At 38.8% G+C, this 137,377-nt stretch overlaps 1 pseudogene; it reads right to left on the reverse strand.

Moving 5' to 3' along the window:
* Positions 1 to 8,994: 8,994 nt before the first annotated feature.
* Positions 8,995 to 114,599, reverse strand: LOC112616349 (annotated as a pseudogene).
* Positions 114,600 to 137,377: the final 22,778 nt, after the last annotated feature.

Consider the following 137,377-nt stretch of genomic DNA (forward strand, 5'->3'; position numbering starts at 1 on the left):
GGATGTTCTTTAGGAAAAAAAAATTAAAATACTGGAGGAAAGAGTAGGTTAAAAAATAAGAAAACATAAAGTATAATTCATTATTTTTTGAAAAAATATTTTTCTTACAAATGGTAAAACTAAATCTCTAGCCATCAATAATAAGATGGGTGTTATTTTACGGATAGTAAAAGCATGATAAAGTCTTTAGTATGTTAGGGAAAAGGCCAAAATTAGGAAATGATTCTGTACAGTATTAAAAAAAGACATAAATATATTATATGTCAAAGTGTTAAGGATAACTAGTGAAAAAAATTAAAGGCATCTACTGTCAAAATAAACAAAGAATAGAAATATAGAGAAAAATGTATCAATCCACATACTAACCTCCTTTTTATGAAAAAAGATAGTGAATACTGAAAAACACTTCATCTATATACTTCATATAAAAAAGACTTCTCAAAGAAAACCATAGAGAAGGTTTTAAAATAAAAAGATGGGAAAACTATACCAGGAAGACATTAAACAAAAGAAAACTGGTATAGTCACATTAACATTAAACAAAACAGATTTAAATGAAAAGCATTATTAAGGATAAGTAGGAATGTTACATTAAAACAGTCAGTGTAAAAAATTACAACCATCAGTATTATAAATCATAAATTTAAGTGCACCAAATAATACAGCCTCAAAACACATAAAACAAGATGTGTTACAAGGAAAAATTGTTAAACCAAGTATTAGATGAATATTAAACACAATTCTAGGAGGTTCCAAGATGGCCAAATAGGAACAGCTCCAGTCTACCGCTCCCAGCGCGAGTGACACAGAAGACAGGTGGTTTCTGTATTTCCAACTGAGGTACCAGGTTCATCTCACTGGGGCTTGTCAGACAGTGGGTGCAGGACAGTGGGTGCAGCCCACTGAGTGGGAGCCAAAGCAGGGCAAGGCATCACCTCACCCAGGAAGTGCAAGGGGTCAGGGAATTTCCTCTCCTAGCTAAGGGAAGCTGTGACAGATGGCACCCGGAAAATCGGGTCACTCCCACCCTAATACTGTGCTTTTCCAATGGTCTTAGCAAATAGCACACCAGGAGATTATATCCTGCACTTGGCTCGGAGGGTCCCACGTCCACAGAGCCTCACTCATTGCTAGCACAGCAGTCTGAGATCAAACTGCAAGGCAGCAGTGAGGCTGGGGGAGGGGCACCCACCATTGCTGAGGCTTGAGTAGGTAAAAAAAGTGGCTGGGAAGCTCAAACTGGGTGGTGCCCACCACAGCTCAAGGAGGCCTGCCTGCCTCTGTAGATTCCAACCCGGGGGGCAGGGCATAGCCAAACAAAAGGCAGCAGAAACCTCTGCAGACTTAAACGTCCCTGTCTGATAGCTTTGAAGAGGTAGTGGTTCTCCCAGCACGGAGTTTGAGATCTGAGAACAGACAGACTGCCTCCTCAAGTGGGTCCCTGACCTCCGAGTAGCCTAACTGGGAGGCACCCCTCAGTACGGGCAGACTGACACCTCACACGGCTGGGTACCCCTCTGAGACGAAGCTTCCAGAGGAACGATCAGGCAGCAACATTTGCTGTTCAGCAATATTCGCTGTTCTGCCGCCTCTGCAAACAGCATCTGGAGTGGACCTCCAGCAAACTCCAATAGACCTGCAGCTGAGGGTCCTGACTGTTAGAAGGAAAACTAACAAACAGAAAGGACATTCACACCAAAACCCCATCTGTACATCACCATCATCAAAGACCAAAGGTAGATAAAACCACAAGGATGGGGGAAAAAACAGAGCAGAAAAGCTGAAAATTCTAAACAACAGAGTGCCTCTCCCCCTCCAAAGGAACGCAGCTTCTCTCCAGCAATGGAACAAAGCTGGACAGAGAATGACTTTGAGGAGTTGACAGAGGAACGCTTCAGATTATCAAACTTCTCTGAGCTAAAGGAGGAAGTTCAAACCCATCGCAAAGAAGCTAAAAACCTTGAAAAAATATTAGATGAATAGCTAACTAGAATAACCAATGCAGAGAAGTCCTTAAATGACCTGACAGAGCTGAAAACCATGGCACAAGAACTATGTGATGAATGCACAAGCTTCAGTACCCGATTCGAACAACTAGAAGAAAGGGTATCAGTGATTGAAGATCAAATGAATGAAATGAAGTGAGAAGTTTAGAGAAAAAAGAGTAAAAACAAATGAACAAAGCCTTCAAGAAATATGGGACTATGTGAAAAGATCAAATCTACGTCTGATTGGTGTACCTGAAAGTGATGGGGAGAATGGAACCAAGTTGAAACACACTCTGCAGGATATTATCCAGGAGAACTTCCCCAACCTAGCAAGGCAGACCAACATTCAAATTCAGGAAATACAGAGAATGCCACAAAGATACTCCTCGAGAAGAGCAACTCCAAGACACATAATTGTCAGATTCACCAAAGTTGAAATGAAGCAAAAAATGTTAAGGGCAGCCAGAGAGAAAGGTTGGGTTACCCACAAAGGGAAGCCCATCAGACTAACAGCGGATCTCTCTGCAGAAACCCTAAAAGCCAGAAGAGAATGGGGGCCAATATTCAACATTCTTAAAGAGAAGAATTTTCAACCCAGAATTTCATATCCAGCCAAACTAAGTTTCATAAGTGAAGGAGAAATAAAATCCTTTACAGACAAGCAAATGCTGAGAGATTTTGTCACCACCAGGCCTACCCTACAGAGATCCTGAAGGAAGCACTAAACATGGAAAGGAACAACAGCTACCAGCCACTGCAAAACATGCCAAATTGTAAAGACCATCAAAACTAGGAAGAAACTGCATCAACTAACAAGCAAAATAACCAGCTAACATCATAATGACAGGATCAAATTCACACATAACAATATTAACCTTAAATGTAAATGGGCTAAATGCTCCAATTAAAAGACACAGACTAGCAAATTGGATAAAGAGTTAAGACCCATCAGTGTGTTGTATTCAGGAGACCCATCTCACATGCAGAGACACACATAGGCTCAAAATAAAGGGATGGAGGAAGATCTACCAAGCAAATGGAAAACAAAAAAAAGGCAGGGGTTGCAACCCTAGTCTCTGATAAAACAGACTTTAAACCAACAAAGATCAAAAGAGACAAAGAAGGCCATTACATAATGGTAAAGGGATCAATTCAACAAGTAGAGCTAACAATCCTAAATATATATGCACCCAATACAGGAACACCCAGATTCATAAAGGAAGTTCTTAGAGACCTAAAAAGAGACTTAGACTCCCACACAATAATAATGGGAGACTTTAACACCCACTGTCAATATCAGACAGATCGAGACAGAAAGTTAACAAGGATATCCAGGATTTGAACTCAGTTCTGCACTAAGCAGACCTAATAGACATCTACAGAACTCTCCATCCCAAATCAACAGATAATACATTCTTCTCAGCACCACATCACACTTATTCCAAAATTGACCACATAGTTGGAAGTAAAGCACTCCTCAGCAAATGTAAAAGAACAGAAGTTATAACAAACTGTATCTCAGACCACAGTGCCATTAAACTAGAACTCAGAACTAAGAAACTCAATCAAAACTACTCAACTACATGGAAACTGAACAACCTGCTCCTGAATGACTACTGGGTACATAATGAAATAAAGGCAGAAATAAAGATGTTCTTTGAAACCAATGAGAACAAAGATACAACATACCAGAATCTCTGGGACACATTTAAAGCAGTGTGTAGAGGGAAATTTATAGCACTAAATGCCCACAAGTGAAAGCAGGAAAGATCTAAAATTGACACCCTAACATCACAATTAAAAGAACTAGAGAAGCAAGAGCAAACACATTCAAAAGCTAGCAGAAGGCAAGAAATAACTAACATCAGAGCAGAACTGAAGGAGATAGAGACACAAAAAACCCTTCAAAAACTCAATGAATCCAGGAGCTGGTTTTTTGAAAAGATCAACAAAATTGATAGACTGCTAGCAAGACTAATAAAGAAGAAAAGAGAGAAGAATCAAATAGATGCAATAAAAAATGACAAAGGGGATATCACCACAGATCCCACAGAAATACAAGCTAACATCAGAGAATACTATAAACACCTCTACACAAATAAACTAGAAAATCCAGAAGAAATGAATAAATTCCTGGACACATACACCCTCCCAAGACTAAACCAGGAAGAAGTTGAATCCCTGAATAGACCAATAACAGGCTCTGAAATTGAGGCAATAATTAATAGTCTACCAACCAAAAAAAGTCCAGGACCAGATGGATTCACAGCCGAATTCTACCAGAGGTACAAGGAGGAGCTGGTACCATTCCTTCTGAAACTATTCCAATCAATAGAAAAAGAGGGAATCCTCCCTAACTCATTTTATGAGGTCTGCATCATCTGATACCAAAGCCTGGAAGAGACACAACAAAAAAAGAGAATTTTAGACCAATATCTCTGATGAACATCAATGCAAAAATCCTCAATAAAATACTGGCAAACCAAATCCAGCAGCACATCTAAAAGCTTATCCACCATGATCAAGTGGGCTTCATCCATGGGATGCAAGGTTGGTTCAACATATACAAATCAATAAACGTAATCCAGCATATAAATAGAACCAAAGACAAAAACCACATGATTATCTCAATAGATGCAGAAAAGGCCTTTGACAAAATTCAACAGCCTTCATGCTAAAAACTCTCAATAAATTAGGTATTGATGGGATGTATCTCAAAATAATAAGAGCTATTTATGAAAAACCCACAGCCAATATCATACTGAATGGGCAAAAACTGGAAGCATTCCCTTTGAAAACTGGCAAAAGACAGGGATGCCCTCTCTCACCACTCCTATTCAACATAGTATTGGAAGTTCTGGCCAGGGCAATCAGGCAGGAGAAAGAAATAAAGGGTATTCAATTAGGAAATGAGGAAGTCAAATTGTCCCTGTTTGCAGATGACATGATTGTATATTTAGAAAACCCCATCATCTCAGCCCAAAATCTCCTTAAGCTGATAAGCAACTTCAGCAAAGTCTCAGGATACAAAATCAATGTGCAAAAATGACAAGCATTCTTATACACCAATAACAGACAAACAGAGAGCCAAATCATGAGTGAACTCCCATTCACAATTGCTTCAAAGAGAATAAAATACCTAGGAATCCAATTTACAAGGGATGTGAAGGACCTCTTCAAGGAGAACTACAAACCATCACTCAATGAAATAAAAAAGGACACAAACAAATGGAAGAACATTCCATGCTCAGGGATAGGAAGAATCAATATCATGAAAATGGTCATACTGCCCAAGGTAATTTATAGATTCAATGCCATCCCCATCAAGCTACCAATGACTTTCTTCACAGAATTGGAAAAAAATACTTTCAAGTTCATATGGAACCAAAAAAGAGCCCACACTGCCAAGACAATCCTAAGCCAAAAGAACAAAGCTGGAGGCATCACGTTCCCTGACTTCAAACTATACTACAAGGCTACAGTAACCAAAACAGCATGGTACTGGTACCAAAACAGAGATACAGACCAATGGAACAGAACAGAGTCCTCAGAAATAATGCCATACATCTACAATCATCTGATTTTCAACAAACCTGACAAAAACAAGAAATGGAGAAAGGAGTCCCTATTTAATAAATGGTGCTGGAAAAACTGGTTATCCATATGTAGAAAGCTGAAACTGGATCCCTTCCTTACACCTTATACAAAAATTAATTCAAGACATATTAAAGGCTTAAATGTTAGATCTAAAACCATAAAAACCCTAGAAGAAAACCTAGGCAATACCATTCAGGACATAGGCATGGGCAAGGGCTTCAAGTCTAAAACACTAAAAGCAATGGTAACAAAAGTCAACATTGACAAATGGGATCTAATTAAACTAAACAGCTTCTGCACAGCAAAAGAAACTACCATCAGAGTAAACAGGCAACCTACAGAATGGGAGAAAATTTTTGCAATCGACTCATCTGACAAAGGGCTTATATCCAGAATCTACAAATAACTCAAACAAATTTACAAGAAAAAAACAACCCAAAAGTGGGCGAAGGATATGAACAGACACTTCTCAAAAGAAGACATTTATGCAGCCAACAGACACATGAAACAATGATCATCATCACTTGCCATCAGAGAAATGCAAATCAAAACCACAATGACTTACCATCTCACATCAGTTAGAATGGCGATCATTAAAAAGTCAGGAAACAACAGGTGCTGGAGAGGATGTGGAGAAATAGGAACAGTTTTACACTGTTGGTGGGACTGTAAACTAGTTCAACCATTGTGGAAGACAGTGTGGCAATTCCTCAAGGATCTAGAACTAGAAATACCATTTGACCCAGCCATCCCATTACTGGGTATATACCCAAAGGATTATAAATCATGCTGCTATAAAGACACATGCACACGTATGTTTATTGTGGCACTATTCACAATAGCAAAGACCTGAAACCAACCCAAATGTCCATCAATGTAGACTGGATTAAGAAAATGTGGCACATATACACCATGGAATACTATGCAGCCATAAAAAAGGAGGAGTTCGTTTCCTTTGTAGGGCCATGGATGAAGCTGGAAACCATCATTCTCAGCAAACTATCACAAGGACAAAAAACCAAACACCGCATGTTCTCACTCATAGGTGGGAATTGAACAATGAGAACACTTGGTAACAGGAAGGGGAACATTACACACTGGGGCCTGTCGTGGGGTGGGGGGAGGGGGGAGGGATAGCATTAGGAGATATGCCTAATGTAAATGACGAGTTAATGGGTGTAGCACACCAACATGGCACATGTATACATATGTAACAAACCTGCATGTTGTGCACATGTACTCTAGAACTTAAAGTATTATGAAAAAAACATAATTCTATCATAAATTGATAGATCAAGCAAGTAAAGTAAGAGCATAGATTTGAGTCTTGGAAAACAGTTTGTAAGTATATATATATGTGTGTGTGTGTATACATATACACACATATATATATTTATATACAGAAAGACAGAGAATGGCATGAACCCAACAGAGACCATAGTTTAAGTACACTTGGAACAATTACAAAAACTGACCAAACACTATGTCACAAAAATAATCTCAAAAAGTATGAGGAATTGATATCTCATATATCATATTTTATGACCACAATGCAATTAAATTCAAAAAACCTTAAAAATCAAAAGTAGTTCTATTTCTTTGCATAGCTTCACAGTTCCTCCTAAAATACTTTTAGGTTGGCTCTACCTCGAGTCTTTTAGGGATTATTCTCCTCAAGGTTAGACGCAAGTCCCATCAAAGCTTAAAACATTTTAGGATGCTAACACAGATATTTACCTTGTAAAGTTATGGGCAGTATATTATTGCTTTTGCACACTGACAGTCAGTCTGATTGCCAGAAAGATTTGATTGTTTGAGGTTATTGCTAGAAAAAAAAAAGTTATATTTTATTATTGTCTCAGTTAAACCAGCTGGAAGACTGAAGCAAATAGAAGTATTCCGCCTGCAGCCACTAAGAATTCTAATAAACGAAACCTAATACACTTAATTTCCAATTATATTCTATTAGCTGGACCTGTGGATCATATGTAATAAAATGACGGGAATTTCTTCAGGGTTAAAAATAAAATACAATTGAAGAATCTTTCACATGTGTATACTTTTGAAATTCAAGGGCTAAGAATTTCAGGTTAAAGAGAAGTCATAAGATAAATTTTTAAATGTTTAGAAAGTAAACTTTAACAAAAGAATGACATCAAAATTTGGGAGCTACAGCTAAAATGGCAGTTAGAGAAAATCAGTAGCTTAAATTCATTGTTTAAAATATTAAATGAATTCTAACTAAAGGTAAGCATTCAATGGAAAAGTTAGAAAAAATATAATTAAACCTAAAGTATGAAGAGGAAAAGATAATAAATATGAGATAAATGTAGTGAAATAGAAAACAAAAACATACAGAAGATCAATACACTGAAAAGAAGGTTGTTTCAAGAAATTAATAAAGCTCCTATCTCCAAATAAAGCCATATTCTGAGATAATTACAAGGGGAAAATGTACATAAATGCAATATTAAGTATGCAAAATCCTATATCACAGTACAGATTTTTAAAAATAAAATAATTCGGTGTTCAATTCTATTCAGGTCAGAACAGGAATAGGATCCCTGAATGGGCAGACTAGGAAGTAGGAATAGGAATTCTTAGGAAAGGAAGAATTAATAAGAAACCCAAATGACCAACAAATGAAGAGATGTTCATCTTCATTAATAAGCAAGAAAATGCAAGTTAAAATACAGAGTAATACTATTTCATAATTTAGCATATCTATTCTCATTTCTATCTATTACTGTTTACACAGAAAATAAAAGAGAATTTTGAATAAAATAATTGGATTTAAGATTTGGCAAACTTGTTCAGTATATCCTTAACATACAAACATCAACAGCATTCCTATATATTATTAACTAATTTTTAAATGCTATTGAAAAAATACTCTATTCACAAGGAACAATAGTCATTAGGTATCTAGAAATAAGCTTAGCAAATATGTACAAGACATCTCTAGAGAACAATTTCACCACAATTTTGATTAAAATCCAAACAGGATTTTACAGAAACCTTGACAAACTAATCCCAAGAGTCATATGACAATAGTAAAAAAATTACAAATAACTGGATACAGAGGCAGCATTGTTTGCCATATCAAATATCATAATCATGGTAAAATTACAGTTAATACTGCATGGTACTAGCATATGGCTAGATAAATATGGTCTTTCCATATATGCATAGTTTATTTCTGGACAATTTGTTCCACTTGCTTATGACAGATGTGATCTTACAAACCAGTGGGGGAAAATGTGGATTATACAACAAATGGTATAATAAAACAACCTTGGATTTCTAACCCTCATAATATGTGAATGCATTCTAGGTTGAAGAAAGACTTTTTTTGTATAAAACATTTATTTCTTGGTCTTTTGGGGGAATTGGATGCATCACTACTGTATTACAGGTGAGCCATTAATTCTGTAGCTTTATCAATATTAGCTGATTTTCTTTCATGACCTGCTGAGGAATCAGTTCATTCTGCAGAGGTTCAAAAGAAAGGCCCTTTGAGAAACATGCAAGTTCCTTTTGTATACTTACAAAAGCTTTACTCACTTTAACTTTTTCATCATTCATATTTATCCTCTTAATATTAGTAGTAACTGGTTTTGCTTTGTTTTTAGTCTTAAAGGTTTTTTTTTTGGCTGGCTATGTAAAATACATTTCTGGACTTCTGTCCTTTTTTTTTTTTTTAATTTTTATTTTCCTGAGATAAAGCCTCCTTCTGTCACAAAGCCTGGAGTGCAGTGGCAACATCAAGGCTCATTGCAGCCTCAACCTCCCACCTCCTGGCTCAAGTGATCCTCCCACCTCAGCCTCTCAAGTAGCTGGAACCACAGGCCCATGCCACCACACTTGGCTAATTAAAAAAAAATTTTTTTTACAGAGACGAGGGTCTCACTATGTTGCCCAGGCTAGTCTCAAACTCCTGGGCTCAAGTGATCCTCCTGCCTTGGCTTCCCAAAGTGCTGGGATTACAGTTGTGAGCCACTGCACTCAGCCAGCCCTATTCTCTTGATTTGTTCTTGGCCATTGCCTATGATACCTGGGTGCAGCTCATTAAGCTCCAGGTGACTCCATCTACACCTGAAAAAAGATTTTAATGCAAAATGTAAAACTTCAGAACTTTTAGAAAAAGTTACAAGGATTTTCTTTATAACAGTATAGGCATTTCAGTTTTCCATTTCTAACAATGTACACTGAGTCTGAAAACAACAATTTGTTATTTCTCATGATTCTGTGGGTCAAGAATTCGGGCAGGGATCAGCTGGAACGTTTTCTGTTTTATGTGGTGGCTAGGATAATACACTCAGCTGCATTTAATTGGTGGCTGAGCTGTCTGGAATGTCCAAGAAATATTAACTCAATTATGTGGTGCCTTGATGCTCCTTTATGTGAACTCTCTGTCTCCACATGGATAACCTGGGCTTGCTCGCAGTACGGTGATCTCATATTTCTTATATCACTTCCATGGCATTCTGTTGATCAAAAAAAAGTCACAGAGGCCACTCAGACTCAAGAGGAGTCTGATAGGTGGAACAACAAAGTAAATTGTAGGCTGACTAATTTTCCAGAGAGAAATAGGGAAAGAGAAAGTTGAAGGGCCCTTCTGAAGTAATAATTAATTTCAAATAGTATCTCTGGGAACTATCCCTTCAAAGGAGCCCAAATTTCATTGGATTTATGGGGAAGCAATTTTTATCCTAAGTCATTGTTTGAAACATACAGCAATGAGACAGCAATTAGTGAAGCTCAACTGCTGGATGGGGTCAGGGAAAGAGACAGTAATAGAGAGCCCTGCCAAAACCACTGTCATCCCAGCATGACTGTGGGTACATCTAAGGCTGCACTGCAATGAAAAGCAACATCAGGGGATTCACACTGTATAGGTAAATAGACTTCACTGAAATAATTTTGCTGGTAATTAAACAAGTAAACAAGCAAATAATAAGCCCTGAAAAGGAGTAACTACTTCCCAGAGTTGCTACAATATATTATCTAATTTTTTTGTTTTCAACACAAAAATTACAAGACATGCAAAAAGACAAGAAGGTAAAACCCATATACTACAAACCAACCGACCAAACAAACAAAAATCAAGCAGCAGAAATTCTGAGTGACCAAATGTCAGATTTGACAGATTAAACACTACAAAGTAGTCATTATAATTATGTTCAGAAACCTAGATGAAACCAGGTCTTCCCTGCTTGCCTGTTGCAGCATGGAACTCATGTGCCTTGAGCTGGGTTAAAGGTGATTGGGGCCCTAGTATTCTCAGTGGCAACATACCCAAGGTAGAGAGACTCCATTCCACAAGTGAGGGCTGGGCAGAAGAAGGGAGCCCCTCCCTCTCACCTGCACTTGCCCAGAGCTTAGATTCAGCAACAGACAGTTGATGGCAGGATGAGAAATGGTGATTTTGTGCCTCTTCCAGTAAGACAGCCCTCAACTGGGAGCTGGGAGAAAAAGGAACCCTGTATTCTTGGCTATACCAGTATTGAGTGGAGTTCCTGACTTACAGAACTGAGAGAAGGGAGGGAGGGTACAAATACTACAGACTTTTAAAGTTCTTCTTGAGTTTCAGTATATCATCTTGAATAAATGTTTCTTCATTTTCATTATGCCCGTAGGGCTATTCCCAGAGACTTTAAACGCTTATTTGTTTTATATAATTTCAAGCAGTTTCACTAGGGAGCGGGTCCACAGAGCTCCTCACATATCATGAACAAACAGGGTTTATTCCAAGAATGTAAGAAAGTTGCAACATTTGAAAAAATCTATTAATGAAATGCTTTATATTAATATATCTTTAAAATTATGTATCCATACATGTTAAAAAAAAAAAAAGCATCTGGTAATAGTCAAAGCCCATTCTTTTAAAACACTTGATAAAATAGGCATTGGTCCTTCTTTATCGTGATAAAATAAGATTGAATAAAGCCAGCATCTTACTTAATAGGGAATCAGTGCAGGCAGTCACACTATAGTTAGAAACACTGCAAGGATCTCACTATGTCCACTACTCTTAACATTGTATTGGAGGTATTCACCAACACACTGAGACAAAAGGAAACTTGGAGGCAAAAGGCTTTAGAAGGAAAAGTGCAACAGTATAAATTATATGAGTATAATAGGAATAAACAAGTGCATTAATCACAACAAACTACTGATGAGGCTATGAATGTCAGATAATCTACTCTAAAGTCGCACCTTTATAAATTCATACACACACACACACACACACACACACACACAAAAGATTATCCATTGCAACTTGAGAAAGCAAAAAGTTGGAATCAACCCAATGTCATTCAACAGCAGTGGTATGAACTGTGTTACTGCCACAAAATGGAGTGCTATGCAACTTTAGAAGATGATGAGGAAGATCTCTATGAATTGAAGTAAACTCAGCTCCAGGATATACTGTTAAAAGGAAAAGGCAAAGTACATAAGAGTATGTATACTAGCCTACCATCTTGGTAAGAAAGTATGGGAAATATAAATACGTATGCAAAAACAAGCACAGGAAAGGCAAACCAGAAAACTAAAAAAGGCAGATTTTCTGAGTATTTTCTTATATGTGTTTTGATATATGCACTGTGTAAACGTTTTACTATATTCAAAAATAAAAGAAACCTCTAAAATGACAAGAAATGATCATAACTATATCAAAATGCTTCAAAAGAAAGCACAAAAGAAAGAGAGAGAAAATTATTTCAGGTAATTGTAGAGCACAATACTCTGTATATAGTTATTAGGACATAGTAAGAACAAAAAGAATTGCAAGGAAATTATAATAATATTTACTCAGTAGTAATATTGGTATACTAATTTTTAAATAATAGTGTTACTAGAAACCATATATTCAGTGTAAGAGAAAACAAAAGTTAAAAATAAATAAAGAATTCTGGATAAATTTGAATTGAAAATTTCAATGTGAACTTGTGAAACTAGCCCACACAAAGGGCCAAGAAGCAATCCCACACTCAGTAACAGGGAGTATTTTTAGCTCTCAGATCCTAGCTTTCTTCGTAATATGAATCAGAACTTCTTGGAGAAATGGTTAATTCCAGGTCTGGGACAGAGGAAGTATGAAGTGAGTCTGGTTCATCATGTGTCAGAAAGTTACAAAGTGCCCAAAGCAAATGAAAGTGTACCAAAAGAATCCAGGGCAAGTAGGCTTGAAAAGGTTCCCACTGGCCAAATTTGGGAGATTTTAATAAGTGATGGTAACACACTTAATAAAGAAAAACTCATGAATCAGTGTAGCTGACCTTAACTGTTGGTGCCTTACTCATACCCCTTCATCAGTAGACTTCTGAGTGCCAGTACCTGCCAGCACCTGGGTTTCTTTGCTGGAGGGCTTTCTCTGGATAATGGAGCCCTTTTGTCTGCCCACATGGCCAGCTGATAATACCAACTAATTAATGCTCCTAGGAGCAGTCTTCAAAGAATGACTGACAGAAATTGGTGAATAAATACCTCTCAAATGAGATGCTCTGTGGCACATGTGTTACGTGGCTCTTTTCTGCATCAGGATTAGGTTCTAGTTAATTGCAGTGGTGAGCCCCTAAGTAACACTCCCTGATTATCTTCCATCTCTTCCCTGTCTCATTTCCCTACTCCTCTACCAGTGTCTTTGGAATCACTTTCTAAATAACTACCTTCACTTGAGTTCTGTCTCAGGGTCTGCTTCTGGGGAAACCCAAACTAAGATAGCCCGTAATAATATTCAAAAGGAAGAAAAGAAGGGAAAACCCACTCATCTGCCATCAACGGAGATGACTTACTTTAAAAATTGCTAATTAAAGGAAAAGAATGAAGTAATCACCCTGGAGGAAAAACGGGAGTTCACTCCCAGTTATTCAGTGATAAATGCTCTTCTTTTTAGCAGACTGTCAACTAATAAATGTGGAATAATTGAAAGAATTAGAAAATTACCATCTTAGAATCACTAATTATATCATTGATTCAGGCATCAAGGTATGCTAAAACTATTAGATAAAAGAGTCATGGGAAAGAGGAAAACGTTCAGTTATCAGGAGACATATGTTCTAAAGTAAACGTTAAATGAAAGCACGAGGAAAGATTCTGAAAAGTCCAGATTATGCATTATGCCACTTAGTCAATTGTACTGATGACTTCAAAAAGTCAGTATCATAAGAAAAAATTGTAGGGATGACCATTCTAGAATGAAATAGTTTAAAGAAACAAAACCAAATGTATCGAGTGAAATTTGAATGGATGTTGTACAGAAAGAAAAGTTATAAAAAGATATTTCGGGGAAAAATTGCCTTTTTGTATTGACAGAGTATTACATGAGGTAAGGGAACTCTTGTCAATTTTCGTGGGTGCAGCAATGATGTGGAGGTTATATAGGAGAACACCTTACTCTTAGGAGAGGTATGTGGAAATATTTTGGGGTGAAGTGTCGTGATGATGCCTGCAATGACTTAACTTAGGTTTAAATGTTCCACGTATATGTGGTGTTGGGGGAGGTAGTAATAAATAAAATAAATGAAATGAGAGAAGGAGAATGAATAAGCAAAATATTAACAACTGTCAAAACTCAGTACCAGGTATATGAGTTCTCCTTGTACCACTCTTTCAACTTTCTGTATGTTAGAAAATGTTTACTATAGAAATTGGAAAAATATACATCTGAGGTAAATATGGCAAGATACCAATATTTTTAAAACAGATGGTAGGGATATGCTTGTTTATTATGCTACTCTCTATATTTTTTATGTTTGAAATGTTTCATAATATAAGTTAATAATTACATAAACAAAACAAAGCACTAAAGAAATGAGTTGGAGTTTACAAGTTGAAGAAGGAGAAGAAGGTATTTCAGGTAGAAGAAACAGAATGTGCGAAGACCTATGGCATATAAGAGCATGTTTTCCTCCTTCACTCTGATAGGAAGAGCCTGAAGGAAGTGGCCAGTAGGAGAACAGTCAAAGGGACTCCAAATTTAAGGTGAAGGGAATGAAGCACTACAAAAAGTATGTAAGCTGAGGAGAAACACAAATCAGAGAGGCATAGACTAGAATTAGAGAAGTCTGGAGTCTTTGGCAACAGTCCAGGTAAGTGGTGACTCAGGCCTAAAACCTACTTGGGTCAATGAGAATGGACAAGATTTTGAAGAAGAAGAAAATTATTTTCAAGTATTTCTCATTCAACACCCTACAGCTCCTCATACTTTCTAGTTAGAGGAACCCAGAGAAACTAGATCAACACTAATGAGCAACCCCTACTTTCTAAATTCACTAAGATGAACACACAGCTTTATAACAAATGCATATTTATAGAACCTGTTTAGGAGATAATTTGTCTGATAAAAAAGAATAATTTGAGCCAATAGGAGATATTTCAAGTTGTGGTGGTTTATTCATTAAGATTTCTGTTTTGTAAAACCAGGCACATTCTAATAAATGTTATCAAAATGGAAAGAACGCCTGTAAAACCACACCATGATTACATCCTCTCCAATTTTATCACTTTCCATCAGCTAATAATTACATGTCTGTCCCTTGATTTATCATTTTAGCACACTTTTGTCAGAAAAAAAATAGAGCGTTGGGGTGGACAAAAAACTGCTACTAACTGATGTGATACTTTCATGTGAATTAGGAAAAGGTTCTCATTCTTTAATAATTTATTTTCAGTTTTACTGAAGTATAATTGACAAATAAAAATTGTATATATTTGAGGTGTACAATTTGATGTTTTGATATACATACACATTGTGAAATAATCACAATCAAGCTAATTAACATGTTCCTCATCTTACATAGTTACCATTTTCTTTCGTGTGTGTGTGTGTGTTGAGAACACTCAAGATCTACCCTCTTAGCAACTTCTACGTATACAATACAGTATTGTTAATTATAGTCACCAGACTGTGTATTAGCTCTCCAAAACTTATTTATCCTGCAAAAATCTTTGTACCCTTTGACCAGCATCTTTCCATATAATTTCTTAAATGAATGTATTGTAGTAGACAGGCTTTAAGGTGGCCTTATGATCCCCACCCCCTGGAGTTCATACCTTTGTATGGTTCCCTCTCTTTGAGTGCAGTGGGGCCTGTGATTTGCTTGTAACCAACAGAATATGGCAAAGATGGTGGGGTGTCACTCTTGTAATCACATTACATTATATAACTCCATCTTACTAGCTAACTTGCTATCTTTCTTCCTTGCTGGCTTTGGAGAGGTAAGCCGCAATGTTGAGTGGACCTATGGAAAGGGCTATGTGGCAAGGAACTGTGGAAGCCTCTAGGAGCTGAGGGAGGCCTCAAGCCAATAACCAGGAAGAAACCAGAGTCCTCAGTCTTACAAACATAAGGAAATGAACTCTGCCAATGACCACAAGAGCTTGGTAGCAGATCCATTGTCAGTTGAGCCTCTAGATGAGAACTCAGCTCTGGCTGACACCTGGATTGCAGCCTGGCAGAGGACCCAACTAAGCCATGCCCAGAGTCCTGACACACAAAAACTGGGAGACAATAAATATTTGTTGTTGTAAGTTACTAAGTTTGTGGCAATTTGTTATGCAGCAATAGAAAGCTAAGATATATATATTAATGTGTAATCCCAACAGTCATACACAGTAACAGCTGTTGACCCCTCTGGCCACATTAGGTGACTGTATTTGTCTCTAAACTCCCTCTGCCTCTCTCTTACAAGGATACATGTGATTGCATTTAGGCCCCACTGAGAAAATTCCAGATAAACACTGTGCGTCAATATCTTTAACTTAATCACATATTTTGCCATATAAGGTAATACTTACTCTTTACACGTAAGGAAATATTTACAGATTCTGGGGCTTAGGAAGTGACTATATCTTGGGGGAGATGTCATTTTTTTCAGCCCAGCACAGTGACCATAGAGGTAGCCAGTGTGTGAAAAAAATAGAGAAGGGCAGGAGAGAGAGAAAAGGAATCAGGGGAACACTAGCTCTAGGGACTGGACAAAGCCTATTCGAATGTACTCCACTTGAGTACTAAGATCATCCCAGAGCCTGAGGGTGGCAGCTGCTTATGTACACACACACACACACACACACACACACACACACATACACACACACATACAAAACCATATATTCCTGTGCACTTACCTCCTGCCCAGCACATAAAACCTAAGAAGCGCACATACTCCAACCCCAGATGAGGTGACCATGACAAATTCAGAGTAAGAGGAAATGTTGGAATCCCGGTACTCAGAGTACAGCCAGAAGAAAGCATAGCCATGTGCACATGTTCATCTCCAAGTAAATGTGAGCGTGCAGGCCCTGCTGAGGTACGCACGACCAGTTGAGAGAGTGAACGTTTATGGAGTAGAAGGCGCTTTCTTGCTGCTTCAGGACTCAGCCAAGAGTCCTGGAATGTCTACACTCACCTGCAGCGTTCCCAGGTAAGTTAGTTCTGTACATGTCCCCAATGTGAATGGTGCCTCCTCAAATGTGTTGACCCTGTACAGTGCATACTGTGAACAACCTAGCATGGAGACCGAGGGAAGGAAAGTGTAGGAGAAACAGCACCCAATCTAGAATCCTGAAATCACATCGGAAAACCAAATTTTGGCTAGGTACGGTGCCTCACACCTGTAATCCCAGCACTTTGGGAGGCCGAGGTAGGAGGATTGCTTGAGACTAGGAGTTCAAGACAAGCCTGGCCAACACGGCGAAACCCCGTCTCTACCAAAAAAAAATAAAAAAATAAAAAAAAAAAAAAATAGCCAGGTGTAGTGGCACTTGCCTGTGGTTCCAGCTACTCAGGAGGCTAATGTGGGAGGATTGCTTGAGCCTGGGAGATCAAGGCTGTAGTGAGCTGAGATTGTGCCTCTGCACTCCAGCCTGGTGACAGAGCTAAACCCTGTCTCAAAAAAAAAAAAAATAAAAAAGAAAAGAAAAGAAAAGAAAAAAGAAAAACCAAATCTCAAGATTTGGTTCAGATGGCTGCATCAAAGGAGATAAATAACTGAAACTTACAGCTTCAATATGTGAATACCTATCTATTTTAAAGCATTCCATAATTGTTAGTGATGCTCAACATATGGCTACACTCACATCTTTTCAGTGGTGTGCTGCTGATCTTTCATTTCATTGCCTACCCAGGAGCAACAAGCTTTATCACACGTTATGTGTTTGTGAGAAGTAAGATGAATTTAAACATCAGCTCTTCAGTATAAGGAAGACCCTTAAACATTTATTTGTAACTGGTTGTGTGAGTCAATCACCCACGTTGGCAAAGTTTCAAAAGTGTTCTGCTGTTTTGACATTGCATATATGCAGCCCAATAGCAGCCAAATCAGTGGAAAAAACTCACCATGTTTAGTTGTAACCACTTGAGTCAGACTAAAAAGGAAGAGTTGATGGGTGCGGCACACCAACATGGCACATGTATACATATGTAACAAACCTGCACGTTGTGCATATGTACCCTAGAACTTAAAGTATAATTAAAAAAAAAAAAAAAGGAAACAAGGTTAACGCCATCTATGGAGACATCCTAAATTCACTTACGAACCTATGACCCCACTCCCAAGTATATTCATGCTGACTATACTTTTCACCTGCCCAGTGACTCCCTCAATTACCTTTTCCTTCCTATCACCCTCCCAGTAGATATTTAAGAATAATAGAGAAATGTTCATCTCTTTTGGAGGAGAATATCATTTTAATATAATCAAAGCTCCACTGATGTCTATGTAGGTTACATCTATGGCTTCCTTCATATCTGCATGGCCTGTCAGTCTACCATGCAAAGATCTTTATTAATTCTATCATGATCATCCTTGTCATTTGAACTTGTCTAGTAATAGCAAGTCTTAAATTGTTTTATTTTCATTCCGATTGTTGAAGCTAAGCTTACTCATCCATTAGCATCAAGCTTAGACATTTTCGTGCATGTGCAATAGCCAGATGTATGTCCTTTTCTTTAAGAGTAGGTGAGTCATAATACTGATCAGTCAGTGCTTCAGTATCCAATCATATATCAGTACCCTGTTGATTTTGTTATAAAAAAATAGCCCCAGAGAAAACATCTTCCAAAATAATACTCTTTCTGTACTCTGCCTGTTGTCAGCCATAGTAAAATCAAAATAAGATATTCCAGCAACATTGGCCTGAATAGGGCGCAAGTACGGATTTTCACTAAGCCTCCAAAAGCCTCATTGACTAGAGCAAGGCTGATTCAAAATGTCTCCTCCCTTCAGAAGTCAATTCAAATGGCCACTAACATCATTTTATATTTTTTCCCAGATATGCCATTTCACTTGCATAGAACCAAATATAAGAAATGTTAAAAATATATATATATACACAAAACTTAGAACAAATTAGTCCTAGCCACACCTTTCCCAAAATAAAGCAGGGCCAAGCAAATTTGTAGAGTTCAGTTATTTTTATTCTCCTCTGTATCAGTTCCAAGTTTCCATCTTACCTTATTTCTCTGTTAAGGTCCTCCAGTACAACAATGAATAGAAGAGGTGGTAACAGGCAAACTTGTCTTGTTCTCAGTCATAAAGGAAAAGCTTCTAGCAATTCATCATTTAGTATGATTTTTGTTGTAGCTTTTTTTCTGTAGATAATTTTATCAGTTTAAGAAAGTTCCCTTTTATTAATAGTTTGTTTAGAGGAGCTTTTTACCCCTATAAATGGATATGGAATTTTATCAATTTTTTCAGCATCTATAGAGATGAACACATCATTTTTGCCCTTAATTATGCTGTGACGAATTACACTGCTCAACTTCGTATTGTTAAACCAACCTTGCCTTTCTGGAGTAAACTCCACTTGGTTCAGATATATCGTATTTTTAATATATTGCTAGATTCGAATAGCTATTATATTATTTGGGATATTTCATGTATGTTCTTGAGTCATATTGACTTGAAATGTCTCTTGTTATATCCTACTTAGATTTTTAGTATCCGTGATTATGCTGGCCTATAAAATGAGTTGGGGAATGTTCTCCTTTTCTTCATATGTCACATCGTTTTTTACAGATTGTCATTCTATTTTCATTAAGTGTTTGGTAAAATGTACTAGTGAAGTCATTTGGAAATTTTATGTGTATAAAGAAAACCAAAATAATGCTGTCAAAAATACTGGGAAGTACTGAACTGAAGAATATTAAAAAGCAGGAGGACACTCTACTCCTCCCTCTGCTTGCCTTATGGCAGGACAACAATTTCCATAGACAAGGTTTTTCTTCCCTCCTCTCTGTTTTTACAACGCTTGCTTATCAGCTCAGAGACAGTGGTGCCTGAAGATCTAGAAACAGATTTTACTCTTCCCATAAACTTAACTTCTCACATTTTCCCACCTTTTGAAAGCCTGAAGATGCTCTCCTTTTTGTCTTTTCACTGTAGAATTTATGGCTCTTGGTTAAAATACTATTTAAGTAAAACCCCTAGGCCACTGTCTTGAGAGAAAAGTACTTTTGAACTGACGCCTCTCCTGTGTGATGTGTATAGCATTTGTCAATAAACTGCTGTTGGTTTTTCTCTTGTTAGTCTTTTATTTTCAAGGGAGTGTCTCAACTAAGAACCTATGAGGTAAAAATATAGATTTCCTCCTCTACATGTAGAAAAGCTTGTAAATTTCATCTGCAAATGTTTTTCTATTCTTCAGGTTTTCTATTTCTTCTTGTGTTAGGCTTATAAACTTGTATTTTTCTATAAATGTCTCTAGTTCATCTAATGTTTCAAGTTTATTGGCATAAAGTTGTATATGATAGCTTCTTCATATATTTTTATGTCTAGGATGCACGGTGATATTTTATGATTTTTATAAATTTTATCCATTGATTTAAAGTAATAAAAAGTGTCAATAAGTATCCTTATTGATGCTTTTTTATTTTCTTCTTTCTACTTCCTCTGATTTTAATTTAGCTTCCTTTTCCTAATTTATTTACATGAGTGCTTAGCTTATTGATTTTTAGCCTTCCTCTTATAATACATGGGTTTAAAACCTCCAGCCTCCAGCTGAAAGCCAGCAAGAAACTGAGGGCCTCAGTCTGACAGCCTGAAAAGAAATGAATGCTGCAAACAACCACATGAGTTTGGAAACAAAGTCTTCCCTGGTACAGCCTCAAAGGAAAAGCAAGTTCTGCACAACACCTTGATTGCAGCCTTGCAGACGGCTCAGTTAACCTATGCCCAGTCTCTCAACTCACATAAACTATGAAATAATAAATATGCATTATTTTAAGCTGCTATGTTTGTGTAATATTGTTATGCAACAATAAATAACTAAAACAACATGTTTGTGTCACCTTTACTACTGAAGAAAATTATCACTTAGTATAGAATTCTAGGGTGGTGCACGTTTTCTTTCAACGTTTTAAAGATGTCATTCCAAGGTATTGGGCTTGTGATATTTCTGTTGAGAAGTCAGTGGTCATTCCTTTTGTTGCTTCTTTGAAAGTAATTGATATTTTTATTCTAGCTGCTTTTAACATTTTTCTAGATTGTTATTTTGACTGTTCAGTAGTTTTACTGTGATGTGCCTAGGTAATAATTCCATTTTATATATCTTGCTTGGAATCAATAGGGCTTCTTGATATCTTTTATCTATTTTTGAAATATTCTCAGCCATTTTATTCAGATGCTGTTCTGTTCCAAACTCTCTTTTGTTCTATTTCTGAGATTCCAATTATATATGTGCTAGATCATCTTACCATATATTTTACTGTATCTTCTGTATGTTTGATCCTTCTAACTTACCCAGCTTAATTCTAGATATTTTCTTCTGAACTATCTTCCCATTCATGAATTATCTTAACTCTGTCTAATTTGCTGTAAACTGTAAGTTCTTAATTTTTTTATTTTAATGTTTTATTTATTTTTATTTTTTACTCTTTTATTATACTTTAAGTTCTGGGATACATGTGCAGAACGTGCAGGTTTGTTACATAGGTATACACGTGCCATGGTGGTTTGCTGCACCCATCAACCCATCATCTACATTAGGTATTTCTCCTAATGCTATCCCTCCCCTACCCCGACCCCCGCCCCACCTCCTGACAGGCCCCATTGTGTGATGTTCCCCTCCCTGTGTCCATGTGTTCTCATTGTTCAGCTCCCATTTATGAGTGAGAACACGCAGTGTTTGGTTTTCTGTTCCTGCATTAGTTTACTGAGAATGATGGTTTCCAGCTTCATCCACATCCCTGCAAAGAACATGAACTCATCCATTTTTATGGCTGCATAGTATTCCATGGTGTATATGAGCCACATTTTCTCTATCCAGTCTATCATTGATGGGCATTTGGGTTGGTTCCAAGTCTTTGCCATCGTGAACAGTGTTGCAATAAACATGTGCGTGCATGTGTCTTTATAGTAGAATGATTTATAAAACTTTGGGTATATACACAGTAATGGGATTGCTGGGTCAAATGGTATTTCTGATTCTACATCCTTGAGAAATTACCACACTGCCTTCCACAATGGTTGAACTAGTTTACACTCCCACCAACAGTGTAAAAGCATTGCTATTTCTCCACATCCTCTCCAGCATCTGTTGTTTCCTGACTTTTTAATGATTGCCATTCTAACTGGCGTGAGATGGTATCGCCTTGTGGTTTTGATTTGCATTTCTCTAATGACCAGTGATGATGAGCTTTTTTTCATATGTTTGTTGGCCATATAAATGCCTTCTTTTGAGGAATGTCTGTTCATATACTTTGCAGACTTTTTGATGGGGTTGTTTGTTTTTTTCTTGTAAATTTAAGTTCTTTGTAGATTCTGGATATTAGCTCTTTGTCAGATGGATAGATTGCAAAAATTTTCTCCCATTTTGTAGGTTGTCTGTTCACTCTGATGATAGTTTCTTTCGCTGTGCAGAAACTCTTTACTTTAATTAGATCCCATTTGCCAATTTTGGCTTTTATTGCCATTGCTTTTGGTGTTTTAGCCATGAAGGTTTTGTCCATGCCTATGTCCTGAACAGTATTGCCTAGGTTATCTTCTAGAGTTTTTATGGCTTTAGGTCTTAATTTTAAGTCTTTAATTCATCTTGAGTTAATTATTCTATAAGGTGTAAGGAAGGAGTCTAGTTTCAGTTTTCTGTATATGGCTAGTCAGTTTTCCCAACACCATTTATTAAACAGGGAATCCTTTCCCCATTGCTTGTTTTTGTCAGGTTTGTCACAGATCAGATGGTTGTAGATGTGTGGCATTATTTTTGAGGCCTCTGTTCTGTTCCGTTGGTCTATATATCTGTTTTGCTACCAGTACCATGCTGTTTTGGTTACTGTAGCCTTGTAGTATAGTTTGAAGTCAGGTACTATGATACCTCCAGCTTTGTTCTTTTTGCTTAGGACTGCCTTGGCTATACAGGCTCTTTTTTGGTTCCATAGGAAATTTAAAGTAGTTCATTATAATTCTGTGAAGAAAGTCAATGGTAGCTTGATGGGGATAGCATTGAATCTATAAATTACATTGAGCATTATGACCATTTTCACTATATTGATTCTTCCTATCCATGAGCAGGGAGTGCTTTTTTCCATTTGTTTGTGTCCTCTCTTATTTTCTTGAGCTATGGTTTGTAGTTCTCCTGGAAAAGGTGCTTAACATCCCTTGGAAGTTGCATTCCTAGGTATTTTATTCTCTTTGTAGCAATTATGAATGGGAGTTCACTCATGATTTGGCTCTCTATTATTGATGTATAGGAATGCTTATGATTTTTGCACGTTGATTTTGTATCCTGAGACTGCTGAAGTTGCTTATCAGCTTAAGGAGACTTTGGGCTGAGATAATGGGGTTTCCTAAATATACAATCACATCATCTGCAGAGACAATTTGACATCCTCTCTTCCTGTTTGAATACCTTTTATTTCTTTCTCTTGGCTGATTGACCTGGCCAGAACCTCCAATACTACATTGAATAGGAGTGGTGAGAGAGGGCATCTGTGTCTTGTGCCAGGTTTCTATGGGAACACTTCCAGCTTTTGCCCATTCAGTATGATATTGGTTGTGGGTTTGTCATAAATGGTTCTTATTATTTTGAGATACATTCCATCAATACCTAGTTTATTGAGAGTTTTTAGCATGAAGGGGTATTGAATTTGTCAAAGGCCTTTTCTGCATCTATTGTGATAATCATGGGGTTTTCATCATTGGCTCTGTTTATGTGATGGATTACATTTATTTATTTGCATATGTTGGACCAGCCTTGCATCCAAGGGATGACCACCCCTGGACAAGCTCTTTGATGTGCTGCTGGATTAGGTTTGCCAGTATTTTATTGAGGACTTTTACATCGATGTTCATCATGGATAATGGCCTAAAATTTTCAATTTTTTTTTTGTGTCTCCACCAGGTTTTGGTATCAGGATGATACTGGCCTTATAAAGTGAGTTAAGGAGGAGTTCCTCTTTTTCTGTTGCTTGGAATAGTTTTAGAAAAAATGGTACCAGCTCCTCTTTGTACCTCTGGTAGAATTTGGCTGTGAATCTGTCTGGTCCTAAGCTTTTTTTGGTTGGTAGGCTATTAATTACTGCCTCAATTTCAGAACTTGTTATTGTTCCAGTCAGGGATTCCACTTCTTCCTGGTTTAGTCTTGGGAGGGTGTATATGTCCAGGAATTTATCTATTTCTTCTAGATTTTCTAGTTTATTTGTGTAGAGGTGTTTATAGTATTCTCTGATGGTAGTATGCATTACTTTGGGATCAGTAGTTATCTCCCCTTTATCATTTTTTATTGTGTCTGTTTCCTTCTCTCTTTTCTTCTTTGTTAGTCTAGCTAGTGGTCTATCTATTTTGTTGATCTTTTCAAAAAAACCAACTCCTGGATTCACTGACTTTTTGAAGGGTTTTTCACGTCTCTATCTCTCTCAGTTTTGCTCTGATCTTAGTTATTTCTTATCTTCTGCTAAACACTGCTTCAGCGGTGTCCCAGAGATTCTGGTACATTGTGTCTTTGTTTTCATTGGTTTTCAATAAATTGTTTATTTCTGCGTTAATTTCGTTATTTACCCAGTAGTCACTTAGGAGCAAGCTGTTCAGTTTCCATGTAGTTCTGTGGTTTTGAGTGAGTTTCTTAATCCTGAGTACTAATTTGATTGCACTGTGGTCTGAGAGACTGTTTGTTATGATTTCTGTTCTTTTCCATTTGCTGAGGAGTGTTTTACTTCCAATTTTGTGATTGATTTTAGAATAAGTGCAATGTGGTGCTGAGAAGAAAGTATATTCTGTTGATTTGGGGTGGAGAGTTCTGTGGATGTCTATTAGGTCCACTTTGTCCAGAGCTGAGTTCAAGTCCTGAATATCCTTTTTAATTTTCTGTCTTGTTGATCTGTCTAATATTAACAGTGGGTGTTAAAGTCTCCCACTCTTACTGTGTGGGAGTCTAAGTCTCTCTATAGGTCTCTAAGAACTTGCTTTATGAAGCTTGGTGCTCCTGTATTGGGTGCATATATATTTAGGATAGCTAGCTCTTCTTGTTGCATTGATCCATTTACCATTATGTAACTCCCTTCTTTGTCTTTTTTTATCTTTGTTGGTGTAAAGTCTGTTTTATCAGAGACTAGGATTGCAACCCCTGTTTTCTTTTCTTTCTTTTTTTTTTCTTTCCATTTTCTTGGTAAATATTCTTCCATCCCTTTATTTTGAGCCTATGTGTGTCCTTGCATGTGAGATGGGTCTCCTGAATACAGCACACTGATGGTTCTTGACTCTTTATCTAATTTTATCTAAAAGTCTGTGTCTTTTAATTGGGACTTCTGTCCCATTTATATTTAAGGTTAATATTGTTGTATGTGAATTTGATTCTATCATTATGATGCTAGTTGGTTAGTTTGTCCATTAGTTGATGCAATTTCTTCATAGTGTCAATGGTCTTTACATTTCGGTTTGGTTTTGCAATGGCTGGTACTGATTTTTCATTTGCATATTTAGTGCTTCCTTCAGGAGCTCTTGTAAGGCAGGCCTGGTGGTGAGAAAATCTCTCAGCATTTGCTTTTATGTAAAGGATTTTTTTTTCTCTTTGCTTACGGAGCTTAGTTTGGCTGGATATGAAATTCTGGGTTGAAAATTCTTTTCTTTAAGAATGTTGAATGTTGGCCCCCACTCTCCTCTGGCTTGTAGGGTTTCTGCCGAGAGATCTGCTGTTAGTCTGATGGGTTTCCCTTTGTGGGTAACCTGACCTTTCTCTCTGGCTGCCCTTAACATTTTTTCCTTCATTTCAACTTTGGTGAATATGACAATTATATGTCTTGAGGTTGCTCTTCTCAAGGAGTATCTTTGTGGTATTCTCTGTATTTCCTGAATTTGAATGTTGGCCTGTCTTGCTGGGTTGGGGAAGTTCTCCTGGATAATATCCTGAAGAGTGCTTTCCAGCTTGGTTCCATTCTCCCTGTTACTTTCAGGTACACTAATCAAATGTAGGTTTGGTCTTTTCGTATAGACCCATATTTCTTGGAGGCTTTGCTCATTCCTTTTCATTCTTTTTTCTCTATTTTTGTCTTCATGCTTTATTTCATTCAGTTGATCTTCAATCTCTGATATCCTTTATTCTGCTTGATTGATTTGGCTATTGTTACTTGTGTATGTTTCCCAAAGTTCTTGTGCTGTGTTTTTCAGCTCCATTAGGTCATTTATGTTCTTCTCTAAACTGGTTATTCTAGTTAGCAATTTCTCTAACCATTTTTCAAGGTTCTTAGCTTCCTTGCATTGAGCTAGAACATGCTCCTTTAGCTTGGAGGAGTTTGTTATTACCCACCTTCTGAAGCCTACTTCTGTCAAGCTGTCAAACATTCTCTGTCCAGTTTTGCTGTCTTGCTGGTGAGGAGCTGTGATCCTTTGGAGGAGAAGAGGCGTTCTGGTTTTTGGAATTTTCAGCCTTTTTGTGCTGGTTTTTCCTCATCTTCATGGATTTATCTACCTTTGGTCTTTGATGTTGGTGACCTTGGGTTGGGGTTTCTTTGTGGACATCCTTTTTGTTGATGTTGATGCTATTTTTTTCTCTTTGTTAGTTTTCCTTCTAACAGTCAGGCCCCTCTGCTGCAGGTCTGCTGAAGTTTGCTGGGGGTCCACTCCAGACCCTGTTTTCCTGGGTATCACCAGCAGAGGCTGCAGAACAGCAAAGATTGCTGACTGTTCCTTCCTCTGGAAGCTTCGTTCCAGTGGGGCACCCACCAGGTGCCAGCCAGAGCTCCCCTGTATGAGGTGTCTGTTGATCCCTGTTGGGAGGTGTCTCCCACTCATGAGGCATGGGGGTCAGGGACCCACTTGAGGAGGCAGTCTGTCCCTTAGTAGAGCTTGAGCACTGTGCTGGGAGATCCACTGCTCTCTTCAGAGCCAGCAGGCAGGAACGTTTAAGTCTGCGGAAGCTGCACCCACAGCCGCCCCTTCCCCCAGGTGCTCTGTCCCCGGGAGATGGGAGTTTTATCTATAAGCCTCTGACTGTAGCTGCTTCCTTTCTTTCAGAGATGTCCTGCCCAGAGAGGTAGAATCTAGAGGGGCAGCCTGGCTACAGTGGCTTTGCTGACCTGCAGTGGACTCTGCCCAGTTCAAACATCCTGGTGGCTTTGTTTACACTGTGAGGGGAAAACTGCCTACTCAAGCCTTAGTAATGACAGACGCCCCTCCCCCACCAAGCTTGAGTGTCCCAAGTAAACTTCAGACATAATCCCATAGTCCCATATTTTATATGGGACTGTGCTGGCAGTGAGAATTTCAAGCCAGTGGATCTTAGCTTGCTGGGCTCCGTGGGGGTGGGATCCTCTGAACTAGACCACTTGGCTCCCTGACTTCAGCCCTCTTTCCAGGGGAGTGAATGGTTCTGTCTTGCTGGCATTCCAGGCATCACTGGTGCATGGGAAAAAAAAAAAAAAAACTCCTACAGCTAGCCCGGTGTCTGCCCAAATGGCTGCCCAGTTTTGTGCTTGAAACCCAGGGACCTGGTGGCATAGGCACCCAAGGGAATCTCCTGATTTGCGAGTTGCAAAGACTGTGGGAAAAGGGTAGTATCTGGGCCAGACTGCACTGTTCCTCACAGGACAGTCCTTCACAGCTTCCCTTGACTAGGGGAAGGAGTCTTCCGACCCCTGTGCTTCCAGAGTGAGGCGACACCCTAACCTGCTTTGGCTCGCCCGCTGTGGGCTGCACCCACTGTCTAAGCAGTACCAATGAGATGAGCTGGGTACCTCAGTTGGAAATGCAGAAATCACCTGACCTGCATTGATCTCACTGCGAACTGCAGACCAGAGCTGCTCCTATTCGACCATCTTTCCAGACACCAGTTCTTAATTTTTTGTTGTCTTTTTCATTTCTGAAATTTATTTTTCATTCCTTTATATATTTCCAATTATATGCCAATTTTCTCAATTTTAATTTCTGCCTCTGAACACAGTAAAAAGTATTTTAAACTATGTATTTGATTATTCCTTATCTGTTGTTTCTGCTGGTTTTCTTTTTAGGTGATCTTGTCTCTTATGCATCTGGCTAATTTTTTGTTTGCCAGACATTGTATTTATTTATTTATTTATTTTAACTTTAATTTTTTTTTATTATTATACTTTAAGTTCTAGGGTACATGTGCACAACGTGCAAGTTTGTTACATATGTATACTTGTGCCATGTTGGTGTGCTGCACCCATCAACTCGTCAGCACCCATCAACTCGTCATTTACATCAGGTATAACTCCCAATGTATTTATAAAATATTCATAGAAATTATGCGAGGCCTAGGAAACTATTAGCCTCCTCCAAAGTAGATTTTCATTTGCTTCTGCCTTTATCTGAGGATTAAGGTAATTCAGTATCACTGCAATCCACTCAGGGATTGAAAATGAATTGAGCTACAGTCTTTGTGAAAGCTTGCTGTATCAGGTATACCCTTACTCCTAGGATATAGCCCTTCTACGGTCCCAAGGCCTCAGAGAGCCCTGAATGTCAAACCCTGTTTCTCTACACTTATAATGCTATCAAAAGCAGTATTCAACCTTTTAGGTTCTTAGTCACCTGCTGCGGAAATGGCAGCTATCCCAAGGGAAAACTGGCCCCAAACCCTGCCTCACTCCCTGAGAATCTATCTTCCTGTGGTTTCTGGCCCAGTAATTCTCTACTCTATTTGTTTTTATTATTACTTTTAGCTATCTTATCTGGTACTTTCGAGAATATCATTTTAATATGAAGTGTGTGTGTGTTTGTGTGTGTTCATGTGTGTGTGTCAGCTTTTCTTAGTTGTCTTCAGCAGGAGGGCTAGTCTTAATCAACTAGTCCAACCTTACCAGAAATGGGAGCTCTGTACCCAGACTCATCATAATCATCACTTTAATTCATCTGTGACCTCCATACCCCAAGTCCTCTGCTCTTTCCTCTTAACTTGCATCACAACCCAGATGGTATCCCTTCTACTCCATCCTCATTCTGCTTCCGAATCTTTCAGAGTCTCTGTAAAATACAGGAGAGCTGTAAGTTCATCCACAGCACAGCTCATGTATTTATTTACACTGAAGAATATCTCAATTCTAAACTCCAATGAAGAAAACCTTAATTTTCTCTTGACTGACTCCACATACAGATTTTATCAGTTGTCCAATTTAGCCAGCACTCAGAGACGTTCTGCTTTTACTTTTTTCTGTGAAATGGCAGGTATATATCCAGCTCTCTGACAAGTAGGGAACTAGATGTGAAAATGTCTTTAAAACTGCAATGCTCTACACAGATATTGTTGTAGGAGTTATTAACTAATTATTTTAGGCAGATAGAGAGGAAAAGTGGTCCTTGGAAACTTTTCCTTTTTAAAGCAGCTCTTAGAGCCAGGTCAGCAACTTTTGATATGCAAATGCAAGCCATTAGAAATGGTCCACCCAATCATGGCGATCCCCGCAGGCCTTGCCCCACATGTTCCTGGCAACATGGCTGCCCCCACATATCCCCACGTGTGTAGAACATCATGGTGCTTTGTATTTGCATGTTGAAAGGCTAGGGTGGGAGGGCCAGCTTTTTTGGGGGCTACGTGAATGACATGCCTGGTCAAACCAATCCCCAGAGCCCTATGCAAATCAGACACTGCCTCCTCCAGCCTACTCACAATACTGGCTGGTATCGTGGCACTTGGGGTCTCCTCTCTCAGCTTTGAAGTCCCCTTCCCTCTGTCTCTGTACAGGGGGAGGGGAACTCTTCTTTCTTCTTCTTTCTTGCTATTAAACTCTCTGCTCCTTAAAACCACTCCATGTGTGTCCATGTCATTTTATCCAAACTAGCACGAGGACCAAGAATCCTGGTGTTCCTCCATTCATGGGAGCTGTATCAATATGAAGTCATACAGGCAATTCTACACCTTTTACATTGACCACTTTTGCTTCTCTATCTCTTCTCCTACTACTCAAAAAGTAGAATACAACATCTTTGCTTTTCATCTCTAATTTAAACATTTTTTAAAGTACCCAACTTTAAACAATTTAACACATTTATTACTCCACCTTTTACCACCCCAAATCTACGAGTAAGTAGATTTACCCAGTTAAAGGAGTAACTTTAACTTTTAAAAAGTAGTAATTTTGGCCAGGCGCCGTGGCTCACGCCTGTAATCCCAGCACTTGGGAGGCCGAGGCAGGCGGATCACGAGGTCAGGAGATCGAGGCCATCCTGACTAACACTGCGAAACCCCGTCTCTACTAAAAAATACAAAACAAGATTAGCCGGGTGTGGTGGCGGGTGCCTGTAGTCCCAGATACTTGGGAGGCTGAGGCAGGAGAATGCCGTGAACCTGGGAGGCGGAGCTTGCAGTGAGCGGAGATAGCACCACAGCACTCCAGCCTGGGCGACAGAGCGAGACTTCGTCTCAAAAAAAAAAAAAAAAGTAGTCATTTTACTATTTTACTATTATAATAATATTTTCTCAAGATTATATTTCAGCTATGTTGAGGCAGAGTAAAGTGTGCCAAGCACAAGATAAGTGCTATTTACTAGCTAAATTCCAATAACTATAATTTAATAATTTGCTTTTTATTATCAACCAGATGGATTCATATATGGTTCATATCATAAACAAAAGAAGTTTTAAAGTCTCTCAGATGTAATTTCAGAATTTTTTTAACATCGTGGTTTTTTTTTTTTTTTCATAGATATCTCTCAAGGTCAGTAAGTATTGAACTAACTCACTCTTAATAGCTGCATAGTATAGATATAATGCAATTTATTCAATCATTGCTCTATTGATATATGCGCAGATTGTTTACAGATTTTTTGTCACTAAAAACAGTGGTGCAACAAATAATATTGAATATACCCATTTGTTCAAAGAGGATCAATTCCCAGATAGTACAGGAGTGTTGTTTAGTCAATGGTACCAACTAATTACCCACCTCTAGCAGAACCTCAAACACACTCTTAACAAAAGTTTGAGTCTACTATTTAGTCCTGCATTACTGTCACCAAAGGTAAAGTTATGTCAGCAAACTTATCTAGTGTGTACTCCTGTTGCCCTTGCCTTTCAGAGATCCTCATCTTTTAAAAAAATAAAAAAATAAAAACGACAGAACCTACACTGCTTTTCATCAAAAACTCTACAAAGATTCCACAGGATACCAGCAGCGTAAACATCAACCTTTATTTTCACTCACATCTCATTTTCAACTCAGGTAGAAAATTCAGAACGGGTCATAGCAACTGTGATCACGGTCTCTGCCTGGACTGCCAAGATTTAATTTCTTCAGGCCTGCTGCTGATTTTACTAGCCCTGTCAATTCCCTAGTGATGTGACACTTTCATTGGTTCACACCTGTTGGCTTTGCTTAAGCAGTCAGTTTATCCAGCCACAAACCTGTTATTTCTTGGCTCTGAAATTTCCTGTCTGATACTGTTCATACTTTCTCTTCCCTTTCCCCATTCCCTCAATTCCAATTCCTCTTCCTTATTATGGTAATATTCTGATTAGAAAAGTTGTAATTTTTTCTTTCCAATAAGTTGTTTCCATGACCTATGCCATCAGCAAATGCCATTTATGGGCTCCTCTGGATTGTTTTCCACCACTATTAAATTATTTCCAGTAAGGAAACACTGAACTGGCAAGGTAATACCAGTAGTATTAGTGAGCCTTACATACTACCTTTGTTCTGGGCCCTCAAATTGTGTGGCAAACCACTATTTCAGTATCTATGTCACTGAAGAGGTTCAGAGTATGTCTCTGTAGCATAAAACATTATTTTGAGAAGACATTTGAATTTCTAAAATCCCTTATCTGCCTAAGAGTAGAGCTTCCCAAAGAACTCAGAAGAACTCAACTGTCATAAATCCTCTTCTTGGGAGAAACCAGGGAAGACTGACTCTTATCACCAGAGATTGAGAAGTCTCCACACCACAGCTAAACAGACATTGTCACAGAAATGCTCTTATCTCCCATTTATTCCTCTAAGGGCTTATTTATCTTTCCAATAAAAAGTCATTTGTTTTTCCATAAATACTCTTTCTCTCTCTTCCCTTCCCCTATTAAGATGGTATATAAGCTCCAAATTCAAACTACCTCTTTGAGGCATGTTTCTTTGTGAACTCCCATATGCACATGCATGTTGGTGATTAAAAGCTGTCTTTTCTCTTCCTTATCTGTCTCTTGTCAGTTGAGTTCATAGGCCCCAGTCACTAAACCTAACAGGGTAAAGGAAAAGAGTTTCCTTCTTGACATCACAAAATAAGAGGAAAATACAAAGGAAACATGGAAAACGCAAAGGTTTTGTAGAAGTAGAAATAAGAGGTAAATGTAGACTGGCTATATTCCTCCAATCTACCTCTACTATTATATTCCTGAAATCCCCCTAAAACACAAAGTTTAAATAAATCTGATTAGTGCAATTAGGAATAGACACCAGAATGAATTATTGAAACTTCATAACTAAAGATGTTACTTAAAATCTACAGTTTTTTTTTTTTTTCAATTACATATAGAAAAGAAATTTAGGGTCTATCTTCCTTCCAGGAATCAAACTGGGCAAGTTGGCACCTGTGTTGCTCTTCTCTAAATGAAAACTGTTAATTTTTCATAATATCATAGTTTTTCAATTAAGTGCCTCAATTGTTCTCCAGAAATACTCCATGCAGTATTTCTTATTTTTAAAAAAATTCTATTCAATTTCACATTTAGAGAGGGTCTGTTATGAGGGCTTGGCCCAAACTAGCAACTAACTAATATGAACAAAGATAATTCTGACTGGGATACTGCTTAACTTGGCCCCTTTCGGTGGCCATAGAGGTACAGCATTCAGATCTCCCTTTAAGAGCCCTGCTTAGAGGAGGAGCATAATTTGCTGACAGCCTACAGCTGCAATACCTTCAGATCCACTGTGGCATCCATGCCAAGGCTGTGTTTATCCCAGGCCAATGGCAAAGCACAGTGAGAGAACTAGAGCTGGGCTATTCCTGCCTGACAGGGAACCTCTCCTATGTGCAGTCTGTGCTCTGGGGCTCCCAGTCAGCCTGGCTGAGACTTTCTCAGAGCTGCATTGCCATCAGAGTCTCTCCCTACCCACACTTCCTTCCTTCCTCTCTCTTTCCACAGGAGTCAGACCTGCCTCCCCGTCTGAAGGTTCTCTCTGCCTACTCTTGCTTACTGCCCATTTATCCATCAAAATGAGCCTCTCCAAATAAGTCATTTTACATCTAATCCCATATTCTAGAAGGATCTGAGCTGACTCAGCCCACAATTACCACAAATCCTGAGGCACAGTGGCTTGTTTTTGCATACCATCAGGTATGGCACAGACCAAACATCTCTCTCTAGATACTACAAAAATTCCAAAGAGTAATAAAAGCTATCATTCATTTATTAATTTCCATGTGCCAGACACTGTGTTCAATTATTTTTGTAAGTAATTTCAGTTAAGCCTCATAGCAACTATGAAAGACAGGTAATATTATCACGATTTTATGGTGATATAACCAAGGAGGTATTGCTACTCATGTTTTTAAAAAAGCAACTGGCATTTAAATTCAATTCTATCAAATTTAAAAACAGATGTTCTTACCTACATTATAGTGCCTACTAGCAGTAACACTCATCATGACTCTGAATGTCAGCTAGTATTAAGTATACCAGTCACTGGGTTACACATTTTTATGTGTTACTTCATGCAATACTCAAAACAACCTCACGAAGAGGGTATTATTACTCTAACTATTATTATTACAATTTTCCATTTCACAGATCAGAAAACTGAAGACATTAAGAAATAACCAATCTACCACAGACAGAGTATTGTTTCCTGGGGCAGTTAAACTAAAGGAGTTGTTCTGCCATAGTAAATGGTAGGACAAACTTAGATTAACATTTTACTAAACTGTGATTTGTTTAACGGCAGTGTCATTTACATGTTTTCTTCAAGATTCTGGCCTTGGGACTTACATGCTAAACATTCCAAGGCCCTCTCTTAGTTCTCTTGGGCTTTCTTTTTTGAGCCTTCGACATTGTAGGTCAAGAGAACTTCTGATCCATTGTATAGCCAATGTTACTTCGTAGCTCCAGGGTACTTTATAAACAAAAAGTTAATTCAGAAAAATTGTCCACCAGCAAATGAATCTGGTTTCCTAGATAACACAGCTCAGAGTTTGTTAATACAGGGTATGGTTTAGACAGAGCTGATTTTGCTTTCTGCATGGTTTGGAAGCTATTCTCTTATGTTCTTTCCTGAACTGTATATTAACTGTAAATAATGTACCATCATATAATGGTTAATACATGCTTTTTCCACAGAAATATGCTTGGATTTCTTTTTCTTCCCTCTGAAGTGATCACCACCCACACCAACCCACTAGTAAGATTAAATATTCTTTAACAAGGAAATAATAAAAGCTGAATAAATGCCTTCCAGCATCAAAAAAATTTCAGCAGAAGCAGTAGGAAAAAAATTCCCTGAGTTCAGCTTTTGTGATTACCTTTAAGACACAGGAGGGTCATTCTTGTTCCTTCAAGAGGTTTCTGGATGTTTTCTGTAAATCCAGGTTCCTGACCAAAGAGTGTCAGTGGGTGGGTAAGTATGGAAGGGCTGGGGAATAAAAACAAAGGATATTTCAAGGCTGAGTGAGGGCGGCGGTGTAGTCAAGGATTTCTGAGTCTCTGTTCATGAACTACAATACTCCTGGTGGCTATGGAGCACCTCGCCTGCTGACGGCTCAACACGTCTCCAAACGATATACAGTATAGCAAAGTCTCAGACTAGAGTTTCAAAGACACCATAGGACTCAATCAATCCTCAGAATCACGAGCTATGTAAATAGGGCAGGCACCTAACTGGGTAGGAGGACAATAAAGGCAATATACGATACATGAAAATATGAATACCCGTGGCTTTTTCCCCCACTCAAAAATCACTGCTTACATAATATAGTTGTCATTTCATACTTGTGGAGGGATTGGTTCCAGGACCCTGAGGATACCAAAAACCAGTGATACTCAAGTTCCTGACACAAACTAGTATAGTATTTTCATATAACCTATGCACATCCTCCTGTATACTAAATCATCTCTAGATTACTTATAATACCTAATACAAGGTAAATGCTATGTAAATAGTTGTTATACTGTATTGTTTAGGGAATAATGACAAGAAAAAATGTCTGCTTGTCAGTACAGATGCAACCATCCATTTTATTGTTTTCAAATATTTTCATTTTATGGTTGGTTGAATCCACAGATGTGGAACCCACAGATATGGGAGGGTAGGCTGTATTTTATTTTGGGTAAGGTGCAGTTGTTACTTAGCAACAGGTAACTGTACAGGCAGATGAGGTAAGATGGGGGTGCTTCCAGGTTGAAGAAAGTTGAAAGCCATGGAATTGCAAAATAGTCTCATGTATAATGAGAATGCTAAGTGATATCTCTCCAGTACACACTTCTACATGAATCTTTTGGCAAATTATATTACATAGCTCCAAACCGACTAACCCAGGTATAATTTTTTAAAAAATCATACTATTTAAGGAGATGATGCCATTCTAAGGAAACCTTGTTTGGACATAATTTCTTTGTGAATTCTTTAAAACTCAAATGATGAATATCTGAAGTTACTGTTGCATTTATCTTCAATTTGTATTTATTATATTGTATATTAATAGTTCTTAGAAACCACAGTGAACATGAAGAGAGGGCAGGCAGCTAACTGGGTAGGAGGACAATAAAGGCAATATATGATATGTGAAAATACGAATACCCATGACTTTTTCCCCCACTCAAAAATCACTGCTTACATCAATCCCAAATTGTCATGCTACAATGAAGCTGATTTCTTGTTATGCTTTCCTCACTGGAACTCAAGAAGGTTTAGTCTCCTTTGTTGTGTTTTTAAAGATATTTTTAAAATGTCCTCTTGATCTTTCCTTTGGTTGACGAGGAAGCTCAGCCTCCCCAGCATGTTACCATGTTTTATATATAACCTTTTAATCACCTTTGGGCTCCCTGGGAGCTTTATCCAAGTTCTTCTCGCCTCTCATTATAGGTTGTCTGTAGCTGCCTAAGAAACCACCCCAAACACAGTGGCATTAAAACAGCAACAACCATTTGTTAATATTATATTTCACAGGCCTGGGGGTTGACTGGGCTTGGCTAGCTGGTTTCCTCTTGAGGGTCTCTTAAGTGGTTGCAGTCAGACGGAGGCTGAAACTGGAGTTCTCATGAAGGTGTCCTTACTCGTGTATCTGGTGGTAAATGCTGGCTGTGAACTAGGACCTCAGCTGGAGTTGTAGGCCAGAACACCCACATGTGGCCTATCCCTGGTGCCTGGGTTGGGTTTCAAGAGGGAGCCTCTCGAGAAAGACAGAGAGCCAGGCCAATGCTGTCTCATCCTTTAAGATGAAATAATTTAATATGTAGTTTAGGTATAATCACGAAGAATAATTTTCTTTGCATTTTATTTGTTAGAAGCAAACCACTATGGCCAGGCCATGTTCAAGGGGAAGGGGATTAGACTTCACCTCTTGATGGGAAGAGTGACAAAAATGTGCAGTCATGTGTTAAGCATGACACATCTCTTGAGTTGGGGAACGCATTGTCCTTTCAGGGTATAGGAAACAAGTGGGGGCAGTCATAAGGAGCTAGAGTCAGAATGCAGAGACTCTATCAGGAATCTCAGGGATACTTGTGGTCATGGCCAGAGAAAAGGTAAGAAGGAGCCCATAAATAACAAGTCCACCGCAGGGGAGGTCATTACAAGTTGCTGTATCAAAAAGGTGACCCCAGATGGATCCTGGACCTGAGGATAGAGGTTGCTTAATGTGAGGGTGAGCCTTGCATGGCAAGGAGAAAGAGCCCAGAGGAGCGGTAGTCAAAATCGAAGAGCACTCAGAGATCCACCGTGATGAGTATGAGGTAAGTGCCATTTTTAGGACTACAACTGTGGAATCACCCAGGCCTGGCTCGAGGAGCACAGGAAGCTTCCTTTGAACACCACCTCTGAACACCAGCATCTTAGTAAAGAACATCATTGCCTGAGAGAAAGTGCAAGCCCACCCAGAAGGGATAAGGCTCCTCTTGGCTGGCTGAGTTTCTGAGAAGTTGTCATAGGCAGTTGTGGTTGTTGAGTACCCCAGACTCTTGCTTCTCGAGAGAAACAAATGAGTTCTACTGAGATTCTTCGATTCATATTTATTCAGATAAAGAGAGAAAGAGGTCAGGCAGGAGGTAGAGGCAGTGAGTTCTAACTCCTGATGCAAGGAGGCTGACTGCACTCAGGGATGCTCACTGTTGGGACCATGGTATCTGCAGGCAGATCTTTAAATTTCATGCTCACCCTAATAACAGAAATGAGACTTCATTGTGAATTCGTATTTAGATTATAATCTCATGTCCAAACCTACACACACGCACAGCCATTCTTCCCATTCCTTTCTCTTTAACAGCAGCTTCTTCTGTGAAATATGTGCAGCTCCTGTAAGAACTGGTGCCATGGTTACCTTTATGTGTGAGTGAGTTGTCATGCTGATTGAATATAGTGACACCATTCCTCTATTGTTCATTCAGACAGTGTTTATGAACATTGGGCCAGACAGGGAACTTGGTACAGCTGCACTGGCAAAGATGCATAAGGTAGAGTCCTGTCCCCCAGGAGTGACAATTGAGAAATAGGACTTGAAAAATCATTCACACCACAACCTACAAGTGTAGAGGACATTTAGCTTCTTTGATTGTGTCTATAACTAATCGGATACCCTCCTGTGAGTGAGCAGGAAAGCCAATTAGTTAAAGCTGCAGTATGGTTCAAATATAACCTCTAACACTTACTCCTGCCACCCTCCCTAAGATGCTACAGCGGTCAGGGTCCCAGGAGTAGGATAGTGTCCAAACCAGGAACTTTTGAGAGTAAAACAGAATGCTGAAATAATTGCACTGGAATAACTGGAATAGACTGGGACTGTCTGGGGGCAAACCAGTACAGAAAGTCATTCTATCCAGATGGAAACCACATTCAAAAGGGGTTCATTTAACTAAGGGTCTATTTCTCAAAGGTGTGGATAGGGTTAAGAGAAGCCAACAAGAGATGGGAAAGCACCTAAAGCCCACAACAGTGGGAGGATGCTGCCACCCCTAAGCCTAAAAGAGTGAAAGGAGGTAAGAGTTCCAGAGCCTGGTGAGGCTTATGGCTATGGGAGAGAGCTGCTCATCAGACGCTGTGACCTTCATTAGGGGAATGCAGTCCCCTTTAACCCACTGTCAGGTACGGAGGGAGCAGGAAGAAAATAAGCCCAATCTTTCTACCCACACTCTTGCCTTCCTGCTCGTGACTTCCATTAGCCAAAGGCAGCCAGAAGCCAGAAGTCAAGGGAGCCAGTAGGTGCAGAAAAGGGTGAAAATGGATCCTGCATGGGAGTAGAGAAAAGAATATCTAACACTATTATTCAATGGGACAGGACTGAGGGGACTAATGCATCCTCATGATGGCAGGAAGAGTTTGAGTTCCTCGGGCATGGTGACCTCTGCCTCCAAAGCAATAAGGAGAACACCTTAGTCTCCTTTTGAATGGACTATTTACTGTGTTCCCACTATCCAGTGAGGGCTGTGGGTGGTATATCCCTTGTTTGCTAACCCTCTCAGCTTGTTTCCAACTCAGTGGTGACTTGGCTTCACTTCAACTCCCACTGGTTACTGACCAATCCCTGGGTCTCTGCCAAGTGCTCCATCATGCCTGCTGGCCCAGATATCTACCCCAAGACTCAGGAAAATTGTTCTTCATTCTGTCCCAGGGGATCCCTAGGAAAAGTCCATGGATTCTCAACTCCAAGTCTATGGTAACTCCAAGTCTAGGAGGTGAACACTAGCAGTATCACCAAGTTTAACCCAGGGGCTTCCTCTGTCCAGCCATGCTGTGCCTCATTCACTCTTGGTATTACCCTAATTTCTCTAAATCCCCTCACCATCTCCTTACTGACACCTTGAGTGAAAACAATCAGGGACACGTAACAACTTGGTTTGATATCCATTTTCCTTTTACCTCTTTCTCCTTCCCACACTCTTCTGGGAGGGAAAGGGGTTCAGCTGTATCTTAGTTCCCTGGGTCATATTCTCCTTCTAGTAGTGAGCAGCAAGACTCACGGCTTTGCTGTGGACTCAGTGTGTTTTAGTTCTACTCTGGGTCCTTGAGGCTGGATATGCTATCTTGTAAAAAGGGAATGAGCTTTAAAAACTGAGCAAATCACTTTTTAAGACTATAGCCTGACTTACAAGGCTGCTGCCCTGCTGCACAATCATATTTTGCAAATATGGTCATGCTCTTTCTATATTCCTTAACATTTCTTAACCCTAACACATACCCAGACACACATACACACACATAGCTTCAAAAATATTTCTAGGTACTTGGGTATCATGAGCCAACTAGAGTACAATCACATGCTCAGGAAGGCAGAATAGAAAATTACATCAATATTTGTAAAATATTAATCCCCCTTAAATTTTTAATTTTTTGTTTCCAGCTATATTCTGGAAGCTTGGGCTTTAAAGTGAAGAGCATCGTACCTGGGCCAGGGCAGCAGTACATGAAGCAATGCATGAACCTGGATTTGAGCCTTGTCTCTGCCTCTCATTAGCCATATAACCTTAAGCAAGTCGTTTCACCTGTCTGAGCTTCACTTGCCTCCTGTGTAAAATGAGGACCTAACACCTGCCCTCAATGTTGTGCTGAAGGTGACATGAGCTGGCAGAGAGCCTGGTTCATTGTAGGTGTTTAAGTGGCATTCACTTCCTGCCCTCAGAGCTAACCCTAGGTGAGAACAGACATACGGGACCCAGAGCCATTTGAAAATAGCGGGGCTAGAATTTCTGGACCTAAGATTTTTGGTGTCATGCAATTGAGCAAGATGGGATGGGAGCTAGACTTGACTGAGTATTCCCCATGGGAAAGATGCAGTCGCAGAGCTCTGTTAGCCTTTAGAAATGATCTCATCACCAATGTATAGGAGAAAAGGAGGGTCAGAGAGATTCAATAATTTGCCTGAGTCCTATACCCCTTGTGAGTAAACTTCAAAGCTCTTTTCACTAGAAATATATCTTTCTTGAAACAAATTGTCTGCATTAGTGGACACTGTGGTGCTCTGTCCAGATCCTCTTCGCAGGGTCAATGCCCCCACCCCCAGCTGCTGGAATGATCAGCTGCAGATGATTCACACAGCTGCACCCCTTCACACCAAGTGCCCTTGGCTATGAGAAACAGCCTGCCCAAGTTTATGCCTCCTCCAGGTAGTTCAGCTTCAGTGTCTGATTTGGAGATTCAAAAGCCTGGCCCCATAAACCTCAATGTGGCATAACTTGAAGGGCGTTCCCTGCTGTAGCACTCCCCATAGGATCAACTGAGCCTTCTGTAGCAACCCCATCATGAGTCTTCTGCCTCAGTCCTGCCTTCCTCACTCCCTTCTGGGTGTATTTCCCTGGAGCACAACCCAGTAAACCTTCCACACACAACTCTGTCTCAGAATCCATTTCCAGGGAATGCAATCTGAGGTATAGACTTAAACCTGAGTGTTTGGGGGGAAAAAACTCCCCAAAAAATACGAGGCCTCAATCCCCAAATCTTTTCTCAAATATGTTGTTCAAAAGATGGTATAAAAAATGACTAGTAGAAGTGGAACGGGAGTGGGCAGTTCCTAGGAGGAGGAATAACTAAGAGGAGAGTGCCATGAGGGACAAAGTCCCGGGAATAAGGGAGGAAAAGAGGATGCCCAAAGTGTTCCCTGTTCCAATGGTATGCTTTGCACTTTTGCAATTAATAAAAGGTCTTCTGAATGTGGCAGCTCTGCTTGGTGTCCATACATAAAGGATCTGATTACAGGCAAGGTAATCAGCTGTAAGATAAGAAGAAAATGAAAATAAAATTAACTAATTACAATATTAACAATAATAGTAATAGCTAACACTTATATAGTGCTTTCTACATTGCAGGCTATGTTAATCCATTTACACTGCTATAAATAAATAACTGAGGCTAGGAAATTTATGAAGAAAAGAGGGTTATTTGGCTCATGGTTCTGCAGGCTGTACAGGAAGCATGGTGTCAGCATCTGCAACTAGTGAAGGCCTCAGAAAGCTTCCAATCATGGCAGGAGGTGAAGGGGTAGCAGGCACATCACATAGCAAGAGAGCAAGAGAGAGAGGGAGGAGGTGCCAGGCTCTTTCAAACAACTAGATCTTGTGTGAACTCATAGAGTCAGAACTCACTCATTACCAAGAGGACAGCACCAAGCTGTTCATGAAGGATCTGCCTCCATGACCCAAACACCTCCCACTGGGCCCACCTCCAACATTGGAGGTCACATTGCAACATGAATTAGGAGGGGATGAACATCCAAGCAATATCATAGGCATTGTTCTAAATGCTTTATACATATTAATTTGTTTAACCTTAGAAAAAGAACCATATTAAATGGTCACTAGTATTATCACCATGATGAGAAAATGGAGGCATAGAAAGGCTAGTAACTTGTACAAGGTCATGCAGCTAGTGAGCTGGGCTTTTACCCAGATTGTCTGGCTCCAGGGTTGTTACTCACAACCATTGTGCTCTGAGGGGGAAAAGCCACTCCCTCCTGTAGAAGAGTAATCATCACAGAAATTCAGTCCTGGTACCTAGTCCAGAAGCCACCAGTCCCAGAAACCACAATGGTAGCCCAAAGATGCCACCATCAATCCTTATTTCCCAAGCCTGTTGAAGATTGATGTCTTAGCTAGTGAGAAAGAAGAGCTTCTCTTCATTATGTGCCCTAGACTGTTTTAGCTAGAGATTTATTTATTGGGGGATGTAAATATCTTATTTTATATGTAGCATAATGCCATTTGAAAGAAATGGTCTCGGCTCCAAGCCCCGGGCCATTGGAGAGGGGCAGTGGTAAAGGGATACCTCAGTGATATTGTTGAGAACATTACTTTGCACAAAATAAATGAAGGGAAAGCCTCCCATGTGGTTTGGGGATCCACCCGTAATTGACAGTCATCTCCAGAAAGTCCTTCAAAGAGTCATCATCAGTCATAGAACTTACCTTCCAATGGAGAGTGGTTGGCCCATTTGTCACCTACATCAGTTAATTTAACCAAAGTTTTCTCCATTCGCCTCTGCTGAGAAGCCCAGGAGAGGCACTACTCAACCAGCATTTGATCATTTAATGGCATCCTATCCTTACTGCTGTTGTTCCTGTAATAAATTTGGAGTAAGCATTGATTTGTCAAAGGTCTGGAGTTAATTTTATACATACCAGAATATTGTTGTGGATGAAAGGTCTGAGACACTGTGAAGTAGCAAAAGGTGTATATCAATTATCTATTTCTGTGTAACAAGCCACTCCAAAACCTAGTGGTTTAAAGCAACAACAATCATTTACTTTACTCTTATATCTGCAATTTGAGAAGGGCTGGGCAGGAACAGCTCCCCTGTGCTTTATACAGCATCAGCTAGGGCAGTTCAACAGAAGGCTGCAGGATTCACTTTCAAAATGGCTCACTCACATAGCTGGCAACTTAGAGCTGGCTGTTAGCTGAGAGCTCAGTTAGGACGGGGCACCAGGGAACTCAGTTTCTTTACATGGCAGGCCTCTCCTTGGAATGCTTGGGCTTCCTTCTGGCATGGTGGCTAGGTTTCAAATGTGAGCACCCCAAGCTGCAGAAAGTAGAAGCAGGAAGTAGAAGCTGTCAGTTTCCTAGTCTGGGCCTAGAAACTGGCACAGCGTCATTTCTACCATATTCTATTGGACAATCAGTCACAGCGCCCAGATTCAAGAGGAGGGAACATAGACCCCACCACTCAATGGGAGGAGAGTTAAAAAATGTTTGGGTCATGTTTCAAAATCACCACACAGTTGCCATCACAGAATGTCAAACATATGGCATCTCTTATTTCACATTCTTTTTTGACAAATGAAGGAAAAAGTTTGAAGACGTAAAGTTATTTCCCGAGACCACACCACAAGATAGTCACAGAGACAAACCTGGCTTTGCTTAGCTCACTGAAACACAAAGCATGCTACTCATAGAAGATAGCTCTTCAAAAATTACAGCTAATTGCAAATGGCTAAATCCCTGAAAAGTACACAGACACTTAACACTATTATAGGGCATTGACGTGATAATACATTGTAATAATATGATCATATCATAGCCATAAAAAGATAATGACACATTAATCAACTTTTATCAGGCATCACAATGGTGCAGGAGATACAGGAGTGAGCAAGAAACAGGTCTTATCTTCTAAGAGTGCATAGGCCAGTGGAAACCACAGACAATTTAAACAAGAAAATACAATTGTGCTTTTTTGTGTGTGGGGAAGTTTATGTTGTTTTAAAAGCACATTGAAAGGGAAACTAAACTTTTGTCTGGGGTCTAGAAATTCTTCCTAATTGATGTGATGTCTAAAGCAAAACCAGAAGGGTATGCAGGGGACAGAGATCAGAATATTTCAGGTAGAGGGAAAAACATTTACAAAGACATTGAGAATAAGACTCCATGTTGTTTAGAAGACTGGGTAGACTCAAGCTATCACTGGCACATAGTAGATTCTCAATACCTAATAACTGAATTAAAAATATACAGGTGATTTATTGGTATCTCCAGTAACTGGGGATGAATTGATTTTTCTTGGTTCTTTCTCAGACCTGATTAAGCACTAGAGATTATTGGTAAAGAAAACGAACATAGAGACATGGTTCATCCACCCACATGGTAACCATGTTATTGCCTAGTGTTCATGGATCAGTGACAGCCTAAGAAAGCCTGTTTTCTTGCTGTTCCCATCAATGCTAAGGCTATTTGTTTCTGTTTGTAAATGCTTAACACATCTCGGAAAGGGTGTGGGCAAACACTCTTGGTGTAATTATGCAATCTTTGTTGTCAGAATGGGATAAATGTTTCTCCTTCCTGCAGTAATTGCTAATTATAAACTAGCTGATATAGTTGTCTGATGACTTTAATTTTCTGTAACTGCCTCTGTCCTTTCTGAACCCTGCACAAGTAGTTCTCAGGAGTCTCAGCTGACATCCAGTTCCCCCAGGGAGTTTCCCATGATTACTACCAAGGTCTTTCCAGAAAACATATTTGCCTTTAAGAGGAGACACTTCTCTGTTGTGTAACACCCACCTTCCTCCACCTTGCCCACCAATATTATCACTTCTCACCTCAGATCTTCAATCTGTCTCTATAAATATTTGAATCAATTATGTGCAAGACACTGAACTAGGTATTTTCCTAAAGATGAATAAGAAACAGATTGTAAACTCCATGAAGATAATTACTCTCAAGAAAAAAAAATCTATACAAATAATGCATTATAATACATGAAAGTGTGTGGTGCATGCTCTAGGAAGAAAAGTGTCACACCACAGTGGAAAGAGTTTATTTTTCAGCAAGGAGAATCCCAAAAGACTATGGTGGAAGCAGCATCTGAGCTGAAACTTACAGGATAAATAGGGGGATTATACAAAAAGCTCTCATATGAGTGGATAATCATATGATCAGATACTCACTCCACATGTTTGTCTGGAGAGTTCAGAGAAATAAAGCTGGAAAATAAACATACAGCTGAACCAACCGTGTGGTAAACTACTATTCTTCACCAATGTTTGCTGCTTGTCCATGTGGAAGGAGTATATTTCTCCATTCTGTTGAACCTATGTATGGCCAAGTCACTTGCCTTGACCAAAGAATGTGGGCAGAAGTGATGGGTGTCAGTTCTGGATGGAGGTTTTAAGGGCCAATCTCTTCCTCACCATGTTCTCTTTTTCTTTGCCACAACTACTGGCAATGTTCCAGGACGAGGCCACTCTGCTACCCAGAGTCAGAAAGAGGGAAGCTAGCCTTTGTTGTTATAAGACACTGATATTTTAGGATTATTTTTATGACAGTATAACATAGCCTATCCTTACTAAGACAAACACCAAACTTGTCTCAGTCAGCTCAGTTCCTAAAAAGTAATACAGGGCTCAAAAATGGAGTAGCAAGGTACTATTTGACTGTTCCCAAATGTTCCAGGCACTGCATGGGGTGCTTGACATACATAATCTCATTTAATTCTCACAACTTCATCACGTATAAATCCTTACTCTCTTTATACAGATGTAGAAACTCAGAGAGGTTAAGAAACTTTCCCAAAGTCACACAGCAGGCAAGAATCATTGCTGGGATTCTAATTTCATATTGTACAACAGGGAATCTGCTCCCTTTGTGGTGATACAATCCTACCAAGTCACAAAGATATCGTACCCTTAAATTCCCTAGCAAACTATGTCCATGATTCTGAATTTAATGACCCTGTTACCTAAGCCTGGACTTTGGAAACAGGTGGATAGGAACCTTGATTCCAACTCTATTATTGTGTGGGAAACATGGGCCCCTGATCAATAATAAAGAATTTCAAAGTCAAGGAAAAAAGATTAACCTCAGAAACAATTTAAATCCATTGTGTCCCATCAAACCTAAATGCCAGTTACTCATCTTGGATTCTAGGTGCTTTTCTTTCTCTCTGGTCCGCGATAAAGTCACAAGATTAGATTTCCTTTGGATACCATAGGACCACAAAAGAAGATTACATAGTTCAAAAGAAACAGTGTTCCCCAGGAATTGTTCTGATCTCTGTGGATCACTTGGAAACAGGATTGCAATTTTCTCAATCACACTGCTGTTACAGGCTACAGATTTTGTTACGAAAAGTGAGAAGTACACAATCAATGGAACCTAGTGCAGCCAAGTTACACATTACATAAGTGTTCAGTAGACCCAGAAGACTTGGTCACCAGAGAATGAGGTGAGTGCCCTGAGGGAGGCATGGGCTGAGACAGCGGTGGAAGGAGAGAGAAGTTTCAACAGAGACTCTCCTAGAAATCAACTTGGTAACCTGATGGCTTGTTTTTCTTATTAACCATATTCTTTCCCTCTGGTTTACCTCTTCCTCTTGACTCTCTCCTGCCATGGATGTTACTACCTATAGTTGGTGGTCATTGGGAGAGACATGTATATTTTTCTTTTTCAAGCATCCAGTACATGTTTAGTGTTGAATTGAAATTTTTCCTTTACATTTTACATAGTATCATTTCCTACACATAGTTATCAGAGCCATGGCATTAGCTTTTTAGGTGGTAGTTGGAAGTATTTATTATTTATGTAGTTTAGCTGGCTGTTTTTAAGTTCTGTATCACACAAAAAGTGCAGAAACAAACAAGGAGAAGAATGAGAAACATAAGAGAAACAGCACACAAATCAGACACAGACCATGGAGACTTGGGCCTGGCAGCTGAGTAGTGGATGAAGGGCCAAATGAAGGAAAGGATGGCTGGCAAAATAACCCATTGATCAAGAATCAAGATAAGTTGAGCAAATGATGATGAAGAAATAAGAGCCTAGGTGGGCCAGTGTGCTGATGAGCATCCTTCCTGGATTTGCTGAAAGTTTCCTTTCAATAGTTTCAATTAAATGACTTCTTAACATCTTCCAGAATTTGATACTGAGATTATTTGCCTTCAATAAGATATTACATGAAGCTGGCCAATTAGAATGAAGGAAGGGAGAGAGAGTGAGAGGAAGGGAGGAAAGGAGGGAAAGAGGGAAGGAAGAAAGGAGGGAGGGAGGGAGGGAGAATGTGGAAGTGGGGAGGGAAGGGGGAGGAAAGAAGGACCTGGATTTTAAAATGTCTGCACTCTGCATCTGATTTTTTGTTTTGATTAAAGTTTTCATCATAATTGAATGCCCTCACTATCTTGCATCTCAAATGTGAGAGAAATCTATGGCCAAGAGCAGAAAAGGATCAGCTGATTGTGAGGCTGAGTGTAAATATTGGTGGAGATGGAACTATGCCAGGGTTTTTATTAGAATTGTTATGGTTTTGTTGGTAGTCTAGCTAGAAATTTCCATATATTTTGAGTGGTCTGCCCCAACTCTATTTCTCCCATAAGCCAGTTATTTATAGTGTGTGATTTTGCAACATGAGAGGTTTTTTCAGAAATGCATACTTGGTGTTATAGCAGGAGCCTGAATATACACATACATATGAAAGTTTACTCCTATATAATGATAAAAACTCAAATTGATTTAAAGTTATATTTTTGCACCCAGCTGGGCCTTCTGCAGAGATGAAGACTGTGTTATAGGAACAGTACATGATCCTTCCCCTTTCTCTCTCTGCCTAAAGCCTCCAATTCCCTGCCCCTACCTCACTCCCCAGCTTTCTGATTCTAAAGGAGCTAAGGAGAGAAGAGGGAGTAAGAGATGACTTTATACTCTCTGGGCCTGGCAGACACGACTGTTGACTTTCTCTCTTTGAACAAACATTCCCCCCGAGGCATTGAGGTGGATGTCCTGTAAGTCAGGCAAATGTCTCTCCCCTTGCTGGCTATTTTCTCTTGGCTCTTGCTTTTTAGGTGCCCACTCCATATAGATCACTCTCTCTTGGAATCTCTTTGCCCCTACTGGTGGTTCTCTAGGACAGGGTTGTGTAAAGCTCCAGGCTGGCTCTCTCTTCTGCACATGGCCCCATCTCATCTACAGGAACCACTCTGACACCCTTAGCACCAGCAAAGTCCAAGAGTGGAAGCCAATCTCAGCACAGGGGCACTTGCTCCACCGCCAACGCAGGTCCCTGCTCCTCACACAGCCTCTAAACTTCCTGGAAGGGGCCCAGCACCAGCCCATTAGGACCTCCACACCAACTTCTCACAGTCCTTTCCTCTCCTTGGACTTGAGGCAGAGGGAGGGCAATCCGAACCGTCCTGCCCTGGCAGGAGTTTGCAGTGAGACAGCAACTACCAAAGAAATTTTCTTCACAAACCCCCCTCCAAGTCTCCACTGTTTTCTACATCCTCTATGAAAGGAAAGGGCTCAAAGGCAAAATAAACAATTGTCATATTTTGACTTTGAAATGTTTGTATGGTGGTGTCTTTGGAGTATAGGATTTATTGTCTTCATGCTTCAATGAGAACTGAGAATAGAATACTTCTATTTTAAAATAGGACACACATTCACACACTTCAATACATAAGCACACTCACAGAAATGCTTACAGTTTCCTATGATAAATGGTCTACGTTTCAATCTCTGTAGCAACACTATACTGTTTAAATTAATGTAATATTGCTATATATATATATATATAAAATCTACATATGTAAATATCCATATACATATGTATATATATCTACACACACACACACACACACACATATATATGTGTGTTAGGTCATGTTCTTGTACCTTGCTTTTATTTCTTTATTTTTCAAATTGTCTTGGTGGTCTTGGCTTTTTACCATCTTGTTTGTATTTTAAGATCAGTTTATCAAATTACACACACACTAACATACACACACACACAACTATTGGGATTTTTGCTGAAATAACATCTACAAACACATAGCACTCTCCACCCAGTTTTGCTATATCAAGTTGTTTATATTTTTGATTACATTTATTCCTAAGTGTTTCTTGCTCTTGTTAAAAGGATTCCTAAAATTACATTTTTAATTGGTTGTTTCTGATGTATTGGAACATCGCTGCTTTTCAAATTTTATTTTTATCCACCAATCTTGAAATTTCTTATTAGTTCTAATAGCTTGTTGAATTTCTTGAATTTTCTCTGTAAACAATTAGATTGTCTAAAAATAATGACAATTTAAGTTCTTCCTTCCAGTTCTTAAAACTGTATTAATCTTCCTTGTCTGATGCACTGCTTACAACCTCTAATACCATGTTAAATCCAAACAGTGCTAACAGGCAACCTTATCTTGTCACTAAATCTTAAATGAATATATGCATCAGCATTTCGTATGATATTCACTTTAGGTTTTTAAAGTTGCATTCCGAGATTGCCTTTCTTCCAGATTGCTCATTATGAATGGCCTTCAAGACAGATAGTCAAAGGCTCTAATCAGCAGCAAAACTGCCCCTAAATCACTGCTCTAGGAAGAGTTTTGGGCAGTTAAATGACTTCCTTGAGGTCCCAGCCAAGTTTCTGGCAGAGCAGTGTTAGGTCATTCTTTTATTACACTTGCTTTAATCACCTACATGTAAAACACATTCTTTATTCCTTTGTCCCATTTTTGCATTGCTGTGTAATTTTAACTTAATACATTTACTTTATCTTTCCAAGTAGACTGTAAGATCCTTGAGGATAAGGACTAAATATTCCCTTTCTTTTATATTATATAAGCTCTCTAGAATATAAGCTCTGTGAGGAAAGGGACTTTGCCTGTTTTGTTACTGCTGTTTCCCCAGTGCCTAGTACAGTGTCAAGCACTGTAGACACTAAAAATTTTTGATTGAATGAATGAATCAGCTTCACGTCTCTCCAACCCTTCACAGACTCCAGCTCACCATCTGGCAATTTGCTATGTGCACTGAATGCATTCAAAAAATGTCGGTAGAATGAATGAGCCATTCCAGCCCCTAGTCTTTCATTTTGATTCCACCATTCTTTCACCTGGACATCTCTATTTCTAAACAACTTAAGTAAAGCTCGATGTTGATGTTTTTGTCAATGCCAGAAAAAAAATGTTTGACAAGTGTGCAATCTAACTTCATGAATTTCAAAACAGATGACACCCATTTTGATAAATGCATATGATTCTGCAGTTGATGAAAAAGAAAAATGAAAATGGGGCCAAATTACAGTTTGGTACCCAAGACAATAATGAATCTTTCATCATGTGAATGGTCTGTCATGAGACTGTAAAACCACATGAAGATGAGAAACAGGAATGTCCTCACACGGGCTTTCCAAGGGAGTCAACGTAATTTGGTTAACAAGACACACTTATCTGTGAATGAATTATAGCTAAGTGTGAACCTGGCAGTTCAATTATAAAATATGTCAGAGCTTTCCAGAAGCGATTACCACCATAACATTGAATAAGGTTACCATGGACAGAACAGACTAATTGGTAGAGTTAGGTCTATTTTTAAATGTCAAACAACATCTTGCTCCTCTTACAGTGCTGCTCTGAACTGGGAATATTAACTACCTACAGGTTTCTCATTCTCACCAGAAATGGTCCGTCCACATTTGCTTTTTAAATAACATAGTTAGGGAGAGATGCATGGAAATTTGTATCAACCGAGTCCTAGCCATGCCTCCTGTGGGGTGGTGGTAAATGTAGGGTGAGGGAAGGGAGAGTCACGAAAGGATGGTGTGTGCTGGGAATGCTGGTATCTCAGTAAACCTCTTACTGCCACTGTGCTGATCAGAATGGACTGTGCACTGCATTGCCACAAGCAACACTGTTATCACCCCTCACCTGTGAACTCTGGTGTCCATAATCTCATATGTCACTCTCAACGTCAAGTTCTCTTCCTGCCCCTGGCCCTCAAGTCCCCTCCCTCCCTCCCTCTCTCTCCTGGTCTTTCTCTCTCTTTCATTCTCTCTCAGCTACATGAACTCAGTTATTTGTTCACCTGCCCTTTTACTTAAAGGCAGAAAGCCTTCTCTCTGATGCCATCATAGCCCTTGCAAATAGTTCTACCATGTGAATCCACCAGTAATGGAGTGAGGAAGTGAGACAGAGAAGGAAAGGTCAATAAAACAGGCATTACCATGAAGTTACCACTGAGGGCAATTGTGAACTCAATCCCACTGCAGAACTCTGAGAAACAGCATAGAACACAACTCAGTGTTATACCGTCCCAGAAGCAAGAAGGCTGAGGAATTTATTCAGCTATTTTCATCAGCCATTAATTGAAGGCTATTCTCAGGTGGCATTAATTTCCTGGTGCTTCTGGCCTGCTATGGGCAAGAGCAGAATTGGCTCAAGCACCCAGAGAAAGCCCTCAGGCAAAAATGCAATTGCTGGCACTTGAAATTGGGCTGGCATGCAATGAAATCCTTAAAGCTGAAGAGATATGGGTGGGGCCCTAGCAGTATCTGCTACCTCAAATAGTCAGGGGTAATGTGATAACTCTGTTATTGGTTTATCTAGGTAGAAACTCTTCCAACAGCCTTTACAAAAGAAAAGAAACTTAGATGCAAATCCTCATTCGGAGTCCTAACAATTGCAACTAAACCCCCGTCATTCCAACCCAAAGCACTAATTTACTACTACTACTCATCCCACTACACCTACTTCCTATCTTCACACTGATAACCTTTGCAGTTTGCAGTAGAGATTAAAGCCGTAGTGAAAGTATTCAGAATTCAAGTATACTTCTTGCTCCAGAGAAAAGTCTATGTGGATAATATTTTATTAGAGCTAGGCAAATAGTTTTGTGTGGACAAATATTCTTATTTTAAGAATAGGAGAACTATAAATCTTAAGGCAATTATCTTTAGAAAAGCAGCAAAGTAATAGAAGAAGGAGTATTATCTTACCTTTAATGACTTTTTGTAATATCAAAATAAATCATTACTGACTGAGCTAAGAGGTAATTTCAACATTATAAACAAATCAGTATAACAATTAAGTTATCAGGAATGAAATCAAATTAAACATAAAAACTATTCTTCAATAACTAAGGATGGCTTTTCCCTTTCAGCAGAGACTACCGAGTTCCAACTACCAAATTTTCAAAAGAGTCTTAAATGGGTCTCTCAGAGCCTCGGGTGCCATTTTGCCCCAAGTACACAGAATGAGAGCCAGAGAGGGACAATATTTAGCTCCTATAAGGGATTAAAAATGAATAGTGTATAGTGGATTCTAAACAATGATGGAAGAGTGGTTCAACCAGAAGTCTTCATCAAAATACTGAGAGAAATGATGCCAGGATCCCAACGGTAACATTCCAGAAGGGAAAACCTTCTTTGCATTGAGTCGAATTCTTCTTACAAGAAGAAAAATTTCCTATATTTGCTTTGCCCTGAATTATTTTCAAAGTGTTTTCGCATTAAAAAAAATATTGAATCTCTGAAAAGTTCTGTTGTATAAAGCCAGACATACTATTACCATCTTATAGATGAGGAAACTGAGGCATGGAAAGTTTCAAGTACCTTCATTGAGACACTTGCAGTCGAGCACCAAAGTCAACTTCACCCAGCCACTGTATGAGGCTCCTCCTGGAAAAAAGACGAAACTTAGATCTGAAAGTCAGGCATCAAAATACTCCATAAATTACCAGGCTGGCATCTTTCAAAATACAAATTCAGGACAGTGACTCTTCAATTATGAACGTAGCTTAAATGAGAATGGCAGAGATAGGAAGCATACAAAAACTGCTGAAAATTATCTTTGGTGAATACTAGATCTAGGGTTAATGCAAATATATTCAGGCTATTTAATATTAGTTCTTGACAATTTCCTTTAGTTTGCATGATTGGTGGAAATAAATATATGCTATCCCTAAAGCTCAACTCTCAAAGGAAATACCTAGCGCTGATAAACAACTTCTATAATTTCATGTGCTCTCTGAAAAGTAATGACTCTTAGAAACTTTAGAACATTCCAAGAGCAAGGAAAGGAAATGACAATTTATTTAGTGACTTTAATAAAACATGAAGATGCCTGAAGCAAGCAACTATAATATGGTGGGAAATTTTCACTAGATAACATCCATTCACAGCTGTCATCTGATCTGTGTAGAACTGAGAACAATACCACATTTGCCGTTGATTTGGTTGGGTAGGCTATTCTTCCATTTTAGAGATCCTAGAATACTGATAAATTTGTTTTCTTCCCAAGTATCTATTACAGATAATGCTAACACTGTCTTATTAGTGGCTATCTGAAAGAATCTCAAAGCCATTATTTAATGATGCACTGTTTTATATGTGACTGTAAATGCACAGGAATTCTTGGTCATCTATTAAACATATTTGTAGAACATCTACTTTGAGCAGGCATTTGTAGAACATCTACTCCTGGCATTTTATTTAAAACAAGGGAGCTGATTTAACTGCTATATATTAACAACGGAATGAATTAGTACAGGGAGTGTTTAGAAAATGCTAACTAAATGACATTGGGTGAACAATTAGCTGGAGGAGAATGTGATAATCCAACTTGAAATATGATAAAAATCAACCATGTTCCAGTAATAAGAGTGATAATTTTAATTTTTTAAACACACACACACACACACACACATACACACACACACACATACACATACACACTGCATTTTTACCAGTAGGTATTTCTAATTTATATCCCAGCAATTGCTTCTGCAATAATAAAGTATCCCTGACCTAACTTGTGTCCCTAACTCTTTGATTCTTTACTCACCCCCCTCTTCTTTGTCAACTCCAACACTGAATTAATCCCACACCTCACTTTTCTTCTGCCCCAGTCTACTGACAAAATTTAGCAAAACAGGAAAACAGGGGCTATTTCAAACAGTGGTCTTCTGCCACCGGGTAGTTCTTCAATACAGGTACCAATGCCCTTCATTATGACAGCTAAGTCAAATTGTTGGTAGGAGATAACCTTGCCTCCTGCTCCATAAGCAAAAGTAATGCTGTGATGTAGCCATTAACTCTCCATCCCCCAATATAAAATTTTCTCTAACATCTCTTCTCCCTCTAGTTTCATTACTTCTGGTCTCAGGGGAGAAAGTATCCCTCCTTAGAGTCTAGGCGTATCTTCTCACCTGGGCCCCAGTACCTCCTCTTCCACCTTGCCAAGCCCATTCATTTCCTAACTCACTCTCTTTTTTTTCAATCTCCTCTATCAGTTTTCCACAAAAATGGAGCTGGACCCCTTTTGATGGAGCTTAATTATCTGATACATGAGATTTCAAAGTATTGAGCCTTCCTCACTAAGAATTTCTCTTTATTTGGTTTCCATAAGGCAGTAAGTCCAGACCTACCACTCTGCCACCCACCTTCAGTCACTGTCATTAACTTTTCCTCAAAGTTTTTCTGATCATAAAAGTAACACATACACATCATAGAAAATTTTGAAAATACATTCAAAAGAGTAAAATAAAATTTGTTAAATATAAATAATCTGAGCTTTATGGCATAGTTCTTTCCAAGCCATATGTTCTTATAATAAAATCCCAATCATGCTATGTTCATTATCTTGATTATGGTGATGGTTTTACAAGTATATACATATGTCAAAACGTACCAAATTGCACCATTTAATACATGCAGTTTATTGCATGTCAATTATCCCTCAATTAAGCTGTTTTTAAAGATGTAAACAATATAGGAAAAACAAATATTTAGAAATATAATTAAGAAAATAGAAATTGAATATTTGAATCTAGTACAATTTTTAAAATGTTGACAGAGGATGCATTGAGAAAGCAGAGTGAAGAGGATGGGGATGACTGCTATAACTGGAATATAGGACTCAATCCCTTCTGTTTCCTTTTTGGGCTGAAATTCTCATGCCTTGGGAAGGTTCTCTCTGTCTGTATGAAAAAAGCACAATCTAACAGGCATGAGCACTAAAATGATCAAAGCCATGTTTCTGAGATTTGAAAAAAAAAATCAGTCATGCTATAAATAGTTTTGTAGTTAGCTTTTTTTCACATAAGCACTTGGCCATGTCAATTAAAATTCTCCAACACATGGAATATTTGGCATATCTCACAGATACCAAAACCATCCAATAGAGACATCGTAATGCATTTTTTTGAATGCCCAATAAAAATATAATAGTTTATTTTCAACTTTTTTTAGTGTTTAATTTTTGTGAGTACATAGTAGGTACATATACTTATGGAGTATATGGGATATGTTGCTACAGGCATACAATATGTAATAACCATATTAGGGTAAATGGAGTATCCATCTCCTCAAGCATTTATCCTTTGTGTTATAAACAATCCAATTATACTCTTGAAGTTATTTGAAATATACAATTGAATTATTATTGACTATCCTCACCTTGTTGTGCTATCAAATACTAGACCTTATTTATTCTATCTAACTATGTTTGTGTACCCATTAATGATCCCCACTCCCCACACCCCACTACCCTTCTCAGCTTGTGGTAATCATCCTCTACTCGCTATCTCCATGAGTTCAATTGTTTTGATTTTTAGCTCCCACAAATAAGTGAGAACATGCAAAGTTTGTCTTTCTGTTCAACTTTTGATAATTATAAATATATGATTAATATTCTTGTGCATAAATTGTGTTGAACATTCAGTTCATCCCTTGGGATAGATTGCTAGGAGTGCAATAATTAAGTGGAAGAGGACTAGGAGCTTTAAGGCTCTGTTTACTTTATGCTCAAGTGTATACCTAAAAGTTAGGGCAATTTACTCTCTCATCTGCCATGGATAAAAATCATCACCTCACTGTTCTGTTATCATCTTGCACATATTTAAAACCTCTTATTTTATAGGTGAAAAGGTATTTGATTGTTGCTTGGGTTTGCATTATTTTATTTATGTATTTGTTTGTAGAGACAGGGTCTCACGCCACCGTCGAGTGTGGTGGCATGATCATAGCTCACTGCAGCCTCCAACTCCTGGGTTCAAGTGATCCTCCCGCCTCAGCCTCCAGAATAGCTGGGACTGCAAGTGCACGCCACCATGCCCAGCTAATTTTTTAATTTTCTGTAGATATTGGGTCTTGTTATGTTGCTCAGACTGGCCTCAAACTCCTGGCCTCAAGCAGTCCTCCTGCCTCAGCCTCCCAAAGTGCTAGGATTAGAAGTATGAGCCACTGCACCCAGCTTGCATTATTTTATTACTAGGGAGGTCAGATATGTTTTTGATATCATTTGGGGTCATAAGTACATCTTTCCTTTCTATTTCTGTGTTGGCCCATTTTTCTATGAAGACATTAGTGCTTTGATTGCTGGCTGGTAGTATATTTTTATGTTAAATATACTAACCTGTTGTCTGTCCTGTTATACTAGAATGGATTTGACATATCTCACTTGCTTCTATTTAGATGGAGTTTTCAATAGACCCATAACATACTTGCATAAGTTTACTTAACAGAAAATGATGATTTTTTTCTTTGTATGTTTTTCCACTGCTTTGGGGCTGAGAAATAGTTTACCCAATTTAAGATCTGTTCTACAACTACCTATTTTATCCTCCAGAATTTTCATGCTTACATTTTAAATTCTAAATGCATCTGAAATTTATGTTGGTGTATGAGAATGTAACATAATATTTTTTCCAAGATAATTTTCTCAGCACTTTTGTTGAATATGTCATCCCTTCTTATTAGTCTGATATTTCCTTTAGCATGTACTAAGGTCTTCCATATGCTAGAATCTGCTTGAGGGCTATGTGTTCTCTTACATTGATCATTCAACATTTCTGGTCATGATTATGCTGGAATTGTATAATGTGTTTGAGATCTGGTCAAGCAAGTCTTTCCAACTGCCCACACTTTTCATAATGTGTGGGCAGTTGGAAATATTTCAAACAATATTCTAATAACTTCAAATTTTCACATTTTATAACATTATTCATCAGTGCATTCTTCACAAAGAACTTCCTATAATACTCAAAGAAAAAAAAATCCCGCTAGGACTTTCATCATTCCATAATCCCTGATTTATAAGGGGATAAGGAGAGGAAAAACCAGGACATTTCTGGAGTCCTAGCTCATTATAGAAGTGAGGAGGGCTGTTGAATTCCCTTCTCTCTCCCCACTACCTTTCAATGGACCAGAGCACTTCCTTTTGTCAAAGCTAACCAAATATGAAGAAAGTCAAGCCAGAGGAGAGGCTCACGAAATCACCAGTAGTAATACTGGCTTTCCCTGGAAGAGGTGGAGACTGGTACCAGGTCCTGTCTTGAAATCGAAGTAGGGAGAGGACTTACTGATCCATCCTTGTGCCCTGCTGAGCAGGGGAGAGCAGTGGAAGAGACAGCAGAGCTACTGTGAAGCAGCTTGCACTCCCCAAGTTTGGTTTGCCATTCATGCCTGAGTTTCGCATGTGTCATGAGAATGGCTGCAAAGGAAGCCAAGTTGAGCAAGTTTTGCAGATGTCCCCACCGCAGAAGGCTAGTGGTTGAGCAGGCCTAGAGAGAAAGTGGGAGTTGGAACAGATAAAAAAAGAGGCAGATGGTAAACATCTCATTGCCCCTTAGGAGAGCAGGGGTTTAGACCTCCTCAAGAGGGGGGCACTTAGGACCTGTCAGAGAAGGAGCAACGACCAAAAGCAGATTGCGAGGGAGCCCAGCTAAGTAACTGGCTCTTTCCCCTAATTCCCCCTCCTTTCCCTTGCCCACACCAGACAAGTGGCAGGAAGAGCAAGAGGCAGAGAAGAAGCATCCCAGAGGAGCACACCACAAACCATAGTCACTTCACGCCCCTCGAGCCACAAACCTCTCAGGCCCTGGGGAAAGAGAAAAGTTCTGAAGGGTAAATGAAATGGACAGATTTTTAATATCCAAAAAGCAAAGTTAAGGAATCATCCGAAGATGTCCTTAAGGAGTCTGTGAGCCAGCAGGGAGGGATTTTTCATATGGCACAGTTGTGGGAGTGAGAGCTGAGAATGGAGAAAAATAAAATCATTTCCTCTTCATACCCCACAGGGATGAGACAGTTCAATAAAACACGTACATATGAATAAGCAAAGAGGAGAAAATAAAAGTCATCTGTTATCCCACAAGGCAGCTATAACTAATATTAACCGATGTTTGCCAAAAATTCTTATGCGAATTTCTTTTCAAAAATGCAATTACGATGTATTCGTTGGGTTTTGACCTAGCTTCTATTCTCAGGAATATATTCTGAACATTTGTGCTTTTTTTTTTTTTTTTTTAAAGTCCAATAACATAATCTTAATAGCTTACTTAAAGAATGCCATATCCTTTTACATCTAAACTTGCTTCCAATGTTTTACCATTATATACAATCCTGCAATGAACATCCTTGGAACTTAATCTTTGTACTGCTCCTTAACTGCTTACTTAGAGTAAATCCTAGTAGTGGAGTTGCTTTATCAAAACGTATAAACGGCCGGCCCCGGTGGCTCACGCCTGTAACCCCCGCACTTTGGGAGGCCAAAGGTGGGCCCATCACAAGGTCAGGAGATTGAGACCATCCTGGCTAACATGGTGAAATCCCGTCTCTACTAAAAATACAAAAAATTAGCCAAGTGTGGTGGTGGGCGCCTGTAGTCCCAGCTACTGGGGAGGCTGAGGCAGGAGAATGGCATGAACCCGGGAGGCGGAGCTTGCAGTGAGCCGAGATCGTGCCACTGCACTCCAGCCTGGGCAAAAGAGCAAGACTCCATCTCAAAAAAAAAAAAAAAAAAAAGTTACATACATGTTAAATGTTCTCCTACATGCTGCCAACTCCTCTTCAGTTTTCACACCCACCAAAAGCTCATGAGACTCTGTTTTTCCACATTTTGGCCCACAGAGAGTATTTTTCTTCTTTTGGTTTCTTAATATCCAGTGGTCCCCAACCTTTTTGGTGCCAGAGACCAGTTTCATGGAACACAATTTTTCCACAAATAGGGGGATGAGGGGTGATGGTTTCAGGATGAAACTGTTCCACCTCAGATCATCAGGTATTAGATTCTCATAAGCAGCATGCAGCCTAGATCCTTCACATATGCAGTTCACAATAGGTTCACGTTCCTGTGAGATTCTAATGCCGCTGCTAATCTGATAGGAGGTGGAGCTCAGGCGGTAATGTTCACCTGCTCCTCACCTCCTGCTGTGCAGACAGTACTAGTCCACAGCCAGGGGGCTGGGGACCCCTGCTAATACCTGTTTGTGGTATTTTTTAATACATTTCTTTAAACACTGGTTTACTGGCTATTTATCATACCTATGCTGTGCATTGCCTGTTTCTGTATTTTGATCATTTTTCTACTAGTGTACAACTTTTCTTAGTTTTTTGTAAAAGCTCTTTATATATCTAACATCTATATTGCAACCATTTTATGCTACATATATTACAAATATTCTTCCCAGTTCCTTGTCGTTTACAATGTTATTTTTTGTGCTAAGGTGGATTTTAGATTTGACCAGATAAAATTCTTGTATGGTTTATGCCAGGCGTCAGCAAACTTTTTCTGTAAAGGGTCAGAAAATACATACTGTAGGCTTTGCCAGCTTAATGGTCTCTATTGCAACTACTCAAAGCTGTTTTTCTAGGGCAAAAACAGCGATAGACAATATGTCAATGAATGGGCATGGCTACATTCTAAATTCAGAAGTGAATCTCTGGTATAAGCCATTGATGTCATGTTTTGAAAGTGATTCTCCACCACAGAATATATTATTTTCTATATTATAATATATTATACATTCTTACTTTTATGTCTTCACTTTTAAACTTTCGGTCTTCAATACATTTATAATTAATTTTGTTGACTGGATTTTTTCTCAATGTTAAACATCTGGCTGAACATCACTTATTGAATAATCCATACTTTCCTCATTGAGTTGAATTGCAATCTTTTCTAAATTAAAAAATATAAACATATGCACATATAGTTGGGTTTTTAAAGTTCTATGGATATTCTGGAGCTAGTATCACACTTTTAATTATTAGAGTGTTTCAGTATGTTTTAGTATCTGGCATAGCAACTTCACACCCCTCATACTCTTCTTTTTAGGTCTTTGTGGTTTAATCTCTCTTAATTTTTCCAAAATGTTCTTCAGACTCATTTTGTCACATTCTAGTAAAAATTGCGTTGTTATGAAGGAAACCAGAATATTCCACCTCACTCTAAAATACAGCTGAACTAAAGAAACAGCCTCAAGATCTCTCTGACCTCCCCTTGCTACAGGACCTAAAGAGACTAAAACTTCAACATACATCTGAAAGCCCAGAAAAACTTCATCCCAAACCACTGTCTACTCTCTATCCCACTCAATTTCCAAAGAAAATTATTTGCTTACCATTGTCTTAGCGTTAGGCCTATTCATTTCTCCCTAAAAATCATTTACTATCCCTCAAATTGCCACATTTCCCCCACTTCCTTTCCCCTATGAAAAAGGGTATAAGCCTCTGTACCCCCATTGAGTTGTTGAGTAATCATTCTCCTGAAATTCTCCCATCCTATACACATTAAAATACATTGTATATGCCTTTGTTTCCTATTAATTTGCCTTTTGTCAGTTCATCTTCAGCAAGCCTTCAGAGGATGAAGGGGGAAGCTTTCCCTTTGCACACCTACGATACGTTGATTGGAATTGCATTCATCTACAGATCAATTTTCAAAAAACTGACAGCTCAACATTGGTGGTATGCACTCAGTGGAGGCTACTTTTCATTAACTTTGGTCTCATTAATTGGCTTTATAATAAACACACGCAACTGAAAAAAGTACAGCTTTGTAGTTTGTGATTAAACATAGTTTTGCACTTGAAAATAAGATTCAAGTGCTTACAATTTTGAAAACCACTAGTTTAACCTACTTACAATATTGTTATCATTAATTTGGCTTCTGTCATCTTATTCTATGCCTTCCTATTTATAGTTCTTCCTTCTGGTTTCCTTTGTTTTCTATTCTTTGACAATAATTGACTTTAATTCTGTTAATAGTCATTTAGAAGTTGTTTTTATAAACGCTTTGCACTCTATTTATCCAATCCTTATGAATGAGCAGTGAAATTATATCATTTGAGTATCCTTTGTTTGAGAGAAGGGATGCAATACAGTCTTATGTTCTTGACCATCACTACCAGGACCCAATAAACCTCAGTTTTCATTAATAACATAATAAAGGATTTTAAGTCTATCATCTTCTTAAAATTATGTATTTTCTCATTTTGGAATAATTTTTGACATTTTAATTTGATTTTATAATCAAATTTTTAAATAATCTTCAGAGCCATCCTTCTAATGTTCCACAGCTATTTCATGAAGATTATGTCTTCCTGTGCTCTGTTGCAAATGTCAAATAGTTTTTTGAGGCTTTCCTCTGGATTCACTTAATTATCAGAAGTTTTTCTCCTGAATCTTCTAGATACCGTCTGTTTCCTTGTTCTGTGGTATATTTCACAGGCCCCATTGCTGCTTTTTTCTTTCTTCATCTTAGCTAGTCCTTTGTCCTGCACACTGTCCTGTGCTAGTGGTAAAACACTCTTTTACTATTTACAACAAAATGACAAGTTGACGAGCAAGTTAAGTGGAACTTAATTTTGTGTGCCTTTGTTCCTTGCAAGCTGATGTCTTCTTCTTACCTCACCGTCTGGTTCTCTGGTATTCTGAAGTGATGTGTTATGTCAAAAACTACAATTCTCAGCCTACACTGCTACCTGGGGTCTTCCTACAAAGGCCCCATGCAAATAATACCCTACCACCCTGTTGCCTGTAGATGTACTGTCTCTTTCCATACCCAGGAGAAAAGAGAGATGCCTCTAAGTTTCTGGCTGGTTCAAATCCTGAATCTCTAGTGACAGAAGCACGAACTATTTTTCTACCTTTTATGAAGTTGATTTTGTGTCCAGAACCAGCTCCTTCTGTCCGGGAATTAGTTCCAGGTTTTTTTTTTTTTTTTTTTTTTTTTTTTTTGAGACAGAGTCTCACTCTGTCACCCAGGCTGGTGTGCAGTGGCACGATCTCGGCTCACTGCAAGCTCCACCTTCTGGGTTCACGCCATTCTCCTGCCTCAGCCTCCCGAGTAGCTGGGACTACAGGCGCCCGCCACCACGCCTGGCTAATTTTTTGTATTTTTAGTAGAGACGGGGTTTCACTGTGTTAGCCAGGATGGTCTCGATCTCCTGACCTCTTGAACCGCCCACCTCGGCCTCCCAAAGTGCTGGGATTACAGACATGATAGTTCGAGTTTTTTCATGGTTCTGATATTAGATTACTCATCAGTCTTATTTTCCATGAAGCTTTATTTTTTTTTCCCCTAGGCCTTCATTAGTGTTTTTGTTAGATATTGAGAGAAGTTTCCCTGGGGACTGCTAGCCAGATGCCACACTGAATAACAACAACAGCAGAAGCTAACATTTATTGAGCACTTACCATGTACCATCTATCCATTTTCTCATTTAATCACCACAACAACCCTCATTTAACCTCTCTAAGACTAATTTGCCCAAGGACACTCTCTGCTAAGGACACGGGCTGCCATGTACAATCATTTAAAAGCATTTGCAAACTCTCAGTAGCCTGGGATTCAAATAAATATGATATACCATCTTTTCTATGCATTTCTAAATTTCTTAATCTTTCTGACCCTGAATTAACCCCTCAAATGCCAGGATGTTCTCCTTCTCTTGCATGCTGATATGATACCTAACCTCATAGATGAGTCTGTAATTAACCTCTCATTTGATATACATCCATGTCATTCATATTTAATGAATAGTAATCAAAGATCCCTTAAAATTCTTTTAGTTCTTAAAACATAGAGAAATATGTTCCAGATGCTTCAGTGAATATTTTACATTTCTGTCATTTTTAAACTTTACAGAAGAAAAGGCATTTGTAAACAATACATAAGTCACATACCCTTTCAGACACAGGACATAAATGCTAATGATTGTAAGGAAGTACTTTACATGAGCACCAAATTCACTAATAGAAGATTACAGGAATGCTAACACCGACACCTCTACCCAATTGTTACAGGTTGGGTTTTCTGGAAAGTAGGCTCTGGGTGGATTTTAACCATGTGTGATGTTTTTCAGAGAATGATCTTAGGATTGACACCTGTGGAAAGAAGGCGATGGCAGCAGATCGGATAGAGGGAAAAGTTGAGCTGTGAAGCAAGCTCAACAACAGCCTCAGCTAACCTCGTTGAGAAGCTCTGGAGCCTTCAGAGTTGTCCCAAATTGGGCCAAAATAGTTGGTGAGGCTCCTCTCTGCAGCATGAGACAATCTCTGAAGCGGCTGACACTGAAGGCTGACTGCTGACTACACTTCCAGTGGCTCGGACAACCCATCTTCTGTTGAAGGGGAATCTGGGTGGAGGAGCATCCCAGTATCCACCACCACAATTCTCTCTGAAAAGTCAGTAATTTCAGAGATGGGCCAAACTGCATCAGTTTACTTTCAATTCCTTTAAGGCTTGCTAAAACATTTTAGTATTTTGTAAGCCCTAATAAAATGAAGATGCTAAGTGAATCACTGCTTTCAATGGGACACGGCTAATAAACACTAAATGCAAGAGCATTTGGGAAGAAAAGACAGTTGACTTACACTGGGCACTCTAAGGCCCAGGCAATATACTAGGACTTGAACATACATAAGTTTATTTCACCCGTCAACTCTTTGAGTTTTCAGGTGAGAAAACAGAGACAGAAAAGCTTACTCACAGCTGGTCAATTGTACACTTAGAACTGGATTGCCACAAAACTATTAATCCACCATGATGTTTCATCCTGACAAACTGGCCCTGATGTCAGAGACATCTCACTCCTAGCTATTGGAGTGTTTTGTCAAATGATGGCAAAGTCTATATGGCCAGGGAGCCGGAGCCAGAGCAGATGGTCTGGATGATGCCCAGAATCATCCCAGGAGAGAACAAAGGGCCACCATGCTGTCCCTGAAAAAAAGCATTAGGCAAAGGCTTCTTGGAAACCTACAATGAAAGAGGATCTATTAAATATGTCCCCTCATAAGGGTCTTCAATGAGCCCAGCATGTTAAGTCTTTCATGCCTTGAAGGCACCTCAGTGACAGAACCCATCAATCAACCAATATATTCTGAAACCATCTGCCTCGTGCTTGGGCAGCAGAGGAGACACAAAAGGAAGGACAGCATGTTATCATCAGGAAAGCACTGACTTCCCATTTCACTTCAAATAAAATCCACATCCTTTGCCATGGTTTATAATTCTTGCCTTTATCTGCCCCCTGTTATTTCTCAGATCTCCTCTTCCTTATTTACTTTGCTCTAGCCACACTTATTTTTTTTCCCCCACTGGCTATTCCATTTGCCTGGAATAATCATCCCCAAATCTCTGCATAATTTGCTTATTCTCTTCTTCCAGATTGCAGTTCACAATTTTCTGCTTCAGACTGGATCACTCCGATTCCTGTAGCTACAGTTGCCCTCTATCACAGTTGTATTTTCCTCATGGCACTTTTCACTTTTCTGAAGTTATCTTCTTTGCTCATTTACTTGTTCATCACATGTCTCCCCAAAATATGCACGCTCCTTGGGGCTAGGAACCTGTTTTGTCCCCAGTATTTACAATAGTGCTTTACACAGAGTGGGGACTCAATAAACATTTATTAAATGAATAAGGCAAGCAAGAGGTCTAGGTTCCATTCGTACTTCTACAAGCTATCTAAAATTGGGAGGATCATTTAATCACTTTGCATGGAAGTTTATTTACCTAGAGCAAGGGTTGGCAATCTATGGCCCACATACCAAATATAGACAGTCATCTATGTTTGTAAATAGAATTTTATTAGAACACAGCTATCCTCAATAATTTACTACTGTATTGTATTGTTGCATTGTATTGTATTGTACTGTACTGTATTGTCTTGTCTTGTCTTGTCTTGTCTTGTCTATGGCTGCTTTCATGCTATAATGGCAGAGCTGAGTAGTGCCATGGACACTACATGGCTCACAAAGCTTAAAATCTTTAGAATCTGGCCCTTTAAGGAAAATGTCTGCTGACCTTTGGACTAAAAGGTGCATGATCATAATATCCACCCTGCATTCCCGTCAGCATTTTTGTAAAAAGCAAATGAGAAGATGCATGTGAAAGATATTTGTGAAGTGAAAAGTGCTACTCTTGTAAGGGGTGAACTTATTAGTTAGGAAGATGATTGTCATGAAACCACTGAAATCAATCAATCCATCAACCGACTAATGATTGTGAAAATAAAGGCACTGAATTATATAATTCAGACTATTTCAAGAGGACTTCAGAGAAGTGTGAAATCAACCCTCTAGTCATAGGCCAGTCTACTCTACCTGAATATCAGCCTAGCACTGGGGTAGCAACTGTCTCACCAAGCAGAGATGAAGAAGCAGACACACCTGGAATCAAATTTCCAATCTACCACTTATCAGCTGGATGCCTTTGGAATCTTACCAACTCTGCATGTCAGTTCCTCATCTGCAAAATGGGGATAGTAGTAGTACCTATTCCATAGGATTGTTGTGAGATTCAAATGAAATAATCCAATGAAAAGAGACAACATCTGGCTCATTGTCAACACAATTCATGGTAATTGCTGCCATCATTATCATTGCAGTCAGTTGCCTCTCCCACATTCTGAACTAATTTTCTGGCTACGGAAACAACTTTTCATGCCTTCCCTTTTTATCCTGGAGAGGTCTGCAGGATGCCAAGGTCCTCCTTTTCCTTGGTTTCTACTGCACTCGCCTACTTTCTCCCGGGCTGCACCACCCTCTTCCTAGATGGCCTTGGAATGTTGGTTTCATCCTAGCTTCTCCTCCCCTTACTCCCTACATCGAATAGACTGATGATTTTTGCCTCCTGGAACCAATTTCTAGTATCTGCGCTCTGCATCCCTTCCTTACAGCCCAAAGTCCTACTTCATAGGCTCCTTAGCTCCTGCGTCAACTCCTGTGACACCCTTCTGGGTGGGCGCCTGACTCCAGGGGACTCCAGCTTTGGCCCATTCTATATACAACATCAGTGTTATTCTCTAAAATAAAATGAGACCACTTCTTTACTTTAAAAGCTCTGGGGTTCCCCATTGTCTGCTTGTTGCATAAGGCCCTTGTAAACCTGCCACCTGCCCACCTCCGGGGTCTCGTCTTCTTCCACCTGTTCCTTGCTGGCCCCACCGCATGTCAGCGTTTCACTCACATGCACCTACTTGCTGCTCTCCCAGTCAATCTGCAGACCAAAGAGTGAGGGGAAAAAATGGTTTTTTGGGTAAATTACTGAGCTTTGGAGCATTGTTTTTTATGCATCATTATCTCAGCAGAAATCTGATTAATATGTGACAGAAATTATAACTGAATAACCAAGTATTGAGCTAAAGCTTTCCCCCCCCAATATTACATTTATAGCATTATTTCACTCCAAAATAAAATTGCCATTTAAAAAAAATACAAAACACAGAAAGAGGGAAATAATACATGCTGTCTTTGGGAAACATTTGCTCAATGTGTGCCTTAATACACCCACAATTTAAACTCCATTAGCAGGGGCAATTTTCTTTTTAAAAAAATACCACAGTAAAGTGCTGAAGGATAGAAAGTATGACTGAAGAAAAACCAAAGAGGCAAAAAAAAAAAAAAAAAAAAAAAATTGCAGAGGAAATGGCGCTCAATAAGAACCTTGAGAAGTGGTAACATAAAATAGTGACAATTAAGGTTGATTACATGATTCTGGGTTGGGGAAGGAAGTCAGAAAGAGTCCACTGGAAATCTAGGAGTGTGTGAATAGGAGGCCCCCCAGATGGCAGGAAGAGTGAGAAGAGGGCAAAGCTAAGCAGTGCTTTGGATATGGATCTGAGCCAGGTGAGTCACCTAAGAGAGGCTAGAGTTGTGCCTGGGTACGAAGGCCCCAGGTCAGGGGAGAACAGTGTTCCTAACTAGAGTTAGCCAGTGAACTAATTCCTTTGGGCATTTATCTGAGAGCTTTAATGGATGTTTGAAGATTATTTTCCCCACATTAGCTATTAAGTAGACTTGACCCTCAATGAGAGGCATCATAGGGTACATTAATTGCTTTGCTAATGGCCTAACCTCTTTGACAATGTCACATATACAGTTCTTTTCCCTGATTGGTTTTGAAGTGCCCCAGCAATAATTGCATATTGTTTCTCTTACATTGTTGCTAGAAAGGAAGGAAAGGAGGGAGGGAGGAAAGAGATAAGAGGTGGAAACAGCAATCTATAATTCATTCTTGGAAACTACTAGAGACCATGTATAAGGCAAGGTTGGTACCCTGGAAATTACCCAGCAAGATAAAGACATCCTGCCTAGTTCCCAGGGCTGTGTGTGTGTGTGTGTGTGCGTGTGTGTACTCTGAATCACCTCTGATCTTTAGTCTGAACTAGGGAATTCAAAATGATCCAGGAGTTGGAACCCATATCTAGTTTGTGGCAAAACCTCCTTGAATCCTTGCTGATAAAATCATGGGGGAGGGGATAAAAATCCACCAGCTATCATTAGTCATTGAAGGAAAAGAATTATTTCATCCAGTCTTTCTAGGTAATTAACATTATGAGATCATCTAAGAGCTCACAGTGTGAAATGGGTACTAAGTAACATGCAGAACTGATCCCAGCTCTTTAAGTGCTTTATTTCAACATAGACTTTGATATACAGAAAAGAAACCAAATAGGGTGTCTTTCATTATCTGGATATTTTTAAACTTTCCATCTGGAAATTATTTCTGAGAGTAATAAAATTCCAGTGTTTGCTGAAAACATCTAACTTTGATAATTTCCAAGTTTTCATGGACTTTAAACTGCTTAGTCCTTGGAAACAGGTTTATATATCTGGTTTGAAAAGCCCTATGTATCCAGAACATGATATACTAAACAAACAAACAAATAAGTAAATAAATCTCCGCACCTCGACATGAAGTGCACTGGGTAATTCTGGATATGGATCTTCTTTGAATCCAATGTCCTAGTCTAGCACACAGAATTCTTATAGGTTCAGTTAGTATGGAATAAGCTATAGCTTGGAGTAGCCTAATTTAGTAAAAGGATTCCTTATTCCTTGCACTAGAAAAAAAAATTAATGGTAAAAATGTAATAAGATGTTTTTAAAAAAATGCTTTAACAGTCCAACAACCTTTAACATAACGGAATAAATAAGAAATGCATTTGGGGCGAATGAATCATTTTCTTCCATGGGCCTTAATTCCCTATATTTAAAATAAGGGGCACGAGCCACAACATTTCTAAGTTCCTTCCTGATGGTAAAGGGCCAAGATCTCCAAGTCTGTGTGTGAATACAAATTGACCTCCTGCCTGCATCTGGGGTTCCTCTGAATCTGGCATCCCACCCCTACCACCATCTCAAACCATTTTGCCTTAACTCACACAACTTACCAGGAATCATTCAACTTTACCTGCGCTAATCTTCTCACTGGGACATCCTTGGAAAGGCCAGGCCCCAACCCATTTTTAAGCCTCAACCAGGCTGTGTCCCTCATTTGAAATGTCATCCCTAGATAACCCAAATTCCACTTTTTCTTTAAGGCACAGCTCACTGTCCACCTCTTCTATAAAGATTTCCCTGACTAGATGAGCCCTTGGCTCTTTCACATCTCTGAGCTATTGTTTATATGATCTACAATGTGATTCTATACAGTCCAATATGTATTGTGGATGTTTCATGTAGTTTAAGAGCTTGAGCTATAGAACTCTGTTGCCTACGTTCCAACGTCATCTATACCACTTATTTATTTACTCTAGGACCTTGGGCAGTTTGTTAACCTCAATTAATCTCTCTATGCCTCAGTTTCACCACTGATAAACTGAGGATAACAATAATATGTACTTCAGAAGTTCTGTGCCATGGAAACATTTCTGGCCAAACCATTTCAAGTAAATTTTTTGAGGATGTTTCAGGAAATATGTTCAGTGTTATGCAACATCAGCATTAAACAATTTTTGGTCTATTTAAAAATTTTTATTATTTTAATATAGTCATGTTCATAAAATGGGAAAACATATAAACAAATAATTTATAATCTCACCTCCCAGACAAAATTGTTGTTTTAAAATGTTGCATTTATTCTTGCAGATATGTTTCCACAAATTGTGGTAGTTTTAAAATACATCCACAAAGTTTTTGATACTCCTCTCTTCAAAGGGTGGAACCTAATTCCCTTCCCACTGAGAGTGGGTCAGACGTAATGACTGGCTTCTAGCTAACAGAATGTGACAGATGTGATGGTGTGTGATTTCTGAAACTAGGTCATAAAAAGTATTTCAGTTTCCGATCTCTTCTTCCCTCCCCCCACCCCTTTCCTCCTGCTCTCTCTCCCACTTTGTCTCATCACTCTCTCTAGGGGAAGCCAATTGCCATATGGGGACATTCAAGCAGCCCAATGGAGTAGCCCATATGTTGGAGAACTGTTGCCTACTGCCAACAGCCATGTGAGTGAGCCATCTTGGAAGCAGATTCTGCAGCCCCAGTCAAGCCTTCAGAGACTTCAGACCTAGCCAAAATTCTGACTCTAACCACACAAGAGACCCTGAGCTGGAACCACTCAGCTAAGCTGATTCCAAATTCCAGACACACGGAAAGTATGAGATAATAAATTGTTGTTTTAAGCCCTACAGTTTTGGGGTAATTTGTTAAGTAGCAATAAATAACAAATAAATATATACATTATATATGTGTGTATATATAGTATATATATGTATATAGGTGTGTGTGTATATATATGCACACACACACACTCTGTACATATTTAAATACATTCTTCAGTTTTGATTGATAATAATATACAATAAACCTCTTCCCATATGTGTTTTCAGTGATATTATTTTAAGAGAGCCAGGAAGTACACACAGCTCCAGCCAGAAAAATAAAACAAAAAACTACATCATACGTCTGCTGGAGTAAAAAATTCCTCTAACGGGATAAAATCTATATCCTACAATTTGAAACGAGGCTTGAAATGAAACCATTGCTACCATTCCCAGGAGATAGCCAATTGTAATTGATATGTTGATGGCCAGTGTCCATTCTCTTCCTAGTGATGAGCTTTGCTACAGGAGGAGGGACAGGATAGGAGTGAGATAGACATACAGACAGACAATGGGACATATCCATAGGTAGTTTGAGGTATGGTGCAAAGGAATTAAGTAAGGGAAGTTTTGGACTAAAGGTATACAAATCTTGAGGGTTGATTAACTGTCCTAGAAGGAGAAGACAATTCCAGGGGCCATGGGCTGAGCCCTGGGTGTGTTTCTATACATAGATGGAGAGAAGAGAAAACGAGATCATCAAGGGAAGCACAAAAGATGTCAACAAGGATGGGGATACTGGAGCAGATGAGGCCATGAGAGCCAGAGTATGAGAAAAGTAAAGGGAAAATGCGCATGGTTGCAAGTCTCAGAGGCCATTGAAAGAAAAAACAAAAACAAAAACAAGGACCATTGGATTTTATCAGAAGGTCATTTAATCACACCAAGTACCAACTGGGGTCATCAAAAAGGATAAGAACCAAACTAATGCTTACGTCTGGTTTGGTTTGGGGTTTTCTTGGCTTTCTTCTAACCAGCCTCAGTGGGAAACCTCAGGAAGTTACCTCTGCCTCTCCAGGCTGGGTTAGGTGCCACCTTCCTAGGAGTTACCACAGCACCCTGTGTTCTCTTGCCTCATAACATTAATCACAGACTATATATAGTAATCCCATGGTTACCCATTTTTCTAGAAAAAGCTTCTTGAGAGAAGGCAGTATTCTACTTTCAGCTGTATCTCTAGGATGTAGCACACTGCCTGCCACATTACACAAGCTCAGACAATCTTGGATGAATGAATGAGTGAGTACTGTGGAATAGAAGGAAAGAGGCAAGACCTTTGTTGAGAGGTACGCCCGTGAAAGAAGGAAAGTAATGGACCTGTAGTTGGCAGGAACATCAAGGTCAAGTGAAGGGATGACCTTTCAAAGGAGGGCTGGTTTGAACACGGTCCTAAAACTATTTAAGATGAAAACTAAAGATGTATCCAACATGACGTTTTAGACGCAGTATTAAGACAAACTCTGTGTTAGTCTTGGTCCTGGGAAGGCAAAAACAAAAAAACAACTAAACACCTATATCATTTCTGGTCATTTGTGAACAATCAATGATCACGTAATGATGCATATTACCCTCATATTCAGTAAACATAACATTTGTGAGATGAACAAGACATGTCACCCTGATTAACTGATATTATCAGAATGTTCACATTCAAATTCTAATGGAAACTTAAAGGTAGATATTCTAATGTAACATGGAATAAAAAAAATTCCTTATGTGCTTTATACATTGAAATTCCTTCAAACCATTGAAGTATGAATGCATATTTATCTTTGCAAAAGTTAAACGCTACTACAATTAATGGTGATGTGATAGCTGTTAATTTTATATTCAAAAACAACTATTAAGAACTTCCAAGAAGTTAAATAAGTAGAGATGTAGATTGACAGTTTATACACACTGAGTATTAGTTGATAAGTTTAAAAAGAACATTAATTCCTTTCTAAGCCAACTAGTATTCTATAAAAACTTAAATTCAGTAACAATACAAGGGCAAACAATAGAGATTAGACTATATCATACATCTATTTTTTGGGAGATTATTTTCATTATAATCATATGAATAATCATGATTACTCATATCATTAATAATATGAAACAAGATAACATGTAAGACTGTTTCTGAAAATTTAAGAAAGCATCTTCCCCAAGCAATGCACAGAGCTTCATTTGGGGAGGATTGCTTCAATTAAAGTGCATCACCATGAACCAGTGTTCAAGTCCAAGAGATGAAGAGGAAATATCCTTAACCTTACTTGGTTACTAGGAGAGAAAGAAAGGCTCAATAATGTAGTGGCAGCCTTAGCCCCAGCAGAATCCTACTTGACGAAACAAGCCTCAAAAAATCTTGTTTATCCACCAACCTCATTTGAAAGTGAGCATCCATTTGGTATCACACTTGTACAGTACAGTGACCACACAAACAATCCAGTAGATGATAGTACCTGAGAAAATATTGTCCGTGGTTTATAATGTAAATCTCATGAAAGGTGACTACTAGATTTTTAATAATAAATATTTTGATACATTTTCAGATGTATCCTTATGATCTAGAAGGTCATTTTATGAGGGTTATTTTCCACTTTGGCCTCGGCTTTGACCAAATATGAATTTTTACACTGGCCTTTTAGTATTTGGCCAAAATGTGTATTTGGCATAGTGTAATAAAGACCATGGGATTTGATGGGTAATAGATAATACTTGCAATATTTAAAAGAGACCTGTGCTTCCAAATTTGAAAGGGGAGGACTCTTGAGAGGGTTTGATTCTCCCAGAGGACAGCTGGGGTTGCTGGGAGGATGGACCTACCTTCTTTATCCTAACTAAGAAAATAGGATAAGTGAGATGAGGCCTCCCTTTCAGATAACTTGGGGTGGGGCATGGGGTGGGTGCATTATGATATGGAGGCACATTTTGTATCCTCAACATGCCAAGCAGGTGCTGAGAAGAGGCACAAAAGAGAACTCTGGCACTGTAGTAAAAAACCCCTGTCTTAGCTGGGGATCCAGACATCTAGGCCTTCATCATCCCAGTTTTCATTTGAGAGCAAATGCCCAACAGCATGAGAATTGGGGATGTCGGGGTATCTGCTGACAGATGCGGGCATTATTAAACATAGTAGTGGAGGTGCTGTGAGGCTGCAGGGATCAGAATCCCGGGGGTCACCAAGTTGCCAGATTGAACTGCCACTGAGCACGCGGGGCCCGCCCTCACTGCCACTTGGCAGACTGTCTGTCTTGCTCAGTGTGGGGCTCAGCTGTTCAGACCCCTAATTACTTACCAGCTGCTTAATCCTTCCTATTGTTCACAGAGAGATTTGAAACAGAATACAATTCACCTTCCAGTTGCATGGCAAGTCTAAATTGTTCCCCACAATTCTTAAATGTATCTGGGCACTTACTGAGTACCTAACAGGAAACAATTGGCATCCAAAAGAGTCCCTGGAATTTCCATAGAACAAGATGGTTAGGAGTATGAAATATAGATCTAGCAGTTTGAAGTACCGATTCTTTCAGCTCCTTGACCTTAGGCAAGTTATTAAATCTTCTTGAGTCCTACTTTTCCTCATCTGTAAAATGAGATTAAAACTCTGACAGGACCAATGAGTTCAAAATATCCACTTTTTTCAGCTTTCAAGTCTCCTCAACCTCCTGGCTATTCATCTGGCCTCACCAATTTTATTAAGGTCTATGAATTGTTATCCTGATAGAAAAGATTTAAAGTTGAGGAGGGAGGTCAATTTGGGCATAAGCTCTGTTCATCCTGGATTCAGTGTTCAAGAAGACTGCTGGTTCCTGTCACCAGGGCAGACTATGGAGCTAACAGGAAAAACTACCTCCAAAAAGAAAGCAAAGGCCAACCAGTTGAACTTAAGTCTAAAGAGCCAGTGGACTTACAGAATCACTAACAATTTAATCACAAATATTTTAGTTGCATTTTACTGTATTCAGTGATGGAAAGTGTACATTATCATAGTATTTACAAATTTGGAGATTTGTGAGGGTTTAGGGAAGTATCTCTTCCAAATATCAAAGGCTTAATGTGTTATCTTATAGATCCTTTTTACTCTTTTAAACAATATTTAAGATGGTTCCCAAACTCTGGGGTATCAGGATACATATATAATCTACTAAAGCCAACTAAAATCCAGAGCAAATAATGAGTTATTTGCTTAGGCTTTCTGGGCAGGGGGGTGCTTCCATTAGGTTGTATTAGAAGAGCATCTACCTGAGCAGGGGAATTTATTTATGTATTCAATAAATATTTAGTTAGGACTTCCTGTCAGTACAAGTACTAAATAAATAGTGTACTCAGGCAGAGGGGGTCACAAAGGCAGCAAGATGTGAGCCCTGCTTTCAGGTTATTTGTACTTTAGTTTGACTGAAAATGAAAATAATAATTTTTATCTCCATGACATTTTACAATTTTCAGAGTTTTAACACCAATTTTCATTTCATACTCAAAGATTCCTGTAAGTATTAACTCCATTTTATTTTTACTTTTTATTTTTACGAGACTGAGTCTCACTCTGTCGCCCAGGCTTGAGTGCAGTGGCACGATCTCAGTTCACTGCAACCTCTGCCTCCTGGGTTCAAGCAACTCTCATGCCTCAGCCTTCTGAGTAGCTGGGATTACAGTCGTTCACCACCACTCCTGGCTAATTTTTGTATTTTTTTAGTAGAGATGGGGTTTCACTATGTTGGCCAGGCTGGTCTCGAACTCCCAACCTCAAGTGATCTGCCTGCCCTGGCCTCCTAAAGTGCTGGGATTACAGGCATGAGTCACCACGCCCAGTCTATTAACTCCATGTTAAAGTTGAGGAAATTGAGTTTCCAAGGAGTGAAGATATTTTTTGAAGGGCATGAAGTTAGTACATAATCACAATTCAAACCCAGATTTCTTGACACTAGATCTAATGTTCTCATTCACCATGGCTGCGTTTTGAAAAAGAGACTCTATGCCTTTGCTAAGTCAAGGTGGGAGGAAAGGAGTAGAACTTTTTTTTTAATTGATTTTCCTATGAGGCCCTATAGTCCATTTGGTCTTGGCAAAAACACCATGGAGAGTGCATGGGAAATAAAGACTTGTTTCCCACCTTCCAAAGGCTTTCAAATTAAGTTGATGTTAAGAAGCACGTGGGGGAAGAAACACAGTGAGATTCTCCTTGTCCTTATGGAGTTTGCACTGTCTGTCTGGTTCAGCAATATGGGTTTCAGTGACAACCACAGGGTCTGGGACATAGTAGGTCTAGATACTCAATAAAAATATGTTGCATAGCCACTATGGAAAACAGTATGGAGATTCCTTAAAGAACTAAAAGAACTACCATTTGATCCAGCAATCCCACTACTGGGTATCTACCCAAAGGAAAAGAAATCATTATATATAAAAGACACATACAAGTGCATGCTTATAGCAGCACAATTTGCAGTTGCAAAAATAGGGAACCAACATAAGTGTCCATCAACCAACAAGTGGATAAAGAAAATGTGGTATATATACACCATGGAATACTATTCAGCCATAAAAAGGAATGAAATAACGTCTTTTGCAGCAACTTGGGTGGAGCTGAAGGACATTATTGTAAGTGAAGTAACTCAGGAATGGAAAACCAAAAATCATATGTTCTCACTTGTAAGTGGGAGCTAAGCTATGAGGATGCAAAGGCATAAGACTAATATAATGGGCTCTGGGGACTTGAGGGGACGGGTGGAAGGGATGTTAGGGATAAAAGACTACATATTGGATACAGTGTACACTGCTCGGGTGATAGGTGCACCAGAATCCCAGAAATCACCACTAAAGAATCATCCATATAACGGAAAGCCACCTGTACCCCAATAAAACTATTGAAATAAAAAATGAAATTAAAAAATATGTTGCATAAATAAAAGACAGATGAATGGGAGCAAATAGATAACCACAAAATGCACTTTAGTATATACTATAACTTCAAATGTGATAAAGAAGGAATCACAAAGCAATAGGAGTTAGATGTTCTATTTAATGCATAGGGTTTGGAAAATTATGTATTTGGAGAAATGAATGTTAGATCTCTATCTCATAATATAATCTCATAATGTCAAGTAAATTCCAGAAAAATCAGAGTCAAATGTTAAAAACAAACCATTTTTTTTCAAAAGGCAGAAACTATAAGTGACAACTTCATTGATTTCTGACTGATAAGGGATTTCTAAGTATAAAAATAATGTAAGAAATTATAACCTAAATAGGTAAAAATGTGACTACATAAAAAGAAGACTTGATTCTCGGCTTAAAGCATTAGAACTTTTGTATATCCAAGGACATCATGAATGTTATATAATGAACTAGGAAAATATTAAAAATAAATAAGAGAAGCAAATATTAGTCCCTTAAGATATTTAAAAATACATAAAAGAGCATGCAAAAAAATCCTTTAAGATATAAAATGCTAATAACCCAACAAGAAAAACATAAACACATTAGGAATAATGATCGAAGGGCATAAAAAACTAATTCATAGAATAAAATTTTTTTAAAAATCCAGAAAAATTCAACTTCCCTGTTAATCAAAGAAAAATAAAAGAACAATGATTTGTTTACCCATTACATTTGTAAAAATTAAAATTATAATGCTCAGGACTGCCAAAGGCATGATGAAATAGGCTTCTCATAAGCTGATGGTAGAAATTAAAATGATATAATCTTTCTAGAAGGCAATTTGGTCATGGTTATCAAAATATTTTTGATGTATATAAACTTTGAATCAGTGATTCTGCTTCTATAAAATTATCCTAAAATAATCAACGATGCAAAAAGACGTATATACCACAAAGCTCACCATGGCCTTCTTGATAATAGTGAATAAGTGTAAATAAATAAATGCTCAACACTAGAGAACTGCTAGGCAAATTATTCATAAGATAGAATGTTATGCATTCATTAAAAATCAAGTTTTACAGCAGCATGATTTATAATAATTTGGGTATATACCCAGTAATGGGATGGCTGGGTCAAATGGTATTTCTAGTTCTAGATCCTTGAGGAATCGCCACACTGTTTTCCACAATGGTTGAACTAGTTTACAGTCCCACCAACAGTGTAAAAGTGTTCCTATTTCTCCACATCCTCTCCAGCACTTGTTGTTTCCTGACTTTTTAATGATTGCCATTCTAACTGGTGTGAGAAGGTATCTCATTGTGGTTTTGATTTGCATTTCTCTGATGGCGAGTGATGATGAGCATTTTTTCATATGTCTGTTGGCTACATGAATGTCTTCTTTTGAGAAGTGTCTGTTCATATCCTTTGCCCACTTTTATAAAGACACATGCACATGTATGTTTATTGCAGCACTATTCACAATAGCAAAGACTTGAAATCAACCCAAATGTCCATCAGTGACAGACTGGATTAAGAAAATGTGGCACATATACACCATGGAATACTATGCAGCCATAAAAAAGGATGAGTTCATGTCCTTTGTAGGCAGATGGATGCAGCTGGAAACCATCATTCTCAGCAAACTATCGCAAGAACAGAAAACCAAACACCGCATGTTCTCACTCATAGGTGGGAATTGAACAATGAGATCACTTGGACACAGGAAGGGGAACATCACACACCGGGGCCTATTGTGGGGAGGGGGCAGGGGGGAGGGATAGCATTAGGAGATATACCTAATGTAAATGACGAGTTAATGGGTGCAGCACACCAACATGGCACATGTATACATATGTAACAAACCTGCACGTTGTGCACATGTACCCTAGAACTTAAAGTATAATAAAAAAATAAAATAAAAAATAAATAAAACTCATGAAGGATAGTAGAGAGAAAATGGAGAATCAAATTCAAGAATCTATTCCGGCGTCTCCCAAAACATTCTCACTAAAGTCACAGTGGAGTCAGATCAACTCCACTCTAACTCCTAATAGCACTATGACCCTGCACAAGCCACTGGGTCACTCCACCTTTTTGAGCCTAAATGTTCTCATGAGCCCAATGAGAACAGTTACTTCTTTTTTCAGTTGAGGTAAAGACAAAATATGAGTTCTATAGAGTCTGGTACGTTGTAGATGTTCAATAAGCAGTAACTATTGTAATTAGCACTGCAAAAAAATTAAAGTTTTAGACGAATATTTATTGAAATATGAAATATTTGACATGCCCATAAAAGGTTTTTAAAAAGCAAACTACAAAAGAATATTATAAAATGATGCTATTATATTGAGAGAGAAGAAAGGAAAGAAAGAGAAAGAAGAGAGGAGAAAAGGAGGGAAGGAGAGAGGAAAAGAGGAGGGAAAAAATGGAATGGCAAGCTCTGTTGAAATTTTGTTTTATATCTTAGGAACATAGGGATTTATTATTTGTTGTTTTGTTTTTGCTTTCCTATATTTTAACAAATTTTCCACATTTTTGTAATTGAAAAATTATTTGCGTCTGAAAAGACTACCCAGAAATCTCTGGGCAATAGGATTACAAATATTTTTCATTTTCTTCTTCTCATACAAGAATATTTACAGCATACAAAGCTACTTCTTGTATTTTTCAATATTTTTATAGAAAGTCCTACCCGTGGAAGAGATCTGATTTACCCAGAGTTATCAATGGCCTGTCCTTAGGGGTCTGTAGCAATTTCAGTCCTTCCCTCCTCAGAAGAAAGAATTCAACTGAGGGGCAGAAAGCAGAAAAAGAGAGACAAGTTCCAGAGCAGGAATAGAAGTTTATTTTAAAAGGCCTTAGAACAGGAAAAAATGTCAGGCGCACTTGGAAGAGACCCAAGTGTGCATGTGAAAGGTTAAAGAGAGGTCAAGCGCCCCATTTAACTGTGATCCTGTGACTTTCATAAGCTCGCCTCTTTACCATGATTCTCCCTTGCAGTGGGCTGCCTGCATGCACAGAGCCCTCCTTACCCTTGAGAAGTGAGCTCATGCTGTATGTTTGGGGAGTTATAGTCACGCCCATCCGAGGCTTTCTTCCTTTTTCCGGTGGAATGTACCTGGAAGATCACACTTCACCATTTTTGTCTCTTAATATGCATGCCCAAGAAGTTGTTTCTCCCTGGCGTCTGAATTCAGTTAGCAGTTTTAATTAATATTAACAGGTGTGGACCATCAGTCTCTCCCTGACTGCCGAATTATCATTTTAAGAGAGGCAGTGCAGTAATTGCCGAATCATCACCTGACATTTCTAGTGGGTCGGGGGAGAGCCCTCTCCTGCCCCACTCACGTCTAACTACCTGTAACAAAAGCATGAATTATTTATATTGAAAGAAAATAGCGCTTTTTTTTTTTTACACAAAAAGATATGGGTATCTTTTTATATGTGACATTTTCAGCATGAACCGCATAGTATTTACATAATACTATGAAATATATTTTTAATAATGAAGATCTTGTCTGAATAATGTAGAATAGATGAAGTGTTCAAAATGGATACAAATTTGACAGTGAATCCCAGGTATCAAATATCCTCTCAGTTCTTCCCACAAGGAAACTGTGACAGAAATGAAGACTTATTCCCCTTATTTTCTTCTCAGCTTCTATGGCAGCCTGTGGGATGGGGAAGGTTTAACTGCAGCATGTCCTTGTGCTAAGAATTTGAGGGAGCAAGGAACAATAGCTGGGGCGTGGCTGGGTGGAGAGGTCTTAAGAACAGTATTCACAAGTCGGAACACATTTTTTCAGGATCTTACAAGTTAAAAACGTTTCTGTAAATAATCTGTTTATTTCACCTTTGCAATTTAAATAACATTGAACAATTTTTCAATAAATAAGACTAAAAAATCACAATGGTTGACATTTGTTGATGCTTGCTCTATGCCAAGCACTGTATTAAATCATGGCCATACATTATTTCTTTTAATCTGAAGAGCAGCCCTATGAGGGAGGAACTTTTTGAATCTTTACTTGACAGACTACAAAAGGCAAGGCCTAGAGAGATTGAGTAACTTGTCCAAGTTCCTAGTAAGTAGTAGAGCCAAATTTAAGACCAGGTTTATCTGAATTTCAGCTCCAAGTATTTAATTATACACTGCCTAACATATCTGCCAAAGCTAAACAATACCCAACAAAAATGCATTCATGTGGTCAGCAAAAAACACATGCTAACTAGAAGGTTAAATAGCAGCACTATTCTTAAAAGTCAAAAACTAGAAACCACCCTAATGCACATCAGCAATTGAACAGATAAATTCTGGTATATTTCCACAATGGAATGCTATACAGTAATGTAAATGAATTATCTACAACTACATGCAACACATGGATGAATATCACAAACAGAATGTTGAGCAAAAGAAGTCAGACCCAATGGATGCTATGATTCAATTTGTTTAAAACATGCAACAAATAGAACGAATCTATGATTTCAAAATCAGGATAGTGGTTACTCTTTGATGTTGAGGATGTGGCAGGTGAAGCCTGGAAGGGTTTCTGGGTGCTGGTAATGTTCTGTTTCTTGATCTGGGTCCTGATTACACTGATTACAAGAGTGTGTTCACCTTTTAAGAATTCATTGAGCTTTATGCCTGCAATAGGTGTACTTTTCTGTATGACTCGTAAGTCCAGAGGAAGAATGTAGTTGGTGACAGACATGTGGTTTAGTTTCTACTATGGGGAAACCTAAAACAAGTACACTCTACATACGGGAAAGTACTACAAAGTGATAAAAGAGGATCATGGAAATACTGATCTGATAATGATCAGCTTTCTAAAATACAAACAATTAGCCCTGGCGAGTGACAAATAATATGCCACAACAAGCTCACTTGGTTACCTTTCCATCATAATTCAGAACCAGAGTGTGTCTGTTTGGACAGCAGGAAAATGTTTGCTTTAATATCACCACCTGCAGAATGAAATTCAACCAATTAAGTTAGGAAATTGCCATTTACAGATAATTATTGTTTAGCTGGTTTATAACTTCACAGATCTGCAGCCATTTGAGGACAAGGTCCCAAAACTGCCATAGGGTGTGGTGTCGGAGTGGGTCTATTTTAACTTAACGATCTGGAAGAGGAAATAACCAGCATGGTAATGGCATTGTGAACGATGCTAAATTGAGAGAGTTGCAAACACTAATAAAGGCAGAGGAACAAGATGGGAAGACTTTGCTGATAAAATCTGGACTTTGTGAATAATACCAGCGCACTGAATTCCCAATGCTCTGCCCTAGCAATAGATTCCAGAGCAACTCCTTTGTGTTAAAAAATAAAGGTCTCATATCTTAAAAAAAATTGAATATTCTATTTTGGCATTGCAATTTTAAATAAACTTTCTTTAATTTTAAAATAGTTTCAGACTTACAGAAAAGTTAAGATAGTACAGAGTTCCAAAACATCCCACACCCAGTTTCCCCTATTATTAACATCATACCTTAGTATAGTGCATTTGTAACAATTAATGAACCGATATTAATACATTGCTTTTTTTAAATTTTTGTTTTTTAAACATAAATTGACAAATTTTAGTTATATCTATTTATAGGGTACAAAATGATGTTCTGATTTGTGAATACAATGTGGAATAATAAAATCAAGCTAATTAACCTATCCATCACCTCAAATACATAACATTTTTGTGTTGAGAACATTTAAAATTTAGTGTTTTAGCAATTTTTAAATGTTCAATATTATTTTTACTACACTCACCACACTGTGCAGTATATCTCAAAGCAAAAAAAAAGAAAAAAAAAACTTATTCCTCCTGCCTAATTGACACTTTGTATCATTTGACTATCATTTCACCATTCCCCCTAACCCCCAGCTTCGGGTGACCACCATTTTACTCTCTGCTGCTTTGAGTTTGATTGTTTTGGTGTCCACGTATAAGTGAGAATTCTTGAGGGGGAGTATCTACATAAATTATCTGGAATTCTTTTACATGGGAGTTTTGTATATTCTTCCCCATTTATTTATTCAATCATTTATTATGTCAGTATGAACTCATGGATATATATTTTATACTTTGGCTTATAATTCAACACTGCTTTATTTATTTCGATCTTCAAATAATTCCACTTTCAGCCATTGGGAGCTCTTTCAGTTGACTCCTGTGTCTTTCTGACATACTTCCACCACTGTGGATTTTCTTTTCTTTCTTTTTTTTCTTTTTTTTTTGTGAGTACTTTCTTATTTTCTAGCAGCACAAAATGTTCCAGGATCATCTGCATATTTCCTGCCCCAGTCCTAGAATCAGCCATTTCTCCCAGGAACCCTGGTTTATTTTATCGAAAAATGGTATTAGAAACCAAGATCTGTGCACTATGTGTGACCACTGTTACTGGAGTGTTTTTGATTCTAGCTTTTCTTTGTAAACTGACAGCACAAGGAAATACATTTGTGTATATAAATGCTGTACATACACATATCTGTAAACATTTCTATATGTATCTATCCGTATCTATATTAAACTAATCATGAGTTCATACTAATGTCTTTAATTCCAATCCATTATCACATGAATTATTCTACACTTTTCTCCTTATCTGTAACCTTTCTGCTCCAACAATGAGAAAACTAGTTCCCACCATCTGCCGTCCATTTCCTTATTGTGTAATCCTAGTATCCAGGTATAACATTTTAAGAATTATTAACCCATATCCCAATGGGAAACAACTTTATTATTTAGAGTAGTGCTTATGTGCAGTTCCTTTTATCTTTAGTCTTACAGACTCTACCCATTACCTTGTACTTTTCCCCTACCCCCCCTTCAGTTATGTTGTTTAATGCATGTGTAACACAGATTTTTAAAAATCACATTCTGCATTCCATTCTGAGATCCACTGATCTCCTAAATGGTTTTTAAATTCGCATACATTAAAGTCCACTCTTGGGGCTCTAGTTCTATGGGTTTTGACAAATATACAATATTGTGTATCCACCATGACAGTCTCATTTAGAATAGCTTCACTGCCTTAAAAAAAAATCCCCTGTGATTCTTGCATTCAACCTTCTCCCACCTGCACTGAACCTCTAGCAATCACTGACCTGTGTCTAGAGTATTGCCTTTTTCAGAATGTCATATAAAGGGAATCACACCAAATGTAGCTTTGAAAACTAGCTTCTTTCGCTAGGCAAAATGCATTTGCAATACATCTTTGTATTTGCATAGCTTGATAACTCATTCCTTTTCATCAGTCAATAGTATTATATTATATGACGTAGAACAGTTTGCTTATTCCTTTGCCTATTGAAGGACATTTTTGTTGCTTCTAGTTTTTGGTGATTATTCATAAATAAACCTGCTATAAATATTTTTTAATTTTAAATTTTTTATTTTCCATTTTTGTGGGTACATGAGTTTGTATGTTTATGGGGTACATGAGATGTTTTGATACAGGCATTCAACGTGTAATAATCACATTATGAAGAATATCCACTCCTTCAAGCATTTATCCTTTGCTTATAAACAATCCAATTACACACTTTTAGTTATCTTAAATATACAAGTAAGTTATTATTGACTATAGTCACTCTGTTGTACAATCAAATACTAAGTATTATTTATTCTTATTATTTTTGTACCCATTAACCATCCCCATCTTACCCCAAGTCCCCCACTACCTTTCCCAGCCTCTGGTAACTATCCCTCTATGCTCTATGTCTATTAGTTCAATTGTTTTGATTTTTAGATCCCACAAATCAATGAGAACATGCTATGTTTCATTGAATTCAATTTACTAGTATTTTGTTGAGGATTTTTTTGCATCAATATTCTTCAGAGAGATATTGGCCTGTAGAGGTTTTTTTGTTTTGTTTTGTTTTGTTTTGTTTTGTTTCTTTTGATATGTCTGTGTTTGGTTTGGTATCAAGGTAACACTAGCCTCATGGAATGAGGTTGGAAGTATTCCCTCCTCCTCTATTTTTCAGAATAGGTGGAGTAGGATTGGTATTAGTTCTTTAAGGGTTTGATAGAATTAACCAGTGAAGCCACTGGGTCCCAGGCTTTTCTTGACTGGGAGAATTATTATTATGGTTTCTATCTCATTACTTGTTATTGGTCTATTCAGGTTTTGCATTTCTCCATGGTTCAATCTTGGTAGGTTGTGTATGTCTAGGGATTTGTTCATTTCTTCTAGATTTTCCAATTTATTGGCATATAGTTGCTCATAGTAGCCACTAATAATCCTTTGAATTTCTGCAGTATCCATTGGAATGTCTGCTTTTTCATTTCTGATTTTATTTATTTGGATCTCTTTTGTTTTCTTAGTCTGGCTAAAGGTTTGTCAATTTTGTTTAACCTTTCAAAAAATAAACTTTTTGTTTCATCGATTTTTTATATTGTTTTCTTCATTTTAATTTCATTTATTTCTGCTCTGATCTTTATGATATATTTTCTTCTACTAATTTTGGGTCTGGTTCTTTTCTAGTTCTTCAAGATGCATCATTAGATTGTTTATTTGAAGTTTTTCCTCTTTTTGATATAGGCACTTATAGCTATCAACTTCCCTCTGAGTATGCTTTTGCTGTATCACATAGGTTTTGGTATGTTGTATTTCCATTATCATTTGTTTAAATAAATTTTTTAATTTTCTTATTAATTTCTTCATTGATCCACTCATCATTCAGAAGCATATTGTCTTAATTTTCATGTATTATATAGTTTCCAAAATTTATCTTGTTATTAATTTCCTGTTTTATTCCATTGTGTTCAGAGAAGATGCTTGATATTAATTCAAGTTTTTGAAAGTTTTAAGACTTTTTTGTGACATAACATTTGGTCTATTCCTGAGAATGATCCATTTGCTGAGGAAAAGAATGTGTATTCTGTATCCATTGGATAACATGTTCTGTATCTATTAGATTCATTTGGTCTATAGTGCAGATTAAATCCAATGTTTCTTTGTTGATTTTCTGTCTGAAAGATCTGTCCAGTGCTGATAGAGGGGTGTTGAAGTCTTCAGCTATTATTGTATTGGGGCCTATCCCTCTCTTTAGCTCTAATAATATTTCCTTTATATATCTGGATATGCCCATGTTGGGTACACATATATTTAAAATTCTTATATCCTCTTGCTGAATTGACACCTTTATCATTATGTAGTGACATTCTTTGTCTCTTCTTATAGTTTTTGTCTTGAAATGTATTTTGTCTGATGTAAGTATAGTGATTTCTGCTCTTTTTTGGTTTATGTTGGCATAGAATATCTTTTCCCATCCATTTATTTTCAGCCTATGTGTGTCTTTATATGTGAAGTATGTTTCTTGTAGGCATCAGATAAGTAGGTCTTCATTTTTCATTCATTCAGTCAGTCTATGTCTTTTGATTGGAGAGTTTAGTCCATTTACATTCAATGTTATTATCGATAAGTAAGGACTTACTCTTGCCATTTTGTTATTTGTTTTCCGGTTGCTTTGTAGTCTTCTCTTCCTTCTTTCTTTCTTTCCTTCTTGTCTTCCTCTAAAGAAGGTGATTTTCTCTGGTGATATGATTTAGTCTCTTTTTAGTTTTTGTATATCAGTTGTATGTTTTTTGGTGTGAGGTTACCATGAGGCTTGTAAATTCAATATTATAACCCCTTATTTTAAGCTGATAACAACCTAACACTGTTTGCATAAACAAAAAAGCCAAAAGAAAACTAATAAAAACTCTATGCCTTAACTTCATCCCCCACTTTTTAAATTTTGTTGTTTCTATTTATGTTTGATTATACTATGTTTTGGAAAGTTGTTGTAGTTATTAATTTTGATTGGTTCATTGTTTAGTCTTTTGACTTAGGGTAAGAGTAGTTTACACACCACAGTTACAGTGTTATAATATTCTGTGTTTTTCTGTGTACTTACTATTACCAGTGAGTTTTGTACTTCAGGTGATTATGTTGCTCATTAATGTCTTTTTCTTTCTGATTGATATACTCCCTTCAGCATTTTTTGTAGGACCAGTCTGGTGTTGATAAAATCCCACAGCTTTTGTTTGTCTGACTTTGGTTCTCATGAAGGTGTTTTATGAGTGTAGATAGTTGTTAAATTGGTGTCCTTGTGTGGGGGATGATTCATAGAGCCTTCTATTCCACCATGTTGCTCCACCTCCAATCATCTGCTATAAACATTTATGTGCAGGCTTTTATGTGGACATAAACTTTCAACTCCTTTCGGTAAATACCTAGAAGTCCAATTGCTAGATTGTAGGGTAAGACTATGTTTACCTTTATCAGAGACAGCCAAAGTGTTTTTCAAAATGGCTGTACCTTTTTGTATCCCCACTAGCAATAAGTGACAGGGATTTTTTTGTTCTTCATCCTTGCCACCAATCAGTATTGTTAGATTGTAGGTGTTAGCCTTTATAGTACTTGCATAGTAGTATCATATTGCTGTTTTAATTTGCATTTTTTTAATTTGCTTGAAAAATGATGGCAAGCATCTTTTCATAGGCTTCTGTGCCATCTGTATACCTTCTTTGGTGGGGAATCTGTTCAGATCTTTTGCCTATTTTTAAATTGAATTGTTTGTTTTCTTATTGTTGAGTTTTTAAAGTTCTTTGTATATTTTACACATAAGTTCTTCATTAAATATGTATTTTGCAGATATTTCCTCTTAGTATATGCCTTGACTTTTTATTCTTTTAGCAATATCTTTTTCAAAACAGAAAAATATTTAGTTTTAATAAAGGTTTCCTGTACATTGCATTTTTTATTTCTTTTCTCTTTTTATTCTTCTCTGGTGTTAATTGAGCATTTTATGCAATTCCATTTTATCTTTTTTCTTAGCATATCAATTACAGTTCTCTAAAAAAATTTTGTAGTGATTACCTAGAGTTTCCAATATATATTTTAAACTGATCTAATTTCACCATCAAATAATACTATGCTGCTTTAAGCACAGTACAGATGCCTTATGACAGAGTATCCCAAAATCATCCCACTCATTCTTTGTAACATTGCTATTGTTAATTTTACTTCAGATTTCATTTCACTTATCCACATGCCCAATACATTCTTACTATTATTACTTTAAACAAACAGTAATCTTTTATACCAATTAAAAATTTAAAAATCAAAGTACTTCATCATATCTTTACTTATTCCTTCTCCAGTGCTCTATCTTTACGTAGATCCAAATTTCTGGCCTATATAGTTTTTCTTCTGTCTAAAGAACTTCTATTAACATTTCTTGTAGGGTGAGTTTGCTGGCAGTGAATTCTCTTAGTTTTTGTTTAAGAAAGTTTCTACTTCTTCACATTTGAAAGATAATTTTTTTAATATAGAATTCTAGATTGGTGAGTTTTTTTCTTTCAACACTGAATATTTCACTCCACTCTCTTCTTGCAACGCAGCTTCTGATGAAAAAGTCACTGTAATTCTTTTTTTATTTTTTATTTGAATAGTTTTGGTTACATGGATTGCTTCTTTAGTGGTAATATCTGAGATTTTAGTGCACTCATCACCCAAGAAGTGTACACTGTACCCAATGTGTGGACTTTTATCCCTCACTCCCCCTCTCACACTTCTCCTTATGTCTCCAAAGGTCATTATATCATTCTTATGTCTTTGTGCCTTCATAGCTTAGCTCCCACTTATAAGTGAGAGCATATGATGTTTGGTTTTCCATTCCTAAGTTACTTCACTTAGAATAGTGGTTTCCAACTCCATCCAGGTTGCTGCGAAAGCCATTATTTTGTTCTGTTTTATGACTCGGTAGTATACCATGGTATATCTATGTACCACATATTCTTTATCCATTCATTGATTGATGGTTATTTAGGCTGGTTCCACATTTTTGCAATTGCAAATTGTGCTGCTATAACCATTCTTATCCTTATTCCTCTATAGGTAAGATGTTTTCTCTTCCCTTCACCTCCCAACCCCTGTGCCCCCCGATACACACACCTATTTGACTTCTTTCAAGATTTTCTCTCTGTCTTTGGTTTTCTTTAGTTTCAGTATGATATGCCAAGGTGTGAGGACTTCATGGTGGGCTGTGGGGGCAGAGATTTTTCCTGCTGGTATTCTCTGAGCTTCGTTGATCTGTGGTTTGGTGTCTGTCATTAATTTTGGAAAGTTCTTAGCCATTATTACTTCAAATTGTTCTTTTGCTTCATTGTCTCTCTCCTCTCCTGGTATGTGTGTATTAAATGTTCCTTTCTCTTTTTTTCACCCATTCTTTATTCTCCTTGCATTTCAGTTTGAGAAGGTTCTATGATCCTGTCATCAAGCTCACTGACTCTTCCCTCTGTCATGTCAAATCTACCAATGAGTCCACTGAAGATATCCTTCATTGCTGTTACTTTTTAAAATTTCTAGCATTTCCTTTTGATTCTTTCTTAAAGTTTCCATCTCTCTGCTTATACTACTCATCTGTCCTTGTATGTTGTCTACTCTTTCCATTAGAGCCCTTGACACATCATCATAATTATTTTAAATTCTTTGTCTGATAATTCCAACATCTGTGTCATATCTGTGTCTTATTCTGATGATTGCTTTGTCTCTTTAAGCTGTATTTCCCTTGTAGTTTGTTGTTGAAAATCAGATACTTTATATTGGAAAATAGGAATTGAGGTAAATAAGCCTTTAATGTCAGGATTTATGTTAATATGACTAGAAGTTGGGCTGTGATTAAAATTTCCCATAGCTATAGGTGCCAGAGATTTCAAAATCTTCTAATGTCTTTGTTTTTGTCTCCTCTCTTGACTTTATGTTTCCCAAAGTTCTCCTGCTCAGAGATAGTTTGTGTCTTGCAGCTATTTCAGCTATAATCCACTATCATACTGGAGCCCTCTTGGGGTGGTGGTAAGTATGTGGCAGGGGAGCATTCCATAATCTGGTGATTAACTCTTAGTGTTTTAGTGGGCCTATGTCTCAGGGATGTAGCCTTCACAAATAATTCTGCAGTGGCACAGCTTTCTTTTCTCCCTTGGCCCCTCCTACCTTTCTTACTGCAACATTTTCTTATGGAAAAGGCCCTGAGATAATTTCACAATGATTATGCTTCCGATTTCTTTGCCACAACGGGATCTTTCTTCAATATTCCCTAAAAGAATTTGGTGGTTCCTGGAGGCAAAACCCACAAAATTGTGGGGCCACTCTACGACTCTACGACTGAAACCCCATGAGTTTCTTACTCTCATGTTAGACTATATTGAGGTGCCAGCAATTCATCAAATTACTATTTAAATATTCCTATCAGTTTCTGTCTCCAGAGACTCCTGTTTCAAATTAGCATATCTCAGCTGTGGCTCTTTGGATACACCTGTCTGTACAGATTTCAGGGTGACAATTTGTCCTACAAGGAAAAAGGAAAGCTGTGACACTGGAGAAATACTTGTGCAGGTTACATCCCTGAGATACAGACCTACTAAACACTGAGAGTTATTCACCAGATTATAGAATTTGGCTCTCTAGGGGGTTCAGGAAAAGTTGTTGATTTTTACTTTGTCTATATTTTTCTTCTTGTAAGGATGAGAGTGACAACTTCCTAACTCTTTACATGTCAGAGCTAAAACCAGGGTATGTCCAGCATTGCATTTTAATCAAATAACGGGATGAAAGGATGCCAAATATTTGTTTCTAAGAGGGTCATTGAGAAGTGGCATTTACTGAGTGCCCAAAGATTTATATAGTTTGTTAATTTGATCAACAAATAATTATTGAGTGCCTGCTATGTTTCAGGTGCTATTCTAAGAGATGAGGCTACCTCTGTGAATGAAATGAAAGTCCTGCTTTCATGAAACTTCCATTTGAGTCAAAGGGAGACAGAAAATGATGATAAATGCTGTAAAGTAAAGTAAAACTGAGTAAGGGAGATAGGGAGCAATGGGATGGAGGTTGGGGAATGCTATTTTAAAGATAATAGAAAAAAAGCATCTCTAATAAGATAAAATTTGAAAAGACTCCCCCTCAACGAAGGAATGACCCTATGGGACATCTGAAGGTAAAGTATTTAGGAAACATAAAGAAAGCAGGTATTGCTAAAGTGGAGTAATTAGAGAGAGAGTCACAATAGAGGAAGCAGCAGGAACCCTCATCATGCGGAACCTCATCAGCCATGGTAAGGGTTTGAACTTTCACTCTGAGTGAGGTGGGAAACCACTGGGGAATTTTCAACAGAAAAATGGCATGAGTTGATATATTTGAAAAGGATCACTCTGTCTGATACATTGAAAACAGACTGTTGGGGTGGGTAAGACAACATGGAAGCTACAGAGGCTAATTAGGATGCTACTGGAATAATCAAGGCAAGAGATGATGGTGGCTTAAAGGTAATAAGATATGGTCAGGTTCTGGAATTATTTTGAAAGTACAGACAACAAGATTACTGATGAATTGGTTTAAAAATATTAGTCAACTCTTAGTAAAATAAAGGTAATAAAACTTAGGTAAGATGAGAAAAATAACCCTCAAGGAGAGTTTATCTAGATCCCTGAGCTAATGAGTGGCAAATTAAAATGTTAAACCAAATCTGTCAGGCTCCAAACCCCTAACTCTGACTCTCACATTCACAGCCTATTAGAGTTATGAAGGATCTTTGAGTTCAGCCCAATACTTCATTTCACAGAAGAAAAGAAACTGAAGCTCCCAGAGGTTAAGAGCTATTCTCTAGGTTCTAAAATTAGCTAAGGGCAGAACTGACACAAAAGACCATCTGGTGACACCTAAATGGGTCTCTTGCTACTCCACCATACTGCCCTTTTATCTGATAACCAGAAATAAACAGCCAAAGGTAGCAGGTAATTGTCAATTAAACCCAAGTTCACAAGAAGATAGTGCTATTATAAAATCTACTGCATGTGGGTCATCTTTGATGAGACATCACAAGACAGAAGTGATATTTATCACACTGCGCTCTGGACACTGCCTGTTTTTTTTCACTTATTAACAAAATGGTGCAATGTCTAAGGGAAGCCTTTGAAAGAAACCCAAAGGAAACAAAATGTGAAACAAACAAGCGAGTAAGCGAACAAAATCTATGAAGTCAGTTGTGGTCCTAATTGCCTAACAAACATGCCAGGGCTGCCAAAATGGTTGAATTCTGTGTGTTTTTATAGGATACTTTGGGGATTTTCGCGACAGTGATATGAACATTTAAACTGTGGAACTACTTAATATAAAGAAGCCACATTATTCTGTTTATCTAAATTTACTATTTTCTCCTAGAAAATATATTCTTGGAAAAACCAAGAATGAATAGTAATCCCTAGACATTTTGTAAAATACTTTTTTCATCTAGTAATGGCTATTAGTCCTTCAAATTCAACTCAGTCTACTATTTATTAAGCCCTTACTATGTGCCAGAAACTGAGCTAAGGGATTTATGTCTTATTTATCTAATTTCCTTTGGCTCACTGAGAACCCTGGATTTACCTCTACACCTTCACTCTTAAGAATAAATCAAGGATTATTGTGCTGTGTGATGTCTCTCTTCCATTATGCTTTGAATGCCTTGAGAACAGAAAGTTTTCTTTCTCTCCTCTTTAATACTTCAAAATATCTTGAGAGAAGTTACATGGATCTTTACCTCCAAGTATTTCACTTAATTCAATTTATTCCTGACAATAGCCCTATGAGATATTGCTTTAATAGCCTTCTATTCACTCTGATGGTGAGGGAGGGGTTCCTAAGCTTGGGTTGTGGGAATGGCTGAACTCACAACACCTGATACTAGTCACATGAGAGTGACAGCAGTTTGTTACATATACTCGTAGCCCAGGGGAGGAGGACACCATGGCATGCAGGGCCACATGAAGATTGTACCCCAGAACACAGTGAACAACCAGGGGCTATAGGAAGCAGGCTTTGTAGTATCAAGAATAGGATGGGGTGCCCCCTGGTTACCATGGGAGGATGTAATTGACTTGTCTGAACAATTCCATTAGCTGTCAGGAAACTGTAACCTACTACTCAAAGATATGTAGAAACTGTGCCTGGTTCCTGTGATAAGGAAGAGTTGTTTGTCTCTGGACTGTATCCATAGGAGCAGAGAAGGGAGGGAAACTTGTAATTAGTGCATACAAAGCCCTTCTGATTTTACCAGCTATCAAGGCTGAACATAATATTGAGCCTTACTTTTAGGCCTTACACTACAACTATACATGAGGAAAAGGAGTTCAGGATGCTTAAATCATGAACAAGTTTACGCAGCTCCTGAGAGGTTGAGGTTAGACCCAGATCTTTAAGACTTCAAAGTCATATTTAGTTTACAAATGGTTAATGGGACAGCTTCAATTTCTAACCATCATTTTGATATGACTTCTAGGAAGTACAAGACTAGAAAAGAAAGAATACACATTTTCTGCCTGAAATCAACTTACAACAGAATATTTCTCCCTTATATGCCCAAGAGTCACCAGCATTTGATTGGAAAGCATCATCACAAATATTTTGTACCAGGGAGTGGAGAGAGCCATCATTGGTTTATGCCAAGTTCCCCTCACCTGCCAATATGCCTATTTAGCCCATTTAGCTGTGACTTGGCCCAGTCTATCCAAGCTTAAGGTAAAGTACAATTATGGGTTAGACAACATGAATATTTTAATATGAAGACTGTGCCTTGAATGTTTGGACTGCCACTAATCCATAAAAATTTTTTCCTATTTGTTATGAACATTTTTAGTAATTGCTGTTCTTTTTTTTTTTTTTACATTTATTTTAGTTTCAGGGATACATGTGCAGGTTTGTTATACAGGTAAATTCCATGTTGTGAGGATTTGGCACGCAGATTATTTCATCACCAAGATAATAAGCATAGTACCTAATAGGCAGTTTTCTTATGTTCACCCTCCTCCCACCTTCTACCCTCAAGTAGTCCCCAGTGTCTATTGTTCCCTCCTTTGTGTTCACGTGGACACAATGCTTAGCTCCCACTTGTGAGAACATGCAGTATTTGGTTTTCTGTTCCTGCGTTAGTTCACTTAGGATAACAGCCTCCAGCTCCAACCATGTTCCTGCAAAGGACATGATCTCATTCTTTTTCATGGCTGCACAATGTTCCATGATGTATATCTGCTACATTTTCTTTAGTCTGCCATTGATGGACATTTAGGTTGATTCCATGTCTTTGCTATTGTGAATAGTGCTGCAATGAACATACACATGCATGTGTCTTTATGATAGAACAATTTACATTCCTTTGGGTATATGTTCAGCAATGGGATTGCTGGGTTGAATGGTAGTTCTAAGTTCTAGAAGTCACCATACTGCTTTCCACAATGGCTGAACTAATTTACATTCCCACAAGTAGTGTTTATACATTCCCTCTTCTCCACAACCTTTCCAGCATCCGTTATTTTTTGACTTTTTAATAATAGCCATTCTGACTGGTATGAGATGGTATCTTTGTGATTTTGATTTGCATTTATCTAATGATTAGTGATATTCAGCATTTTTTCATATGCTTGTTGGCCATGTGTATGTTGTCTTCTGAAAAGTGTTTGTTTATATGCAAGCACTTTATAGACGCTGGATAGTAGACCTTTGCAGATGCATAGTTTGTAAATATTTTCTCCCATTCTGTAGGTTCTCTGTTTACTCTGTTGATAGCTTTACTGTGCAGAAGCTGTTTAGTTTAATTATTTCCCATTTGTCAATTTTTGCGTTTGTTCCTGTTCAGTATGTTGTTGGCTGCGGATTTGCTTTTCACATCTTGGTCCTGAAATCTTTTCTGGGCCTGTGTCCAGAATGGTATTGCCTAGGTTTTCTTCTAGGGTTTTGTAGTTTTAGGTTTTACATTTAAGTCTTTAATCCATCTTGAGTTGGTTTTTTATATGATAAAAAAGGGGTCCAGTTTCAATCTTTTGCATATGGCTAGCCAGTTATTCTATTACCATTTATTGAATAGGGAATCCTTTCATTATTGCTTTTCCTTATCAGCTTTGTCAAAGACCAGATGGTTATAAATGTTTGGCTTTATTTCTGGGCTCTCTCTTCTGTTCCATTGGTCTACATGTCTTTTTTTATCATATTATTTTGGTTATTGTAACCTTGTAGTATAGTTTGAAGAGTCAGATCATGTGATGCTTCCAGCCTTGTTCTTTTTGCTTAGGATTGCTTTGGCTCTTTGGGCTCTCTCTCTCTCTGTTTTTTTTTTTTTGTTTTTTTTTAATTCCATATGAATTTTAGAATAGTTTTTCTAATTCTGTAAATAAAATCATTGGTAATTTGATAGGAATAACATTGAGTTTGTAAATTGCTTTGGGGAGTATGGTCATCTTAATAATATTGATTCTTCCTATCCATGAGCATATAATGCTTTTCCATTTGTTCCTGTCATCTCTGATTTCTTGTGGTAGTGTTTTGTAATTCTTGTAGAGATTTTTCACCTCCCTGGTTAGCTGAATTCCTAGGTATTTTATTTTTTCTGTGGCTATTGTGAATGGGATTGCATTCTTGATTTGGCACTCAGCTTGGATGTTGTCGGGGTATAGAAATGCTAGTGATTTCTGTACATTGATTTTGTATCCTGAAACTTTGCTGAAATTGTTTATCAGATCCAGGAGCTTTTGGGCAGGGACTACCGGACTTTCTAGGTATAAAATCATATAGTATGTGAAGAAAGATAGTTTGACGTCCTATCTTCCTATTTGGATGCCTTTTATTTGTTTCTATTGATCAGTTGTTTTGGCTAGGACCTCCAGTACTATGTTGAACAGGAATGGTGAGAGTGGGCATCCTTGTCTTGTTCCAGTTCTCAGGGGGAATGCTTCCAGCTTTGGCTTGTTCAGTACAGTTTTGGCTGTGGATTTGTCATAGAGGGCTCTTAATATTTTGAGGTATGTTCCTTCAATGCCTAGCTTGTTAAAAGGTTTTTAACATGAAGCAGCATTGAATTTTATCAAAAGCCTTTTCTGCATCTATTGAGATGATCATGTAGTTTTTGTTTTTCCTTCTGCTTATATGATCAATCACATTATTGATTTGCATATGTTGAACCAGCCTTGCATCCCAGGGATAAAGCTTATTTGATTGTGGTGGATTAGCTTTTTGATGTGCTGCTAGACTCAGTTGGCTAGTATTTTATTGAGGATTTTTGTGTCTAGGTTCATCAAAGTTATTGGTCTGAAAGTTTTTGTTGTTGTTGTGTGTCTGCCAGGTTTTGGTATCAGAATGTTGCTGACCTCATAAAATGAGTTAGGGAGGAGTCTCTCCTCTTCAGTTTTTTAGAATAGTTTCAGTAGGAATGGTACCAGCTCTTCTTTGTATGTCTGGTAGAATTTGGCTGTGAATCCGTCTGGTCCTGGGCTTTTTCTGGTTGGTAGGGTTTATTATTATTATTATTATTATTAGTAGTAGTAGTAGTAGTAGTAGTAGTAGTACTGATTCAATTTCAGAACCTATTGGTCTGTCCAGGATATCAATTTCTTCCTGTTTTAATCTTGGGAGGTTGCATGTTTCCAATAATTTGCCCATTTCTTTTAGGTTTTCTAGTTTGTGTGCATGGAGGTGTTCATAATAGCCTCTGACGATTTTCTGTATTTTTGTGGGGTTGGTGATTAATGTCCCCTTTGTCATTTCTGATTGTGTTTATTTGGATCTTTTTCCCTTTTTTTCTTTATTAGTCTAGCTAGCAGTCTATTAATCTTATTTATTCTTTCAAAGAACCATCTTCTAATTTCGTTGATTTTTTGTATGGTTTCCTGCATCTCAATTTTATTCAGTTCAGTTCTGATTTGGTTATTTCTTTTTTTTTATTTTTATTTTTTGCTAGCTTTGGGGTTGGTTTGCTCTTGTTTCTCTAGGTGTGATTTTAGGTTGCTAATCTGAGATCTTCCTAACTTTTTTATGTTGTTGTTCAGCACTATAAACTTTTCTCTTACCATTGTGTCAGCTGTGTCCCACAGATTCGAGTATGTTGTATCCTTGTTTTCATTAGTTTCAAATAATTTCTTGATTTCTGCCTCAATTTCATTGTTTACCTAAAAGTCATTCAGGAGTAGGTTCTTTAATTTCCATGTGATTGTATTTGAGAGATCTTCTTAGAATTGATTTCTATTTTTATTGATCTGAGACTGTGCTTGGTATGATTTCGGTTTCTTTGGATTTGGTGAGAATAGTTTTATGGCTGATTGTGTGGTCGATTTTAGAATATGTGCCATGTGCAGATGACAAGAATGTACATTCTGTTGTTTTGATGTGAGAGTTCTGTAGATGTCTGTTAAGTCTATCTGGTTAAGTGTCATGTTAAAGTCCCAAATACCTTTGTTAGTTTTCTGCCTTAAATGATCTGTCTAATACTGTCAGTAGAGTGTTGAAGTCTCTTACTATTATTGTATGGTTATCCAAATCTCTTTGTAGGTTTCTAAGAACTCATTTTATGAATCTAGATGATCCTGTATTGGGTGCATATATATATTTAGGATAGTTAAATTTTCTCGTTGAATTGAACCCTTTACCACCATGTAATGCCCTTCTTTGACTTTTTTGATTGTTGTTGGTTTAAAGTCTGTTTTTTTCCCCTCACATTAGAATAGCAACCCCTGCTTTTGTTTGTTTGTTTTCCATTTGCTTGGTAGATATTTCTCCATCCCTTTACTTTGAGCCTATGGGTGTCATTGCATGCGAGATGTGGCAAGGCACAACTTGTCACTCTATGTCTTTTAATTAGAGCATTTAGCCCATTTACATTCAAGGTTCACATTGATATATGCAGATTTGATCCTGTCATCATGTTGTTAGCTAGTTATCATGTACACTTCATTGTGTAGTTGCTTTATAGTGTCAATGGTCTATGTACCTTAGTGTGTTTCTTTGGTGGCAGTAACAATCTTTCATTTCCATATTTTAAGTCTCCCTTAAGGACCTCTTGTAAGGCAGTTCTGGTAGTAATGAACTCCTTTATCATGTGCTTGTCTGAAATGGATCTTATTCCTTCTTTGCTTATTAAGCTTAGTTTGGCTAAATACAAAATTCTTGGTCAGAATTTCTTTTCTTTAAGAATGCTGAAGGCAGGCCCCCAATCTCTTCTGGTTTGTAGAGGTCCACTGTTAGTTTGATTGGGTTGGGTTCCCTTTCTAGACTGCCTGCCCTTCTCTCTAGCTTCTTTGAATATTTTTTCTTTCACGTTGACTTTGGAGAATCTGATGACTATGTCTTGGGGATGGTCATCTTATATTTCCTGAATTTAGATGTTGGCCTCTCTAGCAAGGTTGGGGAAATTTTCATGATGATATCTTCAAATATGTTTTCTAAGATGCTTGCTTTCTGTCTCTTTCAGGGATGTCAGTGAGTTGTAGATTTGGTCTGTTTACATAATCCTATATTTCCTGGAAGTTTTGTTAATTTATTTTAATTTTTTTCTTTATTTTTGTCTGACTGAGTTAATACGGAGAACTGGTCTTTGAGCTCTGAGATTCTTTCCTCAGCTTGGACTGTTCTTCTGTTAATGCTTACCATTGTATTATGATTTTCTTGTAGTGAGTTTCTCACCTCTGTCAAATCAGTTTTGTTTTTTCTTAATATGGTCATTTTATATTTCAGCTCCTGTAACATTTTATTGTATTCCTTATATTCTTTGAATTAGGTTTCTACTTTCTCTGTAATCTTGAAGATTTTCATTCCTGTCCATATTCTAAATCCTGTGTCTGTCATTTTGGGCATTTCAGCCTGGTTAAGAACTGTTCCTGGGAAACTAGTATAGTCCTTGGAGGTAAGAAGACACTCTTGCATTTTGAATTGCAAGAGTTCTGGTGTTGATGCTTTCTCATCCATGTGGACTGATGTTCTTTCACTCTTCAGAGTTTCTGTTATTTGGATGAGGTTTGTTTTTGTTGTTGTTGCTGCTGCTTTCATCTTATTTGATGCCCTTGAGAGTTTGTGTATTAGTCCATTTTCAAACTGCTGATAAAGACATACCAAAGACTGGGCAATTTACAAAATAAAGAGGTTTATTGGGCTTACACTTCCACATGGCTGGGGAGGCCTCGCAATCATGGTGGAAGGCAAGGAGGAGCAAGTCACATCTTACATGGATGGCAGCAGGCAAAGAGAGAGCATGTGCAAGGGAACTCCTGTTTTTAAAACCATCAGATCTTGTGAGACTTATTCACTGTCACGAGAATAGCATGGGAAAGATCCGACCCCCATGATTCAATTACTTCCCACCAGGTTCCTCCCACAACATGTGGGAATTCAAGATGAGATCTGGGTTGGGACACAGCCAAACCCTTTCAGTTTGATTGTGGTATAAGGTGGATTCAGTCAACGGGCTTCGTTTCTGGAAGATTTTAGGGGGGCCAAGGCTCAGCTCAGCATTGCTGGGTTGTGTGCTCTAACTCTGTGGGGCTGGTACCTGGGTCCCGGCTTTGTTCTCAGGCCCCTTGAGGTCAGTAACATGCTGTGCTAGAAGGCCCAGGGTGTTCCTAGTCTGCTGGCCACAACATTCCAATGGGGGTGCTTGACAAAGTGGTTTGTCAGTGGTGGCAGCAGGATCTGTACTCGCTTACATGTGCCAGCAGCTACAGCAGTGTGGTGAGGATACATGCACATAAGATGGGGTGAGGTGCCAATGGGAAAAGGGCAGTGGCATCTGTGTGTTTGCACCAGCAGTGGCAGCGTGGCAGGGTGCTTGCATGTTGGCCTATCCTTCTTATATTCTTACATTTCAAGTTCTCCTTGTGTCTGCTTTAAGTTTGAATATGTTTGCTATCAATAATGAATCTGATTTTTAAAATATGTAACAGAGTACTTTCTTTTCTCCTCCAAATTTGCTGAATCATTCTGTTTCAATCAGGAACCTCAAGGCAGTACAACTGTTGTTCTTGTATGTTTCTTAGGAACAGTGATCTTAGTTGTGATACATTAGAGTTAGGGTAGTGGTGGACAGGGGACTCAAAGGGCTGCTGTTTGTGGATTTTAAAATGTAAATGCCAATTTTTTGGCATAAAGTATTCAGGAAATTTGCAACCAAATGGGTAACACATGTAATTTGAACAGTGCCAATAAACTGAATTATAAGTGAGTTAGCTTTTGACTGTGTACAGTCTTCCAAACCTAATAATCATGAAGAACAAAGACCTCAAGACTTTGAAGCTGGTCACCTATCCAGTGAAAGGAAGTCACAGGGGGTGAAAAGAAAGCTAGTGACAAGCAAAGCAGCAGGTTAGTAATTGACATCATTCCCTATAAAACAGCTCTAAAGTTGAGATGAAGGCAAAAAATATTATCGAAGTAACATGATCTCCTAATAATAGAGCAAAATCAAATACACAGTAATTGACCCAGCAATCTTACCTCTAGTAATTTATACCAAAGACACACTGGCAAAAATGCAAAAAGACATCCACCAGGCATGCAATACTGTTTGTAATAGCCAAAGACTGGAAACAACTCAAATATTGATCACCAGGAGTGGGATTAAATAAAATATTGTACATTCACCCAACAAAGTCCAGTGCAGCTGTAAAAAGCAATAGGAATATTTCACTATACTGCTACATAGAGAAAAGTGTGTATACTACATTAAGAAAGGGAAGAGCCATCAAAGATTAGGAGATGTATGAGAAGCATATCAACCAAATACAGTGTATGAAACTTGTTTGGATTCTGATTTAATGTATAATATACAAATTACTTTTTTGAGACAACTAGGGAAAATTAAACAGACTAGACAACAGATAATAAAGAATTATTATTAATTTTGTGGATTGATCATAAAAATGTAGTCATTTTTTTAAAAAAATTCCTTGTCTATAGAGGTAAATACTGACATATTCTTTTGGAAGAAGTCAGCAAACAAAAAAAAAGTGGGGTGGGGGTAAAGAAAAGTAAAACTTAAAGCAGTAGAGTGTTGAAACATTGACTCTGGATGACAACTATGTAGGGAATACTATTTTTTCTACTTTTGTTTATGTTTGAAAAATTCCATAAGAAGTTAAAAATAAATAAGCTATATACATATATACATAAATATACTGTATATAGAGATATATAGAAACACATACACACAGAGAGAGACAGAGAGAGAGAGAGAAGCTTTGGTCCCATCCAAGAGATCTGATTTAATGGGTCTGGCATAAGGCATATGTATCTAAATTTTTTAAAAGGTCCAAAGTTCATTGGTAGTCTTACTAATCAAGCAATAGGATATAGCATTTGAAGGTTAAAAATTCTTAAAGATTTTGATTATCAAAAATCCATACTGAATACTAAAGCCATGGATAAATACACCAAATTTTCTATTAGATAATTCTAAAAGCCCTTTAGGGTTCCTTAAATGACTCAGGGTTAATATGAATAACAGGGATTTTTTTTTTTTAACCTCAGTCTACTTTGATGTTCAGATCTGCTGATTAAGAGAGAGTCCTGGTTGACAGAATGCCAGATAACGGACATAATAAGCTTAAGTAAACTTGAGGGCAGGACCAGCATCATCTATGTCATTTACAAATGTCCATAGTCTCTGCCACTTCAAAGGATTACAGGGAGCATAACAAGTATATCTGTGTAAGTTCCTCAGAGTCCTCAAAGAACAGTCTTCAACACAATCCAAAGTATTAGTGTGATAACAGGGAAAGCTGTTCACCCAGTGGGCTCACCTTGTCATTGGCAGGGGAGGAGGAGCCCAGATTGGTGAGTGGCGTCATCCCTGCCCAGCATCAAAGAGAATGAAAGGTGCAGAATCCTACCAGGAAAGAAGGAGGAAGCTGTTGGGGCTCAACAGCTCAGTCATCTCCTCTGTGTTTGAAAGCAGAGGGAAAGATATCAAGCCCTGTAATATTTCACTCTGCAGCTTATATTCAAACAAATGGGCAGGGCTTTAATTGGGACTTTGATCCTACCAACAAACATAGACATATACTTCAGGCTGATCTCTAACAGAAAAAAAACTATATACATGTATTTTCATTGTTATTTTGCTGTGAGTTTAAAAATCCATATCGAATTTAATTTTTGAGCAATGCCAAGCCGGCAGCAAAGTCTTGCTAAAGCATTTTATCAAACTTTTAATTTTTAAATGTGATTTTAAATTGCTTTCAAAACAAAGCTGTAGAAGTAGAATTTTTGGTTCAGGAAATCTTTTCTTGACAAAAGCTCTCTTTGGTAAAAGTCAGAATGTGAGTATTCCTCAGAAAGCACTTTAGTGATTTCATCACTGTCCAGGATGGTGCTTCAACAAACTCAGCTTTCTCAGAGTCTTTGAGATGATTATATGCTGGATGCTGCCTCCAACTAACAAGGCTTACTAGAGATTCACATGTAAATTCAGAGCGAACATTTACTAATTTTCAATGAGAGATAAAACTTCTAGATAGATTGAAAAGTCCTATTAGCAGAATCAATAATCATTCAACAAATATTTATTGTAGTAGGCTGAAAAATGGAGCCCAAAGATATCAGTTCTTAATCCCTAGAACTTTTAATGTTACTTTGTTTGGTAAAAGGCTCTTTGCAGAAGCGGTCAGTATGGGAAACATATCCTGGTTTTATCCAGGTGAACCCTAAAAGTAGTCACAAGCATCCTGCTAAGAGAGAGCCAGTGGGGGATTTGACTACACATACACAAAGGAAAAGGCCATGTAAACACAGAGCAGAGAGAGATTTGAAGATCATGGCCTTAAAGATTGGAGTGATGAGGCCACACACCAAGGAACTTCGGCAGCACCAGATGCTGGAAAAGGCAAGGAATGGACTCACAACTAGAGCCCCCAGAGAGAGTGCAGCTCTGCCACTGACCCCTTCATTTCAGCCCAGTGGTAACTATTTCAGACCTCTGGCCTCCAGAGCAGTGAGAGAATAAATTTGTGTTTTAAGACACCAAGTTTGTGATAATCTGTTACAGCAGCCCTAAAAAATTAATACAAGCACAAAGGATCTGTGCCAACTGTGCCTGCCAACTGTTTGCACATGAGAAATATTAGTGGCAGCCAGATCTGCATGGTCTTCATCTTCATGAAACCTCAAAGTAGGTGGTAGGAAGATATATGATTTGATTGCATCAGGTTTCCATAGCTTCTGTATTGCTGCCATGGTGGCAGTATATAACCTGCAGGCAAACTGATGTTCCTGTCAGCTGAAAGGACATTTTTTTTCTCCAGACAATTCTCCGTGTTTTTTCTTTAATGCACCATGCTGGCCATTCCTTCTTTTGCACACAGCCTCTTCAATTATACAGTCTCCTTTAATTCCCATCAACTGCCAATAAATCTATTAGATAGATAGACAGACACACATCTTATGTTTGGATTTTGTTTGTTTCACTATCACAGAGCACATTTGTTTGCCTTCTTACCAAGCTCCTGAGGTACCATTTCATGTAGCTACATCTTTTATATAATATTTAATACTGTTTTATTGTGTTTACAATGAATATAATCACAGATGTTGGGGGTTTGAACATAAATGGTTTTGACATTTTATGACACTTTTACCTGAGACCTTCTATCTTGACAAATGTTCTGAACATTCTGCAAATAATTGCATGCAGTGTCCTTTTGACCATGGAACAAATTGTTAAGTATGGCAAAGCTACTTTGAAAATGACCACAAACATCTGTATGCTGATTTTAAAGATGTTTTGTGAGTTACTGTAACTAAGATGAACTATGTATATGACACTTGAAAAGTAGAATACTTTGCCTATTATATACATCAATTAATGAAGTTCTGGTGCCCTGGTCTAAGAAATGCCACCCTCCTTTGCCCCTGATTGGCATCAAGAATGTAAGCTGAATCAAGCCATCTCTCCCAAGGCATGCATAAGGTAGTTTGTTATGCAGCCTCACACATAGAAAAGGATTTGCCAGAGTTTGCCCTCCACTGCAACCATCCAACTTCGGAGCTGTGGGGATGACAGAGAATAGTAGGTAGCTGTTAACAATAGTTCTCTCTCTTAGCCCATGGATAGTAACTGCACTATAAGCCTAGGAAATGGAAAAATAATGGATTCCTCTCAACTGGCCTCCTGCCTCCTACAGTCCCTATCTTCTACCATCAGTCCACATTTGCCTTTCAGAAATGAGGTGAATTCACTTTTAACTTCCTCTAGGATTTGTGAGATTTTTTTGTGTGGGCTTCAGATACTTCTATGGGAGTCAATAGACCTGGAGAGAGAAAACTGGCTTGCGTGCCCAGCCAACTAGAAAAGAGTTTGCCTGTTTGACTTTACTGTTTTCATAAGCTTTGCAAAAGCATGGACTGAGGATGGCAGAATCCTCTTTGGATCATGAGTTCATAAAAATTTTAAATACATTTTATGATTAAAAAGTAATTATGTAATCATTGCATATAATTTTGAATATAAATTAAAGTATAATGAAGAAAATAAAACCACCTGAAAACCTATCACTTCAAAATAACCAGTGTTGGCATTGAGCAAGAATATATTTCACTATGAAATCATGATCATTCTCTGTACACGGCTTAACGTCCTGCCTCTTTTTACTTTACATAAAATCATAATTTTCCTTGTCATTATGTAGTCATCATAAACATGACTTTTCAGAGCTGTAAATATCCTACCATTTTATGTTTGACCGCTTCACTATTGTTTGGTGCTTCTATTATTTCCAATTTCTCACTGTTGAAAGCAGCACTTTGAATGAAAATACTTGCATATAAATTCTTTGTGGATATGTATAATTATTTCACCGGCATAAAGTGCTAGTTGTGAAATTACTGGGTGAAAGAACATGCTGGCTTTAGATAGTTTCTTCTGAAGTATAAAATACATACAGAAAAATACACCAACAATAAGGGCATTGCTGGAATTTTTATCAAGCGACTACAACCACGGAACCAATACCCAAAATCCAGATCAAGAAATATTTCTATCACCCCAGAAGCCACCCTCTCAGTTCCTAAGTACCCCAAAGGTAACCGCTATATTGACCTTTCACACAATAAATTACTTTTACTGCTGTTTAAATGCCATGTAAATAGAATCATTTTCTGTTATATACTCTTTTTTTTAATCTGGCCCTTTCACTCAACACTATGTCATTTGTGCAATTCATCCATGTAGTTGAGTGTAGCAATAATTTGTTCATTCTCACTGCTGGATGGTATTCCATGGTGTGCGTATGCCATGCTTACTTATCCATTCTACTGTTGGTGAGGATTTGAGTACTTTTCAATTTGGAGCTATTATGAATAGTGCTGCTATGAACGTTCTAAAACATGTCTTTTGGTTAACATATTGCAGGGGTTAGAGCAACTCCATCTTGGATGCTAATCCACTACGCTGACCTCTGATTAACTCCAGTACCGGGAAGCCCTCCCAGATTTCCAGTTTATTGTTCCTTGTATACGAGCATGTACTTACTGTAAATCCTGCCCTTAGGTTAAAACAACCTTGATGTTATACTTACCATGTGTCTTGCCCTTGAGCAATTGTCCTACACATTCCTCTGAGTCACATATGCCCTTTCCCTATGGAGCACAGGGTCTGATGGATGATGGTATGGGGATCCGCCATCTTGTCTCACCACTGCCTGAGACAGACATGGCTTCTCTTCGTAAGTCTCTGTTAAATATTTCCTTCTGAGAAACAGAATATATCAGCCTCTTTTTTTAAACTTTTAAGTTCAGAGATACATATACAGGTTTGTTACGTAGGTAAACTCATGTCAGGGAGGTTTGTTTACAGATTATTTTGTCACCCAGGTATTAGGCCAAGTATTTATTAGTTATTTTTCCTGATCCTCTCTCTCCTTCCACCCTACACCCCGAGATGCCACAGTGTCTGTGGTTTCCCTCTATGTGTTCTTGTGTTCCCATCATTCAGTTTCCACTTATAAGTGAGAACATACTATATTTGGTTTTCTATTCTGGCATTAGTTTGCTAAGGATAATGGCCTCCAGCTCCATCCATGTTGCTGCAAAGGACATAATCTGGTTCCTTTTTTATGACTGCATAATATTCCATCATGTATATATACTACATTATCTTTATTCCAGTCTTCCATTGATGGTCATTTAGGTTGTCTCCATGTCTTTGCTATTGTGAATGGTGCTGCAACAAATATACATGTGCATGTGTCTTTATGACAGAACAATTTATATTCCTTTGTGTACACACCCAGTGATAAGATTGTTGGGTTGAATAGTAGTTCTGGTTTTAGCTCTTTGAGGAATAGCCGCACTGCTTTCCACAATGGTTGAACTAATCTACACCCCTACAACAGTGTATGAGTGTTCCCCTTTCTCCAAAACCTCACCAGCATCTCTTTTATTTTACTTTTTTTAACTTTTTAATAATGACCATTCTGACTGGTGTGAGATAGTATCTTATTGTGGTTTTGATTTGAATTTCTCTAATGATCAGTGATGTTGAGCTTTTTCTCATACACTTGTTGGCCGCATGTATGTCTTCTTTTGAAAGTTGCCTGTTCATGTCCTTTGACCACTTTTTAATGGGGTTGTTTGTTTGGCTTATATATCCGTTTAAGTTCCTTATAGATGCTGGATATTAGACTTTGTCAGATGCATAGTTTGCAAATATTTTCTCCCATTCTGTGGGTTGTCTGTTTACTTTGTTTACAGTTTCTTTTGCTGTGCATAAGCTCTTTAGTTTAATTAGATCTCATTTGTTAAATTTTGCTTTTGTTGCAATTGCTTTTGGCAGCTTTGTCATGAAATCTTTGCCCAATGTCCAGAATGGTTTTGTCTAGGTTGTCTTTCAGGGTTTTTATAGTTTTGGGTGGGTTTTACATTTAAGTTTTTAATCCATCTCGAGTTGATTTTTGTGTATGGTGTAAGGAACGGGTGGAATTTCAATCTTCTGCATATGGGTAGCCAGTCATCCCAGCACCATTGATTGAATAGGGAGTCCTTTTCCCATTGCTTGTTTTTTGTCAGCTTTGTCAAATATCAGATGGTTGTAGGTGTGCAGCCTGATTTCTGGGCTCTCTATTCTGTTTCATTGCTCTATGCGTTTGTTTGTGTACTACTCGTTTTGTACCATATATCAGCCTCTTTCTTCAGCCCCTCATCTTCCTCAGACTTTTCAGGGTAGCTGTGCATAGACCTGCTCACCATAGGACACATACACACAAACTTCTGTTGGATATGTATTAATACTTAGGAGTGGAAATACTAGTTTATTGAGATGGTATATTTTTATTCTCAGTATATTCTGTCAAACAGTTTTCTAAAATGGTTGTAGAATATGCACATTTTACATCTCTTGATGCAAACCGCTATTCAGAAAGGTTATCAAACCTTACAATCTCTCAGCAGCGTATCAGATCCCACAAGGAACTTTTCCAAACACTAAGTATTACACTGTTTTAAAAGACCTTTGCCCCTCAGGCCAAAAAGCGGCTTTCTTTCTGTCGTTTCGATTTGTATTTCCTTGATTGCTATTGATACTCAGTACACATTTTACAAAAGAAGAAACACAAATATCTAATCAACATATTTTTTAAATGATCACATTATTTTCCAAATTATCTATTGGAATATTTGTCTTTTCCTTGTTGTTTTGAAAGGCATTGCTTTGTATTAACAGAATCGTGGAAAATGTTTAAATAATGGCCTCATATACACACACACTCAATTAATGCTGGGATACATTTTGTAACTCTCATTCCATTTTTAAACTTTTTATCCACTAAGCAAATTTATGGTGCATACATTTTGTTCAAGGACATATGGTACACAATATAGTGAACAAAAAAATTGTTCAATAAGTTAGGCTCTATATTCAAGTGGTTTATAGACCACTGGCTGCATAAGATGCCTCCCCCGCCCTCGCTAGTGGATATCTACAGTGCAGAGCACCCAGCTTTGCAAGTCACGTGGGCAATAACAGAGTAAGGGACTTAGGGCTGTAGAGAAAGGACAAAGGGCATTTGGCTGGGATAACAGACTGCACTGAAGGCGCAGCCTTGAAACTAAACCTTGAAAGATGAGAGTACCTTCTCCACTAACTGAATCTGAAGGGGAAGCAGAGGTCAAGCTGGCCCTAAGGCCAGTAGGAAGCCCAGCGATACATGGCAGGATACAAGTGTGTATAAAACAAGAGGAGAAATCAAGAAGCTCAGGCTAGTTCTCATGTGGAATTCAGGCAAGAGAATCATGAGCTCAAAATAAGACAGGAAGACAGTTTGAAGGTAGAGAGTTCCTGTTTGAAACAATTTCATTAGCACCAAGCCGTTCCTCCATTTTAAGTATCTTGTTCCCTCTGGAAGAAACCCCCCGACTGAACTCTGAAAGTTACGCTGGGCTGGGTGGACTTAAGTTGGTAACCTACATGTGTACAAAGCTAGGACCCTTGCCGTTGAAACAAGTAAGAAAGTAAGCAACAAAGGCACATTTATAATGCTGGAGGCAGATTAAGTCAGTCACAGATGTTCTCCTATTTGAAAAGTGAAGAAAAATAAAAGAAAAGGTAAACCAAACGACCTGTGGCTCTGCTTATAGAATCTGAGGAAAGTTTGAGTTGGTGAGTTGGTGTTTGTAACTGATAGAAAAACAACTGAGGATGGGGGTGAGAAGCAAAGAGGCAGTGCCCATGTAAACTTGAAGTACATTGGCAAATATCACCCAAGATTTTGATTAGACTTTATCTTAGAAGTATTATGGAGGTCCAGGGATTTCCTTTCACTTGGCATGTATGTGCATCCTATGAACCTTCTGTAGCCAAATTTCTTTCCGTGTGTTTTCCTCATTCCAACCAAAGCCTACCATCCATCTCCTGCCCACCACCACACACACACACACACATACACACTTTCTGGGAGTACAACCTTAGAGCCAAGAAAAGTCCATAGACCTGTTCCCTGGCTTAAAGTCTACCAAAAGAAAACGAGGGACTAGCTGTGAGCAAGAAACATTGTGTTGTGCTTCACAGCTTCATTTCCCTAATTCTATTTGAGGACTCTAAACACATTATCAAAAGAACTAATAAAAGAGCAGGAGGGACTTTTCTTCCTGGAATTTGGGGTACCACAGGTAGGGCAGTGGGAACAGTCAATCCCAGGTACAGACAGTAAGAGACTACATTGTTTATAGATTATTTTAAAACAATCGTAACACCAGCTAGTCCGTCTGCTTGATTTTCACCATGTGCTAGCAATTCTAAACACATCAGCAAGAAAATACTATCCCTGTAAAAAAAAAAAAAAAAAAAAATCTCATTGCCGTGATTGCTTTTAAGCTTTAAAACTATTACATATACATAAACTTCAAAACAGCATTTTGTATTGCTTATTCTTCAATCAACAAGGTAATTTACAAGGAAATGAATTCAGAGAACTCCCAGTTATAGAGACATCCTGAAACATGTAGTCTCAGCTACATGGGCCCATTTCTAGAGAAGATAACAGTTCTAAGTGAATGGAGCTCACTTTGGATGAAGTTCCTTGCTCCATCCCCTGTAGTACAGCACATCCCTGCATTTAAACAGTAGATTCAAAATAAGAAGTGATAGCAAAATGGTTAGAAATACAGAGAAACAGAAACCAAGGTACTTCAATTTTGTTATTTCATGAACAAAATTGTTCTGTGAACCTGGTGGTATTAATGCTTTCAGACATGTTTCTTTATGTGTGCCCTGGCCATGTCACCATTTTCCCCCAACATGACAGTCATGTAATTAAAAAGTATTCATCTATACATTTTGTCTCTTTTTGTACTGTAATCTTTATTCTTATTACTTTTTAACACTGGCATAATATACTTGAAGTTCAAGAAAATGTTCACTGTCTACATTCTTTTCTGACCAGTATTACTTATTTTATATCTTGATTACTTTGAAGATAATTTGATCAATAAATGATCTATTCTGGTTTTCAATACACCAGGCAAGGCATAAAGGGAGACCAGCCATTTCCCACCAGGAGTCCCAGTGAAGATGAGGTCCAGAAATCCATAGGGAACTTGAGCCACAACAGGTCTCAGTAATTCACATGGGAAGATGAATTTCAGAAAAAAAGAAGAGCCTGAAGCTCTGTTAGACACAGTGAGGTCCCATCTCCTCAATACCAAGGAGTGTTATACACTGATCAAAAAGGGCAACTTTAAAACCAGAAATCAGGCCAAAAAGAGACCCATTCAGCAAGCAAGGCAGGATTGTTCAACCCTTTTTAATAGCAACCAACATAAATATATATTTTGCATGCAATCAGAACACACATACAAATATATACATATACATATTATTTTAATAAGGTTAATTAAGGTTAATACTTAAACCTTACTATGGGTGATGAAGTCTGTTCATTCTATTTCACTTCTTCAAAATGTTGGTTGTGACCCAGCAAATTCAGTTCACGTCCCAGTATTAGGTAGTGAGCTGCAGTTTAAAAAATACTGATGCAAGGGAAAGGAGTCTTGACCTTCCAGCACTCAGATAATCATCTAAGATTTGTAGGTCTTTTACTCCAGAGCAAGCTTTGAAGAGCCAGATGCTTGTTCTTATCCTGTGTCCTGAAGCAATCTGAGCTCAAACTTCACTGAGAACTAGAAAAAAAAGATGAGCTGGGTACATAACAAAATTCAAACAGGTCCAAAACCCATATGCTATGGTTTGACTATGTCCCCCAAAAAGGATGTGTTGAAAACTTATTCCCCAAGACAACACTGTTGGGAGGTGGGACCTAATTAGTCTTGAGGGCTCTACCTTCATGAACAGATTGATGCTGATTATAAAAGGACTTCAGGTTGTAAATTCAACCTCTTGCTCTCTCTCTCCCTCTTGCCTTCTACCATGGGATGACATGGCAAGAAGGCCCTCGCCAGATGCCAGCTCCTCGATCTTGGGCATCACAACCTCCAGAACCCTAAGCTAATAAATTTCTATTCATTATCAATTACCCAGTCTGTAGTATTCTGTTAGAGCAGCACCAAATGGATTAAGACACTATGTTAAGGTAAGAAAAGAAGATCTGGGAATTTTCTGAGACTTTTAACTAAAAAAGTAAGTACTTTTTGAGTAAGAATATCTCAAGTTGAGGGCCTATTCTATTACTGCAATAAAAAGACAATAAGAAAATTTAAGAACTATCTTTGGAGAAATGAAATGTCATAGTAACACTACTTTGTCTGGCAGTGAACAATATTTACATAGCTACAATGATGTAAACATTTTTGATTTTCCACTTGTACAATTAACCCACAGAAAAGGAGAGGATTTACTTACTTGAATTATATGTTCATGATTGTTATGAACCTTCAAATAGAAATGCAAGTGTATGGGGGCAAAAGTTAGGAGGTGGATATATGAGAGAAGAGTTAAGAAAAGGTAGCATCCTTAAGATTCTCATTAAAAAGTGAGGAGTTAAGGATTCTGTACTTTGTATCTAGTTGATATAATTAAAATGTATTACTTAAATCTACAGAGGTAACTGACAGCGGAACTGAAATAGGCATATGAATTTGTTAGTAAGATGAGGAGAGAAGAAATACAGAAGAAAAATTCTCATTTATTATAGAGGAAGTCAATATATCATGTGTACAACTGATACATCAAGAAATAGTAGAATAATACATTGTATTTAGGAATGTGGAAGTAGCTACAAACAAAAAGGGGACAGAGTCATTTAAAAATACTTGCAACTGGGAAGGTGTGATATCAGGGACTACTGTTTATTATTACACATGTTTCTGCACAAATGGATTTTTAAAACCATTTTCATGAATTATTCTGATTTAAAATAATAATAAAATTAATAACATGGTGATGGTAATAATTAGTGTAATCTAAAAATTATAGATTTTACTCTCTTGACTTTCTAGAGTTGTGAATCAATCGTTGAAATAAAAATTATCATAACACTTTTGAGTTCTCTTTTTCTGTTACTCCTGGCACAGTTTGCCAACTTCTAAAAATGGTTTTATATACCATCCGTTAACAAATGAGACTTAAGTATAAGTCAAATAAAAACATTCCTCAGAAATTAATCAACTTTGATGAGACAAAGATGGTTTGATGGTACTTTGATCATATTTTATGTTCCATCTTTGGTTGATATGCCTCTTAATGCAAGCAATATTATCCTGCTTAAGAGAAAAGCCATTTTCCACTGTTACATTGTAACTTGCACTTCCAGGGCCTCTGGAGGGAACTCTGCAGGAGCTGTTCATGAGCTGCATCAGCAGTGCCAGATGGGATGTAGCTGGGTCTCCTGTGATCAACTTGGTCAAGTATAAGATGGAATGTAAGAGCTAAAATAGACCTCAGAGATGGTCTGTCTCCTTAATACTCAAAGTGGGGTCCCAGGACCAGCAGAGCATCACCTGAGAGCTTATTAGGCATGCATAACCTAAGGTCTCAGAGCTGCCAAATCAGCATCTGCATTTTAACAAGACCCCCAGTTAATTCAGTTGATTTGTGTTCACATTAAATTTTTAGAAGCATTGGTCATTCTAATTCAATCTTCCTCCCAGTGCTCAAATCCCTCTCTCCAGCATCTGTGACCACTGGTCTCCTAGCCTTGTCTCTGTTGAGAGCACTAGATGATATTTTGTAAGGGGGATACACCTTCAAGGGTTCAAGGGAGGCTAATTTGATGATGTGCTAGAAATTTGCTCGGCAGACTGAGGCAGGAGGGAGAGCAGTATTGGGGCTGGTGGAGATGAGGGTAAGGACCGTGGAACCAGTGTGAGCCATAGGGAAAAAGGTTCAATGCACTTATGACAGACTGAGGGGCAAGGGTTAGGTCTGAGATGGGAGTTCAGCCAAAGGGTGGAACTGCTGTGAGCAGTCAAAGGAAAGTAGTGGATAGAAGCTCAAGTAGCCCATCTAGGTTAGAGAACTAGAAGATAGTCTGGAGAGCCTTTTGTAAAAATTGCCTTAGGCTGGCAAGATAATAGCATGTTTTAAAATTGAGGAGCTTCCAGTTATTCTTCATGAGTGTTTTTTAGACAGCTTTATTGAAATGTAACTGGCATACCATGCCATGCAATTCACCCATTTAAAGTTTACAATCCAGTGGCTTATAGTATTCGTATAGTTGTGCATCAGTCACCACAATCAGCTTTAGAATATTCTCATTACCTGACAACAAATCCTCTGCCCCTTAGTTATCATTCCCCATTCCCCCACCCACCCACCTCCACCCCTGGCAACTACTAATCTGACTTTTGTCTCTAGGAATTTGCCTATTCTGGAGATTTCACATAAATGGAAAGATACAGTATGTGGTCCTTGGTGAGTGGCTTCCCTCGCTTATCATAATGTTTTCAATGTTCATCCATGTTGTTGCATGTATCAGTACTTTATTAGCTTTCAAAACAAAACCAAATTATACTAATAGTAGTATCAGCAAACAGCAGAATCTCTAAAGAAGTAACAAATGAAACTCCTACTTTTAAAAGTGAAGCTTCAATTCCAGTTTTGTTGAGTGTGGAATCAGAATGCCTGAATAAAGTATGAATCTCAGCCAAAACCAGGGAGATTCAAAACCTGAGAGAAGCCATGCCAGGGACCCTCTTCAGCTCTGATGAAGCCAAATAAGTGAAAACCACTCATGCTGCACTAAAGTTCCAAATGTTAGCAAAGCAGCGAGGATTGTAGGAAGCTTGCTTCAGGTCCCATCTGCTGATCATCAAATGTCAACCTAAAATAATCAAAAGAGTCAGGATATAATTTAAAGAGAGTTCAGACGGGCCAAGATAGCCAATTAGAAGCAGCTGAGGTCTGCACCGCTCACAAAGAGGAAAGAAAGGGGCAAGTGAATACAGCACCTTCATCTAAAATATCCAGGTAGTCGCACTGGGACTGATGAGGAAAATAACTCGACCCACAGAGAAAAAAGAAAAGTGGGCGGGGGGCGGGGAATGGCCCACCCAGGGAATGATACAGAGCCAAGGGAACCCCAGTCAAGGGAAGTGGTGAATGATTTTGTGCTCATGGAAAACTGTGCTCCTCCCACAGATCTTTGCAAACCATGGATCAAGAGATCCCCTCATGAGCCCATGCCACCAGGACCTTAGGTGTGACACACAGAGCTATGTGGAGTCTTGGCAGAGCAGCTTTTCAGGCATGCATAGACCCAGAAGCTTTGCATAATCTGGCCCCATGATCCCCAACAAACATGTCTGCAACTCAGGCAAGGCAGAGGGTCCACACATACCCCTAGGAAGGGGGCAGAATCCAGGAACTCAAGCAGCATCATTCTGTGGACTCCACTTCCACAGCATCTCACAAGATAAGACCCACTGGCTTGAAATTCCAGCCAGCCACTGGCAACAGGGTGAAGCCTGCCTGAGACAGGATGGAGCCTCCAAGGGGAGGGGTGGGTGCCATCTCTGCTGTTTGGTTGACTCAGCCATTTGTGTCTGTGGGCTTTGGAGACTCCAAACAATCCAGTCAAGGAAGGATCCCCCCAGCAGTGCCCCACAGTGGCTCTGCACATCATGGAATACTATGCAGCCATAAAAAAGGATGAATTCATGTCCTTTGCAGGGACATGGATGAAGCTAGAAATCATCATTCTTAGCAAACTAACACAGGAACAGAAAACCAAACACTGCATGTTCTCACCCATAAGTGGGAGTTGAACAATGAGAACACATGGACACAGGGAGGGGAATATCACACACTGGGGCCTGTCAGGGGATGGGGGGCTAGGGGAGGGATAGCATTAGAGAAATACCTAATGTAGATGATGGGTTGATGGGTGCAGCAAACCACCATGGCACATGTATACCTATGTAACAAACCTGCACATTCTGCACATGTATCCCAGAACTTAAAGTATAATTTTAAAAAAGAATGAAAAGGAATGAGCAAGACCTCTGAGAAATGTGGGATTATGAGAAGAGAATTCGTCTGTGACTGATTGAGGTACCTGAAAGAGACAGAGAGAATAGAACCAAGTTGGAGAACATACTTCAGTATATCATCCAGGAGAATTTCCCCAACATGGCAAGACAGGCCAACATTCAAATTCAGGAAAAACAGAGAACCCCGGTAAGATATTCCACAAGAATATCATCTCCAAGACAGATAATCATCTGATTCTCCAAGGTCAAAATGAAAAAAAAAAAAAAAAAATGTTAAAGGAAGCCAGAGAGAAAGGCCAGGTTACCTACAAATGGAAGCCCAGCAGACTAATAGCAGACCTCTCAGGGAAACCCTACGGGCCAGAAGAGATTGAGGGGCCAATATTCAACATTCCTAAAGAAAAGAATTCCCAACCCAGAATTTCACATCTGCTCAAACTAAGCTTCATAAGCAAAGGATAAATAAGTTCCTTTTCAGAGAAGCAAATGCTGAGGAAACTTGTTACCACCAGAGCTGCCTTGCAAGTGCTCCTGAAGGAAGCATTAAACTTGGGAAGGTTCAGCCACTGTCCAGGCACTCATCAAGACCACACAGGAACAGAGAATATTTTGTTTACTTATCTCTGTGTCTATTTTGCTTCACCTGGTCCCCAAGCCTTTTGTGTAAGAGCTTCATGATGACTATTGTAGTTTCTCATGCTCCTTTCCTACCTGCTTCTGAGTTCAGGCTGTGTTCTGGAGGGTCGATATCACAGTTTGGGTTTCTGGAAAGCAGAATTTGAGACAGAGATGAGCATGCCTCGACCTTTATTAGGTGCTGTGTTAGATGTTCAGCCCTGCAAAGAGGAGGGGAAGGAAGCAAGAGTGGGCATAAGGCTGTTCTGAAAGCCCAACAAAGGTTCAGCCAACCCCAGAGTAGCTCTGGATCTGGGATGGCCCTTCAGGGTTATATCAGGCTAAAACAAGAGGGTCGGACTTTCACGTCTGTACACTGCTCAGTCATTATATACTAACTTCCCCGGGAAGGAGGTGAGATCTCAGGTGAGGCAGTCTTCTTCAGTGGAGGCAATTTCCAAAAAGGCTGACAGCTGAAGACAGTCTGCAGGCAGCACTCCCAGCAACTGGGGGAGTAAGTGCTTCATTTCTGAAGGGCAATCAGCACATCATGGCATCCACCACAGTTGAGTTTCCTGAAAGCCTGTGCTCTAGAGAATGGTGTATTACTGAAGTCAGTGTGGGTGCACCAAAATCAATTCAAATGCTTCCTGGACTAAAGTGGTATTTTCTCTTTCAGTCACACCCAGGCCTTAGGGGAATGTGATCAGCAAGGAGGCTCTCACCACTCTCCACTCAGCACAAGTTCTAAGAGCTTCTTTGCCACAGAAATAATAAGGGGATCAGGAGAAATGTCATGAGCTTTCAAGTTACCAGTATGTCCTTTCAGATCAATGAAAAAGAAAGAATCAGCATGAGACAAAGGCAGCAAGAAATAAATGAGAATCTCTACACTCACCCCTCTACTTGTAATGCCGTTTGTCCCTTTTTATACCTGTCCTTGTGCTGGTGTTTATTTACACAAGGCCTAAGATAATCCTTTGCACATAATAGGTGCTCAATAAACATTTATTTAAAAAATGAATAATACAACCTCATAAAAACCACTTCCCTACTCAACCAGAGTGAAGTAAAAGCAGTGCTAGAGAATTAGTAGAAAAAGTACATTTCAATTCTTTATGGTTTCTCATGGTTTATTATCTTAAATGCTCTGGGCAGTGACTTTATTTACTTGGCCAGTAAGAAGATATATGTGGTTAAACCCACTAATCAGCAGCAACACCTACTCGTACCTCTTATGGCATCCATTTTACAGTTTGTGTTCCAGAAACGATAAATTAAAATCCTGCGCTGGATCAAGCCCTCGCTCACTGTGCTGTCTGCTTTCCCTGTGGGTTTGCAGGAACCAGTGGTGAAGGTCAAGGCGTATGTCTCTGACATCGATGATATTTTCAAAGCTTGTTATTTCAACAATGAAAACAAATAAGAAAAGGCAGAAGATAAAATAGCCATTGAATGCATAATATCTAATTGCTGTTGGTGCCATTTGCTAGACAGAAGATGACTCTTGTGAACAAGAAACTTCCAAAGTGAAAGGCGCTCCACAGAAAGCTCACAGCAATTTCTCTGTCTCTCTGCCCAAGATGTTTAATCAGATTGCCCCTGATGTCCAGCTTGACTGTTGTAAAGCAACAGAGTTTCATCTTCCCCATATTGTAGGTCTTCCTTTTCAGTCCACTGAAAGAAATTACCCTTCCATGACTAAACTGATGCTTTGGGATTGACACTGAGCAAAATGACAAATGCATGATGTTCTTCAAAAACACAAAGTGAAAACAGGCTAACCTGGAAAGAAGGGAAGATCGTACCTAGAAACCTGTGTCATTTTTCTTGAGACTGTTCCAAGTACCTTCTTAAGGTCCTCACCAACATATAAATCCCCAAATCATGAAGAATTTTGCCCAGTGATGATTACCTGTCTTCACACACATAAAGTGATGGATATCTTGCAATATTCTGTAAGATACTACTGAGTATTCAATGTATCACATAGTCATTCTTTCTTCTCTGCTACTGCCACCACTGTTGTCACTGCTGAGAAATCCTCATCCTATTCTTATAGCCAGACTGTACTCATGGTAACAACTCACAAGAACAAACGATAGTCAGGCCATTAATGGATTACTGTTGCCGGCAGTGAATCGATATGGGTCTGCAGCAACCTCTATTCTTGCCCCCTCAGAAGAAAGAATTCAACTGATGAGAGTAAGACAGAAGGAGAGACCAAAGCAAGTTTTAAAGCAGCAGTGAAAAGTTTGTCAAAAAGCTTTAGAGCAGGAATGAAAGGAAGTAAAGTACACTTGGAAGACGGCCAACAGGTGACTTGAGAGATCAAGTGCATGGTTTGACCTTTTGACTTGGGGTTTTATATGCTGGCATGCTTCCGGGGTCTTGTGTCCCTTCTCCCCTTGGAGTGGGCTGATTCTTCCCTTGGAGTGGGCTGTCCATATGTGCAGTGGCCTGCTAGCACTTGGGAAGTGAGCATGCACGATGTGTTTACTGAAGTTGTATGCATGCTCACTTGAGGCATTCTTCCCTTTCATAGGAACCAGTCAAACATCCCTAGAAGGTCCTATACCAGTTAAACCCTGCTATGTTGACTCTTAATGCGTATGCTTCAGCCACTCACCCAACTCCTAAGATATTGGGAAGCTGCCGATCACCAATTTCAGGTGTTTCTGTTTATTGGGAGACTGCCTTTCCCTGGCACTGGCTGCAACCAATTATTATTTTAGAGAGACACCTTAATAACCACCTGACCATCACCTAAGGTTGCCTGACATTCCTGGTGGGATGGGGGAGGGGTGTGCTTCCCTGCCCTGTTCATGTCTGCCTGACTACCTACTGTAACATTACAACATCCTGAACTAAGGAAATAACTGAAACCCAAACTGGGAGACTGGCCTCTCACTTCAGACCACAGCACGCCAATAACATGACAAACATTCCATCAAGCTAGTCTCTAGAAGAGATAATAAAATCCAAGAAGATACTTTGACTTTTTCACAAAGCACAATGATATTTGCAACACCCACTAAATACCCAAACTAATGAACACAAAACTTGGCTTTAAATTGCCAGGAACCCTTAATGTCTACAGTCTCTAGTTCCAGAAAATTCCAAGATCCTGGTGGTTTGTAATTTAAGATCTAATTTATGAGTCACATTCAGTTATTTTAGTAATATGGAGAAGTTATTAAAAGAGTGAAAAGAGTTTTTTTGTTGTTGTTGTTTTTAATCATATAAGAAAATTGGTTTCTACCGTGAGAGAATAGGAAAAAATAGAGGAAAGGGGAAAATGCAAATGAAAGAGAGACCTTTAATGATCTCTGTCTATCCCAAAATTAACCATTTTTTTCTTCTGAGAACTGCTCCCTTCATCCATAGAGATAGGACTCTGAAAACCATGATTGTATTCTGTGACCTTGAGCCTCAGATCACACCTAATTGGATCCGAGATAGACATTGCCCCCAAACTGATCCAATCACAGTCTCTCTCCTTGGAATATACAATTGAGATTCTGAAGAGCTGGTTAATCTCTTCCTGTGGCTGGAAGGGAAACAAGTAAATGTGTGAACTGCAGGCCAGTTATTACCTACTATGCATGCAGATAAAGAGTGAGAAAGCCACATAGGAAGAGAACAAGCAGTGAGACAGACAGACAAGCTAAACCTGCTGTTACAGCTTTCTACTCATGGTTCCAATTCACAAAGAAGCTTGGCTCTACTTCCTGCCCTTGAGCTCTGTGATTATCCTTGTATTCTCATAATAAATTCCTCCTTTTGGCAGAAACAAGTTTGAGTGGGTTTCTATTACTTACAACTAAAAGAACCTTGACTGAGTCGGATTCTTATTCTGTTAACATCATTGAGTAGTAACTAATTCACACTCCATCATGTCTTGTTTGTAGAGTCTCCAGAATGTTAGCTGCAGATATGAAAACTGTAAAATCCCTAGATTTTCCATCTCAGTCAGGCATGAAACCAATTACACTGAGAAGAGAATGGGCTTGATGAAACAGGCATATGACACCAGAGTATAGAGGCTAGAACTCCTCCTCACCAAACTCATGCACTCAAGTTTAGGCAATGGAAACCCTGTTTCCCTTTACTGGGGTAGAGAGCATAATTTAGAATTTTGCCTGGTTGTAGACGGTTGAAAAGAAGAAAGACCGAAAATTCAAGAATCCTGGCATGGGCACTAGCATGCTGGGTACAACAAATGGAATGAATGTGGGAACTTCTTAGAATTTATGAAAGTGTTCAGTTTCTCTCTGTTCAGCTAAATAATTTTGCACAGGAAACCAAAGCAGCAGCCTGTTGTAAAGAAAATAGTCTTTCTAGATCTAAATGCAGTGCTGAGTCATGCCGCCTATTACATGTTAGATAGGAGAATGAGAAGAAGAGATAATAATAGTGATAACAACTATAATCATAGCAGCTAGCATTTAATATGTCCTTTTTGAGCTGTTGTGAGCATTTTACTTACAGTAACTTAGTTAATCTTCACAATAGCACCAATGAGGTAGATACTATTATGATCTCTATTTTAAAAATGAAAAAACTGGAGCTCAAAATGGTAAGGTAAATTTCCAAGGATTCACAGCTAGTAATTGTGGAATTGGTATTTAGACCCAAGCAATCTGATTCCAGTGTTGAAATTTTAACTTTTAGATTGTGTCTCAACAATAAACAAATGGAAAAAATGGTCATTTCAAGTTAAATAATAGGTATTGAAAACCTCCAAATGCCCTCATCATCTCTTTCACTGGGCTTCTAATTCATGTATCTTTCTCCACTCCTGTATAGGTCTGAATCCTGGCAGGAATTAGAGGGAACTCTCAAAGAGTATGATTTAAAAGAGTTCAATTAAGGGATTCTTACAAGGTATAGGTAGGATTAAGAGAAAGCAACAAGGAATAGTGAAGCACCCCAGGTTCAGCAAGAATACTAAGCTACTACCATCCCCAGCACGGTGTGGGCAAGGGGAGAGAGCAGTTACCAGAACCTGGTGAGACTTGTGGCTGTAGGAGAGAATTGTTGAATAGGAGCTATGGGTAGAGGAATGAAACCCTTACCAAATTTTGGCCTCACCTAACCTCTCTCTCATTTCCTGCCTTCCGGTCTCTTGTCAATGCCTTCTGTTAGCTGAACTCAACCCAAATGGAGGGCAAAAGGGCCTATTGATGCAGCTCATACAGGTCAGCTCCTGAGACACAGGGGAGGGCAGAGTTGGGTGTAATGTGAATCTGGAGAGGCAAACGTAGAATATCCACCACACGTCTCCTCTAAGATACCAAGGAAAGAAAAATATAATTTTTTAATATACAAAAATATTAAATCATAACACAAGAAAAGAAATTTAAAAAGAAAACTGGAGTTGAATGAAAAATTTTGAAACCCAAGAAGAAGGAAAAGCACATGAGATTGAATTTATGGAAAAGGAAGGCAAGAAACAGAAACTTAAAATATGTCAGTCATCTTCAAGGGCTCAAGACTACAGCCTGTTAATGTAAAGAATGCAAAAGCTCTGGGTACTTTATGAAAGAATTGTCTTAGGTACACATGTCAATGGGTCTTCATCCCACCCCCCATAGTTATACACAGTATAAGCATTGAATATAGCTTCTGCCTGCCTATGAACTGACCTCCAAAGATCATCAGATATTTGAGAATAACAGTTATCATAAAAAAGATGAACAAATAGAAATGAACTATAAAAGGAAATAGGAATAATTTAGGAAAAAGAGAACATTCTTTCAACAATCATATTCTTCTCTCCAGCCCAAACAGCTCCTCCCTGAGAATCAGACTAATTTTCAAATGCCAGCTGGACATAATAGTGAAGTTCCTCAAACACCTTAAATTTACCGTGTCCCCAAATATTGGTTTCTTTCCCATACCAAACATGTCATCATTGCTGAGTTCTTAATCTCCATTCATAGCATAACCATCCCTGCACTCTCCAGGACTATAAATCTTACCTTATTTTTTTTCTATTTCTCACCCTTACCTTAAGCCGTACCTCTAACCTCCAGATTCCATCTCAAAAATATCTTTTAAACACAATTCATATCTCTGTTCCTACAGTCCCAGATAGATTTTCATCAATTTGAACTTTGTCAATGGCCCATGTCAGTCTGCATTCCACCAGGGAAATTGAAACAATCAGGGGAGAGGAAGAAAGATTTACTTCAAGACATTGGCTTACATGATTATGGGGACTGACAAGTCCAAAATGTATAGATAGGTAGCAGACTCAGAGCCACCAGGCAGGAGCTGCACCACTGTCCACAAGCAGAATTTCTTCTTCCTCAAGGAAACCTTAGTTCTACTCTTAAGGCCATTCAGTCAACTGGGTAAGGCCTATCCAGATTATGGAGGATACTTTCCTTTACTTGAAGTCAACTGACTGTAAATGTTACTCATGTCTACAAAATACCTTCACAGCAATGCCTAGATTAGTGTCTGATTGAATAACTGGGTACTATAGTCCAGACAAGTTGACACATAAAACTAACCATCATAGCCCCTCACTAATGTCTGCCTTTCAACGGCTTCCCCACCCTTTCATCCTGTGTGTCAATGGGCCTCAAACTAGGAGCTACATCAGAATCACCCAGAGGGATTTAAATGCATACTTGCACACACACAAATTATTATACCTATCATACTTCTCTGAAGTTATCTATCTCCAGTGCCTATCTGATCACACTACTTAAAATCCATACTTCATTATGAAATACATAACACAGCTCACACTCCTTAACAAAATTCCCCAGGCCTCATGATTTGGTCCCAATCTCCTTTCCTAGTCTCAATTTCTGCTATTCCTACCCACAGTCACATCAATTACTCTGGCTCCCCAAAGCTTTATCCATTATCAGCCATGTCTACACTTATATTTATTCCAAGGATCACAAAGTAAACACCTACAAAGGCCAAGCACGTAATTTAAACATGTGAGTTTGGATGGTGTGAGACAATAGCGAATGTTGCCGAATGGAACTGAGCTAATGGAAACGAGATTTGAAAGGCAAGGTAAGAGTGGGCCAGGTGCTGGGGTGGGAGATGGCAGTGAGAAGAGATAAAGGAAGCAGAATATAGGCATTGCAGCTGCTTTGTTGATGCCCCATCTATATTCTCTTGACCCACCCAGCTTCCGTTGACAGTTTCCTTATTGTCATCTGTACACCTACAGTGACTTTCTACTGCAAACACTTGTGACTCTGCCTGAGGGCTTTCTATGGCTACAAAACAATTATCATCCTACCTGCAGGACAGGCTGAAATTGTCAGGGAGTTAACAGCACTGAGAGCAGCCCTCAACCAAAGAGAGATGGGAGTTAACAGATAAATACCCTATTTCTTGCTTCTCAATTCTGAGGAGTGTTCCACACAATTTCTCAGTGGATCCTGAGTAGGAATGCTCCCCAGTTGCCCACAGAGGTAACCCTCTCATTAATACCCCTTTTGTTGTCATCCTTCCTTCTCACTTCCCTCTCCCTCACATATTTCCTGGGCATGTTCCAAATAATCTTCCTCTAAATCCCCATCTCAGGGTCTGCTTTTGGGTGGGGGAAAGATGAACCAAACCAAGATAGTAGGCTAGACACACACAATAGTGGCAGAAAGAAGGGAAGGTCTGGCGTAGGAAGCATCTCATAATACGAAGAGGTTGGCAGGTCAACACAGCCTGGTTTACTAGAGTCTGAGTGACAGGGGAGAGGGCCTACCCACCTTCTTCTGAGTATGTTGGGCACAGTGGACCCAAAGCCTCAACAGAGGCTGCAATATAGATACTTTTACTGAACTATTTACCCTGTCCAACTTTCATTTAATTTATACTTCCATCTTAGAAAATCTAGTTGGAACTGAGGTTTAACTCTGAGAAATTTATGTTAAACAGACTCAAAATCTAGCTTAATAAAGCTGAGACATAAAAACATTGTTCCTGCAAATAAACAGCAACTTTTACTTTTCCATCTAAAGTCAGATGGAGAGGAAATAAATTAGAAGGTGGTGAGTGCTCTGCATCCCAACCATTGTTTATGGCTCTCTTTACTTAGCTATTCTAAATCATGCATTGCCTCCTAGGGTCATAAAGATATCACTTTCTCCCCTCAGCAGGAGAAATGAGAGGTGAAGAAGGAGAATGTTATTTTGCAGGAAAGGAAACAGAGCCCTGGAGATTTATCTGGGGCCTGCATCAGAGTAACTGGTTGATCAGGGAGTTCATATTCAGAGCATCAGAATTTCAGGCATTTGCTTAATCTAGCAGGTCCAGAAATTGATGAGATGCCAGGACTTCTGCAAACACAGTCACAGCCAGACCACTGGTATCTTCTGATTAAGTGATATTATTATCCAGCTCTTCCCTACTGAGAAATTTTTAGATATGTAATTGCTAGCAATCTCCAACCAAGAGTTTTCTGAGAGGCTGGTATTAATGTGAATTTAAAGCCATTGACACATTTAAAGAGCATCTACTCTGTGTAGGTGTTGCAGTAGTGAAAGATGTGGGATATTCATGGGTGTCCAGGTGGTTAATGAAGGCAGCCAGCTTTTTGTGAGAGGAGCTTACCTCCTCTCCTCTCCCAACTCAGTGCACCAAGATCTTGGCAGCAATTTCCATTCTGGAAATTCCTGTCTGAATCAGTTATATTTAATGATACCTAGAGGGATTTGTTAACAGAGGACTTTATGAAGAAAACCGAAATGTTCATTGAAAATAACTGAATTCAACTTTAATAACAATTAAAGCATAATGTGTATAATTCTATATATTTATATGATACATATAATTCAACATTCTAGTAATGCACATGATGTATGTATTTGTGATACGTACATCGAAAGCTTCAATAATCACCATAGCTTGATAATTTTACATGGGCCAGGTACTGTGCTGAGTATTTTCTATTCATTAACCCATTTAATACTAACAAAACCCTATGTAGTATTTATTGTTACTATCGCCCTGAAAATAAAGACAATGAGGCATGGGAAGATAAATCAACTTGTCCAAGGACACACAACCAAGAAGTGGGAGATGAGATTTGAACCCACGACAAGTGATTCAAAAGCCCATGCTCTTAATCGCTACATTAAAAAAAAAAATTCCAAGCTTTCCTCATTTAAGAGCTTCTTATCGGAGGGAGGATTAACAATCATCTCTGTCCTGGGTCTGCCAGAGTACCTGTTCCTTTTATCATTTTGATTCCAGGTACGGCAGATCATATTAATACCTTCCAAAATGGCCACAACAATATCTGCCATGCCACCTGGTTTCTTATGATGAGCTTTCAGTAATCCTGCCATTGAAAGACTGGCATCTACATTCTCTCCCCTTGAATCAGGGCTTGCTTTTGACTAAGGCAGAGGTGATACTATGTGTCTTCTAAGGCCATTATAAAAGATAATGCAGTTTCTCTTTTATAGCAGGATGCTTGTCCTGAGAACCCAGCTGCCAGACCGGAAGAAAACCAAGCCCCCAGCCCTCAGCCCTGGATCAGCTCCTAGCCAACAGCTAGCAGCAACTTGGCAGTCATGGGAGTGAGACATCTTCAAAGTGGATCCTCCAGCCTCCATTTGAGTCGCCCCAGCTGACAACACAAGTGGTAGATATAAGCCTTCCTCACTGAGTCCTGACCAAATTGTAGATTCATAAGCTAAATAAATGGTTATGGATTTCTACTTCTGGCCAAAATGGAGTAGCTCCATTCATCCCAGGTCTTCTCTCTTACAATTAAAATAAAAACCTAAACATAACCAAGTATATAACACAACACAGTAACTGAGTATAGGAAAACTCGGAAAGGTGGAAAGAAGGTGGTGAAATGCCTAGGGACCTTGGGACTTAAAGAATGGCCCAGCAATGAGTTTCTTGGGTTTCCTTATTGATTCTCATGTATACCAGACTGCAGACATCTCCAACCCAGAACTGCCAATAGGCACAGGCATAACAACTATGGAGGAATACATGTATAGTCCTGATACATAGTAAGTAGTCTATAAATGTTGGCAGTAAATAACAGTTATAACCACAAAAACCAACCTAAGTTTCTCCCTTACCATAAGATAAAAAGATGCTCCATGCCCACTCTGAGCAGAGCAGAGGCCTAAGGCAGAAAGATAGAGGGATTTGAGATGACAATAGCTGGAGTGTGCTCTGAGATTCACTTTACTTCAGTGTGTCCTAGGAAGAGTTTCAACATTGCTTAAGATGAAGCATAAACATTCAGAAACAGAAATAACAGAACAATGTAAGTAAGGCACTGGTCAACTCTATGCCAAGTGTAGAAACTGAACAACTGCAGATAGATCAGCCAAATTCTCTATAATTAATATAATAGCTCATTTTCAAAGAAGGAGCCAGTTTGGACTGTCACGGGTTACAGAAAGAATAAGACCACTAGAAGAGAATGTGAGTAACCTGGTGTTTCAGTTACCTACTGCTACATAACAACCCACGTCAAAGCTTGGTGGCTTAAAACATCCATAATAATTTATTCCCAGGAAGAGATTGTGTAAAATGAGGGTTAGTTCTTTACATGTTTGGTAGGATCCACCAGTGAAACCATCTAGGCCTAGAGATTACTTTTTTTTAAAAGCTTTCAATTACAAATTCAATTTTTAATGGTTTTATGTCTATTCAGGTCATCTTGGTGAGTTTTGGTAGTTTGTACATTTTGAGGAATTGCTTTGTTTCACCTAAGTTGTTGAATTTATGAGTATACAGTTGTTCACAATGTGATGGTTAATTTTATGTGTCATAAAACTTGACTGAGCCATGAGATGCTCAGATAGTTGATTAAATATTATTTTGGGTGTGTCTGTGAGGGTGTTATCTAAAGAAGTTAGCATCTGGATTGGAGGCCTAAGTAAAGTAGATGGCCTTCCCCAGTGTGGATGTGCTTCATCTAATCAGGTGAGGACCTGAATAGAACAAAAAAGTGGAGGAAGATTGGATTCATGGTCCCTCTGCCTGACTACTTGCTCTGGGATATTGATCTCCTGCCCTCAGCGCTCCTGATTCTCAGGCCTTCAGACTTAGGCTGCACCAGATCATTGGGCCTCTAGTTCTCAGGCCTTAGAACTACACCACCAAATTTCTGGGGTCTTCAGCTTGTAAATGGCAGATCAGGGGACTTCTCAGCCTCCACAACTGCATGAGCCAATACCTTTTAATAAATCCCTTTCTCTCTCTCCTTCTCTCTCCCTCCCCTACACACACACACACACACACACACACACACACACACACACACAATATTTATGTGTTTAAAATATTGGTTCTTTTTTTCTGGAAGACTCTAATACACACAGTATTTCTTTCTTATCCTTTTAATGTAGTACTATCAATTTTTGAGAGTACAGTGTTGAAGTTTCCAACTATAATTATGCATTTACTTACGCATTTCTCTTCAGCTTCATCAGATTTTGCATCACATATTTTGAAGCTCTGTTGTTTTGCACATGCACATTTAGAATTGTTATGTCTTAGTGGATTGATTTTTTTCATCATTATGTAATGCCCCTATCTGTCCCTGGTAATTTCCTTTGCTCTGAAGTGGACTTTGATCAGTGTTAATATAGCCACTCCTGCTTTTTAAAAAAAATTAATGTTTACGTGGTATATGTTTTTCTATTCTTTTAACTTTCAACCTGCATATGCTATTATATTTAAACTGAGTTTCTTGCAGGAAGTATATAGGTGGATTATATCTTTTGTTCACTCAGTCTCTTGACTGGTACATTTACACCATTTTACAAGTAAGGTTATTATTGATATGTTAGGGCTTAAGCATGCCATTTTATTACTTGTTTTCTGTTTCCTTTATTTCTTATTCCTGTGTTTATCTTTTCTTGCCTTCCTATGGGTTACTTAAACACATTTTCGGATTCCATCTTGATTTACATATAGTGTTTTTGAGCCAAACTGCTCTGCTCACTGTCCCTTGAACATGCTAGGTTCAAGTCAAGGGTCTATGTGCCTTGGCCCACTTGATTGTCCTCATGGATCTGTCCTCCATGCTTTCTCCAGTCTTCTCAAGTCAATTCATTCTTCAAGTCCTTTCAATCCACTCCAGGTCATAGCCATTACCCATTGCCTATGCAAGCAATTTTGTATTTAAAGTGCCTCGTAATTTTTAAGAAATATACTGTGAAATTCATCCATCTAACTCTTGTACTACCTTAACAAACTATGGAACTTACATAATGAGGTTACACATTGGTTTTCTATACATTTTCATTTTTCAACAAGTATCTCCTGAGAATCTAAAGTGTGCAGAGAGTAAATTACACCAAGTGTTGGGCACAGTAAGGCAAACAGGGCACAGTCCCTGTCTAAATGGAGTTCATAGTCTAGCAGGGGTACAGATACCCTCATAGGCAATTGCAATGCAGTGTGACACATGTCATAATAGGGAAAGCACAGAGTGCTGTGAGCAGTAACCTAGGCTAAGATGGTGAAGAAAGACTTCCCAAAGGGAGTGATAACAAAGCTATGACCCAATAAACAGTAGGGGATAGCTAATGAATCAGGCAGCAGGCACAGAAGCATATTCCAGCTGAGGGCACACAGAGGTGAGGCAGAGGAGAATGCAGGAGTAAAACAAGCTGGAGTTGAGAGAGCAGGGGAAGAAGATTGGCAATGACAGGAGGAAGGAAAGCCAAGGCGAGATTAACTAAGTCATGCTAAGGGGAGGTATAGATTAGATGTAGGGTGATCATATATTTTATTGTCCACATCTGGACACTTTTGTGTGCATGGCTGTATATGGTAAGAACACTTAACCTAAATCACTCTCTTAACAAATTTAAGTGTACAATACAGTACTATTAACTATAGGCACAATGTTTCACACCAGATCTCTAGAACTTATTTGCCTTGCAAAACTGAATTTTCATATCCATTGAACAGCAACTTCACATTTGCCCTTCCTCCTGAGTACTGACAACTACCCTTATATTGTTTGCTTCTATGGTTTAACTATTTTAGACTCCTCCTATAAATGAAATCATACAATATTTAGTCCTTCTGTGACTATTTCACTTATCATAATATCTTCAAGTTTCATACATGTTGTCACATATGGAAGGATTTTCTTTTTCTTGAGGCTGAATAATATTTCATTGCATGTATAAAACACTTTCTTTATCCACTTACATGTCAATGGACATTTAGGTTGTTTCTACATGTACTATAATGAATATGACAGTGCAGATATCTCTTCAAGATCCTGATTTCAGTTCTTTCAGATAAACACCCAGCAGTGGGATTGCTGGATCGTATGGTAGTGCTATTTTATATTTTTTTATGAACCTCCATACCATTTTCCATAGTGGTTGCATCATTTTGCATTCCCATCAACAGTGTGCAATTTCTCCATATCCTGGGCAACACTTACTGTCTTTTGTTGTTTTGATAACAGCCATTCTAACAGGTGTGAATTGATATCTCATTGTGGTTTTGACTTACATTTCCCTGATAGACACTGGGACCCAAGTTCTAATGGCTCCTCCTGTTTCCTCCTTCTGAATTGAGTTTATCCAATTGGATGGATTTGAAATATACAAACTCCATATTAAGGTGGAGAGGCCTTTCTCTGGTTAGTTTACCACACGGAAGCAGGAACAGGAAGGAGAAGGTGCTGCTTCATAGGCAGACAGGTGGAGGGCATTGCTTGGGTGAGAAAGAGAAAGCCCCATGCTGAACAACGACCTTTACCCCAATACCATCCCTCAGATAAATTCAATACTCTTTGTGGGGCATTGAAGTCAGGAGCAGAGAGGAATCAAAAACTGTTAAGTCTCCTCCACTAAACTTCATGGAGAGGGTAGCAGTGTTGGCATTTACCAGCATTTCCCTGAGGGGAGAAAGGCCAGCAGAAGTTCCCATCTCATGAACTGAGGAAAGAATGCAAAGAGAGAGAGAAAATGCTCTCTCTTTAAAAATAAATAATTTAGGGGCCTGCTGTGGAATGTCTGGGTGAAAGAAAATGGCAGCATGAACTGACAGGGAATAGGGATTAAAGAGAGAGGTAGATGAATTTGAGAGATATTCAGAGATAGAATCAACAGTCCCTGCTGAATAATTGCATGTGAGGAATGAAAAAGAGGCAAGAAATAAAGGATTATGTTCAGGTTTCTAACCTGACCAACTGGGTGGATGGTTGTAGTATATGCTGTTGGTGCCCTACTCGTGTCTTCTTGACTTTACCCCCTTGGAAAATGCCACACACATTTCCAGCTCCCAGCCACTGCATTCCTTCACCTGAGGTCTTTCTCTGGCCGCTGAAGCACATTTTGCGCATCCCTGCTGGAGGCCAGCAGTGCTGAGAAGTAACACCCATGGAAAGCAGTCCTCAACAAATGATAGATAGGAGCTAATGTATAAATATCTCAGCTTTAGTCTATGTTCTATAGTGTTCACAGAATTTTCTCAGTAGGAATAATGTTGGTTTCCCATAGTGGTTTCTGGTGTGATTGTTTACACTTTATTGACCATTTTCCCTTCCCAACCTCACTTCCCTACGCCCTCACAATGCTTCCTGGGATCATCTCTAAAATATAATACACTCAAATCTTTGTCTCAAATTCTACTTTTGGGGAAACTTAAGAAAACATAACATCATTAATCAAAGCAGAAAACACAGGTAGAGGAGGAGAATTGAGGCCAGTAGGAAAAAATAATGAATTTGATCTGGAACACGATGAATTTTATGTGCCAGCTGGTGCTTTCCGTAGAGAGTTAGATATATGTATCTAAAGCACAGGTGAAAGAAACAGGCTGGAGATATGGATTCAGATGTCTTTGTCATATAGAGTTTAACTGAAGCCTCAGAAAAGAAGGAGATCGTCCAAGAAGAGTGAATAGAGCAGTGGTTCTTAACTTGTTTGGAGTGAAGGACTACTTTGAGGATCCAAAGAAAGCTTAAAACCCCCTTTTCAAAGGGAAAAACAATGTTCAAGTGCAAACAACCAATATTTCATACACAATTTTAGAAGTTCATTCAACTATCTTATGGCCATCTATGAACTCCATAAAAGAAACTGATATCAAGTGAGGAGGAAAGCCAGAAGAATGTGATGTCACCGAACCAATGCCAAAAGTTTTCAAGAGGGTAACACTGATCCATACTATCAAATGTGACTAAGAAAATAAGCAAGGATTGAAAAATTCCCATTGGATTTAGTGAGGTAAGACATTTAAGGAGTTGTGCTTAAGAAAAGGATCCTGTGTTCTTCTAGATTTTTCTTCTTCTTAGCCTTTGCCTGTGTTCCAGACTGTTCCATGCCCCCACACCAGTCTGTGATGGAAGAACCACTTCTTTGTATCAGAGCCAGCACACTTGGAGAATTTTCACACCTTATTTTCCTAATCTCTCAAAGATGACACTTTGGTTTGGACACGGACTATCCTCGAGCTCTAGGTTTCTAATTGGCTATTGCACAGATTTTTTCAATGCTGGAACTTCCAATTTTTGCCCTACAAAGTCACCACTTGTCATTACCTCCATGACTCATCTAACTTTTCAAATTCAGCATATGCCAGCCTACAGACAAACTTCAAAAGATTGTAACTGTTCTAAGTAATTGCCCCAAATTTCTCTCTTTTTTCTCAACCCATTTTCTTTCACCCACATTCCTGGTTTCTAGATTCCCGGCTTTGTACTTCATACCTACTTTGCACCTCTAGCTCCTTTGGTTTGGCAAACTTTTGGGTGCCTTCAGTTGGTTTCTTGGCCTTTAGCCTCATGCTTAGCTTTAAGACTAGTTTGCCTCTCTTATCTCAACGGCCTGGGGTGGGAAAACCCTTGCTCCACCCCGTTTAGAGGGACACCTGGTGGTTCATGGAGTTCAACTACTCGCTTGCTGTCTCTCTCTTCCACACACCTTCTGTGACCTACATTAGCATATGCTGCAGAGAGAGGTGCAGGCTTGGTTGTATTTCTCTGGTTTGGAGCAGAAAGAGAACAGCTTCCAGGCTGTATAAGTTCTGGACTTCCTCCCTCTCAACCTGCCATTACCCATATAACTTCCCCGTTGGACAAACAGCACATCATGTATATCACAGAGAGAATAACAGACCCAAGTAACTTCCTTCTTCCTCCTCCCCCAACCTTCTGCATCCAACCCATCCAAGTGACAACAGTCCAGAGCTTTGTTCTTTAGGTTTTTGAGTTTCAAGCCTGCTCTATGGGGGCTACATTTGCATTGAATGTAAATATTCATTAGTGTATTTAATTCCCATCCTGAATATCTCTCTGTTTCATTGTTGTCTGTTTAGTGGGCTGAAACCAAGTCTGACTTTTTCTGTATATCTTCTCAGTCCAGCATCACATATAAATGGACACTTAATAAGTGATTTTGGTCATGATGGCATAATTAAATCTTTTTCTATTGGAAATTACACATGACTTGACTCCAGGGCCGGTTTAGTCTAATTGTGTTTGTGTTCATTTTCTTGCTTTTTCCTTTATCTTGCCTAATCCTGTCTCAGCAAAGTGGGCTTTAAATTCCAAGGAGACGCACATGGGATTTCAGTCCCAATCCCCTTTTGTTGGTTGACCAAGGGCAAGGAATTAAAAACACGTATATGCTTGATCCGCCTGGAGTGGGGATTGAGTGATCCAGCCTTTAACGTATTCATACCACTAATGCTGTCATTCCTGGGGAGAGTTGAAGGAAGGGCTGCCATTATTTCTACTTAAGAGGCCTCTACTTGTTTCCACAGCCAGTACCTAGAGAATGTCTTTTCTTTAAGGAAAGCTTTTATTTTTTGGAAAGACTCCAGCTTTTTGCTATTACCAAAAAGCCCAATCCAGCTTTGTGAGGCAATGCCTGCTGCGTCTGGAAGAGAAAGCAGTCCTACTTGTTAGTCTTACCTGGAGGCTGATAAAGAGGGCAAGGGGACTCTACCCTTAACACCAAATTTACATGTTTCCCGGGGAAACATTAGGTCACATCATAGTCACTCAAACTCACAGACATACATAGCTACCAGGAAAAACAGTGATTTTTAAAAGGGTGACCCCAGGCTAACAAGCTTCTCTTTAATGTTAAAGATAAAAGTTGTTAATTATTCAATTTCCTCATTTTCCAAGGTCTACTTCTGCACTGTATAAGACAGTAGCCGGTAGCCACATGTGGCTATTTAAATTTAAATGCAAATTAATTAAAATGACATAAAATTCAAGTTCCATTTTCCCAAACTAGCCACATTTCAAGTGTTCAAAAACATGTGGCTAGTGGCTACGTATTGGACAGCACAGATGTAGAACATTCCCTTCATCATAGAAAGTTCTTCTGAACAATGCTGGTCTGCCTTAAAGCACAGTGAAATAAACCTGTTCACTGTTGACTGAAAGTTGGTGTTCTTGTACCCTGCCTAGTGCCTCAGAATATAAATTGTGTTAGGTGGTCACCTGACAAGGTGCTGCAGGCATAGAGAAGCTCTGGGACAATCCATTGTATCCTAGAAAACTCTGGCAAGAAACCAGCTCTGAATGAACCACTTCCACATAAGTCTTTTGTTGATGATCAATTCAAATGTCATAGAGTGGTGAAACTTACAGCTTCTGAAGATGCCTTCAACCAAGCATGAGGTTGGTAGGAGTGAGGGTATTTGTAAGTCACATATCTCTGCCATTCAGTCCTGTACCTTGCCTTTGTTGTTTCTTTATACCTTTCTAAGATAATAGTTTATATTGTATACTCCACATGTTTAAATAATGTGATGAATAGTTCAACAGAAATCTAGAGAGAGAATGTGTTTTGAGCTCACAACTAATGGATCTGTGACAGGAATAGGGAGGGCAAAATTTGGCTTTGACCTAATTGTTTACCACTGTCCCATGATAAATTAGTTCCTCAAGCTTGAATTCCCTTTGAAATACAAATATACTACCTGTGAAAAGAAATACAATGAATGTACAGCACCCAATAACACATCAGTGTAGCTTAATTCATCAGATGCCCTCACAGAGGAGTAAGGACCAGAGGGAATTATGCAGTGAAGAAATAAAGCCTGATGATGAAGTGACAGAGAAAGGTCTGTGTTCTTTATTAGTAACTCTTCTAAAAGCAGACGTGTGGTTCTATCCTTTCTTTTCTGCCTTTTGGTTCCCTTAACTTAAATAACAGCTGCAGTGTAAAAGCACAAATTATTCTTAAAGACTCTGAACTAATAGCCTCCTTTTTATCCACTTTTATCCCCTCAACTGCCCTTTTTCAGCTTCCTCTCCACTAGGTTCTGCCCACTGGAGTTGGCAAGGAGTACAGTCAGCTCCTGTTCTCAGGCTGGCCCCTCTCCAATGCCAGCCTTTATGCCTAGTGTTAGATGCGGCTTCTTAAGAATACTTAGTCATCTCTAATTTCCTTCACCAGGCTTTCATTTCCTGGCGTCTTTCCTTTACTCCTCCCTGTACAGCAGGTGGGGTCCTCATTAAAAAAAGACATGTGCTCCTTAAATAATGATTCCAGAAATCAAATTATTTTCTGTGAAATCAGCAAGCTCTGTTAGCCAGGGTTCTCCATTACACAGAATCTGTCGCATCAAAATGTCTATTATTCTCCCTGCAGGAAACACCACCACCGCCATTACTTTATACTGTTACCCAGAAGGAGAAAGGTTCTTCTCTAAAGGGAACATGATGAACTAAGCTATACTAATGTGCTGTTGGTGTTGGATACTTAATGTGTTTCTCCACACATTCCACATTATTTGGATAAAAGGGAACATGATAGAAGAGATCCTTCATGTGGAGCGGACAGAATCTGTTTCCTGCACGTTGGCAAGCATTTGATCAGAGGCTCAAACCCAGTCTTTCTTCCTGAGCTTCTTCCCTGCCTGGGAGAACCCTGGGACAACACCTTCTTCTAACCGAGAGGCAAGAAAATGAAAGGCCAGTCCACAGTGACTGAATTGACTGGCAACCACGCCCCCGTATGTCCCTGTAGAGCAAGACTTGTTTTGTTTTGTTTTGTTTTGTTTTGTTTTGTTTTAGACAGAGTCTCACTCACTCTATTGCCCAGGCTGGAGTGCAGTGGCACGATCTCAACTCACTGCAATCTCTGCCTCCTGGGTTCAAGTGATTCTCTTGCTTCAGCCTCCCGAGTAACTGGGATTACAGGTGTACACCACCACATCCTGTAAATTTTTTTGTATTTTTGGTAGAGATGGGGTTTCACCATGTTGGCCAGGCTGATCTTGAACTCCTGGCCCCAAGTGATCCACCCGTCTCAGCCTCCCAAAGTGCTGGGATTACAGGTGTGAGTCACCGCAACCAGCCTAGAGCAAGACTTTTAGTGCAGTTTATCCCAGATGCTATTAGCACTTCTTTCCCCTGTTTTCTGAGGCGAAAGAAGTGTTCCCACTGCTCATTTCTCCTCAGCAGCACCCTGTTTCCATACTAGGTAAATAACAGGGTAACTAACAGAGGGAACAATGGTTTGAGTCAGTGTGCCCAAAGCAAAATAGCTTTCCTTTACGCTGCTTTAGTAACACTTTTTGAGCTTCAGCTACAGATGAACAGCATGGCTCACTATATCCTATAAACTACTCAATAGAGACACAATCACTGATGCTAATAAAATCACTATTTGAAAGAAAGCATAAGGGATTTTAGGTAATGCACCCATACACATAGAATGCAGCTGTTATGCTGTAATAAATAACTTGGAGGCTGGGTGGCCTGTCACTATAAACACAAAGAAAGAATTTTGTAATGGTCAGTACCTGCCTGGAAAATAATTTTTTTTCAGCCCCAATTCTATTACTTTTGATCTTTTTGCTTTTATTTTTTAAATCTAACAACGAGCTTTATTTATTAAGTTATCAAACTGATATTTAAGGTTACTGAAACCACCATTAAGGCCTTGGATAACTTAAACCACATTTTGCCTCTCTTTGCTGCCCAGCAGAGCCCTCTGCCCCACACCTGGCCCAATTATTACAATTAATACAAATCAGAAGCATCCTTAATTTTCCCATTATGGATGACAGAGGCATCATGCTCATGGCTGGATTCAGAGTCATATTTCTCCATTTTCAATAAAACAATGAAACTTTTTCCCCACACTGTATATAACAAAATAAGTACTTCTTTACCTATGTTTCTTCCTTATAACAGAGGACCCTGAATGTCACACAGAAAATTAAGCAGGAAGATGGTAACTGGAAACAAATTGTGCTTCACCTTGTTGCCCTCTTCACACTAGTCAGTATGTCTGCCTTCCCCTATAGACTGGATCTTAGCTTGGGTTCCTCAGAAGACCTCAAGATGCCCTCAGGATTGGAGTGCAAGTCATTTATATGGGACCTCCACAGGGGTGTGGGGAAGGGAGATAGGAACAGAGAAGGACGCCAGTTATCAAGGTCCATTATCAAGATAGCTATCACTGTGGGCCAGTGGAACTTAATCCAGTATTGGACCTCCAGAGCCAGCATAGAGGATGATAAAGGTGATATATTTATATACCAACTCCTGTCAGTCACGGTTGAGGGCTGCCCCGAAGGAATGTTAATTTCCCAGCACTCCCGGGGTACAGGCAACTGGGCTCCGACAGCCAGAAAAAGCTCCCGAGTCCCGGTGGGATGTAAAGTTCCCTCTCTATTCCTGTTCTTCCTCCCCAACCCCTTGGTCACAGAACGCGGGTGCCGACAATTGTAAGAGGGGCCTGTGTGCATTGATGTAGGACAGGCAAGGTTCAGGGGCAAGACACGGATGGTTTCTACTACTAACTGCAAGCTCCCTTGCTCTCCTCAGTGCACTGCATGGCGCTAGTAGGCACTCAATAAGCATTTGTTATCTGGCTGACTGCATCCTGTATTATCACATCCACTCTAGTACAACTAGCATTTTTTTCCCTCTGTTAAAAGGTCATGCATTCTACCATCCAGTTCTCGATTCTCAAAACCTATGTTAAAAAAAAAAAAAAATTCCTAATGGGGTCTGGTTTTGGGGGAAACGATGCTAGAACCTTTCATTTGAACACCACTTACTGCCACCATTTCCCATTAATTACAGATAAGGTCTCTGAGATTTTCTTTGTTTTACTTTACCATAAGTGTTATCAAATGTTACCATAAATGTTACCAGAGAACAACTACCTACACTACCATCAAGACTGAAACAGTGGGGGGCGGAGCAAGATGGCCGAATAGGAGCAGCTCCAGTCTTCAACTCCCAGCGCCAGCGACACAGAAGACCGGTGATTTCGGCATTTTCAACTGAGGTACTGGGTTCATCTCACTGGGGAGTGCCGGACGATCGGTACTGGTCAGCTGCTGCAGCCCGACCAGCGAGAGCTGAAGCAGGGCGAGGCATTGCCTCACCTGAGAAGTGCAAGGGGGAAGGGAATCCCTTTTCCTAGCCAGGGGAACTGAGACACACAACACCTGGAGAATCGGGTAACTCCCACCCCAATACTGCGCTTTGAGCAAACAGGCACACCAGGAGATCATATCCCACACCTGGCCGGGAGGGTCCCACACCCACGGAGCCTCCCTCATTGCTAGCACAGCAGTCTGTGATCTACCGGCAAGGCAGCAGCGAGGCTGGGGGAGGGGCGCCCGCCATTGCTGAGGCTTAAGTAGGTAAACAAAGCTGCTGGGAAGCTCGAACTGGGTGGAGCTCACAGCAGCTCAAGGAAACCTGCCTGTCTCTGTAGACTCCACCTCTGGGGGCAGGGCACAGAAAACAATAACAAAGCAGCAGACACCTCTGCAGACGCAAACGACTCTGTCTGACAGCTTTGAAGAGAGCAGTGGATCTCCCAACACGGAGGTTGAGATCTGAGAAGGGACAGACTCCCTGCTCAAGCGGGTCCCTGACCCCTGAGTAGCCTAACTGGGAGACATCCCCCACTAGGGGCAGTCTGACACCCCACACCTCACAGGGTGGAGTACACCCCTGAGAGGAAGCTTCCAAAGCAAGAATCAGACAGGTACACTTGCTGTTCAGAAATATTCTATCTTCTGCAGCCTCTGCTGCTGTTACCCAGGCAAACAGGGTCTGGAGTGGACCTCAAGCAATCTCCAACAGACCTACAGCTGAGGGTCCTGACTGTTAGAAGGAAAACTATCAAACAGGAAGGACACCTACACCAAAACCCCATCAGTACATCACCATCATCAAAGACCAGAGGCAGATAAAACCACAAAGATGGGGAAAAAGCAGGGCAGAAAAGCTGGAAATTCAAAAAACAAGAGCGCATCTCCCCCGGCAAAGGAGCGCAGCTCATCGCCAGCAACGGATCAAAGCTGGACGGAGAATGACTTTGACGAGATGAGAGAAGAAGGCTTCAGTCCATCAAATTTCTCAGAGCTAAAGGAGGAATTACGTACCCAGCGCAAAGAAACTAAAAATCTTGAAAAAAAAAGTGGAAGAATTGACGGCTAGACTAATTAATGCAGAGAAGGTCATAAACGAAATGAAAGAGATGAAAACCATGACACGAGAAATACGTGACAAATGCACAAGCTTCAGTAACCGACTCGATCAACTGGAAGAAAGAGTATCAGCAATTGAGGATCAAATGAATGAAATGAAGCGAGAAGAGAAACCAAAAGAAAAAAGAAGAAAAAGAAATGAACAAAGCCTGCAAGAAGTATGGGATTATGTAAAAAGACCAAATCTACGTCTGATTGGGGTGCCTGAAAGTGAGGGGGAAAATGGAACCAAGTTGGAAAACACTCTTCAGGATATCATCCAGGAGAACTTCCCCAACCTAGTAGGGCAGGCCAACATTCAAATCCAGGAAATACAGAGAACGCCACAAAGATACTCCTCGAGAAGAGCAACTCCAAGGCACATAATTGCCAGATTCACCAAAGTTGAAATGAAGGAAAAAATCTTAAGGGCAGCCAGAGAGAAAGGTCGGGTTACCCACAAAGGGAAGCCCATCAGACTCACAGCAGATCTCTCGGCAGAAACTCTCCAAGCCAGAAGAGAGTGGGGGCCAATATTCAACATTCTTAAAGAAAAGAATTTTAAACCCAGAATTTCATATCCAGCCAAACTAAGTTTCATAAGTGAAGGAGAAATAAAATCCTTTACAGATAAGCAAATGCTTAGAGATTTTGTCACCACTAGGCCTGCCTTACAAGAGACCCTGAAGGAAGCACTCAACATGGAAAGGAACAACCGGTACCAGCCATCTCAAAAACATGCCAAAATGTAAAGACCATCGAGGCTAGGAAGAAACTGCATCAACTAATGAGCAAAATAACCAGTTAATATCATAATGGCAGGATCAAGTTCACACATAACAATCTTAACCTTAAATGTAAATGGACTAAATGCTCCAATTAAGAGACACAGACTGGCAAACTGGATAAAGAGTCAAGACCCATCAGTCTGCTGTATTCAGGAGACCCATCTCACACGCAGAGACATACATAGGCTCAAAATAAAGGGATGGAGGAAGATTTACCAAGCAAATGGAGAACAAAAAAAAGCGGGGGTTGCAATCCTAGTCTCTGATAAAACAGACTTTAAACCATCAAAGATCAAAAGAGACAAAGAAGGCCATTACATAATGGTAAAGGGATCAATTCAACAGGAAGAGCTGACTATCCTAAATATATATGCACCCAATACAGGAGCACCCAGATTCATAAAGCAAGTCCTTAGAGACTTACAAAGAGACTTAGACTCCCATACAATAATAATGGGAGACTTCAACACTCCATTGTCAACATTAGACAGATCAACGAGACAGAAAGTTAACAAGGATATCCAGGAATTGAACTCATCTCTGCAGCAAGCAGACCTAATAGACATCTATAGAACTCTCCACCCCAAATCAACAGAATATACATTCTTCTCAGCACCACATCGTACTTATTCCAAAATTGACCACGTAATTGGAAGTAAAGCACTCCTCAGCAAATGTACAAGAACAGAAATTATAACAAACTGTCTCTCAGACCACAGTGCAATCAAACTAGAACTCAGGACTAAGAAACTCAATCAAAACCGCTCAACTACATGGAAACTGAACAACCTGCTCCTGAATGACTACTGGGTACATAACGAAATGAAGGCAGAAATAAAGATGTTCTTTGAAACCAATGAGAACAAAGATACAACATACCAGAATCTCTGGGACACATTTAAAGCAGTGTGTAGAGGGAAATTTATAGCA

The sequence above is a fragment of the Theropithecus gelada genome, chromosome X (genome assembly GCF_003255815.1).
Source record: "Theropithecus gelada isolate Dixy chromosome X, Tgel_1.0, whole genome shotgun sequence".
Lineage (NCBI taxonomy): Eukaryota > Metazoa > Chordata > Mammalia > Primates > Cercopithecidae > Theropithecus > Theropithecus gelada.